The 143,561-nt window shown below is 45.4% G+C and overlaps 2 protein-coding genes and 1 pseudogene across 8 annotated transcripts; all 3 read left to right on the top strand.

Moving 5' to 3' along the window:
• Positions 1-3,473: 3,473 nt before the first annotated feature.
• Positions 3,474-24,842, top strand: BLACAT1 (BLACAT1 overlapping LEMD1 locus). Of its 3 annotated transcripts, XR_010729392.1 has the most exons (3): positions 13,526-13,632; positions 18,357-18,614; positions 24,766-24,842. XR_010729392.1 is itself a non-coding variant. In XM_066261557.1 (2 exons), exon 2 carries the CDS (start codon positions 18,392-18,394, stop codon positions 18,491-18,493), a length of 102 nt encoding a protein of 33 aa, XP_066117654.1. In that variant the 5' UTR covers positions 3,474-3,551; positions 18,357-18,391; the 3' UTR covers positions 18,494-22,122. The 3 variants fall into 3 exon arrangements, 2 of the variants coding, with proteins under 2 accessions (XP_066117654.1, XP_066117655.1); XM_066261557.1 differs by lacking the exons at positions 13,526-13,632; positions 24,766-24,842 and adding an exon at positions 3,474-3,551 and having other exon boundaries at positions 18,357-22,122; XM_066261558.1 differs by lacking the exons at positions 13,526-13,632; positions 24,766-24,842 and adding an exon at positions 14,552-14,690 and having other exon boundaries at positions 18,357-22,122.
• Positions 24,843-25,354: 512 nt separating this feature from the next.
• LOC136322546 (eukaryotic translation initiation factor 3 subunit E-like) lies at positions 25,355-66,292 on the top strand (annotated as a pseudogene).
• Positions 66,293-122,869: 56,577 nt separating this feature from the next.
• Positions 122,870-130,065, top strand: KLHDC8A (kelch domain containing 8A). 5 transcript variants are annotated; one of them, XM_066261562.1, is made up of 7 exons: positions 122,870-122,955; positions 123,301-123,421; positions 123,790-124,394; positions 127,004-127,168; positions 127,396-127,611; positions 128,207-128,308; positions 128,998-130,065. In XM_066261562.1, the coding sequence occupies exons 3-7, from the start codon at positions 124,019-124,021 to the stop codon at positions 129,189-129,191; spliced, it is 1,053 nt and encodes a 350-aa protein (XP_066117659.1). In that variant the 5' UTR covers positions 122,870-122,955; positions 123,301-123,421; positions 123,790-124,018; the 3' UTR covers positions 129,192-130,065. The 5 variants fall into 5 exon arrangements, with proteins under 5 accessions (XP_066117659.1, XP_066117661.1, XP_066117662.1 ...); XM_066261564.1 differs by having other exon boundaries at positions 122,872-122,955; positions 124,221-124,394; XM_066261565.1 differs by lacking the exon at positions 122,870-122,955 and adding an exon at positions 123,025-123,090 and having other exon boundaries at positions 124,221-124,394.
• The last annotated feature ends 13,496 nt before the right edge of the window (positions 130,066-143,561 follow it).

A 143,561-nucleotide genomic window follows, 5' to 3' on the forward strand; every position in this document is an offset into this window, starting at 1 on the left:
AGTGAGCTGGGGAGGCCAGCAACACCAGGAAGTCTGGTGGAGAGAAGGCAGGGAGCCACAAACTTGGTTTGGCCAAGGAATTTGTGTGTGGCACTGGGTAGGGCACTCCTCATTTCTGAATTTCAGTTTCCCCATCTATCGGAGGGAGATAAACTTAACTCACAGGGTTGGTGTGCGAATCTAGGGATAATCAATGTGAAAATGCTTGGAAATTATACCATCCCAGCATGGGAAAGGAGTCTAGGCTGGTCCTTGGGACAGCTTCCCTGTGTGAGGACCAAGTGTCACTTAATGCTGAAGTAAACAGAGTGATACAGCTGCTGGGAAGTGATAAGATGGAGCAGGAACGTCATCAGCTATATTCTTTATTTTAGGGTTATCTTTAGCAGGCACTGAGTTAGTCTATTTGCAACAAACAGTGACTAAAAGTAAAATGGGGATAGAGTGTGGGGTTAGCCTATAGTAACAGATAACACACAAGTGAGCTTCTTGCAAAATGTTTAACTGTAAGACCTGGAAAAGTCTGCCCTGGGTTATACTTGTAAATATTACTCTGCGTGCCTGACTGGTGGTGCAGTGGATAGAGCGATCACCTGGGATAGTGAGGGCCCAGCTTTGAAATCCCGAGGTTGCTAGCTTGAGCACGGGCTCATCTGGCTTGAGGGCAGGCTTGCCAGCTTGAGCATGGGGTCATCGGCTTGAGAGTGGGAACATGGAAATGGTCCCATGATCTCTGGCTTGAGCCCAAAGTTGCTGGCTTGATGAAAGGATCACTGGCTTGGCTTGACCCCACCCACCCAGGACAAGGATGTATGAGAAACAATTATTGAACAACTAAAAAGTGACACAACTACGAGTTGATGCTTCTTATGTATCTCTCTCTCTCTCTCTCTCTCTCTCTCTCTCCCCCTCTCTCTGTCTCTGTCTCTCCCACTTACACACACAAAATATACTACTCTGGGCATTTCTCTTAGTTCCCCTCCTGACAAGGGCATGGACCTTCCCAGCCCTCCCTCCCTCCTTGCAAGGTGAACATTTACTTGCTTCTAAAGTCAGTTACCAGCAGCTCAAAGTCCTTTCTACAAGTTTCTTCTGCTCAGAACTCTTCCCTTCCCTTCTCCAACCCATCTTCACCTAGCTATATCTTACTCATCTTTAGGCCTTCACTTAGATCTCATTTTCTCCAAGAAGCCTTTCTGGACTCCCCAGAGTAGATTAAGAACCTCTCCTATTCACCATCACCCCTCCCCCTATGTCCACTGATTAGCTCATATCACACCAGTTAGTGCCCATCTTATCCACCAGACTGTCCACTTCAGGGGGGTGGGCACCATGCCCACCAGTTCAACTATGTATTCTTAATGCCCAACAAAGAGCCTGGCACTTAAGACATTCTAAATCATTTGTTGAATGAATGGCTAAGTTAGTCACCCCTACCCGAGTTCAAAACTTGCCTGTACCTTGGTGTAACACCTTTCACACAGTTGTAATTTTATTGTATATATTTTTGCATGACTGCTCATCTGAATCTTTTCCTTTCATATTCCTGGTGCCCAGCCCAGGTCCTGGCATGGGGGGGGGGGTCCAGCATATTACTTACTTACTTGCTGAATGAATGAATGAATGACTAAATAAATTCTTCACTGGGAACTGCTTTGAACCTGAAGGTATTAACTTTGCAGGCAGTTAATGAGCTGTCTTCCAGGTGGGCCATGGAAAGGCCCAGGATATAGGGAACGAGACTGGGCTGGAGCTGATGGAACTGGAGAAAGCAAAGAGCCTTAGTGTCATCTCCTCTTTGTCACTGCAACCTTGTGGAGGGCAGATGACCCAAAGGGAGGGGCCTTGGCCACTAAATGTATCACTTCCCTCTCAAGCCCTCTCTAACTGAGGTGGGCTTGGCTCAGTGGACTGACCCCAGCTGCCCTCGCCTTTCTCCCTCTTGGCGAGGGGGTGAAACGAGAGGTATGGGGAGAGATTCTGAGATCTCCATCCTCTGGGCTTCTTTTTCCCAGTCTCTACGTTCCCAAGGCAGAATTGGAAGGGGCGAAGGGTCAGGCCGAGCCATGCGGCAGGGGAGGGGTGGCGCGGACAGCCGGCTGGTGTCCTCTGGTGTCTGGAGCTAAGGCCCCGGGCTCTTGGCCCCCGCGAAGCTAGGCGAGCCGGAGCTGTGCGGTGAATGCAAAGAGCCGGGCGGGCTCCCAGCCCGGCGCCGCCGACGGCGGCCTCAGCCACAGCCCAATGAGAAGAGAGCAGATAATTTATTCTCTAATCCGGGTTCGGGTGCCCGGCACGGGCGAGTGGCTGGGCTGGGGGGTGGGTCTCTTCTTCTCCTCCCCCCTCCTGCCGGCGCCCCCTCCCCGCCCCCCGGCTCCCGGCGCGCACACACACATTTCCTGACAATTAGCGAGCACACCTTGGCCGCGCGGCCTCCGGCAGCGCCGCAGCTTTTGTCTCCCGCCCGCCGGGCTGCGTGGCGCGGGCGCCTGGGCGCGAAGTTGCCGCTCCGACGCGCTGCTCCGGAATGCCGCGGCCCGCCGCCGTCGCGGGGCGCGGAGGGCGGGGGGTGTGTGGGGCCGCGCACGCCGGCGCGGGGCTGGGGGGCTGCAAAAGAGAGGAGAAAGAAAAGTAAGGCAGCGCTGGCCCCTCTTCCTTTGTTACACCCTGAGTGTGTGCGGGCGCGAGCGCGCGCGGGAGTGTCTGTACAGATATGTACGCGCGCGTGTGCAAATGCGTGATGTGTGCGCGCGCGCGTGTGCAAATGCGTGCATGTGTGTGCGGGTCTGGACCGACCGGGGGCGGCGGGACCCTCAGGCGCCAGGAGTCTTGGCCCTCGGCGGAGTCGCGTCCCAGGTCCTTCTCGCTTTGCCCGGAACTCTGGCGCGCGGGCAGGTCGCGGTCCCGCTCTCGCCAGCTTCTCCAGGCACTGAGCTCGGAGTTTGTTCCCAGATAGGTACCATGCGAGGGTCGCGGTGGCTCTGGCCCCGCTTGCGGCATGGGAGCAGTGGAGGCGCCCGTTGAGGGTTTGCCCCGACCGCAGGGGGCGCGCGAGGGGTCTCTGGGCACAGAGCACTACGCGGAGGCCGCCGGCGCCCCCAGATACCCCCGTAGGAGTTCGCGATGGCCACTGCCAGGCCGTGGAGGTGGCTTGTGAGGCTATGGAGGGAATGTGGTGTGTGTGTGTGTGCAGCGAGAAGTCTGTCTAAACGCCAAATCCCTGAAGTTCGGTGCATCGGTTGTCATTTCATACCTTAATGCATATTTATGCTGCGCCGAAATAGGCTTCGTAATTAACTCCCGGAATCATCCGCAGAGGTTAAAGGGACCCCGAAGATTTGTGCATTGATTGGGTACCACGGTGGGGTGTGTGTGTGCGCGCGCGTGTGTGCGTGCGCCCCGTGCGAACCCATTGAGAAGAATAATTATTTTTCTCCACTGGAAGCTACTGCAGAGACTCAGACAAGGAGGGAAGAGAGAGGGAGCTGAGAGAGGGAGAGAGAAAGAGACAAAGGAAGTGAGTGCGAGAGAGGAACCGTCTCAGCATCCGAACTGTGAGTACTGAGCGAAAACAAATAGGCAGAAAGTGCTGGGACTCGGGGGCCCCTCGGCCGGGTTAAGGGCCGGGAGCGGCCGAGGAGGGCTTGCCTCTCTGCGGGGGTTTTGGCTGGGCGGTGCGGGGTTCGTGAGACATTGGCGGACTCCAGGATGCGGTTCAGACACTCACCTAAAAGCCGGCGCTGACGGGCCCCGGGCTGCGTCAACCGCCGCCCCATGTCGGCCAAATGGACCGACCCCCGTTGCCTTTGTTCCTTTTAAAGGTTTTTGCAGCTGGTGGAATTCACGGGGGAAGTGTGAGAGGGAGCTGGGGCCCTGGCTCAGGAGGTCTCCCAGTCTTGCACTCCCAGCGGGAGAGACTAGCTTTGGGTGCCTCCGCCCTTTCCTTCACCCCACGGTGTGGGTGGGAGGGTGGAAAGGGATATATATGAGGCTGGGACCAGGACTCTGTGACACCTGTGCATGTGTTTGGCACTAAGAAGGGAAATGCAGAGGTGTCTGGGGCAGAGGTCCTCAGGGGACCCCAGCATGGGAGGCTAGGAGAAACCATTTTTCTGGGCAGAACCACCAACTCGTGGCCCTGGGCTGGCCTCCCATCTCCCTCCTCAAACCCAGGGCCCTGGCACACCTCAGAGGGGCTGGAGCTGCGGGTCAGCAGCAAGGCAGCAGACCCTGGCCAGGGTGGGGCCGGGAGGCAGCTCAGGACAGGGGAGCTGCTCCCTTTTCCTGAGAAAGGGTCCTTGACAGAGTGACCAGAGAGAACCTGGCTGGCCACCAGCCCCCTGCCTCTACCCAGCTGGTCAGGAGAGGGCGCCTGAGGGCCCAGGGGGGGCGCCCTCCCCTCCTGACTGACATTCTGCAGCCGTCCTTTGGAAGCACTAGAATCCTGCCCTCTTCCCCTCAACTCTCATTTACAAATTCTTCTTCAGGTTTGATTTTACTTTTTTCTGGTGATTTTCCAATGTACCTTCATCCGCCAGTGAACAGCTTAGCTCAACTTAAGCCTTGATAAGGGCTGACTTTGGAGGGAAATTTGGCTTGCTTGAGGCTGGGCTGGGAACCTCAAAATCAGAGAGCTCTGAATTGATTGTTTTCTAAGAAGTCCTCTTGGGGGGGCAGTTTTGGTGGCCTGAAAATCCTGCTTATATCCTATAAGGAGGACACAGCTGAGGCCCAGGGCTGGGGACAGGGTCTATGTCTCTCATTCAGTTCCAGCTCCCATTGCCCCATTGGGACTGTCTCAGTCAGGAGAAAGAGGAAGATCTATCTCTCTTACACACACACACACACACACACACACACACACACACACAATCTAGCTGAGACAACTCACCTAAAGGCATGAAGAGGGAAAGAGAGGAGGGACCCTCAAGTAGGGGGGAGAGAAGTTCAGTTTAACCCCCCCCCAAGACAGCGTGAAGGCCCTAGGTGGTGGGGAAGACTAGGGGTAGGAGTCAGGGTGCTAAAACTGCTCTGAATGCGATCATATGCCTATGGGCTTGTCTTCCCATCCGACTGCCTGCTTGGTGGCTGTGCCTTATTGAGTGCTGTCTCCTAGTGCCCGGCACAGTACCTGTAGCATTGTACGTGCTCAGTGCATGTTTACTTAATGAGTAGCTGCCCCTGCAGACCCTCTCCCTGCCAGCAATCCCCACATCTCTGCCTGCCTCCTCTGAGACATACTGCACTGGGGCTTGGGAGAGCCCAGCGTGTCATTCTTTAGGCTTGGCTACCATCACCCAACGTGGGTTGAGGGAGGCACGGGAGGAAAGGAGTGGGGTTGGGGGAGGAATAGGGCCTGGGCCGTCATTGGAACATTTTGATATTCATGAATTGCTTAGGTTGAAATGCATGTGAGTTTGCCAATGACCCGTTATTGTATTTTTCTTTAACAGCTTGACTGCTCTGAAAGGCAAAACTGTGGCCAGGTCCTGTGCTTGGGGAGGCTGGATTCTGGTGACACAAGCACTTCCCTGTCTTCTCCCTCCCACAGTCCAGCCCTGGGAGCTTAGGAGAAATCAGATGCAGGGGCTGAAAGTGTCAGGCTGTAAGCCCCCCCAACCTTCTGTCTGCTGGCTCTGTTCCCTGGTTTCTCTGCATTTACGGTATGAGGCTAGTCCAGGTCTCCCTTCTCTTCCCATCCCTATGAGCCCAGGGACCTTGCCAGGCTGGGAACTCACTCTGTTTGCCTGGGAAAGCTCAGAACTGAGGCTCCTGTGACAACTAAACAAAGCCCTTGGGAAAAAGAAAATTCATGCCTGACCGCTCTGTTTTCTTGCTCAATGGAGAGCACCCTTCCCCTGGGGGGCTCTGAAGGCAGTGACTGGGAAGGCACCTGAGCTGATCTTGCTTTGAAGTAGAATGGAGCCGAGAAGCAATGGACGTTTGTGTCAGAGGGAAGGGGAAGGCTGTTAGGGGTCCAGAGAGAGGGAGGTCACCTTGTTCTTGGTAGCAAGCTCACCGCTGGTGTGGGTCAGGTCTAGAGGACAATGTAGAGCAAATTGCCAGGTCTATCTGGAATTAGTCTCCTGGGTCAGTTCTGGACCAAGGACTCCTTCCACAGACCCATCCCAATGACAACTCCAAATCTGGAGGCCTGTTTGGGGCAGAGGCAGCAGAGTCAAACCCCTGGCATTTCTCCGAAGTGTCTGCAGTACTCCCCCCCCCCCACTCCATGACGGGTGGAATCAGATACCCCTAATCACAGCCTGCTCCAGCACAGGGACTCTCTTCCCAGAGAGTACAGACCTGAGGAAGTCCAGGTGCACACCAAGCCTGAAATACAGGAGAACCTAGATCTTTTGCGCTTGTTTCCAAGCTTCATCAGCCATTCATTCATTCATTCATTCAACAGATATATACCTATATCGTTCATCCAACATCCTTAGAATAATGTGGTATGCTTCTAGTTTAATCTCCATGTTAGGGTGTTGAGATTGTGAAAGAAAGTGCCTCACCTTCCTAATTCAGTATCTTTCTAATGTCCTGGTTTCCTGTCACCATGGGCAAGGAAGCAGGGCTGCTGGGCTCTAAGCCCCTCAAAAGGCACTTAAGTCTATGAAAAGCTTTGAGAAGTCAGCAACAATGAGACTTATGAAATCTTGGAGGTGATGGGACCTTAACGTTTGATTTAAGTTCCTTGCACATGCAGGAATCCCTTCTACACTAGCTTACCATTCATTGAGCACCCACTGTGTGCCTGGCAGTAGTTCTGTACCCTGTGATTGACTCTGATGCCAGGGAGCACACTGGCTCCTATAGGAGCACTTCTAGTTCTTCAGTCCTGTCCCTGGCTGAACCCAGTCTGTGCCCCTGACCCCTTCTATGGCTTTCTCTCCTACAGAGGGTGAATGGCTCTCCCATTCCTCTCCTTGCAAAAGAGTGCTCTCCAATCTTATTTTCAGGTGGAACCACCTCCAACCCCAGTGCCTAGATGTAGGCTGAGGGTTCAGGGTGACTGGGTGCCCTGGGAGGCAATGGTAGGACTGGGGGCTGCTGAAAAAAGGAGTTGCTTCAGCCCTTCCTCTTTCTCCAGTGAAACACACTTTGGTTTCCAGGTTGGGGCCTGGCTTCTCTAGCAGGTGTGGGCACTAAGGGACTTATTACTGGAGAACGGATGGCACCGCAGGGCCCTTAGAGTGTGTGCTTTCTAGTGAGGCAGCTGGACCCTGAGGGGAATGGTAGGAGGTCAGGAATTCCTCAAGTCCATGGCTATCCCCTCTCTCCTCCCCTCTGCCTCTTCCTGTTCTGTTCATTTCCCACATCATCAGCCCTCCTTCCTCGTTGTCAGCATTCTTCCTTTAAAGGCTCTCTCCTTTCTCAAGCTGCCCCTGCCCCGCTCTATAAGCAGAACTGTCCACCAGCCTCTGTAAGCCTCAGTTTTCTCATCGACTGCACGAGAGGAATAATAGTATTTGTGTTATTGAAGGGCCTAGCATTTGCATGACATAGTTTTTGCTCAATAAAATATTAGTTCCTTTCTCCCCTTCCCTTTTCTCCTATATAACTTCTCTTCAAGTCTCCCCAGTTCTGTCTCCTCCCCTCATCTGTTTTGTTTCCCACCTCCATTTACCTCCTCCTGATTGATTGTCCCCTGCCTCCCTCCCTCAACCTCTGCCACAGGCAGGTGGCTGGGCCCAGGCTCTGCTGGCTGGAGCAGGGCGGGAAGGGCTGGGCTGTGACATCTCAGCTTCTCATTAGAGGCCCAAGAATGTGTGGAGTCATGAGGGACAATGAGAGCCAACTGCAGGAAGAATGGGGCCTCTGTCAGGGCAGAAGTTTCTCCAGTCCTCAGCTCAGCTGAATGGAGTACCTGGGGGCAGGGAGGGTAGAAGCCCGGAGGCGGGGCGGAGGCCACAGGTGGTGCACGGGGGAACTGGCAGGGCTCTTGCAGACTGCCATGGGAACTCAGAGCATCTGTTGGCATTTCTGGGGAGAGCCCAGATCTCAAAGGTGGCTGACTGTCTCTCTTCCCACACTGGCCTGCCCTGCCCTGGGGACAGGGCCAGGGAAGCCAGAGAGTATACACAGCTCCTTGAGCTGCCCCCTGCCCCGCCCAGTTCACTCCCAGCAGAGCTGCAGCAGCTTTGGGGGTGGCCGCAGCTTGAGGAGGGTGCCTTTCACTAGAAAGCAGATTCTCAGGGTTGGAGGAAGCAGGGCTTCCTTAGAAAAGGAGGTAAGGCCTAGGTGAGCTGCCTCCCCTTCCTCCACGGTCCAAGGAGGTCTGAACAGGCCGTCGCCTGAGACCTGGTAGCTGTTTCCCCCTCACTCCCTAGTGCTTCTTGGAATCACCTTGGAGAGGGACTGCCCCCTTCTGGGGATTCCTGGGGGCTTGTCAGGTGAGCTGGGGCTGGCAGGCAGACCAGGGGCTGAGTCTTTATGTGCCCAGGGCAGGGAATCCATGATCTGAGAGAAGGACCCGGTGAGGGTGAGTGGAGGGGCTAGACGCGAGCTGGTCGGAGGATCTTTGAGCTAGGAGTACAGTACAGGAGTAGAGGCTGTGCAGGGACAGAGAGGCGGGTCTGGGTGCGGAGAGGAGCTGGGGCTGAGAGGTAGGGAGGGGCACTCGGGCGGAGAGGGGCCTCTGGGCAGCTGCCTCGGGTCTTCTGCCAAAAATCAAACCATAAAAAAGCTGGAGGGGAGCTGCAGGGGCAGGAAGGAGAGAAAAGAGATGGGGAGAGAGGGAGGGGACAAAACAGCCCCTCCACACCAATAGCCTGGCAGGGGGATGTGAGTAATACATGGCTGGTTCAGAGGGAGTGAGATCAAAAGCAAGCCAGATACAAGAGGTTTGTGCTTCACCGACCAGACAGCCAGAGGCTCAATGAAACCTTTGTTACCCAGGCCCAAGTCAGGGTTGAAGGAATACCTGACCTCCCTGCCTGCCCAGCACGCCCCCACACCCACCCAACCACCCGCCCACCCGCCACTGGGCTGGGGGAGGGGCGGGTCAGGTCTTCACAAGTGAGTCTAGATGTGTTGGGCACAGCACAGAATAGCAGTGGGGTTTGGGAGAGAGAAGGCCTGCCCGGGTTCCTGGGGTGTGGAGCTTCTGGGAGTGAGCAGAGCAGTGGCTGCCTGGAGGCAGGAAGTGGCTTTGCAGGAATTGTGAGGGTGAGGGCAAGAGGGTGCCTGCTGGGCCCACCAGGTGAGCAACCCCTTGGACCCCAGCCCCTGGCTCTGTGCTTCTTGGGAGAGGACTTAGGCCATTCTGATTGGAGCCCACAAAGTTTGCAGGTCCTAAGTCTGGGATTTGGGGGCTTGTGGGAGAGAAAGGAAAAGCTTCAGCTGTGGGACCAATGACCCAAAGTTCAGGTGGGAAGTTGGAGGGTGTCCAGTGTGGCCCTTAATATTGGGCAGGGTGTGGGCACACACCCACGAGAACACTGTCGGGGAGTGTGGGGAGCCAGTGAGCCTCCCCTGAGGCTGGGAGTGGTGCTGAGGTGCAGGACACCTGCTCCCTGGCAGAGACAGGGCCTGATCTGTGCCTAAGGCCTCTTATCATACTATTTGGGGTCCCTGAGAGAGATCAAGGCCAAGCTTGGAGATCTGAATTCCCTGGATCCTTCCTGAACTCTACTCCAAGGCTGATGCATGCCCACAACTGACCCATCACTGGAGAGGGGAAGAGACAGTCCTGTGTTTAAAACACATCTTTTCCAGGGTCCTGAGAGTTTGGTTTCCTTTGATTCAGCCCTTTACCCTAGTCCTGCAGATGCCTGTGCCAGCTGCCACCTGCTGCCAGCGAGGGGGGGCAGAGCACCATGCGACCCTCCGCGGCATTACCCAGGGGTCGCTCCAAGGCTAGCAGCCCTCCGTCAGTGGGGATTTCAAGCTCTGGCCCTTTTCCTGCCTCCATCTAGGTCTGAAGACAGAGATCCCACTTCCCTCTAAACCACACAAGAGTGGGAACAGTTTGTAACTACCAGGACTAGTCTAGGAAGTGTGGGCTATCCCTCAACCTTGGGGGTGCCCAAGAAACTTGTTCATCCCTCTAAAGAAAGCAGGTGCTTGTCTACCCAGACCCTGTTACTCTCTCTGCTTCCTGTGGTTGGACTCGAAAGGGTTAAACTTTGTAAGGAGAGAGCCTAATCGGGGCTGGGCCAGGGCACTGGCAGCCCTAGCATTGAAAAGATCCGGCCTTATTCTCTAGGAGAAGGAGTAGTTAAGGACCCTGGGCAGGGGGCTGGAGGCTAATTAAAGGAATTTGAGGAGGTCCTTTATGGCCAGGAAACCACCCCTCATACCCAGAGTGAGGCCCATTGTGTGGGGGCTTTTGTGGAGCAAGAACTGGAAACTCATTACTGGGATGGCTTTAATGCTCTGGGCCCAGGTGCTGGGGGGTGGTGAGAATGTGACCTGGGGGGCCCAGTACCTTGAAGGAGGCAGCGTGGGTGGATGGGGTTGGTGGGAAGGGACATGAGGGCACCCAGGTACCTTCAGCTCCCTGAGTCTTTTAGAGATTCCTGCTGCTGGACCCCCTCAGCTCTGCTGTGGCCTATGGCTTTTCATTCCTATGTGATTGCTGTTCCAAACTCATGTAGGGCTAAAAGCCATGGGCTACAGTGAGGGGCCTGCTCCTTCTCCTGCAGCACCTGCACCTCCCCTCAGGACCAGGCTGGGAGACAGCACGAAGGGGAATTGCGTGGGGGGCGGGGCATGCAGGGGGTCTGGGACTAGGCTGTGTGACCTTGGCCAAGTCACCTCCCCTCTCTGGTCCTGGTCGTTCACTCTGAGATGAAGAGGCTGGACACAGCTGATCCTAATAGGGAGTTTTCCTGAGGCTGGAAAGAGATAAGCAGGGGTGCTGGGGTCTCTGAGTCAGTTCCTCCCCCTTTGCCAAGTTACCGAGGCCTGGCCTGGGCTCAGGGGTGTAGGGGCAGGAGTCAGAAATGTTGTACTTGGACCTTTGCTCAGTTGCTCCAGGGCATCTGCTTATCAATCTCACTCACTTGTCTGTTGTCAGCTCAAATCATCAGCCTTTTTCTGTGTAAGAGAGACCTTGGGAGCTGTCAGTGCTCCGGCCAACCACTGGGGAAACGAGGTTCAGGAGAATGAAAGTCAGAAGGCAGCTACTCCCCACAGGCTGCTAGTTGGAGCCCAGGGTCCCAGCTCCTGGCCTGCTACCCTGTCTAGGCATTTCCTCCTTTCCTCTTTGGTCTATGACATACCTGCTCTCCCAATTCCCTCCAAGCCTGGTTCTCCATACCTCGTCCTCTCCCACAGTTTGCCTAACGCCATCCCAGCTATCCGGGAAGACTCCAGCGGATGGAAACAGTGCAGGCAGTCTGGCTGGAGCGTCAGAGGAAGCACCCCGCCTCCCTTCCCTTCTAGCCTCCAGGCTGTCTAAGACAGACCACTGAAGAATCAGAGTACTGTATTTGGTGTTGAGAATCAGAAGGCAAGTTACTTATAACATCTCAAAGCTTTTAATTTTCCCAGCCAACATCTACCTAGTTCCTGCTAGGCATAATTCTATCCATCTTACCTGTACTAACTCCTTTAACCCTGGAAACAACCCTTGAAAAGGGTACTATTATTGTTCCACTTTACTTATCTGAGATGCAAGGGAGCGAAGATGCTGGCTCAAGTTTATATAGCTAGTAAGGGGTAGAGCTGGGATTTGAACCTGTGCCCTTACCACATCACGCTGGATTAAAGGTTGGGAGCAGCAACAAGCCAGTGCCTGGTGAAGTACTCTGAGAACTGGAAAGTGCTGTTTCCACCTGAGGAGTTCTTCTCACCATGTTCCTATTGTGTGCAAGTCTACAGATTGACCCCCACGGCCCAACTCTAACACTCTTTGTCTATCACTGATTTTCTTTTGGTGGGCTGGATCAAAACAATAAGAGAAGCAAAGAGAAAGCCCAAGCCAGCTGGGTTTTTGCAGAGGCTAATCCAAGCCACTCCCCCTCTCCCCCCAATTTAGGTGGTGTGGGTGAAAACAGAAGATAATTTGCCAGGGTTTTTCACTTGCCCTCTGAATTTTCTGGCCCACGGATCAGAGGTGGGAAGCACCTTCACCACCTCCCTCCTTGTCCATCGCCCAGGCTCAGAATCTACCTACCCTCTTCCCTACCTTGCCATGAGGACATGCGAGACCTGATTTGCCTCCCTTAACTCCTGATCTGGTTGAAAAGTAGGGTTGGGGCAGTACCCCTTCCTGCAACTGCAATCCTGTTGCACAGTTTGCAGAGAAGGCCCCAGCATGGGGACAGATGACTTTTCCAGGGATTAAAGCTCTAGTAAGGCAAGGCTCAGTAGGGGCTGTGAACCTGGAGAAAGGGAAAGGGGTAAAAGCAGTAAATTGCCCCAAGCAGGGACAAAGAGCAAGCCCACAGCTCAGCAAAACTCACCTGAGACAGTCCCACCTTGATGGGCCTGGGCAGCTTCTGGGGTCATAGAGTTGCAGCTTTTTCTGTTCTTTGTCTCGTGGCCACTGCCAGTGGGCAGACCTGGAGGAGATACACAATTTATTTCACATAATTGTTGAAGTGAATTGAATAGGCAGGCTGGCTGCATGCCCTCTCTTTCCCAACTCATGGATCAGAGGGCTGCGTCTGTCCTGCTTGCAGACAGCTGAAACCTAACATTTTTCCGTCCTCAGAGACAGCCAGCAGAAGGCCTCCCTTGGGAAAGTGCATCCATGTTCAACACTGAGATTGAAGTGAATCTCTGGTTGTACTGGTCCCCTTTGTAGTGGAAATGGAGTTTGACTGCTAAAACTTCCCCTTTCTATGGAAAAAAGGTCTATCTTTAGAAGGGGGTGGCTCTAACATTTTACTTCTGGGGGCCCTTTTGGCCGACAGTTTGGACCACCAGGGGTTCCAAGCTGCCATTGCAGGTCAAGCTGATGCCCCCATGCTTGTGATGACTCTTAGGTGGGCCAGCCTCTGCCAAGCAGGCCTGGAAGACCCCGGGGGCTAGGGCATAAGGACATTTCAAGACTTTTGGTGTTCTGACACCTCCAGCTCCCACGGTCTTCCAAGTCCCTCAGACCACCAGTCAATGGGTGGCTGCACTTGTAGTCATGATGGAGGGTGTGGGGAGCATCCCTTCTCTGCATAGGTGGGCAAGGAAGAAACAAGGAGGGCTTGCCCGGGGCAAGCCATGGAAGGCAGCAAGGACCTTGGCCACAGATTCCAGGGTGCTCAGCTAGCCAGAGGGTGAAACTCAGTCTCAAGCAGGCCAAGAAGGAGTTAATCTTTAAGGAGAAGTCGGGCTTCTCCCAGACTGGAGGCCTGTGCCCAGCTTTACCGCTGCCAACTTTAAGAAGAAGTCCTGGGATCTGTAGTTTGTGTCACCACCCACCCCTGGCCTGCCTGTTTATCAACACAGTGGTGGAGACTACAGTTCCCAGAAACCTACAGAGGCCAGGCTTTGGGGGAAGGGGTGGGGTGCGAAGCTGGATGGCAGCGGGAGAGGGAGGGAGGAGGTGGGGAGAGAAAACCCAATTCACCCCCTTTCTAATTCTTCCTCCTGGTGTGTCTGCTCCAGCGCCCGAGTTAATCCCCCAAATCCGGTCTCCCGGGCCGCAGCTGCTTCCCTTCGCTGTGATGAATGGCTCGGGGAGGGAAGGTGAATTCATATTTTAATTACTGAGGCCCGGTGCTAAGGGGGTTGGGGAGGGGCGGAGGGCTCAGTATTGTTCTGGAAGCTGAGGTTGCCCCTCCTCACTGGGTCACTTCTCTTTGGCCCTTTACCTGGGGCAGGAGGTGGAGTAGATTGAAGATGGGGGGTGCCTTGCTGGAAGCTACTCTGCTTCTGCTTTGGGAGGTGAGGGGATGGGGGGGTAGGAGGACAATACCCTTTTCTTGTTTATCAGAATTCCTAGCATGTCCCCAACACTTGGAATTATCTTCCTACCCTTCCAACCCCCACTGCCGCCCACTTTGATAGAGGACATGCCAAAATTTGAGACATCCACGAGTTTGTGAGCTGCAATCCTGGAGCCCTGGCTTTTTCCTCTTGGTGTCTAGCCTGTTCTGAGTCCTTTCTTCCTTTTCCTTCTTCCACGTGTGTAAGCGGTCTCTGACCTAGTGCCCCATTTTCCGCTGGAGGTTCTAGGGCTGAAGGACCCCGGGAGGCTGTCTGGCAAAGAGAGATGTGAGGGTGAGGGCCAAGGGAAGGGGCCGGCAGGGAGGCTTGGGAGTCTCCTGGTGGTTTGGGAGGACGCTCTGGATTGGCAGCTCTTCTGCTTGACTCCCTCCAAGTCGGCTGGGCAGAGGATCCTCCATGCCCCACACCCCAGGCCCTCTTGGACCTGAGCTGGGAAAAGGCCAGAGAGGAGGCTGCGGGAGAAATCAGGAAACAACAGCTTGCAGTCAGATGCAGCCAACTGTAGGATAGCACGAGTTTATCCAGCGTCCACCTCCCCTTCCTCCCTCCTGTTTTTCCATCTCAGCCTCTGAAAATCGAGGTTGGAGGGGAAGTTTCTATCATGAGCACAGATGAGTTGGGAGTACACCTGGGCACTGGTCCACTTGCTTCATTGAGACTCCCGGACTCTGTCCATTTCAACATTTGGACCCCTTTCCCCTCAAGTAGACACAGCAAGAGAAAGTTGATCAGGACCTGACTTCCCCAGGGAGCCCTTCAGCTAGTGCTGGAACATCCTGCCAAGTGAAGGGACAAAGGTAGGAGGGCAAAGCAGAGAGGAGCAGAGACCACAGCCCTGGCAAAGGGGCTCCCCCGGTGCCTGCTGGTGGGGCCCAGGGATTCTGAGGGAGGAGACAGGGACCCACAGCACAGGAACTAAAATGGGACCGGGTCTTCTGCTCCAAGTCCCCCTACTTCCGGCGCTGGCCAGGGCCTGTGAGCCACAGACGGCCCGGACTGCCTCTGGAGCGTGGAGTCATGCCCCTTGCAGGGAAGACCTTGGCAGGCCCTGGTGGAGAAGGGAGAGGACACCCAGAGCGGTTTGGATCAAAGACCTGAGTGGAACAACCAGGCTGTCCTACTCACTGTCCTTAGAAACTGTTAGAATCCATCGGAGTCCAAAAAGACCAGTGTAACAGGCTTTGTTGAAAGGAAGAAAGGAACCCTGCCGGGTTGACTCAGTTGTGCCAGGCACAGACTAGGACGTGCTTTTTTAAGGGTTTAGGGGAGGGGGAGTAGGAAGGGCTGTGGGGTTTTCAATCATCCGGGACTTCTTGGCTTGTGACGTCAGACATTCCTTTGCTGTTGGTCATCTGCTGCGAGCCCTGAAATGAGACTTACTGGCAGGTTAAAGAAACGAAACCTAAGAGAAACAAGGGTGCAGGAATCCCCGTGAGGCAGTCAGCTCTGGAGCCAGACTGCAGCCCCCCTTGGCTTAATGAACCTCTCTTTACCTGCTCTGTGGGTCCTGGGCTGCTCCTCCTCTTCCCCCAAACTTCCCTACAGTAAGTCAAAATCCTCAGATGTTCTCACCTTCCCAAAGGAGCCCCGTAAGAACTGTCACATAAGGAGGTACATTTTGCTGTTTTGAAGAAAGCTGGCCGTAGAGGGGACATGGGGGGTGGTGGATCTCTGTACCCTGGGACCAGATGCCCTGAGCTGCCCTCGTTGGCAGTGGCAGCAGAAATAGTGCCAGGTGATAGACCAGTGGATTCAGACCGGACCTTGGTTCATCAACCTCGGTACTTGAGTTCTAACTTAGAAAGAATTCAGACACAAGATTCAAAAATAAGAGAAAGTTTATTTAGAAAATCATAGAGGTAGAAGTGAGCCGCAGAAGGAATGGGCTCAGGAAACAAGTTACTGAGGCAAAAGAAAGGGCCTTTGGCACTTGAGAGAGAAGGGTAAAGGTAACTCTCCTGGGGGGACAGCAGAGGGGAGGGGGAAGGGGTTGGGTTCTCCACCCTAAGGGCTTTTAAGGGGGGAGATTTTAGGAGAGGTCCCAGGAGAGGAGCTAAATAGAATATGCATTAGCTTTCCAGGTGTCTCCAGGTTGTGGTCTCTCCTGATTGGTCAGCACCAGGGTCATAAGTCAATGCAACTGATCACAACTCTGGTTCTGCTGCTTTTTTGGGCTTGGAGCGGAAACAACTGAGGCCTAGATGTTATTCTAGGGGTTCATGCTTAAGGGAGTGGTTGTGCCTGGGAGTTGCATGAAGCCACTCTTCCACCCCTTGTTTCTTCTCCGAGGGGGTCAACTGCATGACTAGTGATGACATGGGAGGAAATGTTGGGGGAACGTCCAAACTGCATGACCAGTGATATGATAGGGGAGGAAAGGTTACCCTGGGGGCAAGGTCCTTAATTTCCCAGTTTTACCCATTGCTCTGAGCCTTGGGCTTTCTGCTCTGTGACCTTTTGCCCTTGGCCCATCGTCCTTGCTCTGATTTTGGCTGTCTACCACACTCTGAGCTCCCAGGGCGGGGTGCCTGTGAGTGGGGAGTGATGGTCTGAGCTGTTCGCCTGGCTTGTTTTGATACCAGTTCCTTCCCCTAATCTGCTTTGTTGATAGTGTCCTTGACACACATCTCCCGGCAAAGGAGTACAATCACTCATTACAAGGAAACCCACCTGTTCTCCTTCGCTTCTTCCTGATCAGGCGAGGATTCCCAGTGGGTTGGGGTCTAAGTGTTAAACCTTGATTAGCTGAACGCCCAAAGGGATACAGCCACTTGCGCAGGGTGACATAGCATGCCAGTATCAGAGCCAAGAATAGAACCCAGGCCACCTAAGCCCCAGTTTAGATGCCTGTCTCTCTAGGTTTGTCATGGAAGGGATCCAGAGATAGCTGCAGCAGACAGATCTAGAAATATTGTAGTTGTGTCTCAGCTCTGTCTATATATATCCTGCAGATTGCTCCTGCTCTCTATATATACTCCAGAAGAGTGGGTGTGTGGGTGGTGCTGGAAAGCGAGTGATTAAACCAGTCTACCCACCCATGCTGACTCAAGCTGGGCCTCCTGCCCACCCAGCTGGCCATTGGAAATGCACTGCGCCTAAAAATTCCAGTCAATAGCTCTATGACCAGGTCCCTGAGAGGGTGAGGAGAAGAGAATCCTGACAGCACCTGTGGAACATGGAGGAAGTTTGTCCAAGGGAACTAGGTTGGCCAGGCCTGTGGAACTGTTCAGAGAGCCACACCCTGGCCCATGCAAGGTTCCTCAAACACGGTGGGAGCACTTTGCAGGTGTGCCTAGCCTTTGGGGGCAAGGACATGCCTCATGCTTCTGTATTCCACAGCCCGCAGCCTCCCTCCCTCCTTTCAGTATTTGGCCTGCCTGCTGTGTTCTTCCTAGAGGGGAAGGTCATTCCAGCCAGGACCAGGCTGGATGCAGGCCTCAGGTCCGCCGGCCCAGAGGCTTTCCGTGGGGCTCTGCTGCTCTGCTTGAGCTGACAGAAGCCCTCTGCTCCCTCCAGGGCAGGCGGAAGGGCGGGGAAGTGAACTGGAGGAATCACTGGTGGTGAAGGCTGGGGAGACCTAAATGAGTGTTTGGAGAAAGGGATCCTCTCACAGACTGGATCTCCTGAAGCCCTTCGTCCCGGACAGACTGCTGCAGACACGGGAGGGCCCCTGCCTCCGTGCTGAGGGCCATGTCAGCCAGAGGTGGGAGACAATGTACCCAGCTGGGGCAAACCCAGCATCAGCCTCTACCTCAGACTTACTTTGTGCCAAGGAAGAACCTATACTTTTACCCTTGGGGTCCCAGCTCCCAACCCTTTTTCCAGTGTATGTGCTCAATAAAATAGCCTGTTGACCAAAAGAACACTGCTATCTGTTCTCTGCATGAGGATGGGGATGTGTGCTGCCCTGAGCGGTCAAAGAAAGTACATTATGTTCCTTTCAGACTTCCCTATGGTATCAGACACAAGGGGGCTGCTAAGGAAGGGAGGAAGGCGAGATAGTTCCAGGTGTCAAGGTCCACAGAGTCCTGCATTTAGATCATCAGACCCTGTGACCTAAAGGAGTGAATGTACACCCCCCAACCTGTGTCCAATTGCATAAGCCAGAACTTATTTTGAGTCAGCCTGCTTTGTTTCCCAAACACAGGTGCGTGGTGGAGAGGTGAGGTAGAGGGGGGAAGGCCAGGAAAAAAAGGGTCAGCAGCCAATTTCTCTTCCCTGACTCACCCAGGCTCCAACTTGATGAGTGACACCAGCCCCACACAGATCAGGAAACGGGTTTCAAAGCTGCAGTTGTTTGGTGGCATTCCCCCTCCCCCAGCAGGTGTGACAGTCTAGCAGGGTCTGGGCAATCCCGGGAGTAGCCGTGACTGGCAAGACCTGGAGGTCTCTGAGAACATTAACCCAGCTTGCTTCTCTCCCCTGCCTTTCTTCTGCCCCCTCGTCCCTGCCTTTCCCTGCAGATCTCTGGTGAGCAGCCCCCAGCCTGGCCTAGGGCATGCCCCAGTTCACTTTCGCCTGCTTCTGTGGCCTCCACGGCTTCTGCAAGATGAAGAGGAAGAAGGAGGAAGTTCACAGAAAGCGGGAGACGGCAGTGTGAGCAGGACCAAGGCCCCTCTGCAGCCCCTAGCAGGTGCCAGGCCTTGGGCGCCCACTTCTGGCTGAGGCCTGGAGCAGGATTTGACCGCTGCTCTTCTCAGCTTGGCCTGACTGGACCTAACGTGAGGGCGTCAGCCTTCTGTGTGCTTTGGCCTCCTCACGCCCATGCCCTTGTGCCTCTAATCCCTGGAGAGAGGTCCCAAGCACCAGGGGAAGCCTAGGACCTGGCAAGAGGCCCCAGGAGTGAAACTTCTTTCCTGCCCCGAGGGCTTCAGGACCCTGCTCAGGGGAACTTCTCCACTGAGAGACAGACACGTTGCTGTTGCTAAATAGGAAACTACTGCCCCAGAGGCTCCGGCAGCCCTGACCCTGGGGGAGGCCAGGTCGCTGGGCCCCCTGGAGGTAGAGACGAAGCCCTCCCAGCCCAGGATAGAGTTTCTCCTGGGACCCAAGATCTGAGGCAGGAGCCTCCGTGGTTCCGGGAGATGAGTCCTTTCCCATCCTCCCCAGCGTCCCCGTGGGCCAGGTGGAGCTAGGTCTGCGGGGGCGGGCTGGCTTGGACAGGATGGCCGAGTGTGGACAGTGCCAAATAGGTGGCCAGCTGTGTCTTCCTGTACCCCACTGCCCCCACACACCGCAGAACAGCCTCCCCTCTGGCCAGGCCTCTCCCGCCCACTCCCTTCCTTCATGCTCCTCGGCAGCAGCACAGATGGGGGGTGCTGCTCCCCAGGCCCTGACTCCCCTCCTCAGGGACTGTCCTTTCGGAGCCAGACTGAGAGGCCCTTTCTTGGGCTGAGCTGTGCCCTTCCTTAATTCTGGCCCCTATCTCCCCCACTTGCTTCTCCTCTCGGGAGCCATGGAGGGGGGGAAGCTTCTATGTGGTGCCTCTAGGCTAGGGAAAACTCTGGGGCAAGGGGGCCCTCCAGGACTTTTCTTGACATTTCCCCTAGTCCCCCCAACCCCCGTTGGGAGTCAGTTTCTGCCCCTACTCCTAGCCTATTTCCATGAGGAGGTGGGAACAAACAGAAACACATTTCCTTCCTTCTTTTCTTCCCCTCTCCTTCTCCCCATTTTGATATAACTTAGCCTGTCATTGTGCCTGGGCCTCTCAGGTGCTAGAGGGGTCATGCAGACAACAGCCAGCCCCAGAGACACTAGCAGGTTCTGTAGCTTTAGCAAGTCTGCCCTCTACTTCATCACAGGAACAGTGCGGCCCAGGAACACAATCGGGACTCCTCTGCTCAGGGACAGAATACACTTTCTGACAGATCACAGGTGACCTGGGTAGGGGAGATCAGGGCCCCAGGACAGAGGGAGGGGCTGTGTGCCCCTGTCCTTGGACTGTGGACCTCCCTGGGCAGGTAGGGAGGGCAGGAGATCTCTCTGTGGTTCAGCCGGAACCTGGGAGAACCCAGGCGCACTCTGTCATGGCAGCCTCTGCCTGTCAGCGCATGCTCAGGGCATGTCCTGGGCCTCTGGCAGACTTGGTGGGATCCAGGTCGTCTTTGTGAAGCCAGAGCACAATTTAAGCTTTCTCCCCTTCTATCCTTGCCCTCCCCGCTCCCAGCCCCAGCCTTCTAAAAATCTGTTATTTCATTTTATATCCAAAGAATTATAAACAGAAGTCCTCTCAAGAAAACAGCAATAAAGGCCAGTGGGGTGACAAGGGACAGAAGAAGAACTCCTTGGCTCTTCAGCCTGTTGGACAGCAGAGGCCTTGGATGGGGTGAAGAGATGGGCAGAAAGGCCTTCAAGGGTACCCTGACACAGCAGGAGAGCGAGGGCGTGCGTGTCCCTGGTGGCTGCCTGCGTGACTGAAGCCCCAGAGAAGTCACTCCTGTGGTGGAGGATGAAATCGTATCCCTGAGACTCAGAGGTGTTGGGTGTTATGTCCTGACCACACAGGCTCACCCGGAGGAAAGGTCAGAAGAGTGAGGAGAGAGAGCTCAGCCCCACAGTCTCTCAGACCTTGGCAGGGGTGTCCGCCGCAGGGCCTGGCAGGGAGCCTGTGCGAAGAGCTCCTCCCCCCTGGAGAACTCCCTGGGCTCTGGAGGGCTACTGGATATCTTGAGCCCCGAACATGGGCGGGTGAAGTCTCAAGGTCAAGGTATTTCTGAGTGGAAGCCCAGCTGTGCCTGCAGACAGCTGCCCTTATCCTCCAAACTGTTGGTCTTGCCTTCATCCAAGGCTAATGTTGGGGCCAAGACTGTAGCTGAAATGGCCTGAGTAGGAGGCAGTAAGTAGCAGCTTCTAGGCAGACACCCCACATTGTACTGTCCCTGTTTCCTTTCCAGCGTCACAGGAGGCAGTCCGAAGACCTGTTTGCACCTCTCTGCCCCTGGGCTCACCCAGGGGAGAGGCCTAATCCAGAGAGGCAGGTGCTGCCCCACTGTCTACAGACCATGTGCCTCTGGGCCTCTGACTCTATCTAATCTAGGTTTTTCTTCCTCCTATTCTTTTGAAGAGGGACATGGGGCCCAGCCACCTGGTTTCCTGCCCTGCCCTGAGTCCCACCGCTTCCTGGGGGTGTGGTTGGATTGTCTTCCTCCTGTTAATTCCCTCTATTCTACTATTCCTCCTAGACTCCACCTGGAGGGAGGGACTGGGAACTTCTGGCATGAGGCAGGAGTGGGGGTGCCTGAGTAGATGATTCTGCCTTTTGTTTTCTCGACCAGGCACCCGAGTCCTTGTAGAAAGGCAGAACCCTTAGCCTCCTGGACCTCACTTTTCTCACCTGTAAAAGGGAAAACACCCCATGCCCATTTTCCTCTTGTGCTCTGGGCTGTTGAATGGGGGATAAAGAAATATGAAGGCTACTTAAGGCTCTTGTGACTTGAATGTGGTCAGGCTCCCTGGCCCAGGAAACCCTGAGACCCTGAGGGGCTTCTTGTCTGAGTTTAAAGTCTTTTTAAAATTAGAATGTCATTTCTTTCTCCCCTGGGTGAGGAGAGGGAGGCTTTTGAATGTAGCATATGGGTCAATAGATGTATCTATAGAGAGAGATTATTTGGGGGGGGGGAGCAATAATTTAATTAACGGAAATTAACTGAAATACTCATGAGGAGCACAGTGGGATAGGCAGAGCCTTGAAATGGGAACCAGGCCCCCAGGAGCCTCACTTGCTTGGGCACGGATGATGGGATGACCTTAAGAAACTCACGTCCTATTTCTGGGTCAGTTTCCTCAACTCTAAAGAGGGGGTTGCATTTATGTTCTCTAGGTCCCTTCCAGAGACCAGGTCTCTGTGGTTCCGGGAAGTTGAGCCTCAGTGGGACTCAGGGCTATGGGAGCAGCGAGCTCACAGGCTTCCTGTGCCCCAGTTGGTGTACATTGTGCAGGCAGCAAAGGGGGAGGGGTGGTGGATCTCAGAATTGGGGGTGAATAAGAGAAAAAGCCAAAGCACCCAGACCTTTGCCAGAATCCGCCCCCACCATTCCCTGCCCAGGACTCCCTGAACCTCTGCTGCTCCTCATTCCTACGGCCAGGCCCCAGGAGTAAGTCTCGGCCTGGATGCCAGCTCGAGGACCTGTATAGACCATCACAAGTGCCACTTTTATTTGTTCTCTCTCTCTCTCTCTCTCTCTCACACACACACCCCACCCCTTGAAGATGGGATCTCAAGGATGGACTTCCCGCCCCAATTATGTAACCCATGGGCTCCCCTTTGCAAAGCTGCTGGTAAGCCCATCTCCAAGCTGACTGACCCACCCCGCCTCATTACCTTGCCATCTGCAAGGGGAAGTGCCTCAGGCTGAAATCTGCCCCATCTACAGACAATGTGCATCTTGCCCAGTGGTTTGGGATGTGCTGCTGGTGGTGGGCTAACGACCACCTTTGGATAAAGAGCTGCAGCCCCTGGTTTCCCAGTGCTCCTCCATGGCTGATGCCTGACCTCGGCGATTGCTTCCTCTCCCAGCCTCTAGAAAAAGGTGGTGACAAGACCCATTCTCTCCCCACCTCACTGGAAAGCATGCAATACAAGAGCACATTATAGCAGATATGCCAGATGTGGCTTGAAATCTGGGAGACAGACATTTGGTTCATAACCATGAAGATGGGCTTTCACCAGAGAAGGAAATCTCTGGCTCCTACATTTGGTGAGCTCCATGCAGGCTGGTCCAGAAAATGTAGTCACCCTGAAGGTAGCTGCTGTACCCACAGATGACGGGACTGACAACACCACCAGAACCAAGAACCAGAATCTGTTTCCAAAGAATGAGCACCCCATCCCTCTGACTCAAGAACAAAGATAGCCCTCACCACCATGACCCCATTTCCAATACAGACAGCTCCCTAAGGCCATGCTGCTAAACAGCCTAGGAGCAGAGTGTGGCTTGTCAGAATGAAGCTATTGCCCAGGCCGTACCCCCAGATCAGTGCCTACTGTGTCATGCTTCTGGCCAGTCCTGCCTGGGCTCACTTCTCTAAATTCCCGTGGGATCAGAACCAGAGACCACAAAGAAAATACAAAAAGCTTGGCTGTTCATGGGGGGTGGGGGTGGGGGCAGGAGGTCAGGACCACCCACAGGAGGATGAGGGCTGGGGCTCAGGTCATCCCTGGAAAAAACTCATTATGCTGAGGGAGAAATTCCAAAAGCCAGGAACCCCCAAACGGCAGCCCAGGGTCTGAAGTCCCAGGGTTTCCTAGCGGACAGCCTCCCTCCTCTCAGCTCATTCCTGTGTTCCATTCCACAAGCAGGGGAAAGCTGGAGGGGGAGATGGCAGGACCCAGACCAGATCCTCAGGACTCTCCCAGCCTTCGTTGCCATGGCAATGTTGCTATTTTTATCTCGTTCATGATGCTCAAAGCTCTCACTTTCTCTGTTCCAGAGAAGCCAGGCTGGCTTCTGCCCTCATCCTTCAATGCAGCCTCTTCTCCCAGAGGCTGGAGGATGAAAAAGAGTAATGGAGGAAAGGGGGACCCACTGGGTCACCCCTCCATGAGGGGAACTGTTTGACAGTGGTTTGCCTCTGCACTTTTGAGCCTTTAGGTTACCAGCTGGCTTAAGCACTCAGTTTTATATTTCCAAGGAGATCACAGCTCCCCACAGTCCCTCAGAGAGGCTGCTCCGGAGAAAAGAGCGGATCTGCTAAAGAGGAGTTCTCCATGCAGCCGTGACTGGGCTGCTGCCCTTGGGGAAACCAGACCTGGCTTGAAGAATGTCCTCTTAGCACAACTAACTGTCCCCATGAAAGGGGATGGAGAGCTAAGTTTGCGTTAACAATCAAATACACTTATCATCACTGGGGGACCTAAACCAGCACTTCTCTTTCCTCTGCCTCTCCACCAGAGAACTGGGGCACCCAGGGTTCATGTCTTTGTCCAGTCTTCATGCCCAAAGCAAGTTTGCATGTACTCTCCAGGGGCTTGAGGGGATGCCATAGTTTAATAGAAGGATTTCTTAGAGCTATTCAGTTTCTGTCCCAGCCTCTGGTCCTCTCCTTATAGCCCCACTTTCACCCCAGTAACAAGGTACCTCTGAGAGCCAATGGTACTAACTAATGTTCCCCACCTAAATGCTCAGTGAAATTTGAACCCAGCAGCTGGGGTGCTTGAGTTAGAGAGGGGGCATTTTATGTACGTCCTCAAGACCATGACCCTGGAGACAAGTCCACATCTTAACCCAGTAAAGGAGCAATTATTACATAGTATTGGACTCCTGCTTAGAGGTCCTACCTCAGCTGAACCGACTCCCGCGTGGCTAATTTTCTAGGGTAGCTGGGACCCATTTACTCAGCCTCTACTTGGTTTCATTTTGGCTCAAGTTGCACGGTTTCCCAAATCCATGCACCTGGAGTAAGCACTTTTCTGGTTGCCTCTGAAAAGCATGCCGGCAAATGCTGCTCTTTTAATTGCTGTAATAAACAGACTTTATTATATCCCTTTGCAGTAAATGAATTATGTTGTCAGAGTAGATGGGGCATCGTGCTTCTTTCACACTGGGATATACTGCAGCAGCAGAAGCGAGACATTTCCACCAGCTCTGCGGAGCAGAGGGGGGAGAACGAGACTGGGAAGAAGTCAGGAGCATAAACATAAAGGGAGGTGGTGGGGCCTGGCAGGAGCTTCGGGAGACACACAGCCCCTGCTCCCCAGTGGAGCAGCGAGCCTCCCTCGTGTGATCCCTACAGTGAGGGAAGGCAGGCCTCCTTTCCTAGCCTTGCAGAGAAAGAGTGACTAAAGCTGCCTGGAGGAGATGGGGGCGACCAGGGAAGGCGGGTGAGGACTACAATATGATCACACAGACGTAAATGTGCCTTTATTTTTTGCAGAAAGAATAAAGACCTTTGGTTGGGCTTCCAGGATTATTGACAGACAAATAGGAATTTTCAGACTTACAGGAGAGAAAGATGTTACAAGATGGCACAATATTAAGAACAAGAGTTATCCTACCATGGTACGTGAACACATTATCAATAAAATTATTTTTAAAAAGAATTATTATATAACTGCACTTTGATTGGAGAGACAGAAATGCCAGATTGTCACTGAGAGGGGCCAGAGAGCGAGAGGCCAGCTGCTCCTGAGAGGGGTGGCTGCCTCTCTCCCAGCTCAGACACCGCGTGCCTAGCATGGAAGCACTCCAGAAGAGTTTGTAGATGGTCAGGCAGATAAGTGGCCCACACCTGTCAGTCTTCAGGCATCAGCTGGGGTGCCTGCCCCTGGCCCTTCTGCTGTCAGCACCCCAGTCCTTGCCTCCCTGTGTGGGGGAAATGTGTGCTGTGTACTCTTGTCAACTCAATCCATTCAATCAATATTGAGTCCTGACTGCACTAACCCCTGTGGGAGGAGCTGCAGGAGAAACGGGAAAATCAAACATTGATTTCCCCTTGAGGAACTCACAATTTAATAAAAAGCAACATGCCGAGGCCCAAAGAACGCAAGATGGCTGAGAGGACGTGCTTTGAGGCTGCAGTGGCCTGGGAGCACAACGGGTTAGCGAGTGGGGAGGTATCAGGAAAGGCTTCACGGAGGAAGTAGAATTTGAGCTGAGCCTTGAAGGGTGGAGAGGAAAGTGTGTTCAAAGCACAGATCCTGGGACTCGTCTTCTCTTTGCCAATATCTACAGATGCCAGACAGAGCTAGAAGCGACTCACTAACAGGTACAACGTGCAGCCTCTTCTGTCACAGGCGGGCCCTCTGGCTTCCAAATTTCCCTCTTCTCCAGGAGTCTGGCACCTGAAATTTCATGAGTGCTTCCTCTCTTTTACTTTAGGCTTTGATCCCCTAGGATTCATAATCCGGGAGAAAGGCAAATACTGGGCAGTCATCAGGCATTTGCCCCACAGCATCAGTACCTCCATCTGATTCCCTCCCTAGAGCAGATTTCATTAGGGTGGAGAAAAAAAGCATAAGAGTATCAGTGGGAATCTGGCTGGGGTGGGGAACCTTGCAGGGCAAAGGGGCAAAGAAAGGGGTAGCCGGGAGGCCCAACAATGAACTTCCCTGTCTCACAGCTCTGCCTGGCCGGGACTGTGCATACGCTCCTTCACCCTCAGACTCCTCCCTCCTTTTCTCTTCCTTTCCCTTTCTCCAACTACGTTTCCCCCTCGCCTCCATCCAAACAGACAGTCAGGAAACAAAGACATCATATGATGTCCCATCATGGAGATTGGGGACAAAAGCCTGGCAGTCCTAAAGCTGCTGTGTTTCGGTCCTGGCTCTGCCTCAGCTAAGATTCTTGTTGGTGGCCAGATAGACGTGTGACTTTGTCTAGACCTTCATTCCCCTCCTTGTAGAATGGATGACTCTCTGTCTCCACCTCGCTTCCTCTCCATTGGCTATGGCAGGGAGAGCACAAGGCTTGGATTCTGATCTCAGTTCTCTTCAGTAGCTGTGGCAGCCTAGAGAACTCTCTGATCTCCCCAAACCTCTGTCTTCCATGTGTAAAAGACAGACAATCCTACCCTACAAGTTTTTGTGAGGATCAAATAATATACGCTGAAGCGCTTACTGTGCTCATGCCTGGCACAAAGCGGGGCTTCAGTACAGGTTCACTGACAGGGTTAGTTGAAAGAACTACAAATGGCTAGAGATTCTGCACGTCTCACACACTGACTGCACTGCCTCTAGCACTGTGCTGGGTACAGGATAGAGATTTGCAAAACAAGTCAAATTGAACTGGAGACAGGTATAATTTGAGGACAGGTATGAAGATGTCAGGACTTATTAAATTAGCTCACCTGTGTCCTAGGTAACTTCTCCTTTCTCAGGTAGTAGACAAGAAATAGTGCCTAGAGAGGATTGCCCTGAATGCAGTGTAGTGTGGCGAGGTGACAGTGAAGGGAGGCGTCCTCTAACTTCTGATTCTCCTTTCCTTCTTCCCCACACCCTGCCCCCTCAACTGGCTGAACACGAGTCCCTTTCCTCCGCCACGTTTTGGGGAGCATCCTGCAGGCGGCGCTCTCCCATCATCTCAGCCTCAGCAGAGTTGGGGCTGGGGTAGAGAGCGAGAGGAGAGAATTGTGAAAGAAAAAACAGGCCCACGCGTCGCTCACATATTTACATCGGAACTGTCAAAATAGTTATTTTTAAGTCGAGTTCCGTCTGTTGCGGATTTACAATCGGCAGAGCGGGGGTGGGGGCTCCTTGCTGCGGAGCGCAGGCTGCACGGGGGCTCTGTGTGCAGTTGGTGTACTCCGGCTATGTGCGCTTGCGTGGGCCACTGCCTCTTCCTACTGCCACTTTGCACCTAGCTTTGGGATCTGCAGAAACCGTTGGCGCCAGACTGCCTGCCATTCATTGCTTTCCTTGTCTCCAGGGCAGCATGCATTCCTTTCCAGCTAGTATAGATCTGTCCTGTGCTTCCCGTCCACTGAAAAGGAGATTCCGTGACGTTGGTTGTCTACCTGGCCCCGTCCCTGTCCCTGATCCCCCTCAGTATGGAAGTTCTCAGTAGCCTGCCTCCACACCTCCTAGCTACAACTTGGGCCTTCCGTCTCTAAAGCAAGATTTCATGGGCTCCAGATCCAGGTTTGATTTTGAGGACCAGCTTTCCACCCCCACACAGCCATCCACAGCACCAGCCCTTTCTGGGAGGGCAGGAGCTGGCATTCTTCAGGAGCTGGTCAACATTCACTGGGTCTGAAGCCGAGGACCCTTGGGTCTGCAAGTAGTGATGAGAATGACTTAGCTCGAAATATCAGGAATGTCAAGAATTAACTTTTCCTAACGAAGTGAGTGGCCTGCGAGTTTGACACTCATGATGCGTCTTTCTGGCTCTCCCGCCGGCTCTCTCAGGGGCACTGGGATTTGAGACAGACGCTGGCTGGCCCTGATGCCATCAATATGTGTCCCAGCCCTGCCCAATGTCTGCTCTGTAATGAGTAGTGTTTCGGAATGTCACCTCCGTTAATGGGGAAGCGGCACCTGTGCACAGCCGGAACCACCTCTCTGTCTTCATTAGGCAGTCCACAGCCTGGCTGCCGGCAGCCCTCGCTGGGTGACAGATGACGGGACGAGGAGCGAGAGCAGCAGCCTCCTGCTATCCAGGATCCAATCCCAGGCGATGACCCCGAATGCCGTCCCTGCCCCCCTTCCCACTACAACCCCCCTGCCACCCCATCAATGGACTGCTGGGGAAAAAAAATGCTCTTCTAGATCAAGGTGCTGCAAGGACAGATAATCACTAAAACAGGCGAAGGAGAGTGGAAGGGACATTTCTAGAAACAGACACCTGCCCTAGCCACTGTGGTCTCCTGTCTAGATTGCACTTTGAGGTATCTTCCTCCTCCCCACCTCAACTGTCTTCACAGGCCACCTTTTATGTCCCTTCCAACAACAATAGTGTTCTAATTCTTGCTCCTTTTAAATCTCAGCCCTCATGTCCACCTGAGACAAGGGGACACTGAGATGAGCCAAGCTCCAAAATGGCATGAGACACTGACATGGCTTCAGAGGACCACTGCTATCATGAGAAAAACATCACTATGGAAACCATATTCCTCTGACTTGCTCAAGGTTGTTTTAAACATTGTGGCATCTCTTTATCTCTTCCACTGCCCCAGCTGGACCCACAAGTGGCCTTCCATACTATCTACTTGACTGGAGGGGCTGTGGTGCCAGTTTTAGAGAGTTAGGGACAGTGGTGACGATCACTTGGAATTGCCCCAGGCAGCAACCGCCTGATCTGGAAGCTGCATAGAGAGTCGGTTTCTGGACTGAAGCCAGGGGTCGAAGTGGATTCCCTTGGCCAGCTCTCACTTTGAAAGGCTGTGAGGGGCCACCTGGGGATTTGGGCTTTTCCCATTACCCCTCTTTCTTGTTTCAGTGCAAGATTCTCTTGTCCACTTAGATAATCATCCTTTGATTCAAGCCAGAAAGTCATCCGGAACACCCCCCATTCTCCACCTCACATTTGATCTATCACTAAATCTTGGTTCTCCCTCCTAAATCTCTCTCAAATCTATTTATCTCCATCTTCACTGCCACCACCTCAGTCAAGCAGTCACCTTTCTCACCTTGCCTCGCCAGTCCTCTCCCTACTATGCTGTCACTCATGCCGTTCCAGCCAGCCCGACTCCCTTGTTGATCCAGGAACATAAATATGACCCTCCCTGACAACCCAATCTAAATTAGATCCTTGCCTCCCAAGTTCTTCTCTGTCACATTATCCCACTCTGAAATTCTTTCATTCACTTCATTTGCTTGTTTGTCTGCTTTCCCTTCCAAGGATAGACGCTGTAGAAGGAAGTAATCCTATCTGCTTTATTTTCTCTTGAATCCATAGCACTATGAACAGTGCCAGGCCCTGGCCAGGTAGCTTAGTTGGTAATAGCATCATCCCATCGTTCCAAGGTGTGGGTTCGCTCTCCCGTCAGGGCACACACGAGAGCCAATCAATGAATGCATGGATAAGTGAAGCAACAGGTCATTGTTTCTCTCTCTCTCTTTCTCCCTTCCCCTCTTTCTAAGATCAATAAATAAAAATTTAAAAAGAGCCCTGGCCGGTTGGCTCAGCGGTAGAGCGTTGGCCTAGCGTGCGGAGGACCCAGGTTCGATTCCTGGCCAGGGCACACAGGAGAAGCGCCCATTTGCTTCTCCACCCCTCCACTGCGCCTTCCTCTCTGTCTCTCTCTTCCCCTCCCGCAGCCAAGGCTCCATTGGAGCAAAAATGGCCCGGGCGCTGGGGATGGCTCTGTGGCCTCTGCTTCAGGCACTAGAGTGGCTCTGGTCGCAACATGGTGACGCCCAGGATGGGCAGAGCGTCGCCCCAAGGTGGGCATGCCGGGTGGATCCCGGTCGGGCGCATGCAGGAGTCTGTCTGACTGTCTCTCCCTGTTTCCAGCTTCAGAAAAATGCAAAAGAAAATGCAAAAAAAAAAAAAAATTTAAAAAGAAAAGAACAATACCAGGTATGTGATAAGACTCAGGAGATAATTTGTTGGACGAATGAATGCATGGTTTGCTACAACCTAATGATGTCTTTGTTCCCAGTCCTGCACCACCATCATTCTTTTTATAGCATCTAGAGGTGTCTTTCTCAAATGCAAAGATTGTCTTGTAACCCTCTCCCCTCAAAGCCCTTTGGTGACAGGCAAATGTTGACAATTGTTGAAGTAGAGTGTGGATTTCATTATATTTCCACTTCACTTGATAATTTACTTCAGCTTGAAACTGTTTAAAATAAATTGAGTTTTAAAATAATGGAGACAAAAAAAAAAACCACACACACACACAGCATAAAATCTTCAGTGGCTCCCACTGTCCTCAGGATAAAGTTTGAGAGCTCCTTCTCATGCTCTCAGACCCTCCACCGACTGGCCCCCGGCCCTCGCCAGTTACCCCATTGCTTTGTACACACAGAGGATCCCCAGGAAACAGCCAGGCCTCAAGTACCAGGAGGAGTTCGAGTCTCTGGATCCGTTGCTTTGTTTCCAGTTTACAAGTATGAAATTGCAGGTTGTTTCGTGTGGTCGCTAGAACGCCAGGTTGCACTGGAGATCCTCCTGCACGTCCAGTAAGGTCTGTGTTGGTCACTAGGTTTCTATCTCTTGTAGCTTCGTCCTTAGCTCCATTTAATGCTTTCACTTTTTCCTTTTCTGTGTGTGCGCACTTCTACTTTGGATATCTTTCTGTGGCTGTCTTCAGCCCTTGCTGGTACAGCATCTCCTTTAAGCCGTGGGAATTCACCAATCCTGGATTAAGAACAGGAATGGATGTCCCATCATGCCCTCTCCATCTTGGTTTGCTAGTCTCTCATTAAATTTTGTTACTCCTTCTACTGAACAACCCTCATCCCCTTTTACTGTGAGTAAAAGCCTGCTCCCTCCGGTACTTTCTCTCTCCTCCACGTGTTCCTTAGAAGAACAGCAGACCCCTGACTGGTCCTTATAGTAGGACAAGCTACTCTCAGTTTCCCTGAGCTCGCAGGGGAAGGTGGACTATGGTACCTGTGTCCTCTCCCCACCAAAAACTTTAGGATAAAACCCTAGTTCATGACATCAAAATGGGGCTTGATTTCCTATGGGCACTTACTGAATATAGTGTTTTAAGCACTTGGGATGCATTAACTCAGTCCTCAATAATTCTGGGAAGAATGTATTATTATTATTATTATTATTATTATTATTATCATATGCCCCTTTTACAGATGTGAAAGCCAGGGCCCAGGGTTGCAGAGCTGATAGTAAGTGACAAGTCTGGGATACAAATGGAGGCAGTCTGGCTCCAGAGTCTGTGCTCCTAACTGCTCTGCACTTGCTTCTCAAAATTCTCTGGTGGGTCCTGAACTCTTGGTTGAGAATCTGACCGTGTAAAACCCTCCTGAATTCCCTCTGCTTCTGTTCATCTCACAGAGAGAGGAAGGCAAGACTTCCAGCCTCCCTGCTGGCATCCTCGACACCCCACTAACCACCCCTCGACACCCCCCAACCCCCCCTCCAGCCATGCGTCTGCCCTGCAGGTCGGATTAGTCTTCCTGATAGCCTTGCTGTCACCCCTGAGCATCCTTTGTCTGAGGCCGGGTGGTGGTGGGGGACCCATCACTGGCATCAGAGGGCCCAGAATGGGAGGTTTCTGGAGGCAGAAGGGACCAGGAGGCCTACCCATCAACATGGTTTAACCATGTCCGTCCACCTCCTTAAAGCAAATCCTTTGCAGAAGCCTGCTCTCATCCCTGTTTCTCCCTCTCCAAGCCTTTGTTCCTGATGCGCCCTTACCTAGAAGGCCCATCCTCCTGCTTCCTGCCTAACCGGGCCTCACTTGTTCTTTAGGCCCCACTCTGACTTTCACCTCGTCCAGGAAGCTTTTCCTGGACACCTCCAGCCCCCAGTCAGGGGTGAGTTTTTTTCCCCTCTGCTTCGGAACTTTAGCATCATTTCTGGGTTCACAGTGTTGGTATTTGATTCTGAACTTTGACTTCTTACCTTTTCCCTTGTGTGTTTCCGGTTTATTTCTCCCTCTAGCACGTAATCTCTTTGAGCGTAGAAACTATGTTTTAATGTCTTTCTCTCATCCACAGACTATCCAAATGTGGTTTATGCACAATAAATTTCATGTGCAGAACCTACAGGACTCGGAAAGGGAGCCCTCAAGATCATCATTTGCCAGCACCTGAGGTTTGGTTTGTCTTCAGAACAGGACTAGAGGCTGGACCCACTTTGGTTTTAAGAAGCAGCACAGAAGACGGTAAATGGGTAGCTTCCTAACTATGTATAGAAGAGAAAGTCTTCCTTCCTAGGAACATAATAGGTAAAAGCAGGCAGGGATGAGTTGTTCTGGCTGTCCGAAATGAGGGCTGCTCCATGCTCCCCACCCAGCCAGAGAAAATCTTGGAGATGGACTGTCACAGTTTGAAAATCATTAGGGAAGATCACGTCTTACTTCACATAAGAAGAATTTCCTGAAAGAAGAAATGACATGCTCTTATATTATTGAAAGCTTATTCGCTGCTGTGTTTATAAAATGGCAGTTAAGTGATTTCCCTTCTTTGTTTTCTACAAATTTGTTTTTCCTCCATTAACCTTGTTCGTGCCTTATTCTCTTGAAGAGAAGCTTCTTCCAGAGCCCTCACTGTGTTTGATTAAATGACCCGTTCCCTCCTCCACGGTCCGGTCCGCATCACACCGGGGGCTCATGAAGAGCGGACACCGTTTTATTCACCTTCTGTTCAGTCCTGGCAGAGTGCTTGGTATGTGGTAGGTGCTCAGTAACTGAACACCCAAGAGACCTCCGCTTCTAGTTATGCAGCCTCCCCTCAGGGAGCTGACCCGGCTCGTGGCCTCCGTGGATGGTCCATATTGAATTGCAGTGTGGAGTGGCTTTACCTTGCCCTCCCCTCCCCTGCTCCTCCTTTCCCCTGCCCAGCTGCCATGGGCTTAGAGAATATTAGTTAATTTTAATATTAGCCTAAGAAAGATTAATTAAGAAGGCAAATTTGCTCTAAAAGGTGTAATTAATTCCAGAGCCAAGTAGAAGAACATTATGGATTATCTGCATTGCTGCCGCCTTCAAATAGTATGCATAATCAAGGGCTGACTAGACGAGGACAGAATAATTTTTTAAGTGTCAGTGTTGTGTAGACCAAACTCCGTATGGTTCCTTATATAAGTGGCCTTATGGCTATGACAAAAGATTTAGGCTTAGGTGGGTCCTATGGAAGTGAAGTAAAGAAGAACCATCCAATCAGACATCTTGGCTTGGCTGTTCCAGCTCCTAAATCAATTGTGAATTGTGTGTCTTCCTCTCCAGTCCTTCTCCAAACTGGCCTGGTCCAAGTCTGAGTCAACTCTTTCCTGGACTGTGTAATAAGGCCCCCAAGTGGTTTTCAGACTTTGTCTTACCAACTCACTCTCCATTCAGAATCAAACCTAAACTGTATCAAATGTATAAACACGTAATTCTCCACCCAGTGTCAAACGTAAATTTAGTCATGTCATTTCTCACTTACAAACTTTGAAATGTGTCCAAAGGTAAAGGGCTAACTCCTTAGCATGGCCCACAGGATCCTGCGCAAATTGGCCGCAACCTACTCACCTGGCTCATTTCTTTTCTCGCTGACCACACTCCTAGAATGGATGTCCCCAGCCCAACCCTAACTTCCCCCTGCCCTTTATAGGGCAAACCACTGCCCATTCTGGAAGTCTCAGCCTAAATGAAACTTTCAAGCCTGAAGGGCTTCTAATTCTGGGCTCCTGTTTAACAACTTATCTTATTTTCTTGGATTTGTTTTCTTTTCTCTTTCAGGAGACAATGAGCTCCTTGGTAGAACTGATCTTTTGCACCTTTGTATTCTCATCTACCTTGTCCTAATTTAGGCAGAGTGTAACATCTGCTACACAGGAGATGATCAATCAATATTTGTTGGAAGCAATCGGTCCGTTGATGATTTCAACAAAGAGGCCAACCAGATTAGCTCATTGAAACCCTAACTTTCTCTTTTCTCCCAGTCAATAGTCAATGCACCTTGAAATATGGGGAAAGTGCCTCAATTCTCCACTTCCTTTGCCTGCCTATCCAAGGCTCCGGGGCAGGTGGCCTTAAGGAGGAAAGTTGCAGGAGAATGGCGAGAGATGCAGACTTCAGCCTGACAGCTGCCGATCTTTGCTTTAGTTGATTTCCCCCTTTGCAAATGGTTTATTGGCAATTGAAACTGCAAATCTACTATCTGCTCCCCATGTAAATTACATTTACATTTAAATTGTGCATTCTTCCAAAGGATGGGGTTAGTAAATAACCACAGATTAAACTTGAGGAGAGGAAATTGTGCCCCACGTCAAACCTGAGACTGAAGTGACATCTGGCTTTTACTATTTCTGTTATTTCAGTTTAATAACAGCATGTGGCATTAAGGGAAAAGAAATTGGATCTACATTTTAATGAAAAGAGGAAGCTCTCAGGGTTTAGATACCTTATCATGTTGAATACCCAGTAGATTGGCAATTAAAACTTACTTCCCTCAAGAACTGGAATAAAATATCTTTGCAGCCATGGAGGGAATAAAAAACAAAACCAAAAACGAGCTAATGCCCAAGATTTCACCGATAAAACCAAGGGAAATGAATGTTGTAAACCTCAAAACCAAATATTTCAAGTTAGTGCAGAGTACAGGAATTCTTAAACAGAAAAATGCTGAGAATGGAATCGTGGATATGCTGGGGGGATCTTCAAGAGAATAATCTCAAAGTATCTGCACATGATAGTGGGCTCAATCCAATCTGAATACCTGATTAAATCCTTTGTCAGCCTTGCTTGTGTTAATTCCAAGGTCTGACTGAAACCATATTTTAGAAATGCCTGCTTCATTCCAATAATTTAACTGCTTAAACGAAAATTGTTCCACTTACTGTCTGCTTTTTTTGTGTAAAGCAATTCTGGGAAATGTAAACAAAATGCTGGTGCATCCTAATAACTCAAGCCTATCATTTATTTGCTTTCATTGAAACAAATGTGTCAATTCCAATGTTTGGATGTTGGCAAATGTGTATATTACATGTTTGTTTGGAAACTGATGCTCTATTCAGAAACCGAGCCGCAGCTCTTGGAACTGTTGGCAGCAAAATGGCACCAGGTGTGAGACCAGTAGAGTCACACCAGTTCAATAACCTTAGTACTTGAGTTCTGGCTAAGAAAGAATTCAAAGGCAAGACTCAAACTATAAGAGAAAGTTTATTTAGAAAGTCACAGAGGTAGAGGTGATTGTAGAAGAAATGGGCCCAGGAAACAAGTTATTGAAGCAACAGAAGGGGCCCTTGGAGCTTATAAGAGAGAAAGATAAAGGTAAGGTGCCTAGGGGGTGGGAAGAAACGAGGAATGGGAAAGGTATAAGCATGCTTGAGAGAGACAGAGTAGGCTGGACCCTCTATTCTGAGAGTATTTATTTAGAGGTCTCAGAGGAGTCAGTAGAATGTTTATCAGCTTTCCAGGTGTATCCTTTCAGAGTCGTGGTCTCCACTGATTGGTCAGCACCAGAGTAGGATCATTAGCCAATGCAGCTCATCCTGATGTCAGCCATGGCATCGCCACTCTGGTTTTGCTGCTTTTCTGGGCCTGGAGCTGAAACACAACTGAGGCCTAGATGTTATTCCTAGGGGTTCATGCTTAAGGGAGTGGTTGTGCCTGGGAGTTGCATGAAGCCACTCTTCCGCCCCTTGTTTCTTCTCCAAGGCAGTCAACCGCATGACTAGTGATGACATAGGAGGAAATGTCGGGGAAGGGTCCAAACCATATGACCACTGATATGCTAGGGGAGGAAAGGTTACTCTAAGGCAAGGACCTTGTTTTCCCAGTTTTGCCTGTTTCTAGGCACCTGGGGCTTTCTGCCCTGATGACCTTCTGTACCCAGTCCAAAATCCTTGCTCTGGTCATGTCTGTCTAACTACCTACCACAGATCACTTAATGAGCCTCCCTGATCATACATCCAGAGGTGCTCGGTCCTTTTCCAGCATCAGGAGAGTGTTGGGCCCCATGGACATGTATAAATAGAGCCTCCTGAGGAAGAGACTAGATGTGGAAACTGAGGACAGGGTGTGTGAATAATTAGAACAATAGAAAACATTCATATAGTGCTTACTGTGTGTTATAATCATTAGAGGCTCATAACAGCCCTGTGAGATAGGTACCCTTGTCATCCCCATTACAGATGAAGGAGACACAGTGAGTTAGTAATGTTCCCCGCCTGACATCACCCCACTGGAAAGAGACAGTCTGGGATTTGACTCCAATCAGGCTGGCTCCACTGTTCCCTTAACCCCTTGCAGGTGACTCCTTCCTATCCTTGGTATTTAATTAGGCATGTGTTTTCCCAAAGTTACATTTTGTCTTGCATAATTGTTTCAGCATAATTTGTCTCACATGATTGTCTCAGCAGACTCAAGCTACTAGTCTAAGGGATCTTTCCTTAAACAAAATGAAGCAACAACAAAAACGAGTCTTCTCTACGTAGACACTTGTCCCAGAGTTTTTACAGCAGTGTGCAGAGGGTGAAATGAGATGTGAAAGTGCTTTGAAAAGGCCAAAACCATCCAAATTCTACAATGTGTTTTTATCTGCACTATACTCTGATTCTTATTATTAAATGAGTAATTTCTTAACAAGTTCAGATAGGGTTCTTTCCCATCTACTACTGGGAGTCTTATTATGATGGTCTAGAGCCAGGGGTCTCAAACTCACGGCCCGCTGGCCGCATGCGGCCCGCCCACCAATTTTGTGCGGCCCGCAGACTAATCAAACTTCGTGGATTAGTCTGCGGGCCAGTCTGCAGGCCGCACAAAATTGGTGGGCGGGCCGCATGCGGCCCGTGGGCCCGAGTTTGAGACCCCTGGTAGACACTTGATATTTGATTTCTCCTTTATCTCCCAGTTTCTTGGCATTGTTTGGTTTGGTAGCAGTTCCTTCTCACTTCCTGTGCATAATGACAACTTCTCTGCATCCGTTGACATTTAATCATGGCAGTCAGCCTATGAAGTCAACTAGTGCCTCCTTCTGTTGGAATTTAGGTTAAATTAATCATCTGACTTTCACATTAGTCTGTTGCTATGGCAGTTACTGATGTCACATTGTCAGTATTATGATTATCATAATATCTAACAGGCTAAAAGGGACCGGTTGCTAGTAGGAACCCTTGGGTGAAATTCACCCAACTTTAGTAACCAACCCAACTGTATAGACTTTAGACAACCATGTAAAGGGGTAAGTGGATTAATCATCCAGTTGGATTCATTTGAATATTTTTCTTCCATATGTGTGTTTCCTCTAGGCAATTGTCTAGTGTCACTTGAAATTGATGAGGGCTCTTTTGGAGGTTATTTTTGGGAAGGCGGTGAAACAACAGACAGCTGTTCTCTGGAAGAAATGTCACAAGATCTGCCTAAGCTAGCTTCCAGTAAAAAAAAAAAAAAAAAAAAGGAAGTGCATTGTTCTTTTCCTTCCTATCACTAGGTTGTTTACTAGTGATTCTAAAGTGTTAATTCAGCTTCTCAAACACGTAGAAGAGAGGGAAACACGTTTACTAAGCACCTTCTGTCCATCAAAATGTGACCTTGGTCAAAGTAAAGCATTAAAAGTGCAGACCTATTACGCTAAGAGTTCTTAAACAACCTTGGTATACATGACAATGCACAGCTCTTTCTAGCTTGTGTACAGCGTTCTTCCTAATTGGACATTGACTGATCACCAATAAAGGCAAAGTCATTACTTAAAATTGGTCCAGAAACCTCCAATGCTGAGTAATTGTTTTGCAGTCATTTTCACTGTGATATTAAAAAGCCTGGAAACATGATAGAAATGAGGTACAATAAGTAAACCCCTAAATAAAAAGTCTCTGTCAAAAGTTTTGACAAATGGGCCTGTCTTTTCTCAGGATTTTGTTAAGTAGGTGAAGGGGTCCATTTGGGGGATAGAGGGTATCAACTGAATAAACTGAACGTGAGACTGCAGGTTTTGAAGGCTGCGTCGAGACTTGCGTAAATCTATATAAATTATTTGTGTGCCAGAGAATGAACAGCTGACTTTTTTCTTTTTTTTTTTCAAATGCCAATGCAGCAATTACAAAGTCTGCTGGCGGTTAATTTAAAAATAACTCTCATCTTGTTACATTCAGAGTTAAATTACAAGTGTGAAAACTACTACTGGTTGCAGTTTCTGAATGCCCAGTACTCTCTGTACTCTCATCAAAAGGAGAGCAGGGATAAATAACTTTTATTTAACTCCCGAAAAAATCTCTCTCAGCTCTTTCATATTTAATTAACTTCTTATCTTCTCAGAGCTGAGTCTTACACACAGTTCCTAAGCAGTAATAGAAATATGTGTTCATTTGTTCACTTTGTGCTGAAGATTTTCTCACATTAGCTGAGTAGAGAAGTTACAAATAATTGAACCCCAACATGAGGGAGAATGACAGCCATCCAAAGCTTTGCAAGAAGGCAACTAACCCTGGATGAGATTTGGTGCAGAATATAGCAAGAAATAGTGATTTTTTTTTTCTTTATTGCCTTTGTAGCTACAAGAGCCCGGAAATCAGTTTGTACACACTTCTGTGGAAGTGTGGTAAATACATACTTCTGGTAAAGTTTTAGTTCTTATGTATCAGACTGTCTTAATGAATTTAATGTTTTACTATTTCAGAAATTCTGCCAACAGAAAAGAGAACAAACTTCTATCACCATGGTGGACGTGAAATGTCTGAGTGATTCTGAATTATGGAATGAACTTAATAAACTTGGATTTTCACCTGGCCCAATACTATGTATGTATGCAGCAAATATAAGAGACTAGTCATTTATTACTTATAAATGACCTCCAAAGATTTAAAATTAATTATACTGGTAGAAATATATATAATACAAATTAATAAAATAGAAATAGAAAATTAAAAATCAGTAAAAACATTAAGAAGGGAAGAAGCGATAAATATACTTAGATTCTTCTTCCAGATTAGTATGGTGCCAGACAGAAAAAAATCTTTTTTCCCCCAGTGTGAAAAACCAGCTACTATTAATTATATCACCCTGGGTTACTTTTCATTTCTAGTATGTGCACTGTGTCAACTACTTATGTATTTATTGTTCATATTCCCTGTAGATAGGATTACAACTTTGTCAGTCTTGTTCTCAGAAGTATCCAGTGCCTGACTCCGTGACTAACTCCTAGAGGCCTCACCTTAAGTGTTTGTGGAAAGGATAGAGTGAGTTGAGTAACTGTTGGGTCCATCTCATTGTAAAAACCAAAATTAATAATATGAACTACAAGAATAGAATCTTGAGTTGTAAAATACCTTGAATCCATTAAGATACCATACACAAACAGAACAACTTAACCTATTCTCCACATTCTTCTTCAGCTTCCACCAGAAAACTGTATGAAAACAAGTTAATACAATTGTTGGTCTCACCTCCCTGTGCATCACCCATGATGAATGGACCCGCAAAGCAAGGCAGAGCTCAAAACCACAGTAAGTTACCATCAAAAGCTAAACTGCTCAATAGCGATGCTGCCTGGAAATAGGCCCCTGGGCTATAAAAGAAATGGTTAACTCTGTGTATATGTTCACACCAGTGACTCTATTGGGTGGTAAGTGGGCAGCGGGGGGGGGGGGGGGCGAGGTGAAGGACTGGCCCATCTGCACTATGTCTTCTTAGTAACCAGAGTCAAATCTGTGTTTGATTTCTAACACCAGAAGTGCCTACAGGTAATTTCTGAGTCTCCCTTGACACTCTGTTTTGCCTCAGTCAATACATTTAACAATTATTTTCTTTTCATGAAATGATTTCACATCCATTAAAAAAAAAAATGAACCAAATTGTACCTTCCTGTGCCTATTTCCAGCTGGTCTCTTCTAGGTCCAGGGTGGGTGGGGATTGGTAGTCTCCGGGATCCAAGGGCTTCCACTGCCCAGGTTCACCATTCTTCTGCAGGGGTGTCTAGTTTAGGCTCTTAGGAAGTGGACTTAAAGATTCCCACAACCTATTTCAAGACTCTTTCATTCAATAAATATATATTAGGAGTTCTTTATGAGGTACAGTAAAATAATAGGAAGTACCGTTCATTAAAGTCTACCCATGTATTCCCAGCCTAACTTGTATTATCTCATTTAAGCCTCACAACACTTAGCTGAAGTTCAGAGACCAAATGATGGGCCCAACATCATAGAGCTAGGAAGTAGCCCCAGAAGATAAGCATCTATTAGAATGTGCCTTGAAGGATGACCTGTGGTGGTGCAGTGGATAAAGCGTCAACCTGGAAATGCTGAGGTTGCCGGTTCAAAACCCTGGGCTTGCCTGGTCAAGGCACATATGGGAGTTGATGCTTCCTGCTCCTCCCCCCTTCTCCCTCTTACTTCTTGCTAAAATGAATAAAAAAGAAAAGAAAAGAATGAAGAACAAGGCCCATTTGTCTTCACCTCTTCCACACCTCCAGCTACTAGGTCCACACCTCCAGCAGCTAGGACAAGACCACCCCTCGCAGGAATTCAGTACATGTTTATTGAATGAAAAAGATATAGAACAGAACTGAGATTTGAACCCAGGTCTGGCTCTCATAACTGTGCTCTTTCCACTACATACCCTATACTTTTCTCATAATTTCTATTGTGAGGAATAAACACATTACATTTTTTTACCATGTTTGATCTACAAATAATTGGCAATTTCATATAGTTCAAATTAATAAACTGCTCACAAAAATTAGGGGATATTTTATTGCTTAATATTCATTTTGTCATATCCCCTAATTTTTGTGAGCAGTATAGCTCAACAAACAATATAAGTGCCTGGGGCCCTCTGAGAAGTCCCTTTTGATGCCTGAAGGTAGCATAGGCGCTGAGAGCCCCCCCCCCCCCCCCCCCCCCCGAGTCTGAAGTGGCTGTTCTTATTGAGAGAGGGCAGCAAGTTTAGGGAGGGATCCCACCGCTCCTGAGCAAGACAGTTAGCATGAGGGTGCCTCAGGGCAAGTAGCTGCCCCAGACCCTTTCTGGTTGTAGGATGTGTTCACAGTCCTGTCCCAGACCTGAGGCTGCCTTTGTTTCCTGCCCTGGAAAGAAGCAGAAGGGTCCAGACCGGCCCTCTGATGAAATGCAGTGCTAGGCTTGAGGATTCCAGAGAGGAAAGCTGTGAACTCAAGGCTCATGATGGCTGAGGACGGCAGGTCACAGCTGCAAAGTCAAGCTGTCATGGTCTCAGTCCTGGCTGCCCTAGTTCCCAGCATACAACCCACCACAGAGCCCCCCACAAAGGTACATTTATGCTAGGGCCAGAAGAAAATTGGTCCTTTGATTTGTAAGCTTTGCTTTACACCGTGTCCACCTGATGACAGCCAACCATGGGCGGTCGAGTCAGAGGCAGAAGCTCTGGTTCAGTCGTACCCCTGTAATGCAGCTCTGTGATGTCAATGGCCAGTGGTGGGTACAAGTAGGAAACCTGCTTCTCCAGGTCAGGTCCGAAGCAGACATTTGAGTTTGCTAAATGGAGCAGCCTCATAGACTCTAGTGCCATTAGAGGGAGAGGTTGACATGAAACCAGTGGGGTGGGTCTTTTGGAGGTTCAGCCTTGAGCATTTCATAGAAATACCGACTCCTGGGTGGGGTTGCTGTGAGGGGTCGAAGGTGGGTAGCGTACCAGACCCGAGGCTGGGCATTCAGGCATCCAAACAATGGGTGAATTAGATTTTTTTTTTCATTTTCCCTCATGGTTCTAGCACTGGGTGAATATAGCTTTAGTCCTCTTCCTTCTTTTCAACCTTCCCAAATATTTTTGACTTGGGGAGCTCATTTAAAACCCCCTCTACTAAAAGCTCACTGAAGTGTAAGAGTACAGGATTGCTCCAAGTTTATAGGGCTGATCACCAACAGCCGTTTCTGCCCTGGCTGGCCCCTGATTTTAAAGCCTTTTAATACAGGTCTGGCCTTCCCTCCCCTGAGTGCTTCTTTGGATACAGAAGGAGAAATTCTCCTGCCCTATCTTGACATTCAGAGATACACAAGGCTTACAGCTGGCGCAAGAGGCAATGACCAGACTGCAAACAGTGCCCAGACGAGCAGCCAGCTCAGGCTCAGCAATGGATTGCTCTTGGAAGGACATGTACATAACAGCCCCCTACCAGGAGCCCTCCCTGTTCCCCGGGGAAGGCCTACATTTGTCCACAAAGGCCACTGCAGAAAATATTCTTTTCCCTCAGAAGAATGAAGTGAATTGTCTTCCCCTCCCAAATACCCTCTGCCCTGCGATTGATAGAATTCACCCCGATGCTTGGTGCTGGTTTGTATGTTCTCATGGCCTATTTTCCTTTTGTTTCCTACAATCCAGAGTTTAGTGCCATTATCATTTTGAAAGGAAAAATCATATTCTCATCAGAACAAAACAAGGAACCCAAAAAAGTATGTACAATTCTAATAAATGAATACTTTTACACATAGTAAATACAAGAAATAGCACTTTTCATATGTATTAAGTAAGGAAATAACAAGTCATTACATTCTGTTATAGTGGGAAAATACTAGTTTAAGAAAATTCATCTTAATGCAGGTTTCTGGTTTGTGAAACTATTACTATGTTCTAGCAAAGGAACCACAACAACAGCCCCTCCCTAAAATAGTAGCCACTTGTTTTCCTCTCCAGCCATCCTGGCCTCTCTCTCTCTTTTCATCACCAGTAGCACTGAGCACAGCTCTAGACCACAGGGAGCATAGAATAGACGTGCATCCCCGTTCCCTTCTCTCTCCCAGACTCTGAGGTCTGGTTCTACCCTCACCACCATATTGGAGCACTTGGCCAAGTGTGTGAGACTAACACATTTTGGGGTGAGGCCCAGCTGGTTTGGAGTCCCTGCCCTTCCATTTGCCAGCTGGGTGACTCTGGGGAGGTTACTGAACAGATCGGAAGCTCCTCTCACCGTTTAGTTCACAGCACCTACCACAGATGGTGGGTGTAAAGAGAAAGGCGGGTGAAGCTCTTAACAGAACACAGCACATAATTTGTTCACGTAACAAACTCCAAGATATCAAAGCTAGTGACTTTTTCTTGATCCCTTTGTTTAAAGACACCTTGCTTCCTTAGATTTTGGCAACTCTGCTGTCTCTAGGTTCTCAACTCTGCCCCGCTCCAACTGTTTCCATTCCGACTGTGCTCTGGACCCTAAATACACGCTGTCCCGGAGATCTGTCTTCAGCCCCCTCTTCCTGCTCTGCATCCTTTCCTTTGTTGTCTCATGCACTTACCACCCCTGTGTTGTGACTCCACATAGAGCCCTCCACACAGGACCTCTCTCCTGACCACAGGCCTACCTCCTGGAAGCTCCTTCCTCCTTCCTGCATTCATCCAACAACTGGTTATATTTATCATTCTAAACATTTCATAGTTTATACAGATGTATTTGACTTCTCCTGTGGTTATCCTCAGCACCTCACTCAGGATATCCAGGACCACCTGCTTTTGCGGCCTCTGTTTATCTCGACTATTCCACCACCTTCCCACTCCCCAGGCTCTAAGTCCTTGGAACGCCCACTCCCCACACTCCTCACCTATAAACAGTTGCCAAGTCCTACCGATTTGAATTATAATTTTCAAAAGCCTATCCCTCCTTTCTCTGCCCACTGCTGCTATCATAGCTTGCACCCACATTACTCGTGTGTGTGTGTGTGTGTGTTTTGAACAATTTGCAATACCCTTCTAACTGGTCTCTGCCTCCAACCTTTACCAATTCCAGTTCAGATATACAAGCGGAGATTTAATCATGTCATTTATTTCCCTGGAAACTTACTGTATCCCATGAAAAGACACCAGTGTTTCCTATAAATTTATCTCCCTTACCATCCAACCCAAAGGATACTTAACTTGTTTCTCCACCTTTCACATCTCTTCTTGTGCTCCTTTGCCTCACTGTTCTTTATGCCTAGAATTACTTTTATTTTTTTCTATCCCCACCCCGTTTTCTTTCTGTTAAAATTCTGTGATAACATAAGGAATGTCTCAAAGGCTATTCTGTGCATCCCTTTAAAATTGCATTTTAGTTTGACCAGTGGTGGCTCAGTGGTTGAAATGTTGACCATTGACCAGGAACACTGAGGTCACTGGTTCAAAGCCCCAAGGTCGCTGGCTCAGCACAGGCTCATCAGCACAGGGTCACTGGCTTGAGCAGGGGAGGAGGCTCATCCACACGATTCCAAAGCTCACCAGCTTGAGCCCAAAGGTCACTGGCATGAAAAGTCCAATGTCATTGGCTTGAGCAAAGGGACACTGGCATGGCCCTGATCAAGGTACTTATGAGAAGCAATCAATGCACAACTAAAGTGAAGCAACTATGAGTGAATGCTTCTCACCCTTTCTCTCCATTCCTCTCTCTCTCAATAACAACAACAACTTTATTTTATCCCATTAAGTGGCTGTCACAGAGGTTTGCACATAAGGAGGAGCCCAAAGATCAGTTTATCAAGTCTACCCAACCGCTCAAGTGACACATAGGTTAGTTTGCAAATATGGTCTAGTATTTAAAATACTTACCGAACCTAAACAAACGAAAGAGAACCCTTGGTAAACGTTTCTGGAGTAAGCTGCAACTTTAGCTTTCCATTCAAATGTAATTTAAAATATATATACTTCATTTTATGATTTGACTTTGGGTTGTGGGCCTACAATGCAATATACAGATCATGTATCATAAAAATGTACACTTGAAACCTGTGTAATCTTAACCAATGTCGCCCCCAATAAATTTAACAAAATAAATAATCAAATAAAAAAGTTAACACAAACACCAATGTTTTCACTCATGGTAGTTTAAAAGCTCTTTAACATACTACACCTCTGACAGCACATTGAGCTTCTTTAGTATTGAATAATTTTCTGCCTTGGATTATAAAGCAGTGTTTAGAATTTTGCTATTTATACCCACATATTTGCATGTTTCTGAGTTCTCTATAGTTCAAATTTGATGAAGTAATTCTGACACCAAATTTGCTAAAAGGATTTTTAAGATCTTTCACGTTACCTTGTTTTTGCACAAAAGCCTTTTGTACAGTTCCTGCAAAGATATTTACAGGAGAAAAGACAGCTTGAGTATTTAAAATGCATCGGGTGGGACCAATGCCCTTCAGGCTTTGCTTTACATAAACCTGAAGTAAAACCACATCAATATTTTGAATTGGCAATAGAATTAAATAGAAAGTTTGTGATGGCATAAAGTGTTTTGATCTAAAGAATTTATATAAGTCATTTTGATTCTCAAAAGAGCCTCAAGACATCTGTTCAATTTGAAACCCGAAAGTAAATGTAAATAAGCATTTCCATTTCCATGTAAAAGGTAGTAGAAAGGGTGTTTATTGAGACAGTTGTCTAACACGGTAGACTTGAATTACTTAAGAGCAGTGGTCTGTACCTAAGAGTCCTCTAAGTACCGGAAAGGTGGTATTCACATTTCTTTGAAACACCAATGAACACATATCTTCTCATTGTAATGTGTTTCTAGTGGAATACAGACAGCCTTGAGATGAGAATTGTGTTCATTTATGGACACTTTTAAACACTGTACGTGTGTGTTTTATTAAATTACATATGCAGCCCATTTGATTTGGTGATTAAGACCATTTAGAAAGCCAGGGCAGTATTATTATTATTATTATTATTATTATTATTATTATTATTTTCATTGAGAAGGGGGGGGGACAGACAGGAATAGAAAGACAGGAAGGGAGAGAGATGAAAAACATTAACTCATAGTTGTGGCACCTTAGTTGTTCATTAATTGCTTTCTCATATGTGCCTGGACTGAGGAGCTCCAGCCAAGCCAGTGACCACTTGCTCAAGCCAGCGTCCTTGTGGTCATGTCTATAATCTCACGCTCAAGCCAGCAACCTCATGCTCAAGCCAGGTGAGCTGGTGCTCAAGCTGGCAACCTCAGGGTTTTGAATCTAGGTCCTCAGTGTCCCAGGCCATTCTTTTAATTGGCGGTTTTCTCATCCGACAGACTCTAGACAGAGCCTAACCTTCCATTGATGGAGTAGGAAGTGAAGCCAATGTGTGTAAATCAGGCTCTGAATCTTCTAAAGAGGAGAGACGGAATTCAAGGATGGCAGGGAGGCGGAATAATCTACAATGTCAAGCTGCATAAAGTGGAGTTTGATATGATGACCATGTCATTTATCACTACAAACAGGATGCTTTTGAGAATGAAAGGGGACACTTACCAGAAGGGATGCTGGAATAATAGGAGTAAAGCAGGACTGTCCTGGCAAACCAAGGCATAGGTCATCCTGGGTTTGGGAGTGGTTCCAAAGGCTGAAGTGTTTGCATGTGCAAACCTGTCTGCGGAAGGCTGCTGCATCCAGTACCAGAGGGTGGCTAGCCCTGGAGGGGTGCTCCTAAGTGCCTCTGGCCCTCTGGGTGTTTCCTTACTCTTCCCCAGGCAGGACACATTCTTTCTTGCCAGAATCAACATTCATTCTGTTCTCCCAGCGTGGAATGCTCTCTTTTCATCTGGTCACTTATCTTACATATTCTCCCAGGATTTCTCAAAACGTGTTTTGTTGGTCTGGCCCGAGGAATCTGCCTTTTCCATCAGCCCCTACTCCCACCTTCTCCAAGAGCTTTTACTCTAGGTTGTAAAATTTTGATGGTAAACCTATGTTTTTGAACCCTCTCCATTTCATTCAACGCCAGGTATATGGAGGGGGGGTCATTCAGTCCCTGCTGGCTAAACTGAAAGGAGCTTTTGTCCTATATCAATGTTGATGATCTCTCTTTTTCTGATTTCTTATTCTGTACTATCTCTTTTGTCTCTTGGACATACCTTAATGTGTTCTCTTGAGAGACAATGCTTAGGTCATAGTAAATTGTGACCATCCAGGGAAAGGTTACAACAGAGCTTCCACCCCTGGGTCTCACTCAACCTGTGAGTCAACAACTAATTATCAAATACAGCATTGTACTTGACATTTTTGTTCCTTTTCTGAAGAAACTTAAAAATATGAGCTCTGGAAACACAGAATATGTATATCAAAACTATGGATTCTCGCCCAACCAGGTGGTGGCATAGCAGATAGAGTGTAAGACTGGGACACAAAGGACCCAGATTCGAAACTCTGATGTTGCCAGCTTGAGCGCAGGTTCATATGACTTGCACGCGGGGTTGCTGGCTTGAGTGTGGGATCATAGACATGACCCCATAGTTGCTGGCTTACACCCAAAGGTCTCTGGCTTGAAGCCCAAGGTCGCTGGCTTGAGCCCAAGGTCACTGGCTTAAGCAAGGGGTCACTCGCTCTGCTGCTGGAGCCCCCTGGTCAAGGCACATATGAGAAAGCAATCAGTGAACAACTGAAGAGACTAATGAGCTGCAAGAAAGAATTGATGCTTCTCATCTTTCTCCCTTCCTGTCTGTCTGTCCCTCTCTGTGTCTCTCTCTCTGTCTCTGTCACAATCCCCCCCCCCGAAAAAAACCCCACTATGGACTCTCGCTGCCTGGGTTCAAATCCCAGTTCTATCAATAACTTGGACAAGACACTTCAAGACACTTGACCTCTCTATCTCTTAGCTCCTCATTTATAAATGAAAATAGTTATAGTCTCAACCTCATAAAGTGTTGTGAGGATTAAGTTAAAGTATGTAAAACAGTAGAAATGGCACGTAAGAGCTGTCTAGTACAAGTAAGAATTATTATTATCAATATTACTATATATTACATAAAAAGCATGCTATTTAATTATATGCAATACAAAGCAACATACTTAAATAAAGACTAAAATAATAATGGAAGCTGAATTTTTAGAATTGAACTCTTAAGTGCTATAGAATATGATTTGTCAGAGTGCCTGCAGATATACTTATATAATTAAATATATAGATGCAATTAAAGATTATTCTCTGTAAACGCTGTGTATTTAATGAAGCAGATCAAGCTTTAAAATGTCATATGGCCTGACCAGGCAGTGGCGCAGTGGATAGAGCGTTGGACTGGGATGCAGAGGACCCAGGTTCAAGACCCTGAGGTCGCCAGCTTGAGCATGGGCTCATCTGGTTTGAGCAAAGCTCACCAGCTTGGACCTAACGTTGCTGGCTCGAGCAAGGGGTTATTCGGTCTGCTGAAGGCCCATGGTCAAGGCACATATGAGAAAGCAATCAATGAACAACTAAGGTGTCGCAATGAAAAACTGATGATTGATGCTTCTCACTTCTCTCTGTTCTTGTCTGTCTATCCCTCTCTGACTCTCTCTCTGTCTCTGTAAAAAATAAAATAAAAAATTTTAAAAGTCATATGGCCCTGGCCAGTTGGCTCAGTGGATAGAACACTGGCCCAGTATGTGGATGTTCTGGGTTTGATCCCTGGTCAGGGCACATATGAGAAGTGACCATCTGCTTCTCTTCCTCTCCCTCTCCTCCCACTCTCTCTCTTCCCCTCTTGCAGCCAGTGGCTCAGTTGATTTGAGTGTCAGCCTTGGGCACTGAGGATAGCTCAGCTGATTTGAGCATCAGCCCTAGATGGGGGTTGCCGGGTGGATCCCGGTAGGGGCATATGTGGGAGTCTGTCTCTCTATATCCCCTCCTCTCACTTAAAAATAAATAAGTAAGGCCTGACCTGTGGTGGCGCAGTGGGTAAAGTGTCAACCTGGGAATGCTGAGGTCACTGGTTCAAAACCCTGGGCTTGCCTGGTCAAGGCACATTTGAGAATTGATGCTTCCTGCTCCTCTCCCTTCTCTCTCTCTCTCTCTCTAAAAAAAAAAAAACCTGAATAAAGTTAAAAATAAAAAATATATAAATAAATATAAATAAGCCATATGTGCCCTCCCATTATATAAGACTCTTTCTTAATCTGATACTTAAATCCTTCTGCCTCTTTAAACATTTTAAAAAATAATATCACACTTAGAATAAGTTATAAGAAATAGTACACTTTTCATATTTCTTTTACCCAAATTATTTGTTATTGTTACTTTTGACCACATTTGCGGTGTATGTATGTATGTACTGTGTTCTTCTGAACTATTTGAGAGCAAACTTGAGACATGAAGCCCTCAGTGCTTCATGCTCTGGCATGAATTCTGCCCCACTCCAAGACACCTTCCTACATGTCTACCGAATAACACTCCAGAAAGGAAATCCACACTGATTCAGTGCTAGCATCCAATACTCAGAGCCCATGTAAATATCACCAACTGTCCCAATAATGTTTTTGCTTTCTGGTCCGCCACTGACCCAGGAACACTTGTTGCCTTTCATTGTTAGGGCTCTGCAGTCTCCTTCAATCTTGAACAACAGTGCCTCAATCTTTCCCTAACATTCATAACCTTGACCATTTTAAAGAATACACACCTTCCATTTTGTAGGGTAATTTTTATGTCTGATTTTTTTTTTTTTTTGACCATTCATAGAGGCCATGCCTCTGGGCAGGAAATTCTCAGAAACGATCTTCTTTGCAGTTCATCACACCAGGGAAAAATACCATCTTGTTCCACCACTGGTAACGTTACCTTAATCACCTGGAAAAGCAAGTGTCTGTCAGGTTTCTCCATAAACCATCATTTTTCCATTTGTAATCAAACAGTATTTTGAGGGAAATATTCTGAAATGACACCAACACAGCATTCCCATCCAAACCTCATCCATTAGCCCTAGCTCCCATCCATGACTGCCTGAATCAACTTCCATTGTAATGATGGCCCACTGAGACTTTCTATTTCTATTATTGCCTCTGCATTTATTAGTTGGTAGTTTACTATAAGGAAAACCTTTTCTTTTCCCCCATTTTATCTATCTATCTATCTATCTATCTATCTATCTATCTATCTATCTATCATCTATCTATTCTTTGTTTCATTTGTTCTTTTCATTAGTATGGACTCATTGATTCTTTTTAATTGAATGGACTTTATCTGTTGACATCATTATTTATTTCAATGCTCAACTTGTCCCAGATTTGGCCAGTGGGGGCCCCTTCATTATGGATACTGTGTCCTTTTGACATATCCTCATTGCTCCTTGAGCATTTCCTGAAATTCTGGCACAAAAAGGTGATTCAGATCCATCTTATGCTTTTCTGCTCCAAGAGCCTTGGCTCCTTTCATTGCAGAATGGTATTTAAAAACCAAGATCAAGGCCTTCAGTGAGCTCATTGCTACTGGGAGTCACTGCTTCTAGGTCCTCTCAGTGGATAGAGCAGGAAAATAAATGTGAGTGCATATATATATACATGCACATATGAATCTACCATATTTCCCCACGTATAAGATGCACCTTAATTTTGGGGCCCGAAATTTGAAAGAAAAATGTATTACATAAAGTTTATGAACTCCAGTTTTATTCATCATAAAATTTACACAACTCCTCATATGCGTGGAAAAGCGGGAAATGCAAGTAGAAGAATCTACAACCACTGTATAAGATGAACCCAGTTTTTAGATCCCAAATTTTTTTTTAATTTTTTATTTATTTATTCATTTTTAGAAATGAGAGAGAGAGGGAGAGAGAGAGACAGAGGAGCTGGAAGCATCAACTCCCATATGTGCCTTGACCAGGCAAGCCCAGGGTTTAGAACCGGCGACCTCAGCATTTCCAGGTTGACGATTTATCCACTGCGCCACCACAGGTCAGGCTAGATCCCAAATTTTTCAAAAAAAAAAAGTGTATCTTATACACGGGGAAATACAATCTCTTTCTCTCTCTCTCTCTCTCTCTCTATATATATATATATATATATACACACACACACACACATATACATATATATGTATATATATTTATTTAAAAACCAAGAGTTCATATTGATCTCCAATCACAATCCAACATTTCAGTGTTCTTTATAACCTTTCTCTTTTCTATGTTTGCAAGTCACTTTTGTGACAGTGAAAAACCTGGCTTCCATTATCCTCAATATATTTACATTTTCCTTAACTTTCTAATTTCCTCAGTGTAACCCATCTTTCTATCATAATATAATCTCATCACAATCTCCTCGACCACTGGACACGGTAACACCTTCCCATTGCTGTCTCCCTTCCTTGGACAGATGACACACTAAAGCCTCCATGTTGTCCCTTCCCCTACCACTGCCATTCTTCTACCATCAGGAACTCCAATATACACAGCTCCTCTACTCTGTTCTTTGGCCTCCAGGTATTCTTTTTCTGTTTTTTTTTTTAACTTTTTAAAATTGATTTGAGAGAGAGAGAGCGAGAGAGACAGGAAGGGAGAGAGAGGGAGAAGAGAGATAAGAAGCATCAACACGTAGTTGCTTCACTTTAGTTGTTCATTTGATTGCTCCTCATAAGTGCCTTGACCGGAAGCTCAAACCAATGACCCCTTGCTCAAGCCAGCAACCTTGGGCTCAAGCCAGCACTTTGGGATTTTGAGCTGGGAACCTCAGCATCCCAGGTCAATACTCCATCCACTGAACCACCACTGCTCATGGCCTCCTGGTATTCTGACCCTTCATTCATGCCCCTGCTGCTCCACTTGTACAGGACCCATTGGCATCCCACGGAAGGACAAAGAAGGAAAGGAAAGCTTCATATCTCTTTTCTGCTTCCAGTTCTGAGGTTTGTTTCAATGTCTTTGTGCCAAAATTTTAGTAGGATTTTTACTCTTGTGTCTCAATTACTGTTGTTGCTGGTAAGATACCTTATAGGCTGACAGTTAGCAAGTGCAGGGCCTAGCCTAAGTGCTACAATCAGAAGATCCAATGTACCAAGGGAATATATGGTTAAAGACTACCATTAAAAAAAAAGAGTACCATTAAGTGTGTGGTTTGAGTTGCATCTTTTTAGGAGTCTTCGGTTAAATATCTTCTATAATGGTTTCTTAATTAATTGAATAACATCCTTATTCCCAAAAGTAGTTGTATATTCCAGTTGGGTCAATGTGAAGAGCAAATTACATATTCTATAATTATTTAATAAGCCCCCAGTTCTTACCTTTGACAGGTACCAATCGGAGCTTAATATCATATTTACAAGGAATGCAATTTAGCATTATTTCTGTAAAAATACTAACCTCTTAGTAGATATGCTTAAATATGCTAATAATCAATGTGTCTCTCTTATTGATTACATGCTGATTCTTTTGTGTAATAGAACCCACTTTTTAAAATACAAGAACATCAGGAAGAGTTAGTGAAACCAAACTATACTCTGATTACAATGACTCTAAGGTGATAATAAAGGTAAACTTATTTGTGTTCATAAAACTGAACCATGAGCAGTGGTGTTCTCTTTCTATAGGAAAAAAAATATTAATTTGTTTAGAAAACTCAGTTTTTCTTTTCTTTTCATTTAAGAATATATAATCAAACTGACTTTATCTAGTTTATAATTTGCATTATGGGTATAGACACATGTATCCATTTTAGGAAGAAGACTTTCCTGTTTACTTCCCCTGTGTGCGCCCCTGAGTTATTTTGATCTTTTGGGATTTATTAGGGCTTCGTTAGTACCAGGCACTATTCATCACAATACATGCATGAGTCCAGGCACAATTTATTATAATTATTGATCATGGAATTTTCTATCTGAAAGGCTTCTTGGAGGAGCTATATGGTTCTTCAGATGTAGAAACAGGCAAAGAGGGGATATGACTTGCCTATGACCACACAGACATAGAAAAAAAATTGGAAATGGAATTCCAGTCTCCTAATTTCCATTCTATTGCCCTTTCCATATCAAGCTGCCAAAGGAAGAGGAAAAACTCCCAGGCACCCGAGTGGTGAAATAGCTCCCTCCAGTGTCCCTCTTCGTGGTTTCCCAGGACGTCAGGACATCTTTTCACCTACGGAAGCAAAGCTTTTCTTTCTGGTGATTGCTTTGCAATGAGAGTCCATTGTGTTTTTCGATGACCCTCCTGTCTGCACATTAAAGCCATGGCACAGATATCAATCAGCACAGTTAAAGTGGGCTGACTGATATGCATATGGTACCTGGAATTTGCCCAAGTAGACAAGACAACCCAAACCTGAAAATATTTTTTGATATTTTATTGTAACATATTTTATGCATTTAGAAAGGTGTAAAGAATTATGTAATAAGAAATTATAAATTCACCCTAGAGATTAAAAATTAAGTCATTACTACAGGGGATCCTCGGGTTACAACAGTCTCGACATACAACATTTTGAGTTTACAACACTCCCATAAAAACTTTAAAAAATTGAGATGTGAATGTTTCAGCTTACGCCTTTAGCATCTTACTTATGGACTACATGGGCAAATTAGTTAGGTTGCACGCGGTAAAAAAATATGCAGTAACACCGCATAAGAGTGAGGTAATTGGTGTCCCCCAGAACAATTTCTTACACCATTTTGGACTGTTACGAGCGCAAATGTTCCATTTGTGTTGCTTTTTTGGGTAACTTTTTGTCCCTTGTCATGGCTCCTAAACGAAAGTCAGAGTCTTCAGATGGCAGCGCTTTGAAGAAGAGGAAGGCCGTCACAATGGATGTCACAGAGCTACTGGCATCACATGGAGAGGAGCTGTCTGCTGAGGACCTCATTCAGCTGGAGAAGCAGCTGATTGAAGAAGGAAGAGATAGAAACCCCAGAACCCAAGAGATTTACTACCAAGAATTTGGCAGAAGTTTATTCTATGGTAGAGGATGGATTGGCAAAATTACGGGCTGAGGACCCCAGCGACGACACATTCTGTAACGTCTACAGAGCTGTCATGAATACCCTGCAATGCTATAAGAGGATTTTGGAAGAGAAGAAGTCATCAACCTTCCAAAGTAAGCCTGGAACAATCCTTTAAGAAGGTAGAGAGGCCTGCAACAGATTCTGTACCCTCTATATCAGCTGCTTCTCGAGATCAAACACCTGTAGTACAGGTAGAATCATCTCCGGCATATTCTGCATGTTCCTTAGGCAATCCTGATTCACCTGACCCAGTATCTCCAGCAGGTTCTTCTGCAGGTTCTCCTGCCTCTCCAGCTTCCTCCTCCCAATAAGTCATTCTCTCCTACCTTGCAATGCCCTTTCCAGTGTGTGAGCCAACCATAGGAATAAAAGGATTTTTTATACTATTTTTTGTCATTTTTTTCTGTTACTACAGTACAGTGTACAGTACAGTATATTTATGTCCTTTTCCTTTTTCTGTGGCTTAGTTGTGTTTTTATGTTTTAGATTATGATTTAGATAAATGACTTAGGCTACTGTGCAGTGGTCGACAAACTCATTAGTCAACAGAGCCAAATATCCACAATACAATGATTGAAATTTCTTTTGAGAGCCAAATTTTTTAAATTATATAAGTAGGTACATTCCTTATCGTGGTAGCGCCCGCACGGGGTATTTTGTGGAAGAGCCACACTCAAGGAGCCAAAAAGAGCCACATATGGCTCACGAGCCTCAGTTTGCCGACCACTGGTAGGGTGTTTCGACTTACTCCAAAATTCAGGTTATATTGCTGTCGTAGGAGCGGAACTGTGTCATAACCCGAGGACCGCCTGTATTCAGTTGATCATACAATACATTGAGCAATGTATTGCTCCTGATCATATTCCTCTACTTTCATTTCCCCCATAGTAACCACTATCCTGGATTTTCTACTTATTATTTTTTCTTTTTTCTTTACAGTATCCACAAACTTTAATTTCTCATGATTTTGGATTTTATTTAAATGATATCATAGTGTAAGTATTCTTCTGAAACTTTCCTTTACCATTCACCATCATGCTATAAACTTCATCCAATATTTGTAGCTCTCATTCATTCATTTTCACTACTCTATAATTATGTAAATATATATTTGTATATATTTTTAACTTATTCATTTTAGTAAGAGAGGAAAGGAGAATGAAAGAGAGAGAAACATCGATTTGTTGCTCCGCTTATTCATGCTTTCATTGATTGATTTTGTATGTGCCCTGACAGGGATTGGACCCACAATTTTGGTGTATTAGGATGATGTTCTAACCAACAGAGCTACCCGGTCAGGGCTATACAAATATATTTATCCATTCCTTATTTATGGGGCATTTGAATTGTTGCTAAGTTTTCCTAATATAAGCATGATTCTACAAACATTGTGGAACATAATCCATTGTGTACATGTGCAAGAATTTTTTCTGATTGAACAAATATATCTAGAAATAGAACTGCTGACTTGAAGGATATATACCTCTTCAGCTTAAGAGATCATGCGAAATTGCTCTGCAGAGTGACTGTACCATTTTACATTCCTACTAGCAATATACTAACAGCTCCATTGTTTTGAATCTTCTTCAAAATCTAATATTGTCAGATTTCATTTTTGTCAATGTAGTGGGTGTAAGATGGTATTTCATTATGATTATAATTTGTATTGTTCCTATGCTAATGAGGTCGGGCATCTTCTAACATGTTTGTTGGTTATATTTTGTTGTCTGTGAAATGTCTGTTCGGTTTTTTTTGCCCATTTTTCTATTAGGTTATCTTTTTCTTGTTAATTTATAGAAGCTCTTTATATATTTTGGATACTAGCCATGACTGGTTAGTTCAGCAGTAGAGCATCTTCCTGGTGTGTGGAAGTCCCAGGATCAACTCCCAGTCAGGGCACACAGAAAAAACAACCATTTGCTTCTCCATCCCACACCTCCCCCTTCTCTTTCTCTCTTCCCCTCCCACAGCTATGGCTCAAATGGTTTGAGCAAGTTGGCCCTGGGCACTGAGGATGGCTCCATGGCCTTGCCTCAGGTGCTAAAATAGCTCAGTTGCTAAGCAATGGAACAGCAGCCCCAGCTGGGCAGAGCTTTCCGGCTGGATCCCAGTTGGAGCTCATGTGGGACCCTCTCTCTCTGCCTCTCTACCTCTCACTTAATAAAAAAAATTTTTTTTTAATATTTTGGATACTAGTCCTTTGTCAGCCATAATTGTAGCATAGATTTCCTAGTAGTTTCAGCTTGTCTTTTTTTTTCCAACGGCATAACTGAGAGTAAGGGTCAGAGACTTCCCATACAACCCTGCCCCCTGCCACATGCATAGCCTCCCCCATTATTAACATCTCCCACCAATGAGCTTGTCTTTTCACATTTTTCTGCTTGCATGCTAAAAAACATAGTTAAAGCCCTGGCTGGATAGCTTAGTTGGTTAGAGTGTCATCCTGATACACAAAGGCTATGTATGGATTTGATCCCCGGTCAGGGCACAGACAGGAACAAATTGATGTTTCTGTCTTTCTCTCTCTCTCTAAAATTAATAAATAATTTTTAAAAATTTCAAACTTACAGCAAGTTTCCAACAAAGAATTCCTATATGGCTTCACCCAGATTTACCAACTGTTAACATTTTACCAAACTTGTTTCATAATTTTCTCTATTATTTTTTTCTTGAACTAAATTATTACATCATGATCTTTTACTCTCCCAAAAACTTTAGTATATATTTCCTTAGCCTAAAGACATAAAGATATTCATATTATAATGATAAGAATCAGAAATTTTTTGATACGGTTAAATTTGTATACTGTAACATTAAATTTACTATTTTAAAGTGTATAATTCAACAGCATATAGAACATTCAGAATGCTACCTCTATCTAGTTTTAAAACATTTTCATCACCCTAAAATAAAATTCAGTACCCACTAAGCAGTTACTCCACAACCTTCTGCTGGCCACTACTAATCTGCTCTCTGTTTCAATGGATTTTTTTCTTCTGTATATTTCATATAAATCGAATCATTCAATATGTGATGTCTTGTGACTTTAAAAATTTTTTTTATTGATTTTAATTTATTGTGTTTACATAGATTCAAGTGTCCCACTGAATATATCTCCCCACCCACTCCCGTGTTCCCCTCGACACCCCCTTTGTGCCTCCCCCAGCATTCCTCCCTTCCCTCCAGGATTTACTGTCCTGCTCTCTATAACGCTGTGTTATGTGTATATAATTTCATTAATCTCTTTCCCTTCTCTGATCCCATCCTCTCATCCCCTTTCCCTCTGACCACTTTCCCTCTGGTCCCTTTGATCCCACCTCTGTCTCTATTCCATTCCTCAGTTCACATTGTTCATTAGATTCCTCAAATGAGTGAGGTCATATGATATTTTTCTTTCTCTGCCTGGCTTATTTCACTTAATATAATAGTTACTAGGTCCATCTATGTTGAGGCAAAAGGTAAGATTTCCTTCTTTTTTCACAGCCACATAGTATTCCATTGTGCATAAGTACCACTGCTTTTTAATCCATTCGTCCACTGCTTTTTAATCCATTCGTCCACTGACGGACACTTGGGCTATTTCCACATCGTCACCACTGTAAACAATGCTGCAATAAACATGAAGGTGCATTTCTTCTTTTGAATCAGTGATTTGGTATTCTTAGGATATATTCCTAAAAGTGGGATAGCTGGGTCAAAAGGCAGTTCCATTTTTAATTTTTTGAGGAATCTCCATACTGTTTTCCACAGTGACTGCAACAGTCTGCATTCCCACCAGCAGTGCCAGAGGGTTCCCTTTTCTCCACACCCTTGCCAGAACTTATTATGTGTTGTTTTGTTAATGAGCACCATTCTGACTGGTGTGAGGTGGTATCTCATTGTGGTTTTAATTTGCATTTCTCTAATGATTAGTGATGTTGAGAATTTTTTCATATGCCTATTGGCCATCTGTATGTCCTCTTTGGAGAAGTGTCTATTCATTTCTTTTGCCCATTTTTGATTGGATTGTTTACCTTCCTGGTGTTGAGTTTTATAAGTTCTTTATAAATTTTGGTTATTAACCCCTTATCAGACATATTGTCAAATATATCCTCCCATTGTGTGGTTTATCTTTTTATTTTGTTCATACTGTCTTTAGCTGTGCAAAAGCTTTTTAGTTTGATAAGTACCATTTGTTTATCCTGTCTTTTATTTCACTTAGTTGCCCGTGGAGATAAATCAGCAAATACATTGCTGCGAAAGATGTCAGAGAGCTTGCTGCCTATGTTTTCTTCTAAGATGCTTATGGTTTCACGACTTACATTTAAGTCTTTCATCCATTTTGAGTTTATGTTTGTGAATGGTGTAAGTTGGTGGTCTAGTTTTACTTTTTTGCAGGTAGCTGTCCAATTTTCCCAACACCATTTGTTAAAGAGACTGTTTTTACTCCATTGTATGCTCTTATCTCCTTCGTCAAATATCAATTGTTCATAAAGGTGTGGGTTTATTTCTGGGTTCTCTGTTCTGTTCCATTGATCTGTATGCCTGTTCTTATGCCAGTACCAAGCTGTTTTGAGTACAATGGCCTTGTAGCATAACTTGATATCAGGAAGTGTGACATCTCCCACTTTATTCTTCTTTTTCAAGATTGCTGAGGCTATTCGAGTTCTTTTTTGGTTCCGTATAAATTTTTGGAATATTTGTTCTATATCTTTTAAGTATGTCATTGATATTTTAATTGGTTTGCATTGATTTATAAATTGCTTTGGGTAATATAGACATTTTAATAACGTTTATTCTTCCTATCCATGAACATGATATATGCTTCCACTAGTTTGTATCTTCCTTGATTTCTTTTATCAATGTTTTATAATTTTCTGAGTACAAGTCTTTAATCCCCTTGATTAAATTTACTTTGAGGTACTTAATTTTTTTTGTTGCAATAATAGTAAAGGGGATTGTTTCCTTAATTTCTCTTTCTGAGAGAAATTGTTGGTATATAAAAATGCCTCTGATTTATGAATATTAATTTTATATCCTGCCACCTTGCTGAATTCATTTATCAGATCCAATAGTTTTTTGACTGAGACTTTAGGGTTTTCCATATACAGTGTCATATTATCTGCAAATAATGATAGTTTTACTTCTTCTTTTCCAAATTAGATGCCTTTTATTTCTTCTTCTTGTCTGATTGCTGTGGCTAGGACTTCCAGTACTATGTTGAATAAGAGTGGTAAAAGGGGGCACCCCTGCCTTGTTCCTGATCTTAAGGGGATTGCTTTTAATTTTTTCCCATTGAGTATGATGTTGGCTGTGGGTTTGTCAAAGATGGCCTTTATCATGTTGAGGTATGCTCCCTGTATTCCCACTTTGCTAAGAGTTTTGATCATAAATGGGTGTTGGATTTCATCAAATGTTTTTTCTGCATCTATTGAAATTATCATGTGGTTTTTCTCCTTCCTTTTGTTTATGTAATGATACACATTGATTGATTTGCAAATATTGTACCATCCTTGCCTCCCCAGAATAAATCTCACTTGATCATGATGTATGATTTTTTTCATGTATTGCTGGATCTGGTTTTGTTGAGAATTTTAGCATATAAATTCATCAGGAATATTGGCCTATAGTTTTTTTCTTTGTAGCGTTTTTGCCTTGTTTTGGAATGAGGATTATGGTCACTTCATAAAAGGAGCTTTGAAGTCTTCCCTCCTCTTGAATTTTTTGAAATAGCTTGAGAAGGATAGGATTTAATTCTTCTTTGAATATTTGGAAGAATTTGCCTGTGAAGCCATCTAGCTCAGGACTTTTGTTTGTTGGGAGTTTTTTGATAACTGTTTCAATCTCATTTGTTGCAATTGGTTCATTTAGGTTTTCTGATTCTTCTAGATTGATTTTTGAAAGATTATATGTTTCAAGGAATTTGTCCATTTCACCTAGATTGTCTAGTTTTTTGGCATACAGTTCTTCATAGTATTTTCTGACAATCCTTTGTATTTCTGCTTCTTCACTCTCATTTCTAATTTTATTTATTTGAGTCCTCTCTTTTTTTCTTGGTGAGTCTGGTTAAAGGTTCATCACTCTTGTTTACCTTTTCAAAGAATTAGCTCTTGGTTTCATTGATCTCCTGTATTGTTTTTATAGCCTCTGTGTCATTTATTTCCTCTCTGATCTTTATTATTTCCTTCCTTCTACTTCCTCTGGGCTTTACTTGCTGTTCTTTTTCTAGTTCTTTTAGATACAGGATTATGTTGTTTATTTGAACTTTTTCTAGCTTCTTAAGATATGCCTGTAATGCTATGAACTTTCCTCTTGGGACTGCTTTTGCTGTATCTGATAAATTTTGAGTTATTGTATGTTCATTTTCATTTGTTCCAAGAAAATTTTGATTTTTTCCTTGAGCTCATTGTTAACCCATTTGTTATTTAATAACATACTATTTAGTCTCCAAGTGTTTGAATGTTTTTCAGTTTTTCTATTGTAGTTGATTTCTAGTTTCATGCCATTGTGATCAGAGAAGATGCTTGATATGATTTCAATGTTCTTAAATTTATTGAAACTTGTTTTGTGTCCTAACATGTGGTCTATCATAAAGAACATACCATGAGCACTTGAAAAGAATGTATATTCTGCTGCTTTAGGGTGAAAGGTTCTGAAGATATCTATTAAATCTAGTTGATCTAGTGTGTCCTTTAAGGCTTCTGTTTCTTTATTAATTTTCTATATCAAAGAGCTAGCCATTGATATTAGTGGGGTATTAAAATCCCCTACTATTACAGTATTGCTGTTGATCTCGCCCTTTATGTCTGCTTTATATATTTAGGTGTTCCTATATTAGGCGCATAGATATTTATAATGGTTATATCTTCCTGTTGGATTGCTCCCTTTTTCATTATGTAGTGACCTTCTTTATCCCTTACTATAGCCTTTGTTTTAAAGTCTATTTTGTCAGATATAAGTATTGCTACCCCAGCTTTTTTCTTCATTTCCATTTGCATAAAATATTTTTTTTCATCCCTTCCCTTTCAGTTTATGTATATCTTTTGTTTTGAGGTGGGTCTTTTGTAGACTGCACATGTACAGGCCCTGTTTTCTTATCCATGAAGCTACCCTATGTCTTTTGATTGGAGCATTTAATCCATTTACATTTAAGGTTATTATTAATATGTAGTTGTTTATTCATTTTATTCTTTAAATCTACATTTCTCTTTTTCTCGATTTTTTTCCCTTTGTTCTGTTTACAACAGGCCCCTTAACATTTCTTGCAGCATTAGTTTGGTTGTAATGAATTCCTTGAGTTTTTTTTGTCTGGGAAGCTTTTTATTTCTCCTTCAATTTTAAATGATAACCTTGCTGGATAAAGAAGTCTTGGTTGTAGACTCTTGTTTTGCATTACTTTGAATATTTCTTGCCATTCCCTCCGGCCTCAAGTGTTTCTGTTGAAAAGTCAGATGTCATCCTTATGGGGGCTCCCGTAAGGTGATTGACTGCTTTTCTCTTGAAGCTTTTAATATTCTTTCTTTATCTCTTTACTTTGGTATTTTGATTATGATGTGTCTTGGTGTGGTCTCTTTAGGTTCCTCTTAATGGGACTCTCTGTGCTTCTTGAACTTGTGTGACTTTTTCTTCCATCAATTTAGGGAAATTTTCAGCTATGATTTCTTCAATCAAGTTCTCTATTTCTTGTTTCTTCTCTTCTTCTTCAGGAACCCATATGATGCTAATGTTGTTTCTCTTCATGTTTTCACATAGCTCTCTTAGAGTTTCCTCAGACTTTTTGAGCCTCTATTTTTTTTGCTGTTCTGCTTCTGTGCTTTCATTTATCTTGTCCTCTAAATAGCTAATTTGATCCTCTGCTTCATCCAGCCTGCTGTTAATTCCTTCTAGTGTAGTCTTCATTTCTGATATTGTATTTGTTATTTCTGACTGATTCTTTTTTATAATATCAATGTCCTTTCTGATGCTTGCTATCTCTTTATTTATAAGTGCTCATTATATCTGTCCATTGTTGCTCTAAGATCCTTGAACATCCTAACAATCATTATTTTAAACTCTGCATTTGGTATCTTGGTTATTTTCATTTCATTCAGTTCTTTTTCTGGGGGTTTCTCTTGTTGATTCATTTGGATTGCATTTCTCTGTCTTCCTATTTTGTCTGTGTATAGACTGCTTTTTTAAGTGTGCTGTTTGTGTAGCTAGCTGAGTATAGGGTTGGTGTTGTCTGCTTCTAGCTTCCAGTTGTATTTTTTCTAGATCTTCTTGGGTTGGCATCAGCTGTTGTTTGTAATCCACTGTGGGCTACTTGTCTGCTGCTACTGCACTTTTTGCTATTTGTGTCAGCATTTTCTATGCCTTAGCTGGGTCAGGTGAGAGGATTCCTTCCTTAAGATACCACTCTAACAAGGGTTTTAGGTTCTGAGCTGATGCTCTCCATATCTGGCCACTGGATGTGCCAGTCCTGGGCTTCCCTGGCCAGAACCTGCTGCAGACCAGTGGGGGTCACTGCCTATGACTGACCCTTAGCAACCTTCTTGGAGCTACAGGTGATCCAGAATTTGTGGCTGCCTCTGCTGGGCCCAGATGCTGTTGTAAATATCACTGCACTCCTAGGCTGACTTTTATCTACTCTTGGCCAGTAGGTGTGGCCTTTGTGTTCCCAAGGTGTGGTCAGCTCACTGGCCCACTGCCTGCCGCCACCTCCTCTGATGTTCATGTGCAGGCACTGCAGGGCACACAGGCGCTGACTGAGTGCCACCTCTGCTGCCATGAGTACGAGACAGCCACCATTGCAGCTGGGCCCACGTGCCCCTTGGGGGTACTCAGCAGCATGGGGTAGGGTGGTGTAGCTTCTAAGCAACTCTTTGCTCTGACTGGAGTAGAAAAACCTCCTGTGGGTGGGGTAATTGTTTCCCTTTGCTGGTGTTGCTTCTCCCAGGAAAAATGGCCACTTTAGATTTGGGGAGTGAATCAGCAGCAAAGGAGTTAGAGTGACGGTCTCCCACAGTGTCTCTCCCTGTGCCTCCAAAATTACACTCTCCTCTCGCGACTCCAGTCCTCTCAGCACTCCCCACTCACGGAGCCCCAGGTAAGTGGCTGTGAATGAGGTTTTCTGTGTGGTCCCTTTAAGATGGAGCCTGGGTCTGAGAGTTCTGTCTCCCTCTCGCAAACAGTAACCCAGTTCTTCTTTCAACTAAATATGGTTTGTACACTTCTTCTAGTCTCTGGGGCTCTAGGCTGGGGCTCTGGTCCTGGGACTGAGGACCCACAGCTCTCTGGGCAACCCTCCCTGCCATGAGAGTCCCTTCAGGCCTCCACTTGCACCTGGGAGCATGGAAGCTCTTTCCATATCCCTTCCTACCAGTCTCAGTGTGGTTTCTTTGGTGATCTTTGGTTATAGATTCCTCTTAGTTTAATCCAAAGTTGGTTTTTCCAAGATGATTGTTCCCAAGTTAAGTTGTAATCCACTTTGGTTCTGGGAGGTGGGAATTGGAGTGTCCACTTACTCTGTTGCCATCCTCTGGAGTCATGACTTTTTTCATTTAGCATAAGGTTTTCAAGGTTCATCCACATTGTAACATTTGTCTATATCAACACATCATCTCTTTTTCTGACTATATACTATCCCATTGTATGGATATACCATATTTATTTATTCATCAATCCATTATGGACATTTGGATTGTTTCTACCTCTTGGTTACTGCAAATAATGCTATTATGAACATTCATTCTTATATAACTATTTGAGTACCTCTTTTCAATTCTTTTGGATATATACCTAGGAGTAGAATTTTGGGCTGTGAGTTAATTCTATGTTTAACTATTTTAGTAATGGCAAACTGTTTTTCACAGTGACTGTTTCATTTTATACTTCTACCACTAATGTATGAAGATTCTAATTTCTTCATATCCTTGTCAACACTTACTATTCTACCCCAACTTCTTAAAATAGCCATCATCATGTGTATAAAGTAGTATCTGATTGTGGTTTTGATTTGTTTTCCTTAAGGACTAATGAGAAAGAAATTATTTTTACTTACTCACTGAACATGTGTACATATTCTTTGGAGAAATGTTTATTCAACTCATTTGCCCTTTTCTTATGACAGAGACAGAGAGAGACAGAGAGAGGGACAGATAGGGACAGAGAGACTGGAAGGGAGAGAGATGAGAAGCATCAATTCTTCATTGTGGCACCTTAGTTTCTCATTTGATTGCTTTCTCATATGTGCCTTGACCGAGGGAGGGAGGTGGCTACAGCAGACCGAGTGACTCCTTGCTCAAGCCAGCGACCTTGGGCTCAAGTTGGTGAGCCTTGCTCAAACCAAATGAGCCTGCGCTCAGGCTGGTGACCTCGGGGTTTCAAACCTGGGTGTTCAGCATCCCAGTCTGACGCTCTTTCCACTGCACCACCACTTGGTCAGGCTATTTTTCCATTTTTTAATTGGGTTGTTTGTCTTCCTGTTGCTAAAAGTTGTGAGAGTTCTTTACTTGTTCTGACTTCTAGACTGTTGTCAAAGATATGATTTGCAAATATTTTTCCCATTCTGTAAGTTGCCTTTTTTCTTTCTTCATAATGTACTTTGATGCACAAAAGTTTACAGAAGTTTGCTTATGCTATTTCTTGGCATGGATTTCTTCAGGTTTATCCTGTTTGGAATTCATTCAGCTTTTGGAATCTGTAAATTTACGTTTGTTGCCAAATTTGGGACATTTTCAGCTATTATCTCTCCAAATACCTTTTTCATCCCCACATCATTCTCCTCTCCTTCAGGGACTCTGATAACACAAATATTAGATCTTCTGTTATAATCCATATAGCCCTGAGACTCCAGGTATTTGTTTTGTTTGGGAAGAGGGTATTTATTTTTTTGGTCTTTTTTCTCTCTGCTGTATGGATCTGCCTTTAATCTTTCATTGTTTGAGTTTCTCTATGTAAAGGAGATATATAATGAAAAGCAATTATTATAGGAAAACTGGATCTTTTTAGTGATACCAACAGTGATAGACTTTGGTATGGATATACCCAAAAACCTTTATTTTGATGATTTTCCTTATGCTTTGAAAGAAAAAAAAACCCACAGTTGTTGCACAACTGAAACAGTTTCAGACAGAAACAGAGCCAATTGTGAAGATGTTTGAAGACCCAGAAATTACAAAGCAAATACAGTCAGCCAGAGATGGTCAATGCTGTTTGACTACCTTCCAGACAAGCATGGTTTTAGGCAAGAATATTTAGATATACTCTATGGGTATGCAAAATTTCGATATGAATGTGGGAATTACTTTGGAATGGCAGAATATTTGTTTATAATATAGGTTCCAGTGATGGATAAAAATGCTTTGAGTTCACTCTGGAGAAAACTGGCCTCTGAAATCTTAATGCAGAGTTGGGATGCAGCCATGGAAGACTTTACACAGTTAAAAGAGACCATAGTAATAATTCTGTGAGTTCCCTCCAGTTTCTTCCACAGTGAACATAATTCGTTCACTGGTCTCTTTATTTTCTTCAACTACCCCAAAGAGTGTGATAACCCTATTGATCTCTTCCTTTGACATGCCCACATATTCTTTGCTATTTGTCTATAACAGTCATAACAAACAAAGATGTTCACAAACACCAGCAGGTGCTAAAAGATCTAGTCAAAGTTATCCAGCAGGGGTCTTACACATATAAAGACACAATCACAAAGTTTGTTGTATGTTAACTTTGACTTTGATGGGACTCAGAAAAAGCTGAGGGAATGTGAATCTGTGCTGTGAATGACTTATTCTTGGTGGCTGTCTTGAGGATCTCATTGAAAATTCCATTTTCTCCTGACCGGTGGTGGTGCAGTGAAAAGACCATTGACCTAGGACACTGAAGTCCCAGGTTCAAAATCCTGAGGTCACCGAATTGAGAGCAGGCTTATGCGGCTTGAGTGCAGACTCACCAGCTTGAGCACAGGGTTGCTGGCTTGAGTGTGGGATCATCGACATAATCCCAAGGTCCCTGGCTTGAGCCCACAGTCACTGGTTTGAGCAAGGGGTCACTGGCTCTAGCTGAAGCACCGGTCAGGTCACATATGAGAAGCAATCAATAAACAACAACTGAAGTGCTGCAACTACGGGTTGATGGTTTTTGGAGGTTCTAGCAGGGAAGCGCAGCTACTCGTATACCCTTGACCGAAGAACGGTCCTCTCCTCTAGCGGGGAAGGTCGTCCTCTTCGACCAAGCATGCAGCTTCGGGAGGGACGCACATGGCGTGGTGAGGGAGGAAGGGGACACCCGCCTAGCCAGCCAGATCAGCCGAATCAACCCTGGCGATCAATGGGGTGACAGATGTCGCAGCCAGATCGCCCTCACATCCGGGTTGATACTTTTTATCTCTCTCTCCCTCTCTCTCTCTCTCTCTCTCTCTCTCTTTCTGTCTCTCTGTCTCGTGCACACAAAGAAAAAATAAAATGCCCATCTCTCTATATCTGAGACTTTTTGTCACCTCCACCAATGTATCAGCATTAACGTGTTGGCAGATTAACTTAACATGACTTCAGAAGAAGCTGAAAGGTGAATTGTAAATTTGATTAGAAGCGCAAGACTGGATGCCAGGGTTAATTCTAAATTAGGCCATGTGGTTGTGGGTTGCAGTACAGTCTCACCCTATCGACAAGTAATTAAAAAGACCAAAAGCCTTTCATTCAGAAGTCAGATGTAGGCTTTGAATACTGAGAAGCAACTTAACCAGATCAGTAGTAGGTCAGAGGTTCCTAACTGGGCAACTCAAGACTGTGGCTTATACTGAAGAATTGTAAAGAAAAGATAAAAAAACTATAAAGATGAAATAATGAAACCATTATATGTATATAAAGGGTGTCATACATTTTAGAAACAACATATTGAGTATGATTTTTAGATGATCTGAATAAAGTTGGCTGTTTAGTTAAAAAAAAACAGGTTTGATTCTTTCCTCTGTCTTCTCCATTCTTCAGTCAAACCATCTTTTTTTTTTAAATTTATTGTGTTTACATAGATTCAATTGTCCCATCAAATATATCTCCCTGTCCCCCCACCTCCGTGTTCCCCTGGATACCCCCTCCCCCCAACACCCTCCCCCCTTGCCTCCAGGATTTGCTGTCCTGCTCTCTTTGCCTCTGTGTTATGTATACATAATTTCACTAATCCCTTTCCCCTCTCTGATCCCATCCTCTCTTACCCTTTCCCTCTGGTCCCTTTGACCTCGCCTCTGCCTCTATTCCGTTCCTTAGTGCACATTTTTCATTAGATTCCTCATATGAGTGGGGTCATATGATATTTTTCTTTCTCTGCCTGGCTTATTTCACTTAGCATAATAATCTCCAGGTCCATCTATGTTGTCACAAAAGGTAAGATTTCCTTTTTTTTCACGGTCGCGTAGTATTCCATTGTGTATATGTACCGCAGTTTTTTAATCCACTCATCCACCTATGGGCATTTGGGCTGTTTCCAGATCTTGGCTATTGTAAACAATGCTGCAGTAAACATGGGGCTGCATGTTGTCAAGCCATCTTAAAAGTTTTTCTTCAGCTGATTTTTTTTAAATTCTAAAATTTTTACAGTACTTGGTTTTTCTTTATATAGTTTATTTATCTGCATAGGGTTAATATTCTTTTTCAATTGTTTCACACATGTTTACGTGGTTCTTTGAAATGTCCTATGATGGCTTTTCTAAAATCCTGGTCAGATAATTCCAACGTTGTGTCATCTCAGTGTTGGCATCTGTTACCGTCTTTTCTCACTCAAGTTATGAGAGACTTTAGATCATATTGAAATATTCTGTTTTAGCATCCTCCTCAGACTTTATACTGGTGGGAAAAGTCCGAGTCCTCCACTGGGACTCCATTGACACCCTGTTGTGTGTTTGTGGGTTCATTATTGCTGGGCTGCTCGGGGTGGGGAGGGCTCCACTGATACCAGCCCTGTAGGGAGGTGATGCAAGTCCAGGTTGCCACGCTCCTTGGCTGGTGGTGGTGGAGGTGGGCTGCTTGGCTGGAGTACGGCAGTTACTGTCAAAATTTTTTTTTGTCTTGTGAGGCTGCCTTTTTCTCCTTTCCTAGATCTTTGGCTTTCCAGAGGCTTTTTCGTTTGTACTATTTGGTGTTTCCAGTTTTCCCACTTCTCCAACATCCAGTCCAGGGTATGTGAGGTAAAAAGAAAAGCCAGGGCATCCACTCCATGTCATTCTTCAGGTCCTGAGGTCCCTAGCCCATCTGTTTTCCTCTGCCTTTCAGAGAGTCTTCTTATGTCTGCTTTACATAGAGTTACATAGAGTGTCCAGGGTTTTTGACCATCTTCAAAAGAAGAAATTTGGAGAAGTATATATCACATCTTGTTCCCAATACCATTTTAAATAGTCTGTCCTTTCTCTTCTGATCAGCAATGTTAGCTCTTGTCACTCATCAAAATTCCATCAGAGTTTTAAAATGTCCCCCGGATCTGTTTTAATCAGTATAGTAAGGTGACAGACACAGAGAGCACTGCCTTTTAAAGAAGTTTACTACCTACAGTTCCCAAGAAGATTGGGCACATTATGCCGTGCAGGGCCACCCAAGAAGCAGCAGGCCAGTCAGGAGGCAGGAGTGAGGGAAGGCATGGCCGCAAGGCTTTGCTGGTTTTGCAAGAAGGAATGAGTGGGATAAAGTAAGCATTTTAAGGTTGGCTAGTTTAATTTTAGCAGATTCTGGGCTATAGGGGTGGATTCTAGTTGTCCACTATCTGGTCCTGAGCTGTTGTAGGGCAGGGAAGATACTGACTTGGTAAGTGAAAGGTAGATAAAGGAGAAAGGTGGAAGGATGGGTTGGCTTGCATGTGGAAGTCATGATCACAGGCAAGTCACCCTACCTCTAGGGTGAGCTGGGCCCCGAGATGTCGAAGCATTATAAAATATAGAAAGTAAAAACTGTGATTAATCCAATGGAGTCTCTGTTCTGATCAGCCTGTCCAGCTGTGCTCATGGAAGAATGTCTTCATTACTGCTCTCACCTTGTTGTTTTTAAAATGTCGTCTTGATTCTTTACTTGTCCCTTTGTTCTTTCAAATAAATTTCAGAATAAACTTATCAAGTTCCAAGAAAAATCCAGATTGTAATTTAGATTGAAGTTTTGTTGACTTTATAAATTAAGTTGGAAAAGCTGAATCTTTACTCTGTTGAGGTTTCTTGCTCATGGACAAGTTACATCTTTACATTTATTAAAGTTTTCTTTAATGTCCTTCAGTAAGATTTTAGTATATATTTTCTCAATAAAGGCCATGCTCACCTTTTGTTAGCTTTATTATTAGGTAGGCTTTTACTTTTTGTTACTAAATTTTGTTGGAAATAGTATCTTTTTAAAATTATGTTTTAAATGGTTTGTTGCTGGTATATAGAAATGTGGTTCACTTTTTTTAAAGATTTTATTTATCCATTTTTATTGGAGGGGGGGGAGAGATAGAGAGAACAGAGGGAGGAGCAGGAAGCATCAACTCCCATATGTGCCTTGACCGGGCAAGCCCAGGGTTTTGAACCAGCAACCTCAGCATTCTAGGTCGACACTTTATCCACTGCGCCACCACAGGTCAGGCGAAATGTGGTTCACTTTTGCCAATAACTTTTGTCTTATAACAAGAAACTCTTTGCAATTATAATTCTTCTGCAGATTCCATTTAGTCTTTTTTTTTTTTTTTTTTTTTTTTTTTGAGAGAGAGAGAGAGAGAGAAAGAAAGACAGAAAGGGAGAGAGATGAGATGAAAAGCATGAACTTATAATTGTAGTGCTTAGTTGTTCATTGATTACTTCTCATATGTGCCTTGGCTGGGGGGCTCCAGCTGAGCCAGTGACCCCTTGCTCACGTCAGCGACCTTGGGCTTCAAGCCAGCGACCTTTGGGCTCGAGTTAGTGACTATGGGATCATGTAAAATTGTAAATGATCCCACACTCAAGATGGCGACCCCGTGCTTAAGCCAGAAACCTCAAGGTTTCAAACCTGGAACCTCAGCATCCCAGGTTGACTCTCTATCCACTGCACCACCACCACCACTCAGGCTTTTTAAGTCTAATTTGTATACCTTTGATTTTTTTTTTTGTTTAGTTGTGCTTGCTAAGATCTTTTTACTACAATTTTAAATGAATGGTAATAGTAGAAATACTTTCCTTTGTTCTGATTTTAATGAAAATGCTTTTAACATTTTACCTTTGAGTATGATTTTTGGTGTAGATATTGGAAGACAACTTGTATCAAGTTAAGGAAGTTTCCATTTCTATCCCTGGTTTGTTAGAAGATTTTTAAATAGGAAGTGGAGGTGATCATAAAGTTTTTAACCTTTTTTAAATGTGGTGCAGATTATTTTAGAAGGCTTTTAATTAATTCAAAATTATTACTCAGGTTAAAAGAACACAATGTTTTAAGTTAGAGCTTTATCAAATCAAGGTTGAGGTAGAAACAATAGAGTCTGAAATTATTGTAAGATCTTTTATTAACTTAATCAGTTTTAGTCAATAAAAGGATTTGGGATTAACTCAATATTAAAGAGCTCTAAATCAAGTTTTTTCTGCCTGTAAGCAGATCATAACTGCCAGTGCACCAAGTCATTTGTACAAATATCTGTCTGGTTCTATGTATAGGCCTTTTTTTAAAAAAAACAAACTGCATTAGTGAAGTAGAATGATTGAAAAATGTAACACCTTTCAGTTCAGAGAGAATTTCATCCCCACCCCAGGAGTGTCACTGCTTCCTGACTCCCCAAACCCCAACAGTAAGAAGTCCTGGAAGAATAAGAAAAAAGGGGGTGGGGACCGCAGCACTCGGCACCCCTTCTTTGATCGCCCATGTTGTAGGTGCCAGCCTTTCAGGCTGTTTGAGTCTACACTGGAAAATTCATACATATTTTGGGCAAATACAAACAAACTTGTATTTCTTTATAACCAAATATTAGTCAAAGTAGATAATTTTTCAAAAAACAAACACATTACACATTTGTTGATGAGTAAAGATTTGATGAGAATACAAAATGATTATTGTTCGTTCTGGCTCAGAATCTTAGCCCACTGTTTTTCAGTTAACTATAATATAATACAGTATCACGCAATATCTCATATACAGTCCACTCAGATTCAATATGATATACATAAGTAGGCAATAAGAATTAGCACAAAATATTCTACCTGGGAAAATTCTCTTAAAAAGCCAATTCATTCGAAATATTCAAAAACAGATCAGATGGCTATAAGTGTTATGCACTTGTAACATGATTAGATTATTAATTAATAAACAGTTTCTAGAAATATTTGACATATTTTCAATGATGAGTTCTCCCAGTAGACATATTATAAAACATAAAAACATACGTATTTGAGACAGAATATTTGAGTTTATATTATACTTATGCCTTTTGTTAATTGTGTGACCCGGGGAAAAATACTTTAACTTCATAAGTCTCTATTTTATCATCTATAAAATGGCGACTATAATGATTAACTCCTAAAGTTGTTGCAAATATTAAATGAATTGAGGCATGTTGAATACTCAAGGTAATAGACACCCACAAGGTGGTATTTTTAATTCCTTTCTAGTAAAGCAGTACAACATGGTCGTTACAATCAAGAATTCTGAAGCTTCACTGCCTGGGTTGACTCCTGGCTTCACCATCTCAAAAGCTGTGTGATTATGGGCAAACCACTTAAACTCTCAGTTGCCTCAGTTTTCTAATCTATAAAATGGGCATAATAAAAGCATCCTTCTTACAGGGTAGTTTTGAGGATGAAATGACTTTATTCATGTAAAATGCTTAAAACAGTGCCTGACACACATGTGACATACATGTTAGCTAGTATTGCAATGAGACACTCCTGACTTATTATATTAGCATATCTCAGAATTATAACTACAGCTGGAATCAATAATATGAGGATGAGTGTACTTTTCTGACTTGGACGCCAGGGGTGCAGTGGAGTGAGTGGAGAAGCAGAGGCCACACATTCCCCACTCTCAGCTGTGCCTGTTTTGCCCGAACAGCCTTTGCAGAGTCTAGCTGGGCATAGGGGGAAAGGAGGAAAGATACTACATTTCCCTTGGCTCCACTTACCATCACTAAGCCAGGTTTTAATGAACATTAATATTTTTAAGTTTCATTGCCAGTGGTCTTTATAGTGAAAATCATATTATAACAGCATTAAAGGAATGCTCTAAAAATGAAAAATATATCAGCTACAAATATGCCCCCTGATGCAAAACTGATTCCATATTTTTACTTCCCTCTAGTTTTTGTTTATGTGCCTATACAATATGTATTCACAGTTGCCGTCACTGTGTATATACAATTCTATTTTCTGTTTACTGCATTTATCTTTAATTGATATCTTTTTTCTCTGTCATATAGTCTTTGCAATTATTACATTTATTGATGGCTGCACAGTCAAGTTGATAGACCAGAATTACTCGTTCTTTTGACAATTAAAATGTTCACCTTTTACGCACTGAAAAACTCTACATTTGAATGATAATTTTACTACAGACCGTCAGGGAGCTCCAAGGAGTCTCCCCCATTGGCCAAGATGGCACAGGGGGAGGTTCTTACACCCAGCTCACCAAAAGCTAGAAAGATAATTGGATAGGAAAAAAGCCCTCCCCTCTCAGGAGGAGATGGTCTGTGAGCCAAGAGTCCATCATTCTACCAGGTCATGGCACCTGAATATACCTTTTTCCTTTTGCACTAACACTTGACTCAGGATTTTGACTTTTGTTGTGGCTGTCCAAACCTGTTTTTGAATTTTCGGTTACAAATTTTCAGTAAAGAAAATAAACTATAAAAGAAAAGAAAATCAAAGACCTAAACCTCCTTATGGCAGGAGGGGTAAAAAGTGTGTATTGGATTGTCTAAGAGCTGTGAAACGCTATCATTTGGTTTTACAACAGACTTCTACCCTAAATGCTTTATTTAGCATATCTATTTTTTAATTTAAGAGATTAAAAAGAAGTTGCATGTGACGGGTATGGGGAGATTCATTATACCATAGTCTACTTTTGTATATGTTTGAAACTTTCTATAATTAAAAAAATTAAAAGAAAGAATGTGCTTATAAAATTTTTTTTCAACACCTTTGGGAATAGTTTGAAGTGTCTCTTGGTGAACAAACACATCACTGCTAGCCCACTGGCACCTTGCTGAGAATTTTTGAAGTCCCTCTTCCTCGGTGCCTTTGCTTCCCTCTTCCTGGAATTGTGGTAGTGGTTTGTACATATTGGAACAGTGCTCCGTTGGATGTGGTGTTCTTATGCAGTGGTGGGATTCAAATAATTTAACAACTGGTTCTCTGCCCTAATGACTGTTTTAAGTCTAAAAACAGATACACCAAAAGGTACTTTATTATTTCATGCATTTAATACATAAATAAGAGCAATAAAAGAGGTACACAAAACTAGATTATGTTAGAAGAAAGAGTTTTAAAATATTAATGAAAATATATTAAATAATACCTAACAAAAAACGATAAAACCGTTCTTTAAGACATTTCCATATTGCTTCTTGATTGGCATCCTCACCTATGGATGGAATGCACATTACTACGGGCACTTCGCTGTTGCACAGATGAACATTAAAAAAGAATAAGGAATGTCAATTTGTGATTTCCACACTGGGCAGCTGCCCTGGCGCCCACCTTAGAGAGAACCCTGATACAAGAGCCATTTTAACAACTGGTTTGCCGAACTTAAAAAAAAAAATGTATCGGTTCTGCCAAACCTGTGTGAACCGGCTGAATCTCACCACTGTCCTTATGTCATGAACAGCTTCCTACTATCTGCAGAGGCTCTGCTTGGGTATCACTAAATTATCGTTGAGAATATCTTCAGTTTGAAGGGGAGGCAAGGGGCAGAGGAGGAAGGGTGCAGGCCAAAGCTGCTTCATTGTTTGGTGCCTTTTACTAGGAAGGAAAGGACTAGCAGTAAATGATGTTACAGTGGGCCATGCCCTCCCCATCCACCTTAGGCTCAGACCACCAGACCTGCTGACACAACACCCCCTGTAGGTGATGTTCCAGACTCACTAAGTGAGTTGTGTGCTCTCTTGGAGTGTCCTGCGCACACATTTGCTAAGGCCACAGCGGTCTATCTCAGCAGTGCTGTCAGAACATCTTTTGACTCTCGTTCTGGTTCTTGTTCTATCTTGGTGTCTGTCAGTCCTTCCCTGTTGGAGATGAGTCCCATCTTCCTTTCATATTTTGGGGAATTCTCCAGTTCCTGACTTCCTTGTCCATAGCTTACTGTGTTGGGAGGCCTCTGGCAGGATGGTAGGTATGAGAAGGCTCCCCTCATGTTCAGGGGTTCTGGGTCCCTGGGAAAGAGGATAGACACCAACTTACCAATGACCTGACGTGGTAGGTATTGTGGCTTGATTAAAGAGAAACAAAGTACAAATTGTATGTATTAGGACTAAAGAAATACAGACCAGACAACTAATCTGAGTGAATGAGAATAATAAAGAGGACTTCTTGCAGGAGGGAAATTGTTTTTAGAAACTAAAGGATAAAGAGGAGTCTAGTGTAGTGATTCCAGGACATAGCTCCATTGATAGTACTGGGTGACCTTAGGCTTGTTACTTAAGCTTTCTGTGCCTCAAGACTTATCATCTCCAAAATGGAGCAATGATAGTGCCTACCATATGAGAGTAGGGTGGTCAAAGAGGCCTCAGTGAGTTAATGGGTTAATGGAGCCTGGCTCTCAATAAATGGTAGTTAGCAACATCATCTGACACATCTTCACATTCTTGGACATTGCAGACACTTGAGGATGATAAGGCCTGAACATTAAACATGAATAGACAATCCAGGAAAACTAGGCATACAAGGAAAAAATGGCAACATGAAATTAAAAATAATTATCATTATCATAATCATTATTACTTAAGTGCTTATATTAAGTGCTTACTATAGATCAGGAAATGTTTTAATCATTTTGCATAGATTAAGCCATGTAATCTTTACAACTTTATTTCACAGAGAGGAAACAAAGGCATAGGGAGTTGTATATTTTTACTTTATTTAAAATATAACAACATGAAAGAAATTTTTAGAAAAAAGAAAGCAAATATGACTATCTTTGCTTCTACCCCTGGTACAGAACATTTTTATTTTCCTAAATTGTTTTCTAGTCCTTGTAAGATAGCCAACTTGTTTTTTAAATTAACTTTATTCTTTGTATAGAAATGATGCAGGCACATAAAGCTCCAAGCAATAAAAGTACAAATAAGAGAGCAAAATAGAAAGATGATATTTAAAAACAGAATGCTGCTTTTGTCACATGACCCTTGTCACTGGTGTGTCTATTGTTCACGTGTGACTCACTGAAGTAAAATATTACTCCATGGAAATGAGAGGTTTTTGCTAATACTGAATAAAGTCAAACTTTCAGTTTATATTATTAAGTATTAAACTACCTGATGTACCAAAAACTTTACCAGTCCTCAGATTATATAATTTTTTTCTAGAACAAAAAATAAGATCCTTTGTATAAGACATGAGAAACTGTATTGTTAGGCCTCTTCTTGATAATTTGATAAATATTATCTTCTTGAATAAATAAATTCTTCTTGATATTTTCTTTCTATTCATTAGAGTCCGAAGGTTTCCACCACTAATCCAAAAGCCCCAGACATCTATTGTCCAGATAGTAAGCATTCTGAGAAAATAAGGTAATACTTTTCTTAGCATATGAAGAGATATTATTAACTTATGTAACTCCTGAAAAAAAGTGTTATTTGTATTTTTGCGAAGGATTTGAATCGGAAAAAACATCTGCTGAGAAGGAAGATTTATAATATATCATTTCAAAGCTAAAGGGTCTCACATAATATCTAGTTCACCACTTAGATTTAGAGGCCAGAGGGGTTGAGTGGAATGCCAAAGCCACAATGAACTGAGACTGGAGCCCACGGGTCTTGATTTATAGACGTTTATTCTTTGTGTCTTGAAAAATGGGGAAAGAAGAAAACAAAAAGAGCAGGCAGTTGAAATTAAAGCTCAAGACTAGCCATTTTATTGGTCAGAGAGTAAAGGTTTCTGGAAAGTTTCCTAAATTCTGAATAAGCTTTGGCCAATTTCCAGGATTAAACTAGTGGAAATATAAGACTCTTTCTAAAAGATTTCAGAAAGTACCCTCTTGCTCTTTTAAATGTAAAATAAGCATATTTTAAAAGCACTTCTTGCCCCTGGCTGGTTAGCTCAGTTGGTTGGCATGCCATTCTGATACATCAAGATTGTGGGTTCAATCCCCAGTCACAGCACATATAAGAATCAACCAATGAATGCACAAATAAGTGGAACAACAAAGCAATGTTTCTCTCACTCTCTCCCTTCCTCACTATCTCTCAAATCAATTTTTTTAATTAAAAAAACAACAACAAAAAAAACATTTTCCATCTCCATCCTGAAAGGCTGTGTTTAGACTTGTGAAGAAAGAAAGAACAGGGGTTGTGTACAGATGTCTGCCATTTGGCTCTTAGAGACCCCCTGTAGAGACCACAAGATCTGTAAGTCCCCAAGTCAGGCCTCGGGGACCAGCATTAAAAGACATTACACATGTCAGTAGTAATGATAAAGAAATGTTTTCTGGGATGTTCAATATCTCACATCCTTGTGATACCCTGTTAATAACACTTATTGAAATTAGCATAGGTTTTCAATGATAGAGGCCTGCTCCCTAAAGTCCCACTAGGGTTGCTCCCTTGAGCCCCAAGGCCCATACTTTCAGGTGGTGCTCAGCTCCTCACTGTACACAACCCTAAGAGCCACTAATGTTTTCACAGGTGGGCCTCAAGAGCACCACACACCAGATTCAAAAAATGGAGTAACGGTGAAAAGGAAGACTACTGCCCAATAAACTGGATTTTTGGGAGTAGGCACCTAGAAAGGTTTCCAGCAAGCTTGAGGCTTGCTGTGTTTGGCATCTTCATCATTGTGATATTTGTCTACATAACTGTGGAAAAGGAGCCATTCTTCAGTTAAGTGTTTTAGGAGCAGAGAAATGGTTGCTCCCAGCCCTCCTGCTTCAAGAAAGAACAGGACTTCTCTGAAGGGGGTGGGCCAGCCCTGAAGGCTAGGTAGTCTTCTCTTGCACTGTGCAGCTCTCACAGTTCGGTGTCCAGGTATAAAGAACAGAGGGAGAATGAGGTACTTATGTCAAAGAGCTGGATCATAGGAAATTACCCATGGCATGGCGGCCATCATTAAAGGTGTCTCTACATTGAAGCACACTTCAAAAATAGAAACTGTGCTTGCATTTTTCTTTTTAATGATGGTAACAAGCCACTAATCACATGTTATTTACTCTATTCACTCTTCAAATTTCCCATAGTCAACTATGGGAAAGGCTGTAACAGGTAATAAAAAAAAAGGAGTTTATCTGATTTGGCAAACACAAGGAAATATTCAAGATCATCCAAAAACAAATTAGAAAATTATAGCATTTTCACCATTGAAACTTAGCAAGTCTGCAAGTCTTGAACAACTTCAGGCCCAGTGAGGGAATGATCATAGCTTCTGGGATCAGACAGAGCTGAGTAGGCACCTGGCTCTTCTGTATATTGGCTCTTGGATGAATTAGTTGTTTTCTCTGAACTTCAGTTTTAACTTCTGAAAATAGAGATAAAATAGATCTTGTAGGGTAATGAAGAATTTAAAGACATGTGCATATAAAGTACTTAGTGTGATTCATACCTAACTGGTTGTTACCCCCCAATATAGGCTCAATAAATGCTTATATAATATTACACTTTAGTATAATATTTTTACTTCTGGGAAGAACTAATTCTAGATAAAGAGAAATATTAACTGCAAAGAATTTGATTATAGCAATTTTATGGTAGCCAAAATGTAGAACCAACCCAAATATCAAACAATAGGAGAATAGTTTAATAAACTGAAGTAAAGCCTCTTGATAGATGATTATGTAACAATTTAAAATGTTAACAATGAATTTATTATAACAGAAAATGCATATTTAAAATTTTTTTATAATAGCTCCATTGAGATATAATTTACATGCTCTGCAATTTACCTATTCAAGGTGTACAATTCAGTGATTTTAGTATGTTCACAGAATTGTACAACCACCACCAAAATCAATTTTAGAATATTTTTCTCACCCCCAAAATTCTCTTTTTAAATGATAGATTAAAAAGAACACAAATTGTTTCTACTATGTTAACACAACTATTCAAACAACACTGGAAGAAATGTCAACATGTTACGAGTTCTTCAGTAATGGGACTCTGATTTTCTTTTTCTTATTTCTACTAGTCTATATTTATTTAGATTTCTAGCCCTGGCTGTGTAGCTAAGTTGGGTAAAGCATCATCTGGATACACCACAGTTGTGTGTTCAATCCCTGGTTAGGGCACATATAAGAATCAACCAATGGCCTGACCAGGCGGTGGTGCAGTGGATAGAGCATCAAACTGGGATGCAGAAGACCCAGGTTCGAGACCCCAAGGTTGCCAGCTTGAGCGCGGGCTCATCTGGTTTGAGCAAAGCTCACCAACTTGAACCCAAGGTCGCTGGCTCGAGCAAGGGGTTACTTGGTCTGCTGAAGGCCCACAGTCAAGGCGCATATGAGAAAGCAATCAATGAACAACTGAGATGTCACAACGAAAAATTGATGATTAATGCTTCTCATCTCTCTCCATTCCTGTCTGTCTAACTCTCTCTCTGTCTCTGTAAAAAAAAAAGAAGAAGAATCAACCAATGAATGCGTAAGTAAGTAGAACAAATCAACGTTTCTTTCTCTCTCTCTCTCTGTAACTCAAATCAATCATTACAATTTTTAAAAATTTAAATTTAAAAAAAGAAGAATTGCCTGGTACTCCAGCAGCCCTCCATTTCCTTCAGCCTAAATCCCTGCTGGTTTTTACACTGAGGAGTTCTCTTCCTGGTTCTGAAACCCTGGGCTGGGGCCAGTGTGAGGCTGGGATCCCTCACTCTTCAGGAGGGACTTCTGCAGCCAACATATCCTTCCTTCCTGGATTCTTATCCACCGCACGTGGGTGTGGGACCAGCCCGTTTTGCTCTCTAGCCCTCCTACCAGTCTCTTGATGAGGCTTATTCTTTAAATTCCCTAGTTGTAGGATTTTCATTTAGCCCAATTTCAGGTGGTTCTGAATGATGGTTGTTCTGTTGTTTAGTTGTAATTTTGATGTGGTTGTGGGAGGAGGCCAGTACCACAGTTACCTACACTGCAATCAGAATCCTGTAATCAGTTTAAAGAGAATATACATGACATCTAGTTAGCACCTTACTACTCAAGGTTTGGGTCCCCAACCAGCAGTATTAGCATCTCAGAACTTACCCTAACTGGAATCTCATTTTAACAGGATTCCTATGCATATTAAAGTTTGAGAGGCACTGCTGTGGTCCATCCCCACCAGATGCTTATATAGGAGTCCTAGCTCAAGCATATGCCGGGTTGACCCTAAGAGTCAGGACAGGGGACTAGTGGTATAGTCCTTCAGAAGTGTATGCACATTGGGGACTGTTTCCCCTTTGGGAAAAAAAAAACTTGCCTTAAAGGAAGAGACTCAGGAACTGTTTCACTACATATCATCTAGTAATCTATTTAGCAGCTCCTGTGTACAGTACTCTCAATAGAATGACAAAGTCTATATAAGATTCAGTCCCTGCTCTTAAGGAATATGCAGTGTGGCAGGGAAATGGAAAAGTCAGACACTCACACAATGATGACTGATGGCAGGACAGGATGTCCTGGCAACACATAGAGGGCAACTTTCTCAGATGTTGGGAATGGACATGGGTAGCTTCCTAGAGAAGTGGTGGTAAAGCTGAATCCAGCAGGATGAAAAGGATTCAGAAAAGTGGGCGGAGCTTCAGGAATGGTCTCCAGGAGGAGATAATATGTAGTATGTACAGACGGTTAGTATGAAAGAGAGCAGGCAAGTGTGGGAACCACAAGGGAAACTAAAGGGGGAGGTGAGAGATGAGGCTGGAAAAGGAGGTGGAGTTTAGATCGTGTCATAGATGATTTGCAGGACCATAGTAAGGAGTTTAAACTTTAATGGAAGCCAATGCAGGAGAAGAGGAACTCTTCTATGAACTAACAATCCCTGCCTCTGGTTAGAATCCACATGGGCAGTTTCCGTGTCAGTTTCCACATCAGTTTCCTGGGCTTCCCTGGATTCCCCTGAGAACAGGGAGAGAGGGCTTTAAAGAGGCAGCAAAGCGGGGTGGGGGGGGGCTGTTGGCTAAAACCCCTGAAGGACATTGGGGGCAGAGGTCAGCAGTCCGTGTATTGGGCACTTGGCAGCCCAGCCTTTGTGGAAGGCAGCACACTTTGACACACGCTTCAACCGTGTGGGCTTGACGAGGACAGCAGATGTAACAATGCTGTGGGAGTGAGGGCAGCAAAGGAGAAACTGGGACCTATTACCAGGTGGGGTGGCTGAGACAACTGTGTTGGTGAGCAGACATGGGCACCTTTATGGGACTCCCAGGGAGGGAAGGAGGATCTGCAAATTGCTGGGTACAAATTAGGGTGGGGGGCGGTGAAGAGGAAGAGATAAAACCCCTCTGTGTAGAGAACTCTAAAAATGTGCTGCTGCTGTTCTGTGAATATTTGTGATGTGACCAAAGTTATTTCATGACCTTCTCTTTAAGGCTCACCTTCCCCTGGTAACCTGGGGAAGTGTCTATGGAAGCGGGGCTGACTGCTGTCCCAGGACCACTGTCCTTCGTGGATCTGAAACTGCTGCCACCAAGCTGACTTCAGCAGAGGGCTGATGCAGGGAGGGCCCCTACCCCCATTGCTGCCCTGTCTCCACAATACAATAATGCAAGTGGTGTATGGAACAGGCTCTCCTGAGTCAGAGACGTAATGAAAGCTAAACTGTAGGGAGGAAAGAACTGGGCCTACCTCAGTGTCTTTCCCAATGACAGTCATCTGTCCACCCCCACCCTACAATCTGCTACACGGATCCAGCAGAAGCCATGGCACTGAGATTTTCTTGACTTTGGGCCAAATCACATTCCTAGGCAGGGTTCTCTCGCCCTCTAGTCTTGGTAATGGAAAGGGAATTGGTATAGAGATTTATTCTCCTCTTGTTGAGAGCCAACTCCCAGCCACCAGGGTATTTTATTTCTCCAGTTCTAACTACTCATCTGCCTCCTGTACAAATCTTGGAGCGCCTTAGGTTGGGGACTATATCTTAATCATCTTTGGATCTCTTCTCAAAGTGAAGTCTCCACTTCGTCTGGAATGAGTCCACTTCCTTTTCAAGTCATTTATGACTCAGATATTTCAAAGCACAAAACTAATACCCCAGGTTTTGCCTCCTATTTATTTCTGTGAGAAGTTCCTAAAATGAGCAAACTGCTGTGAAAGGTGTTCCCAATCAGCCTCACATGCAGTGTTTATCCTTTTAATAGGCTGTCGTTCCCAGGGCTGGGTAGTTCCCATCCCTATAAATGTCACTATTTACTTTGGGGTAAGACTTGCCACTCAGAAAGCGTGTTCTTCCTCTGATTCCCAGCCAGTTAAGTGGAGTGCTGGCTGGTGGGACGGAATTCAGCTAGCCGTGCGTCACACCTGGGCGGTAGATTCCACAGGCTTGCGTTCTACATATGGGGCACTTCAGCCTGTTCCATCGCACATGTGCTGTTTAAATCTGTACCCAGCCAAGATTCAGTCTGGCAGACAGAAGAAATTCTTAAAGGCTCTCTTTCTGGTTTTCAACATTCAAAGAAACACTGTGTTACCACCTCTTAAAAATAATTGGTTAAGTACTAAGTTATTTTCATTGCCACAGTCATAAATAAAGAAGTGCTAGACCACATTATTCATATCTATAGTAGTTGATGATGATTCTCATACAAAAAAAAAAGTATTGATGTTTGCGAGATTGTCTTTTCTTGCCTTTTTCCCTTCCTTCTCTCCCCAAACCCCACCACCCAGCCAAGAAAAGCCTTGTTGATTAGAGTAACATGAAGAGGTTGATCTTTGAAGTAAAATTAACCTTTTACTCTTTCCTGGAACAAGAAATTATCTCAAGACTAAAATAAGAAAGTGCCTAACTAACTTAGCATTTGATTGTGGGGAAGATTCCCCATTGAAACTTGGATGGCAGAAAATGAAAAGGAAGCTAATTAGTATGTCAAACCGTGCTGGCTTTTAACAAGCTTGCTCAGAAAAGAAATGAACCCGTTAGGAGGGTCCGCGGAGGCAGGTGTGACTGTCATCCAGCACTTCCTCGCCGCCTTGGTGCACAGCCGGTCCGCTTCCTTTCCGTTCACTTTGGCAAAGCAGTGAGTGAGAAGCAAGCAAAAAACAGGTGGAGGTGTTAAGCTAAGCGCTAATCAGCGCTGCTACAAGGAGCTGCCGCATCACAGGACCAGTCACTGCACAGTGAGGGCTGCCGCGAATGTTCTCATCTGTGGGTGTAACCTAAACACAACGCTGCCTAATGAATCCATCTCTGAAGAGCTGGAAGGGGGCTGTTCTAGGTACTTTCAGACATGAATGAGGACGTCTCTCCTCATTTCCTGCCAATGTGAGAGCCGTGTGACAGCTCCAGTTCCTAGAGAGCCACTGTTAAAAGCCTCTTTGGAGTGCAAGGGTTAGCTAACAATATGTGGAAGGGACAGGGTGAACTCCCCCTCTTTCAGGGAAGAAGGAGTTATTGATATCCATTTCTGACTAAAGGGCAGCTCTTTCCCCTTTCACAAGACTGATGTTGGACAACCCATCATATGGGCAAACAGGGGAAGGGCACATTCTAAACCTGCATGAATGAAAATGAGTCTGCTCCTATGAAGAATACACCTTTCCTACTTACACTACTGGGAAGTTGAAATGTAGTCTAAGAAGGGGGCAATGAGGGAAGGATGCCTTGAATCAGGGAATCAGGGGATCCAGGTTCCAATCCCAAGTCTGCCCCTGGCTGCTTATGGAAATGGAGGGCTTAACTTGGGCTTCAGTTTCCTCATCTGTGAATTGAGCACCGGAATTCGGAGTCAGAATCTAAGCAATGATGTACCTTGAAGACATTGTGCTCAGTGAAATAAGCCAGTCACAAAAAGACAAACACTGCATGACTCCACTATTTGGGAGACCTGAAACAGTAAAATTTGTGGAGACAAAGAGTGGATTGGTGGTTGCCAGGGGCTAGAGAGAGGGGGGAATGAAGAGCTGATGTTTGATGGGTGCAGAGTTTCAGTTTGGGAGGGTGAAGGAAGTTCTGGAGGTGACTGCTGGTGAGGATGCACAGCCGTGTGGGAGTGCTTACTGTCACTGAACTGTATACTGAGAGTGGCAAATTTTGTTATGTATATTTTACCACAATTTCAAAAACAGAAAAAAGAAGCAAAGTAATTAGCCACAGCATTAGCTCACAATAACAGGGATCTCAACATCCACAGGGGCCAAGCAAGTTGTGTAAATGAATGTGTGAGCCAGTGACTTGCAGAATGACATTACACCAGAGGGGGCAGTGGCTCCCCAGCCCAGCCAAGAATGTCGCCATGCAGGAATGTTGTTTGTTTTGTTTTTTTTTCAAGAAAAATGAAAATTCTGCATATTTAGGTAAAATTTCCGAATTCTTCAAATTAGCAATTAATTCAAAATTGAAAACCAACAACAACAACAAACAACGATGGACCAAGTAAAATACAACTACAGTTTAGATTCTACTTGCAGGCCTCGACTTTTCCCCTTTTGTATACACAGCCGACTGATCTGCATCATCTGGTTCCCCTTTCTTCTTCCTCCATCAGAAGCATACCCCACCCTTCTCCCCCAACAACAGGTGTGACCAGAACAAGCTGTACCTGGACAAGTCCCTTGACTTTCCACACCATGTGCCCATGGGAAGGAACCCAACCACAGCATGCCAGAACAGGCAGGGTATATATACTCCAGTGGTCCCCAACCTCTTTTGGGCCACGGACCAGTTTAATGTCAGAAAATATTTTCACAGACCGGCCTTTAGGGTGGGACGGATAAATGTATCACGTGACCAAGACAAGCATCAAGAATGAGTCTTAGACGGATGTAACAGACAGAATCTGGTCATTTTTTAAAAATAAAACATTGTTCAGACTTAAATAAAATGGAAATAATGTAAGTTATTTATTCTTTCTCTGCAGACCAGTACCAAATGGCCCACGGACCGGTACCGGTACGTGGCCTGGGGGTTGGGGACCACTAATATACTCCATTGTAACAGGTACCCTGGCATAAACATTATCAACATTGTGGTGGTTCTAGCAGAACCCATCAGAGATGTGGGGGTCCTAAAATGCTTTTGGTAACCCCAAACTCCACTATTTTTTATCACTATATATTTTTTTCTTCCTCCCTCCTTCCCTCCCTCCCTCCCTTTTTTCTTCTTTCTTTCTTTCTTTCTTTCTTTCTTTCTTTCTTTCTTTCTTTCTTTCTTTCTTTCTTTCTTTCTTTCTTTCTTTCCTTAATGGCAACCTAGTGAAATAGTCCTTAACTCTCCCATCATACTCAACACTGTCCATCTATTGATTTCTGTTTTAAAACCAATCAACATCCTCACACCTTTTTTTCACTTTTTTAGCGAGAGAGAGGAAGGGAGAGAAATGAGAGGCATCAACTTGTAGTTGAGGCACTTTAGTTGTTTATTGATTGCTTCTCATACGTGCCTTAACTCGAGGATTCCAGCCGAGACACTGACCCCTTACTCAAGCCAGTGATGTTAGGCTCAAGCCAGTGACCCATGGGCTGGAGCCAGTGACCATGGTGTCATATCAATGATCCCATGCTTAAGCTGGTGAGCCTGCACTCAAGCTGGCAAGCCCGAACTCAAGCCAGTGACCTCAGGGTTTTGTACCTGGGACTTCAATGTCCTAGGTCAATGCTCTATCCATTGTGCCACCACCAGTCAGGCTCTTTCTTGATTTTTGACAAATGTGGAAAATGCATCCCAGTACTTGAGATCTCAGGGGAGAGAAATTTTACTTTATCAGAGTATTAACAGCCATGCAGATTCTATACTGTATTTCTCTTATAAGCCCAATACTGCAACTCGGCAAAGAACAATAGGCAGCTTTCACATTTGCTAGCTGCTTTACTTAAAGGTGGGACGGTGCTCGCAAAAGTAGGCCATCTGGGAAGATGTGGGGAACATATCACTAATCACCTGACAGGTTGCTTCTTGCTTATACCAAATCTGGTAGCAAAAAGGAGATATTTGGGCATTTCCTTAGGCTAGGTTTTTTACAATTAATTCTCAGTGACAGCACAGATGTCTCCTGCTGGTGAGAAGCCATCACAAGCTTCTTTTTGATGTAATATGCTCTCCCAAAGTAGGGAAGCAAAAGTATTGCTTAGAGGAAGAGATCTGCACTCTCAGCAAACCTTGTTGATGATGGGAAGGTTATAGTGCTGTATTCGATGAGTCTTTCTACCCCTGTGGTCAAACATGTCCTTATGCCCAGTGATACTGCATTCAGCTGGCAATTTTTTCCAGATAACTATAGTTTGCCTCTTTGAGAGCATCACACTTTCCCTCTTAAGTATATATTATTCTGCTGACATTTATGGAAGTCCTACTATGTGCCAGGCTCTGTGCTAGGAGTTGGGATATAATCAAGTTCAAAATCTAATGTGGGAAGCAGAGGCATAAATAGCATATAAGTGAATGCTATTTTGATGCCGTGCCCAGATCCCCTTTCCTGGCCCAGTGTACCCACCCGCTGCTGTGTGGGTTGACTGCTAACGGTTATGAGTACCCTTCTCTTGAGAGTAGCTCTCATTTGATGGGGGCTGTTTCTCTTGGTCAGTTATACCCACCCTGAGGAGTCACAGCCAAAGACTAACTGATATGGAAGAACAAAAGATGCGGAGAAAACAACTCTGCAATGTTATTTATGTTCCTAAGGATACCACTCTCAGGAATATTCACCATAAGTCAGGCAGGGCTAGACTTTACCTGCGACCACAGTTTTATTTGGCTATTTCCTCTTATTCTGCTCCAAATCATTAGAGGACTTTCTGAGGAGAACTTCTGTAATATGCCACATGTCCAGGTGCTTACCTTATGTTCAGCTTCTAGGAAACCCAACCTGTGATGTTGTTATGGGAATGATATTTGATAGAAATCTCCCTGAAATGTTATTCTTTGCCTTTTTTAAAAATAACTTATTGGTAGATTTTAGGAAGAGAGATCTTTGTATGTGCCATGACTGGGAATCAAACCCGCAACCCTGGCGTATCAGGTTAGCACTCCAACTAACTGAACTATAATATATTATGGCCAGGGCACTTCTTTGCCTTTTTTTTTTTTTTTTTACAGAGGCAGAGATAGACAGGGACAGACAGACAGGAACGGAGAGAGATGAGAAGCATCAATCATCAGTTTCTCGTTGCGCGTTGCGACTTCTTAGTTGTTCATTGATTGCTTTCTCACATGTGCCTTGACCGTGGGCCTTCAGCAGACCGAGTAACCCCCTGCTGGAGTCAGCGACCTTGGGTCCAAGCTGGTGAGCTCTTTGCTCAAGCCAGATGAGCCCGCGCTCAAGCTGGCGACCTCGGGGTCTCGAACCTGGGTCCTTCCGCATCCCAGTCCGACACTCTATCCACTGCGCCACCACCTCGTCAGGCTTCTTTGCCTTTTTTTTTTTTCATTTTTTTTTAGAGAGGAGAGGGAGAGACAGAGAGAGAGAGAGAGGAGAGACAGAGAGAGAGAAGGGGGGGAGGAACTGGAAGCATCAACTCCCATATGTGCCTTGACCAGGCAAGCCCAGGATTTCGAACCGGCGACCTCAGCATTTCCAGGTAGATGCTTTATCTATTGCACCACCACAGGTCAGGCTTCTTTGCCTTTTAAAGCAAAGAATCCTTAATATAATTTTGTAGGAGAAAAAATTTACAAATCATATATCTGATAAGGTGTTAATATCCAAAATAAATAAAAAAACTCTTACAACTCGACAACAAAAAAACAATCTGAATAAAAAATGAGTGGAGGCCTGACCTGTGGTGGTGCAGTGGATAAAGCGTCGACCTGGAACACTGAGGTTGCTGGTTTGAAACCCTGCACTTGTCTGGTCAAGGCACATATGGGAGTTGATACTTCCTGCTCCTCCCCCCTTTCTCTCTCTCTCATTCTCTCTCCTCTTTAAAATGAATAAATAAATAAATAAAAATTTTTAAAAAATGAGTGGAGGATCTGAGTAGACATTTTTTCAAAGAAGACATGCAGCTGGCCAACAGGCACATGAAAAGATGCTCAATATCACTAATCACCAGGGAAATGCAAACCAAAACCCCAATGAGATATCACCTCACACCTGTTAGAAGGGCTACTATCAAGAAGAAAAGAAACAACAAGTGTTAGCAAAGATGTAGAGAAAAGGAAACCCTTGTGTACCATTGATGGAATTGTGAATTGGTGCAGCCACTATGGAAAACAGTATGGAGAAGATTCCTCAAAAAATTAAAAATAGAACTACCAAAAGGTTCAGCAATTTCACTTCTGCATATTTGTTAACAGAAAACAAAAAACCACTGCCCTGACTGGGTGGTTCAGTTGTGTGGAGCATTGTCCTCATGTGCCAGGGTTGCAGGTTCAATCCCTGGTCAGTGTACATACAAGAATCAACCAACGGCCCTGGCTGGTTGGCTCAGCGGTAGAGCGTCGGCCTAGCGTGCGGAGGACCCGGGTTCAATTCCCGGCCAGGGCACACAGGAGAAGCGCCCATTTGCTTCTCCACCCCTCCGCCACGCTTTCCTCTCTGTCTCTCTCTTCCCCTCCTGCAGCCAAGGCTCCATTGGAGCAAAGATGGCCCGGGCGCTGGGGATGGCTCTGTGGCCTCTGCCTCAGGCGCTAGAGTGGCTCTGGTCGCAACATGGCGATGCCCAGGCTGGGCAGAGCATCGCCCCCTGGTGGGCAGAGCGTCGCCCCCTGGTGGGCGTGCCGGGTGGATCCCGGTTGGGTGCATGCAGGAGTCTGTCTGACTGTCTCTCCCTGTTTCCAGCTTCAGAAAAATGAAAAAAAAAAAAAAGAAGAAGAATCAACCAACGGCCTCATCAGTGGTGGCACAGTGGATAAAGCATCAACCTGGAACGCTGAGGTCACCAGTTTGAAACCCCAAGATCACTGGCTCTGAGTATGGGCCCACCAGCACTGGGTTACTGGCTTGAGCAGAGGACCGTCCACACAATCCCAAAGTTTGCTAGCTTGAGCCCAAAGGTTGCTGGCATAAAAAGTCCAAGGTCTCTGGCTTGAGCAAGGGGACACACTGGTATGAGAAGTTCAATGTACAATTAAAGTGAAAGCAACTGCAAGCTAATGTTTCTGACTCTCTCCTTTCCTGTCTCTGTCTCTCTCAAAAAAAAAATAAGGAAAGAAAGAAACCATAAAAACAAAAAGAATCAACCAATGAATGCTTAAATAAGTGGAACAGCAAATTGATATTTCTCTCTCCTTTCCTCTTTCTAAAATTAATAAATAAAAATTTCTTAAAAGGAAAAAAAAGCAGTAATTCAAAAAGATCTATGCACTCTGTGTTCATTGCAGTGTTATTTACAATAGCCAAGAAACAGAAATAAGCTAAGTATCCATTGATGGATGAATGGGTAAAGAAGATGTGGTATATACAATGAAATACTATTTAGCCATAAAAAAGAATGAACTCTTGCCATTTGTGACAATATGGATAGCCCTTGAGGATATTATGTTAAGTGAAGTAAGTCAGAGAGAAAAAAGACAAATATGGTATGATATCACTTTTATATATGAAATTTAAAACAAAAACAGACAGAAAAACCAAATTTGTAGATACAGAGATAGATTGGTTTTTATAAGCATGGTATCAGATGTTAACTAAACTTATTGTAGTGATCATTTCACAATATAGTCAAATTTATAGTCATTGTTATATGTCAATTATACCTTAACAAATATATATATATTTAATTTTATATATATAATTATATATAATTTATATAAAAATTATATATATATAATTTTTGTATGTGCCATGACCGGGAATTAAACCCAAAGTCATATTTTGGAATGACCTCTTCTTTTATTTCCTTGTCAGTAAAATGAGGACATTGAATAAGACGATTTCTCTGCCAACTCTTTTTTTTTTAAAAGATGGCACTGCCCACATGGAAGCCCATCACCCAGGTGATATTAATGTGTGCTGGGGGCAGACTGTGGGCAGGCAGGATCCTTGTAGCCTGGGGCTTGGTTTTTAAAATTTTATTTATTTATTTGTTTATTTTTTACAGAGACAGAGAGTGAGTCAGAGAGAGGGGTAGACAGGGACAGACAGACAGGAATGGAGAGAGATGAGAAGCATCAATCATCAGTTTTTCATTGCGCATTGCAACACCTTAGTTGTTCATTGATTGCTTTCTCATATGTGCCTTGACCGTGGGCCTTCAGCAGACCGAGTAACCCCTTGCTGGAGCCAGAGACCTTGGGTTCAAGCTGGTGGGCTTTTTTGCTCAAACCAGATGAGCCGCGCTCAAGCTAGCTACCTTGGGGTCTCGAACCTGGGTCCTCTGTATCCCAGTCTGATGCTCTATCCCCTGCGCCACCGCCTGGTCAGGCTCTGCCAACTCTTATGTGTCTTGGACTTCATAACCATGAGCATCACTTTGGGGATGGAGTAAAAAGAGAGCCAGCCCTAGGTTTAGATTCTGACCCCACACCTAACAGCCAATGGTCCTTGCAAGCTGCTTGGCCTTGCTGAGCTGCATGCAGTTCCTTCATCTAGTGGTAAAGTGATAAAGATTTCAGGGTTGTTGTGAGAACTAATTGAAATTATCTATAGTGAAGCACATGATGCAGCACCTAACAATAAAGCATAGTTGTCATTATTTACCGATGTGAGTTTACTATCATATTAAAATAGGGACATTTAAAGAAACCAATAAGGCAGCTTGCCCTACACTGAAGGCTCGCAGACGGCTGTGCTTTCTGAGGCGTTGGGGTTATTTGTTTTTTCCCCTGCCTTCAAGCTGTCAACTATCTCAAGCAATTGAGTTTTCTGACATTAATCCGCTATAGGTTGGAGAAACTGTGTAACCGGACTTATTAAAATGGTTGGTTGTTATTATTATTATTGCTACTATATCTCTTGGCCCAGTCTGTCTTGTTTCATGGTATGCGTTGTAGATGTGTAGCTTTTAACTAGATTATGACCTCATAGAGCACGAAGACAATGTCTTAATCATCAATCAATCTCTAACCCCTAGCCCAGTGCTAACAGATAGTAGGGATCCAATAAATGCTAGTTGGAACACAATTTTAACAAGGATTAAAAGAAAATGTAGCCTGACCTGTGGTGGCACAGTGGATAAAGAGTCAACCTGAAATGCTGAGGTTGCCAGTTCGAAGCCCCGGGTTTGCCCAGTCACGGCACACAGGACAAGAGCAACTATTACAAGTTGATGCTTCCCATTCCTACCTCTTTCTCTCTCACTCCTCTCTCTAAAATCAACAAATAAAATCTTTTAAAAATAAAATAAAATGTAAGTAAAGAGGCTCAAAATGAATACATAAACCTCTGCTACATAAGTGAAGTCAGTAGGTTTTCTTTTTGGATGGTTGAGGCTTCTGGGTAAATAATTTTTAAATTAAAATAGGTGTGAATATGTATGCGGATACTGAAAGGGGAGAGGGGAGCATGAATTTTAACTTTCAGTTTATGTTACTATGAGGACTAAACCTCAGAAGATTAAAATTCTGCTTTTCTTTTCCAGAATCCTCATGATGGACAGAGTGTCTTAATATTATGAGTTTTGCAAACAATAGAGAGAAACCCAAGGGAAAAGCCGCGTGGGCGTTTGCCTCCCTTAGCTCCTAATCACCCTCCTGTCATTCTCCTTTGATGTCTTTCTTGTCTGTTTCCCAAAATGACACAGATTCTCCCAGCCTGTTTTGGGTCCCAGTCTCCCTTTGCTCTTGGAGTGTTGGACAGAAGCTAGATGAGAGAGAGAGAGCTAAGTTGCTTAATCAGCTGTCTCTACTTTTCAGGCCATCAGGCAGGGGTGGGAGGAAAGCTGGTCCCTCTGAGATCAGATTCCACAAACTGCTGCAGCGGTACCTTTTGTTCACACAATTAAACTGGTTCAACAACTGCCTGCCCCTGGCACTGCTGGCTTGCAGCCCGGTTTGGTCTTATCTGTCTAACAGGGGCCTACAATGCAAGAGTTGGCTGGGCTGCCATCAAGCCTAGTATGGGAGCATTTTTCTTCTTTATCTTAAAGGCCCAGCAGCTTCTGGGCAGATCTGATCTGGCCAAAGCTAAGTGGAGATGGGAGCGTGCCTCTGAGTCCTTTGGGATGCAGGTTTGGATTGCAGTCACAGAATCAGAGTCCCCTAATCCAGCAGCATTCTTGAACCACCAGTCTGCGGACTGATACTTGTCCACCAGAAATTTCAAGCTGGTTGGGGAAAGGGTTAACCACCCTTGTGTTGTATGAAGATTATTAACCCAATGAGCTGCTTAGTCAAATTCACCTATGCTCAGGGTGATTTCCACTTATCAGTCTGTATCACCAATGAAAATACTATGGAAGTTGTCTTAGATATCTTTGGAACTTGGTAGGCTCTTTTGAACTATCTTTTGCACTTTGCAGAGCATTTACAAATCATGCATAACAGAAAAAAAGCATTCACACTAACTTATGTAGTATTCACTGTATCATACATGTGAAGTTCAGAAATCAAGCATCAGCTTATATCATGTTGCACTGTTATGCGCAGTAAGATATAACTTTATTTGTTGCTGTATTTCTGTTTCTGGCCGGCTAGGTTATGTGTAGGCTCTAACTCCCACCCCTCTCTCTGTAGTTCATTTTTTTCACCCTTGCGCAAATAGCATTGAAACAAACTTATAATGCATCATCCATGTGGCATTCAGAAACCAAGTAACAGTTTGCACCATATTGTACTACCATGCATAGAATGATAAAACTTTGTTATGTGTTCCCATTTCTGTCCCCCGCCCTCTCTCAGTAGTACTTTTATTCTCACACTTAGGCAAATAGTCATGCATACTTTCCTGTTCTTAATGTATTGTTTGCAAATAAATTATTGTGTGCTTTAGTGTCATTTTGCTGTAAATTTTAAAACTTGCAAAATAGAAAGAAAAAAAACAACAAAACATTTTAACCTTCTTCAAAAGTGAAACAATAGTCAAAAGAAAAGTAGTGATAATGCCAAAAGTAAACCAAGTATTGTACTAGTGCTTCAAGTTTAAAAGAAACAGTGAAGCCTGACCAGGCAGTGGCGCAGTGGATAGAGCGTCGGACTGGGATGCAGAGGACCCAGGTTCGAGACCCCGAGGTCGCCAGCTTGAGCGCGGGATCATCTGGCTTGAGCAAAATAAAAAAGGCTCACTAGCTTAGACCCAAGGTCACTGGCTCAAGCAAGGGGTTACTCGGTCTACTGAAGGCCCGCGGTCAAGGCACATATGAGAAAGCAATCAATGAACAACTAAGGTGTCGCAACAAAAAACTGATGATCGATGCTTCTCATCTCTCTCCATTCCAGTCTGTCTGTCCCTATCTATCCCTCTTTCTGACTCTCTCTCTCTCTCTGTCCCTGTAAAAGAAAGAAATAATAATAATAATAAATAAAAATAAATAAATAAGTAAAAGAAACAGTGAAAAAGAAATGTGTTGATAATTCGGAAGGTGCAACAGAAACCAAAACAAGAGAAGGAAACTTTGTTAGGTAGTAGAATAAGGAGTATTTAAAACCTGATTTCACTGTAGCACCTGGTCATGTGCCACAGCCCTTGTGTGTAGTATTGCTCTGAAATTCTGTCAAATGATGCAATTAAACCTTTCAGATTTACTCATAATTTTCATTTGAAGCATAGCAATCTTATTGAGAAGCCATTGGGTTTTTTTGAAAGATTACACAACCAAACGAAAAGTCAGAAAATTTAAGTGAAGAAAATGATGGTATATAGACAATAAAGACTTTAGGGAAGAAATACTCTGTTGTCTTGATCTAACTAGTTGGACCAAGAGCACAGAGATATATAATTGTCTTAATGAGTACTTTCAAGTGGAAGGCTTAAAGTGGGGACAGTGTGTCGAAGTGTGTACAGACAGTGCTATGGGTGTGATTGGACATCACTCAGGGGTAGTTGCAAATATAAAGGGTGTTGCCATCCAGAAATGTTGTCCACACACTGTAGGATTCACTGACAGCATTTAGTTGCAAAGAAACTTTCCCCTGAATTGAACACAGTGATGAATGATGCAGTGAAGTTCATCAATGATATTTGTAGTCGAAGTTCGAACTCCAGACATGACACTGTGAAAACATGGATTTATAACACCAACATGTCCTTCTCTATACAGAAGCAAGCTGGCTCTTAAGTGGAAAAGTTTTTCCACACCTTTCTGAGTTGAAAGAAAAAGTGAAACAGTTTCTGCAAGAGTGAAATTCCACATTAGTAGAGCTTTTGTTGGATGAAGAATGACTGGCTAAACTTGCATATATGGCGGATATATTTAGCCTCTTCAGAGAAATAAACATTTCTCTTCAGGGGTTTAACACAAACATGTTTAAATTAAGAAATAAGACAGATGCATTCAAAAAGAAACTTGTTCTTTGGGGAAGTTGCATACAGGAAGAAAAGGGTTCCCACATTTCTAAGATGTTTTGATTGCTGCAGACATCAACTGGAAATTCGTATTTAATTTAATAGGTCAACATCTAAGAGCTTTGACCATTGTTACCCTGAAAATGAGGATTTCTCATAAAGGTAACCTCTGGATCAACAATCCATTCATGGAAGATATCAATTCCTGCTCCCTTAATCATTGTGAAAAAGAAAAACTGATAGATTTATCTTCTTCTGTCTCTCTGGTGTTCAAACATAAAATGCAATCATCCGGCCCTGGCCGGTTGGCTCAGCGGTAGAGCGTCGGCCTGGCGTGTGGGGAACCCGGGTTCGATTCCCAGCCAGGGCACATAGGAGAAGCGCCCATTTGCTTCTCCACCCCCACCCCCTCCTTCCTCTCTGTCTCTCTCTTCCCCTCCCGCAGCCAAGGCTCCATTGGAGCAAGGATGGCCCGGGCACTGGGGATGGCTCCTTGGCCTCTGCCCCAGGCGCTAGAGTGGCTCTGGTCATGGCAGAGCGACGCCCCGGAGGGGCAGAGCATCGCCCCCTGGTGGGCAGAGCGTCGCCCCTGGTGGGCGTGCCGGGTGGATCCCGGTCGGGCGCATGCGGGAGTCTGTCTGTCTCTCCCCGTTTCCAGTTTCAGAAAAATACAAAAAAAAAACAAAAACAAAAAACAAAACAACAACAATCATCCAATTTTGGATATCACTGGAAGAAGAATATCCATCTCTTAGTTACAAAGCTATTAAACTTTTAATTGTGTTTTCTACTACTTACTTGTTTGAGAAGACTTTTTCAGCCCTATCAATAATAAAAACCAAACGGAGAAACATAATGAATGTCAATGCAGCACTTGGAATGTAATCTCTTGGAAACAAAACTGCAGCCTTGGGTATCAAGTATTCTTGCAAAGAAGCAGCAGCAGATTTTTTTTTTTAATTTTTTTTTATTTATTCATTTTTAGAGAAGAGAGAGAGACAGAGAGAGAGAGAAGGGGGGAGGAGCTGGAAGCATCAACTCCCATATGTGCCTTGACCAGGCAAGCCCAGGGTTTCGAACCGGCGACCTCAGCATTTCCAGGTCAACGCTTTATCCACTGCGCCACCACAGGTCAGACAGCAGTAGATATTTTTAAAAATTATTTTTCTTAAGTGAGAAGTGAGGAGGCGGAGAAACAGACTCCTGCATCTGCATGCTCTCTGACCAGGATCCACCTGGCAAGCCCCCTATGTGGTGATACTCGGCCCATCTGGGGCCATTGCTTCATTGCTCAGCAACCAAGGTATTTTAGTGCCTCAGGCAAGGCCATGGAGCCATCTTCAGCAGCCAGGGCCAACTTGCTCCAACCAAGCCATGGCTGTAGGAAGAAAAGAGAGAAATAAAGAGAAGGAACAGGGGGAGGGGTGGAGAAGCTGATGGTCACTTCTCCTGTTTGTCCTGACCAGGAATCAAACCCGGGACATCCACACACCGGGCTGACACTCTACCACTGAGCCAACTGGCCAGGGCCAACAGCAGATTTTGTACTAGTTTTACTTGAATTAAATATTGCTCTCTAAAAATTTCAGTTGTATTTTATTAAAAAAAATTTTTTTTTACTGTTCATCTGGTTATTTAAGAGACTTTATATTTTACAGAATTATAATAAAAGATAATGCACAAAATGCTAATAATGTTTTTTTATTTTTGCCTTAGCAGTCCCTGAAATAATTCTCCTATTTTAACCAGTCCCCAAGTGTAAGAAGGCTGAAAGACACTGCCCTGACCCAGTGGGCCTGAACCTGGCTGCCCATTAGAATCACCTGGGAACATTTTTTTTTATTTTAATTTTTTTAACTTTATTGTGTTTACATAGATTCTAGTGTTGCCCCAAATGCATCCTCCCCACTCCCATATTCCTCTCAACATCTCCCTTGCCCCCTTCCCAACATCTCCCTCCCCCCTTCCCTTCAGGTTTACCCCATCCTCTCATCCCCTTTCCCTTTGTCCTCTTTTCCTCTGGTTCCTTTGATCCCTCCTCCGTCTAAATTCCGTTCTCAGTTCACATTGTTTCTTGGATTCCTCAAATGAATGAGGTCATATGATATTTTTCTTTCTCTGCCTGGCTTACTTCACTTAACATAATAGTTTCCAGGTCCATCCATGTTGTTGCAAAAGGTAAAAAGTAATATCTCCTTCTTTTTCATGCCCCATACTATTCCATTGTATATATGTATCACAGCTTTTTACCCATTTGTCCACTGACGGACACTTGGGCTGTTTCCAGATCTTCGCTATTGTGAACAATGCTGCCATAAACATGGGGGTGCATTTCTTTTTTTGAGTCAATGATATGGTGTTCTTAGGATATATTCCTAAAAGTGGGATGGCTGGGTCAAAAGGCAGTTCCATTTTTAATTTTTTGAGGAATCTCCATACTGTTTTCTACAGTGGCTGCACCAGTTTGCATTCCCACCAGCAGTGCAGAAGGGTTCTCCTTTCTCCACATCCTCGCCAGCACCTATCATGTGTTGTTTTATTAATGAGCACCATTCTGACTGGTATGAGATGGTATCTCGTTGTGGTTTTAATTTGCATTTCTCTAATGATTAGTGATGTTAAACATTTTTTCATCTGTCTATTGGCCATCTGTATGTCCTCTTTAGAGAAGTGTCTATTCATTTCTTTTGCCCATTTTTTGATTGAATTGTTTGTTTTCCTGGTGTTGAGTTTTACAAGTTCTTTATAAAGTTTGGTTATTAACCAGTCATATTGTCGAATATGTTCTCCCATTGTATGGTTTGTCTTTTTATTCTGTTTATATTGTCTTTAGCTGTGCAAAAGCTTTTTAGTTTGATATAGTCTCATTTGTTTATCCTGTCTTTTATTTCACTTGCCCGTGGAGATAAATCAGCAAATATTTATATATTGCTGCGAGAAATGTTGGTGAGCTTACTTCCTATGTTTTCTTCTAAGATGCTTATGGTTTCATAGTTTACATTTAAATTTTTTATCCATTTTGAGTTTATTTTTATTTATTTATTTATTTTTAAAATAATTTTATTTTTTTAATGGGGCGACATCAATAAATCAGGATACATATATTCAAAGATCAACAAGTCCAGGTTATCTTGTCTTTCAATTATGTTGCATACCCATCACCCAAAGTCAGATTGTCCTCTGTCACCTTCTATCTAGTTTTCTTCGTGCCCCTCCCCCTCTCCCTTTCCCCCTTCCCCCTGTAACCACCACAGTCTTATCAATGTCTCTTAGTTTCACTTTTATGTCCCACCTACGTATGGAATAATGCAGTTCCTGTTTTTTTCTGATTTACTTATTTCACTTCATATAATGTTATCAAGATCCCACCATTTTGCTGTAAATGATCCGATGTCATTATTTCTTATGGCTGAGTAGTATTCCATAGTGTATATGTGCCACATCTTCTTTATCCAGTCTTGAGTTTATTTTTGTGAACAGTGTAAGTTGGTGGTCTAGTTTCATTTTTTTGCAGGTAGCTGTCCAATTTTCCCAACACCATTTGTTAAAGAGAGGGTCTTTACTCCATTGTATGCTCTTACCTCCTTTGTCAAATATTAATTGTCCATAAAGGTGTGGGTTTATTTCTGGGTTCTCCGTTCTGTTCCATTGATCTATATGCCTGTTCTTATGCCAGTACCAAGCTGTTTTGAGTACAATGGCCTTGTAGTATAACTTGATATCAGGAAGTGTGATACCTCCCACTTTATTCTTCTTTTTCAAGATTGCTGAGGCTATTCAAGTTCTTTTTTGGTTCCATATAAATTTTTGGAATATGTGTTCTATATTTTGGAAGTATGTCATTGGTATTTTAATCGGTATTGCATTGAATTTATAAATTGCTTTGGGTAATATAGACATTTTAATAATGTTTATTCTTCCTATCCATGAACACGGTATATGCTTCCACTTGTTTGTATCTTCCTTGATTTATTTTATCAATATTTTATAATTTTCCGAGTACAAGTCTTTAATCTCCTTGGTTAAATTTACTCCTAGGTACTTTATTTTTTTTGTTGTTGCAATATTGAAGGGAATTGTTTTCTTAATTTCTCTTTCTGACGGTTCATTGTTGGTATATAAATATACCTCTGATTTCTGTGTATTAATTTTATATCCTGATATCTTGCCGAATTCACTTATCAGGTCCAGTAGTTTTTTGACTGAGACTTTAGGGTTTTCTATACACAGTATCATATCATCTGCAAATAATGATAGTTTTACTTCTTCTTTTCCAATTTGGATGCCTTTTATTTCTTCTTCTTGTCTGATTGCTGTGGCTAGGACTTCCAGTACTATGTAGAGTAAGAGTGGTGAAAGGGGGCACCCCTGCCTTGTTCCTGATCTTAAGGGGATTGCTTTTAATTTTTGCCCATTGAGTATGATGTTGGCTGTGGGTTTGTCATAGATGGCCTTTATCATGTTGAAGTATGTTCCCTGTATTCCCACTTGGCTGAGAGTTTTGATCATGAATGGGTGCTGGATTTTATCAAATGCTTTTTTTGCATTTATTGAAATTACCATGTGGTTATTCTCCTTCCTTTTGTTTATGTGATGAATCACATTGATTGATTTGTGAATATTGTACCAGCCTTGCCTCCCCAGAATAAATCCCACTTGATCATGATGTATGGTTTTTTTCATGTATTGCTGAATCTAGTTTGTAATGTTTTGTTGAGGATTTTAGCATCAAAATTTATCAAAGATATTGGCCTATAATTTTTTTTCTTTGTGCTGTCTTTGCCTAGTTTTGGAACCAGAATTATGCTTGCCTCATAAAAGAAGCTTGGAAGTCTTCCTTCCTCTTGAATTTTTTGAAATAGCTTGAGAAGGATAGGAGTTAGTTCTTCTTTGAATATTTGGTAGAATTCACCTGTGAAGCCATCTGGCCCAGGGCTTTTGTTTCTTGGGAGTTTTTTGATAACTGTATCAATCTCATTTGTTGTAATCGGTCTATTTAGGTTTTCTGATTCTTCCAGATTGATTTTTGAAAGATTATATGTTTCAAGGAATTTGTCTATTTCACCTAGGTTGTCTAATTTTTTGGCATACAGCTCTTTATAGTATATTCTTACAATATTTTGTATTTCTGTTGTGTCAGTTGTTATTTCTCCACTCTCATTTCTATTTTATTTTTATTTTTGTATTTTTCCAAAGTTGGAAACAGGGAGGCAGTCAGACAGACTCCCGCATGCGCCCAACCAGGATCCACCTGGCATGACCACCAGGGGGTGATGCTCTGCTCATCTGGGGCATTGCTCTCTTGCAACCAGAGCCATTCTAGTGCCTGAGGCAGAGGCCATGGAGCCATCCTCAGTGCCCGGGCCAACTTTGCTCCAATGGAGCCTCAGCTGTGGGAGGGGAAGAGAGAGACAGAAAGGAAGGAGAGGGGGAGGGGTGAAGAAGCAGATGGGCGCTTCTCCTGTGTGCCCTGGCTGGGAATCAAACCCAAGACTCCTGCACACCAGGCTCCACTCTCATTTCTAATTTTATTTATTTGAGTCCTCTCTCTTTTTTTCTTGGTGAGTCTGGTTAAAGGTTCATCAATCTTGTTTACCCTTTCAAAGGACCAGCTCTTGGTTTCTTTGATTTTTTGTATTGTTTCTTTAGCCTCTATGTCATTCATTTCCACTCTGATCTTTATTATTTCCTTTCTTCTACTACCTCTGGGCTTCACTTGCTGTTCTTTTTCTAGTTCTTTCAGATGCAGGGCTAAGTTGTTTATTTGAGCTTTTTCTAGCTTCTTAAGGTATGCGTGTAGTGTTATGAACTTCCCTCTCAGGACTGCTTTTTCTGTGTCCCATAAATTTTGAGTTGTTGTATACTCATTACCATTCATTTCTAGGAATTTTTAAATTTCTTCTTTGATCTCATTGTTAAGCCATTCATTATTTAATAACATGCTATTTAGTTTCCATGTGTTTGACTATTTTTCAGTTTTTCTGTTGTGATTGATTTCTAGTTTCATGCCATTGTGATCAGAGAAAATGCTTGATATGATTTTAATCTTCTTAAATTTGTTTAGATGGCTTTTGTGCCCTAACATGTGGTCTATCCTAGAGAATGTACCATGAGTACTTGAAAAGAATGTATATTTTGCTGCTTTAGGATGAAAGGTTCTGAAGATATCTATTAAATCTAGTTGATCTAGTGTGTTCTTTAAGTCTGTTTTTTTTATTAATTTTCTTTTCTGAGGCTCTATCTAGTGATGTTAGTGGGGTATTGAAATCCCCTACTATTATAGTATTACTGTTGATCTCGCCCTTTATATCCATCAAAGTCTGCTTTATATATTTAGGTGCTCCTATATTAGGTGCGTAGATATTTATAATGATTATATCTTCCTGTTGCATTGTTCCCTTTATCATTATGTAGTGACCTCCTTTATCCCTTACTATAGTCTTTGTTTTAAAGTCCATTTTGTCTGATATAAGTATTGCTACCCCAGCTTTTTTTCATTTCCATTTGCATAAAATATTTTTTCCATCCTTTTACCTTCAGTCTATGTGTATCTTTTGTTTTGAGGTGTGTCTCTTGTAGACAGCATATGTATGGGTCCTGTTTTCTTATCCATGCAGCTACCTTATGTTTTTTGATTGGATCATTTAATCCATTTACATTTAAGGTTATTATTGATATGTAGTTGTTTATTGTCATTTTATTCTTTAAAGCTATATTCCTCTTTTACTATATTCTTTTCCCTTTTTGTTCTGTTTACAACAGGCTCCTTAACACTTCTTGCAGCATTGTTTTGGTTGTAGTAATTTTCTTGAGGGTTTTTTTTTGTCTGGAAAGCTTTTTATTTCTCCTTCCATTTTAAATGATAGCCTTGCTGGACAAAGTAGTCTTGGTGTAAGCTCTTGTTCTGCATTACATTGAATATTTCTTGCCATTCCCTTCTGGCCTCAATTGTTTCTGTTGAGAAGTCAGATGTCATCCTTTTGGGGGCTCCTTTGTAGATGATAGTCTTTTTTTTTTTTTCTCTAGCAGCTTTTAATATTTTCTCTTTATCTCTTAGCTTTGGTATTTTAATTATGATATGTCTTGGTGTAGATTTCTTTGGGTTTCTCTTTAATGGAGTTCTCTGTGTTTCTTGAACTTGTGTGACATTTTCCTGCATCAATTTAGGGAAGTTTTCAGCTATGATTTCATTGAACAAGGTCTCTATCCTTTGATTTTTCTCTTCTTCTCCAGGAACCCCTATGATGCAAATGTTGTTTCTCTTTAGGTTGTCACAGAGCTCTCTTAGAGTTTTTTCAGATTTTTTTCAGCCTCTTTTTTTTTTTTTGCTGCTCCACTTTCGTGTTTTCGTTTATCTTGTCTTCTAAATCGCTGATTTTATCTTCTGCTTCATCCAACTTGCTTTTAATTGCTTTTAGTGTAGTTTTCATTTCTGATATTGTATTTGTCATTTCTGACTGGTTCTTCTTTATTATTTCAATGTCCTTTTTGATGCTTGTCATCTCTATTTATGTGTTCATTGTGTCCATCCATTATTGTTCTAAGATCTTTCAGCATTGTAATAATCATTATTTTAAATTCTCTGTCTTCCCATTTTGTCTGTGTATACCCTCCTTGTTGGGTGTGTTGTTTGTAGAGCTGGCTAAGTCAAGGGTTGGTGTTGTCTGCCTCCAATTTTCAATTGTGTTTGAAGACACATTTCTGTGATAATTCTAGATTTTCCTTCAGATTCACCATCTTTGGAATTGATGGGCTGTACACATCCACATCTAACAAACCAATCACCTTTGACTCTTTGCCTCCATTTTGGCTTCCTCCTCTCCTCCACATGGCATCTCCCTCTCCTCTGGAACAACGTGGTCTCTCCCTACCTGGGAACATTTTAAGTGCTATCTGACCCAGGCTTGAGCCAAGACCAGTTACATCAAACTCTGCAGAAGACAGACACAGGTATCAGAGCTTCCATGTTTGGAAATGAATTGCCTTGAGTGAAGACCACTGTAGAGAAGGTTAGAAGATTTCATAGTGAGCTCAGAGAAGAGGAAAGAGTGTGAAGTTAAGATTTGTCTTCACTAGAGAAGCAGGCCACGAATTAGCCAGGCCCCAGGGATATAGTGGAAACTTCTAAGCAGATGATATTAGACTTTTGGGGCTCAGGTTCTAGTGCTATCATCTTCTGCTTCTATGATCTTGGGAAACTAACACTGGGTTTCTATTTTCTCATTTATAAAATGTAAGTTAAAATATCTCCCCTGCATTGGTTTTGTGCAGTGGATAATACGTACCTTGAACATGGTATTCAAAAGTAGTGGCCCTGGCCAGTTAGCTCAGTGGCAGAGCATCAGCCTGGTGTGCAGGAGTCCCGGGTTTGATTCCTGGCCAGGGCACACAGGAAAAGCGCCCATCTGCTTCTCCACTCCTCCCCCTCTCCTTCCTCTCTGTCTCTCTCTTCCCCTCCTGCAGCCAAGGCTCCATTGGAGCAAAAGTTTGCCCGGGCGCTGAGGGTGGCTCTGTGGCCTCTGCCTCAGGTGCTAGAATGGCTCTGATTGTGGCAGAGCATCGCCCCCTGGTGGGCGTGCCGAGTGGGTGCATGCGGGAGTCTGTCTGACTGCCTCCCCGTTTCCAACTTCAGAAAAATGCAAAAAAAAAAAAAAAAGTAGTAGTTATTAATGCAGGCAGTTAATAATTTAGATTTTTGAAAAACCTTTAGTTGATTTCTTTCTCCATACTTGTAAGCCTTTCTCCATTTAAGTTGGATAGAAAGATTAGAAGAAATTTAAATGGTTAAAGGTATTACTCCAAATAATTTCTTATATTGCTCTATACTTGTTTACATTATTTTCAAATCAAACTAGTTATACAGTCTTTTCATATATTCATAGGCAAATATGTTTTCATGGCATAGCTTCTGTGTCTCAGTACAAGTATTTTATTTTCAAAGTTCACATTTAAATGACATAAAAATAAATATGAAGGCTACAGAAATTGTGGTCAAACTTTTCTTTGCTGTTCTGGTCCTCTTTTGGTCAATCACATACCAGAGGTCTCTTCATAGAATTCCACTCAAAGGATAAATAGGTAAATACCCCATGCAAAGTATGCTGTGAGACTTTTTACCAAAATTTAGTTTAACTGTGGATGTCTTCTCATTTTTGCTCTTTAATTCTGAGAATAGTGCTTCAGCAATTGAGAGGTATATTTTCTAATTTTGAAATACAATTGTAACTTCCTTAAATGTACAAGAATGGGAAAAGTAGGTTTATAGTTATAATACAAATAAATAATACAATAATTGATAAATAATAATACAGAATAAACTGTTTTATGTACTCACAACTGTAAACCTACTTTGCCAATCTATCTATCTATCATCTATCTATCGAGAGTCCTATGAGGTTTTCAGAGGATATTTTGTATAAGTGAAGGCACTAGAATTAAGCCTGGTTTGTATTCTTGTTGGTACTCATTCAAACTTAATGACATAAGTAACTTTAATTAAAAGCTTATTATATGCCTGGAAATATGCTAAGTATTTTACATGTATTCTTTCATTTAATTTTTTCAGCAGCCTAGTGAAATAGGTACAATAATAATCCTGATTTTACAGATGAAGAAACTGAGACCCAGGAAGTTGGTTTATTCATTATCAAGTAGAGAACTGGGTGTGATACAAACCCATATCTATTTGATGCTAAAGCCTTTGCTCCTTAAAAACAAACAAAAACAGCTTTATTAAGTTATAATTAATATACATACAATTCAATGGCTTTCATCAGAGTTGTGAAATCCTCACTGTAATAAATTTTAGAACATTTTTATCACCTCAAAAAGAAGCTCTATCAACTGATGAATGTATTATAAAAATGGTCATATCCACACAATGGAATATTATTAGGCAAAAAAAGAGAAAAATAAAGTACTAATGCAAAAGATTTTTTTTCTTTTGTTGCTTTTGTTTCTGGTGTCATATCTAAAAAACTATTGCTTGATTATAGTTAATAATACTGTATTATACACTTGAGCCTGACCAGTGGTGGCACAGTGGATGGAGCGTCAACTTGGAATGCTGAGGTCCCAGGTTCAAAAACACAAGGTTGTTGGCAAAAGCACAGGTTCTTTGGCTTGAGCATGGACTTGCCAGCTTGAGCACAGGGTCACTGTTCTGAACAAGGGATCATCCACATGATCACATGGTTGCTGGCTTGAGCCCAAAGGTCACTGGCCTGAAGCCCACAGATGCTGGCTTGAGCCCAAGATCACTTGACTTGAGCAAGGGGTCACTGGCTTGACTTGAGCCCCCTGGCCAAGGCACATATGAGAAAGCAATCAGTGAACAACTAAAGTGAAGCAACTACAAGACGATGCTTCTCATCTCTCTCTTCCCTCTCTCTCTCTCTCTCTCTCTCTAAAATAAAAAGAAAATGCTGTATTATATACTTGAAAGTTGTTAAAAGAGATCTTAAATGTTATCATCATGCACACAAAAAAGGGTAATTATATGAGGTGATGGAGGTCTTAACTAACCTATTGTGGTGATCATTTTGCAATACACACATGCATCAAATCACCTCTGTATACCTTAAACTTACATATTTTATATATTATACCTAAATAAAGCTAAAAAATAAAATACAGTGCCTAATCCAAGATCATGAAGATTTATGCCTATGTTTTCTTCTAAAATTCTATAGTTTTAGCTCTTACATTTAGGTCTTTTTAAGTTTTTACTCTTAGCCACTATGCTTTACTGTTTTGTGTGTGAACAGACACAAATACATTCACAATGGATAGAGGGGGGGGAGTGTGAAGCACCTGAGTAAGTAGAATTTGGAATTATCTCTGGATTTTAGTGATCTATGTTTCTGCTGCTCAACACTCCTTATAATTAAGAATTGAGTCCTGGACAGGTAGCTCAGTTGGTTAGAGCATTGTCCTGATGTGCCAAAATTGTTGGTTCAATCCCTGGTCAGGGCACATAGAGGAATCAACCAACGAATGCATTAATAGGTGGAACAACCTGTTGGTGTTTCTCGTTCTCGTTTCCTTCCTTTCAATAAATTAAAATTTTTTAAAAAATTGAATAGTGACATGATAACCAAAACAGCATGGTACTGGCAGAAAAACAGACATACAGAACAATGGAAAAGAATCGAGATCCCAGAAATAAAACCACATATATATGGACAAATTATCTTCAGCAAAGGAGCTCAAAACACAGAATGGAGAAAAGAAAGACTCTTCAATAAATGGTGCTAGAAATATTGGAAAGCCATATGCAAAAGAATGAAACTTGACTACAGTTTGTTCCCATGCACAAAAATTAATTCAAAATGAATCAAAAACCTAAATATAAGATCTGAAACAGCCCTAGCCGGTTGGCTCAGCGGTAGAGCGTCGGCCTGGCGTGCAGGGGACCCGGGTTCGACTCCCGGCCAGGGCACATAGGAGAAGCGCCCATTTGCTTCTCCACCCCCCCCCTTCCTCTCTGTCTCTCTCTTCCCCTCCCGCAGCCAAGGCTCCATTGGAGCAAAGATGGCCCGGGCACTGGGGATGGCTCCTTGGCCTCTGCCCCAGGTGCTAGAGTGGCTCTGGTCACGGCAGAGCGACGCCCCGGAGGGGCAGAGCATCGTCCCCTGGTGGGCAGAGCGTCGCCCCTGGTGGGCGTGCGGTGGATCCCGGTCGGGCGCATGCGGGAGTCTGTCTGACTGTCTCTCCCTGTTTCCAGCTTCAGAAAAATACAAAAAAAAAAAAAAAAAAAGATCTGAAACAATAAATTACATAGAAGAAAACATAGGTACTAAACTTATGGGCCTTGGCCACAGAGAATATTTTATGAATTTGACCCCAAAGGCAAGGGAAGTAAAGGCAACAATAAATGAATGGGACTATATCAAACTAAAAAGTTTCTGCAAAGCAAAAGAAACTGACAACAAAACCAAAAAGGCATCTAACCAAATGGGAGCTGGTATTCATAAACAACAACTCTGATAAAAGGTTAATATCCAAAATATATAAAGAACTCACAAAACTCAGCAACAAATAAGAAAACAATCCAATTAAAAATGGGGAGAGGACCTAAACACATTTCTTCCAAGAGGATATACAAATGACCAACAGATGTATGAAAAGATGCTCGTCTTCACTAGCTATTAGAAAAATGCAAATCAAAACTACACCTCACACCTGTTAGATTGGCTTTTATCAATAAGACAGATAATAAGTGTGGAGAAGAAGGAACCCTCATTCACTGCTGGGGAATATAAACTGGTACAGTCATTATAGACAAAAGTGTGGTGGTTTCTCAAAAAATTAAGAATAGAATCACCATATGGCCCAGCAATGGTGGGTCATACTGGATACTTACACAAAAAACTCAAAAACACTGGTACACAAAGATACATGCACTTCCATTTTCATCATAGCATTATTCACAGTGGCTATGGAAACAACCAAAGTGTCCCTCGATAGAAGATTAGATAAAGAAGATGTGGTACATATATACAATGGAATACTACTCAGCCATAAGAAATGATGACATAGTGACATTTACAACAACATAGGTGGACATTAAGAACATTATTCTGAGTGAAATAAGTAAACCATAAAAAGCTAAGAACTGTTTGATTTCACACATAGGTGGGATATAAAACTGAGACTCATGGACATGGATAAAACTGATATGGTTACCAGGGAGAAGGGGGGATGGGAGGAGGGGAATTAAGAGGGCAAATATATATTCACATAGGTGGGACATAGATAATAGTGAAATGGTTATCTGAGGGAAGGAGTGGGGGGAGAGTAAAGAGGGATAAAAATACAGTGACAGAAAATGATTTGACTTTGGGGTGATGGGCACACAATGCAATCAACAGTTCAAATGGTATGGAGATATTCATCTGAAACCTACATACTCTTATTGATCAATGTCACCCCATTAAATGATGACCTTTCACTCTCTTGCTCAAAAACCTTCAAAGACTCTCCATTGTCTTCTGAGGAGCCCAGTTCCATAGCCTGGCATTCAAGCAAGGGCTGTCTCTAGTCCCCCCAGTCTGCCCCCACTGACCTTGCAGTACTCCCAAGCATCTTTGGGGTTGGTCAGGCCTGAAGCAAAACTGCTTGACTAGAATCACAAGTTACTTAAACCGTACAGACCTTAGTTTCCTCATCTGTGAAATGGGCATGCTGATACCCACTTTGCTGAGGGAGTTGCAGAATGTTACAAATAACATGTTTAAGCACCTGGAACATTGCAGGGACTTCAAGTATGAGAGTGGTCATTTTCTCCTGTCATAGGGTTACTAGATTTAGTAAATAAAAATACAGGACACCAGTTAAATCAAAATTTCAGATAAATGACAAAAAAATTTTAGTATATCTTAGATATCCAAATTTAAGTGGATATTTAAGTGCACTTTATATTTTATGTGGCAACCCTATGGTCAGTCTCAACAATAGCTCAGTCTGCAAACACGGATCTCTTTTGCCTCTGCTGAAAATCTCTGTACTCCACTTTGTCAAAATCTTTGGCAGTATACCCTTTTGAAGGCCCAGCTCAAAGACTTTTTCTCTCACAGGTCTCCCCCAGCAAACTCAGAGTCAGAATTTCTTGTTTCTCTCCACTGCTACAGTGCATAGAGCAGACTGACCATGTGTCACCTCATACATGCTGCCTTCCATGCTGGAGATTATGTCCTGTGCCCTCTGCCGCCCAGAGCCTGAAAGCTTTCTGAGCATACACACCATACCTGGTTTGCCACTCAGGAGTGGTCCATTAGCAGTTTGTTAAATGAACAGAAAAAATGAGACTCAATTGTCCAAAATTAGAGCTGCTTTCTCTTTTCATTTTCAGAGTGGATTTCCCCCTCTAATCCTGGAACCAGTGGCACGTGGGCGTCATGATATTTGTGGCTTTTCAGAGACTTAATCTAAAATCTCCCAATTCAGGAGAAAGGGGAAGAATGTTCATCTTTTCCTTCTCTGAACAAGGAAATGAGTTTATGGAGGGGGGCAGAAAAGACTCAGCACTGGCAACCACTGATCACAAAATAACATTATTATTATTATTATTATTATTATTATTGCGTTAAATAAAAACATCTTCATGTGAACCAAGTTCTTTTTTCTTGCGTGCATGGACGGACATGAATTTCAGCATCTGTTTGAGTACGTTTGTACTGAAGAGCGGAAAAACAAAATCTCCCGGGCACTCTTTGCTAAAGGATTTGCTCCCCTTCTTTGTCTGAGCAACTGAGAGCTGCCCATGTTGTCTCTGGGTTCAGACAAAAGGGAGAAATCTTTTCCAAAATAGCCCATGAGATGGCTGGGCTCCCTGAGACCGGATTCAGGGGAGGACAAAGGAATCATGTGGGCATTTTATAAGGGTGTCTGGATTGGGGCGGCCTGTCATTGGAAGGCATCTGCTCCTGCTATTTGCACATCTTAGTGCAATCCTCTCTCCACTGCAGCCTTGCAGCCTCGAGCTCCTTCCTGCCCACTTAGACTGTCCCTCCCCGCAGTGCCCTCTGATGTCAGGCCTCCTCTTTGACTGCTCTAATTCAATGCCTTCTAATTGGATGCTCTGTCTGGCTAATGGCTTCTACCCAACTGCAAGGCTGACATTTACTTACTTGATTTCCACCCCTCCCTGTGCTCTCTGGCCTCCTTTGTGAGCAGAGCTTCAATTAGGCAGGATTTCAGATCCAGCACCTTTTTATATTCAGCCTGGGCTCTTTTTGGGGAGGAGGGGTTTGCTGAGTAGAGAAGAGCCGTAGAAATAGACCCTGGGCTGATCAATCCTGATAACTGCAGATAAACGCAGCTTTGTGATTTATCTGTATCCCCAAACCCCAGCTGATTCTGGCCTACAGTCCGTTGTTTGCTTTTTAACCTGGACCCCAGTCTTCTCCTTTCAATGGGAACACCCTTCCTTTATTTTCACCTAATATCAGACCACAGTCAAATGAGCTGGTGCTTGTTCTCAACATTGTGAAGGTTCTGAGCTGAAATTAGACCTCATCACCAGGATCGCACATTCAGAACTGTAATTTAGGGCTACCATCATCTTAATGACTATTCTAGTTGTTGCAGTCTTAACTCACGTCCCTGTCCCTAGATGCGAACATCTTTAAAGAGATAAGGGAAGTAATACTGAAAAAATTTCACACTTGAAGCATCTCTACCTTACCACCATCTTTGCATTGGTTTCTTAGCTTTGCTACTCAAACAAAACAAAAAAGAATGAAGAGCCAGCACTCCCAAACATTTGCTTAGAATGGATAGTCACAAATTGAGTTCAAAAATATTCTCAGATTATGGATTAAGGAATTCATTTATTTATAGTCATCACCCCATAGGACAAACAGGGACAAGCAAGCTTCCCTTTGGTTTGGGGCCATTTGGCAGCATGGTTCTAATCTCCAGCATCACCAAGCAGCTATCGTTTAGGCAAGCTGTTTGCTCGTGGTCTATAATCTGTCTCCAGGGATCGGTTTTACTTGATTCTTAATTATATTCTACTTTCCACCCCCTCCAATCCCTTTATACACACACACACACACACACACACACACACACACAATTCCTCTTTAATTGGGCTGTGGCGATCTCTCTCAGGCGTTTCTAATGCAGCACACAGTTCATTCTTGGGCTGTTCTGATGATGGACAGCTGTCTCCTCAGGCCACTTCATTGGTTGTGACAGCCCACAGCCGATTATCGCCATGCTACCCTGTTCAGCCAAAGTGCAGCTTGGGGCTGGGGAGGGGGTGGTGTCTGGGAGACAAAGGGCCATGGCAGAGGCAGTACTAATGAAATGGCTCCTGGAACAAATGTATAAAGCACATTGGAGCACAGTTCACTTTCTTATACCAGGTTATGAAATAGGAGCTGGGTCCATAAAGGCAGCTCAGTCCCCAGGTGTTGCCTCTACAGCTGAGAGATTGATGTTCAAGCCTCAGGAGATAGCCAGACTATCTAAGTCTCTATAGGTGGCCCATTACCTACAGAATCAATATAGCCTAGATGCGAACACCTCCTCTCTTTGCAATCCTCCCCTCTTACTTCTAGTGTTCTAGCATCCACTCTCTCCGCTCTTCCTCAGGGGAGAGACGAGGAGAATGAATATATATAGTTTTAATTTTTATTTATTGATTTTAGTGAGGGAGGAAGGGAGAGGGGGAGGGAGAGAAAGAGAGAGAGAGAGAGAGAGAGAGAGAGACAGGAATATGATCTGTTCCTGTATGTACCCTGACCAGGATTGAACCAGCAACCTCTGCACTTCGGAACAATGCTCTAGCCAACCGAGCTATCCTGCCAGGGTATGAATATTTTCTACATTATAGAACTGAAGAGAGATGCACCTGGTTATATAAACTTATCTAAAGATTAGGGTATAATTTATGTACAATAACAGTATAACTACTACCCCATCAGATGTTATCTCTACTGATCCTCACATTGAGTCCTCATGAGATACTGGTAAATTGGTGTCGTTGGCTCAATTTCACAGCTGAGGAAAAGAAGGACCAGAAGGATTAATAATAATAGCAATAACGATGGCAAATACTATAGACTGGACACAGCTCTAAGTACTTTACACATATTATCCTCTCCACTGTCCCATTTCACAGATGAAGAAACTTGCCCTTAGGTTTCACAATCCAATAATTGGACTGAAATTTCTGGTGCTCAGTTTACATTTTTACCCCAAAAGTACCTTCTCAAAGAATAAACAAAGTTCCCCCTAGTTAACTTTTCTTTTACTTCAGAGAGACGATCCCCCCAAATAGAGCTTAAAGTCATAGAAAGGAGGAGTCATGTGGACCTTGTCCCTGTGAGCTCCCCACCTGCTTTCTTTAAGCTCAGGATGAGTGCTCTTCCTCACGAACAGAAGAGGCTGGGCTTAAAAAGCAGCCTTGTTTTGTGACCCCTTGAAATACTGGATTTTTCATCTAAGAAACTTCTGTGAGCCATCACCTCGAGCAAAAATATCCAAATTGTCCTGAAAAGTTCAGCTTGACATGGTAAAACGTGTCTAGCTTTGCCAGCAGCGCTGAGCGTTTTCGAGGGAGGTGCTTACCCTCTCTGAACACTAATGCCTAGTGGTCTTGCAAAGGCAAAGGTATGGGGTGGCTATTTGGGACCCTAATCCAAAAAGGTCAACTTACCCCCTGCCTTTTACCCACTGCCCCACCCACCATGCCCAAGGGGGAAACTGGTAATTATTGGATTAGGGCTGAACTGGACATTTGTCCTTTGTATGAATGCCCTGGCAGCATCTCAGACAACCCTTTCTCCCTTCATTCTCTCCCATCTGGCGGAGAAGTCGGCTCCCTAAATCCTGTGTCTGTTGGTTAGTTTCCATGGCAGTTATTGTCAGTGTGTGTAAGCACACCCTCCTCCTCACCCTCTCTCCTTACTGGGCAGGCCCAAGCAGCTGAGAGGCAAAGATGCCAGGGCTCTGGCAGGCTGGCCGGGGTCCTTCTGGTGGGGGTCATGCTCCTGGAGCTCAGGGGCCCCATTGCTTCCAGGCATTCTGGGTGGGGCCCTCTGCATAGGGCCTGGCTCTGTTCCAGTTTATCTGCCAGAGGCAGCAGCGTGGACTCAATTGTGGAGGAAGCCCTGGGGACCCCGGGGACCATGCCAGCACTGCCCCCAGCCTGCTCCTAGAAGGGGCTTCCAGCCAACCCCTGCCTGATCCATTTCCAGCCCCCTTCTTTCTTTGTTTTTGACAGAAGATCACCTAATGTCCCTTTTCTCTGGTCAAGTAAGTTTTTTTCAGTCCATCTATGCGGAGTGTCATCTCGGCATTCCTGGTGCCTGCTGCTGAGGAGACAGGCAGTGGTGTTGGGACAGGGGACCACTCAGCCCAGACAAGACAGGCTGGCCTGGGGTTTAAAGGCATGAGGGTCTCTAAATATCTTTCTTCCTCAGCTGGGCCTTTCTGGCTTGACAGTCAAAGGTTCCTTTATAGCTGATTTTAACCCAGATTGTTAACTTCAAAAAACTCTGTGTGGGGCATAGACTGACCAACACACAGAACTTTTGGTTTCTGGTCTGAATTCAGCTCAACTGGTCAAATATCAACTATGTACAAGTTGCTGTGCATGGCTCCGAAGGGGTTGCAAGAACGACACACAACAGTTCCTGCTTTCAAAATGCTTAGTAAGAAAGATAGAACACCTATACAGACGGGTATGTGAACTCTGGGGTCAGGCAAGCTGCACTTCACAGCCTATTCTGGCCCCATGACCTTGAGCAGAGCACTTGACCTCTCTAAGTCACAGTTCCTGATTTGCAGAATGGGGATAATTAACAGTGCCCACAGTATAGGTGAAATTATACACACACACAATCATAAACTTAGACCAGCTCAATAAACACCATATACTTGTTAACTAATATTACTATTATTAAGTTCGTACAAAGTGTATAAAATATGTAAAGAATTTGGCACAGTGCTCTAAATATCGGTGGTGGTTATTATCATGCAAAGTAGTCCCAAGTGCTAACACAGGTACAGATAAAGTGTTTTAGAAACATGGGAAGATTACTGTCAGCTGCAGGGATAGTGCAAGGCTCCCGGAGGACACGGAGGCTGAACGCTGAAGGATGAATGAGATCTCAGCAGGCAGGGAGGAGCACACATGTGGAGAACACCACGACAAGGTGTGCAGGCAGGAAAGAGAGGCCTAACGGGGACCAGCCGAGAGGGTGGGCTGAACTATGGTCTTCTGCTCTTCTTGGCTCCCAGCACCTTGTGGACAAGGGCCAAGTTTGGGGCGTGACACTGTGAGTACTGGAGTAACCGATCCAGCACTGGCGGTTGAGTGGGGGTGACACTTGTAAGAGACGCAGGCTGGGAGCCCTGAGACCTGGTTGCGGGTCCTGGCAGAGCCTCCGTAATTGGTGCTCTGAGGCCAATCTGCTCAGCTGCTCGGCTTTGTTTTCTCACCTGTGAAGGGGGGAATAATAAAACTTGATTTACCTCACAATTGTACTATAATTATTAACCACGGCACATGAAGGTGAAATTATATATCAGGATGTAAAACGCAAAGCACTATTCTTTGGGATAAAGGAGAATTAGTGTATCATTTGCACGGCTCTGGGGGAAATGCACAGGAATGAATCATCTAACAAGTAGACAAGAAATCATCTAGTACAATACCTGACTCATAGTAGTAGCTGAGTGAATGATCTCTCCCATAATTGATTGATTGGTTGACTCATTCATTCATTCATTCAGCAAATATTTCTGGAGCCCCACTGCATGCCATGCCAGGCATTAGGCTTGGTGATGGGAAACAGTAATGAACCAGAGAGGCAAGGACTCTGCCTTGAGACGTTTATAAGCTACCTGGGGAACTGGCAACCTGAGGTCGTCCCTGTGATAGAAGCTAGCAGCTCCTATCCTGCTGGCTGTCTTCTGTCTTTTGAAGAATTACTGTTGTTGCATGTTTATTTTTAGTTGATTTTAGGCTCCCAAGACCACCGTCCATCCCCTCACCTGCCCCCTACCCTGCCCACTTCACTGCTGTTGGTCTTGCAAACACCTCTCTGCCCTCTGCTGGCGGGGACTTATAACAGCCTTGCAGTAAACAGCTCAGTATTCATTACTCATAAATACCAAGCATTCCTGCTGCTTTCCATCACCCCTAAGATGAACTAAAGTGCCTTAATATTTAAAGAGAAATGAATTTGTAATTAGTGCCTTAACGTTATATCAGAGCCATTCCAGAGGTATCCTATTTAAATGCAAATTGAATCTTCCTGAAAGAAAGCTAATAAGTGATGAAAATAGATAGCAAGAGATGAGGAACAAGTAGGAGGAGGGAAGTGGTGCTGATGTGAAGTTGTCACCGAGTTGTCACTGTTGTCATGTTGGTGACTTGCTGTCTAGGGCCCACACTCCCCTCCCCAAACTAGGTTCTGAGGCTGGGGGAGACTGAGGGAGCCTGAGGTGGGGTCTGGGTCCCTGAAGCCTGAGTCTCAGTTCCCCTACCTGTTCATGGAGATGCCCAAACCCGTGGCCATTTGGGCCGGTCCTCACTGGGGTGTTGGCGGTCCTCTTGGATGCATGGTGACCTGGAGAAGACAGGGCTTTGGTATCAGGCAGACCTGGATGTGAATTCAGGATCCCCTCTGATAAGCTGTAATAGTTTGAGTGAGTTTCCTGATCTCTCCAAGCCTCCGAGCTTCCGTGCCCATACTGTAAGCAGCATGAGTGCTCGTTCCTCTCAAGATTGCTGTAAAGATTATGTGATAAACGGAGGAAGTGTGCCCGGTATACAGCAAGGGCCCCCAAAATATTACTCTCCTTCCATTGTTGCAAGCTATTGCTGGGCCAACCTAACTAGTCAAGGTGAGAAGCAGTTTGTTAAGAAAAAGTTGGTATCCCAGTTTCCCTTTAAAAAGCCTAAGAAAAGGCCCTGGCCGGTTGGCTCAGTGGTAGAGCATCGGCCTGGCGTGCAGAAGTCCCGGGTTCGATTCCCGGCCAGGGCACACAGAAGAAGCGCCCATCTGCTTCTCCACCCCTCCCCCTCTCCTTCCTCTCTGTGTCTCTCTTCCCCTCCCACAGCTGAGGCTCCATTGAAGCAAAGATGGCCCGGGCGCTGGGGATGGCTCCATGGCCTCTGCCTCAGGCGCTAGAGTGGCTCTGGTCGCAACAGAAGCGATGCCCTGGATGGGCAGAGCATCGCCCCCTAGTGGGCGTGCCAGGTGGATCCCAGTAGGGCACATGCAGGAGTCTGTCTGAATGCCTCCTCGTTTCCAGCTTTGGAGAAGTACAAAAATAATAATAATTTTTTTAAAAGCCTAAGAAAAAATAAAAATAAAAAGCCTGAGATGGGATGGGGTAGGGACAACATTTTCTGTAAAGGGCCAGGCAGTAAATATTTTATGCTTCAAGAGCCATTCATTCTGTTGCAACTACCCTGTTCCACTATTGTAATAGGAAGTCAGCCACAGACAACATGTAAATAAATGAGCGTGGCTGTGTTTCAATATAATTTTATTTATAGACACTGAAATGTGAAATTCATATCATTTTCACGCATCGTGAAATATTTCTTTGGATTTTTTCCCCTCAACCGTTTAAAACGTCAGAGCTGTTCTCAGATCATAGGCCATACAGAGACAGGTAACAGGCTGGATTTGGCCTTGAGTTATCCTTTGCAAACCCCCGACCTAGGCTATTGCCAGAGGACTTTACCTGTGATTTGGGGATATCTGTATCAAGGAACCTTTAAGAGCATAACTCCTGAGGCTGGGACCCCAGGGAAGGGGTGTCATCCAAGGAAGCAGATAGCACTTTTTGGGCCAGGACTGCAGAGAACAAAGGACACACAGGACCCTTGGTGGTGGTCCCTGCTGGGGTACCCGCCATCAGGTCAGGGCATGAATAGATTTTGCCTGGTGATGTCCGGGGCGGGACTGAGAGCTCCCAGGCACTAAGCAGGCAGCCACATTCTCCCGGTGAGAGGCTAGGGGAGGAGCGTGCTCTAAGGGAGAGTGCCCTGCTGCTCTCTCCCCAACTGGCAAGGCCGCACCCACCGGCTCCCTCCTGGTGCCCCCTGCCCACCTGGGAGTGCCTGCTGATGAGGAAGGCCAGCCCTCTGAGTCACTGAACACTTGGCTGTTTCTCCCCTTTCTTGAGCTCTCTTAAATCTATCTTAACACACACACAGCCCTCCTGCAGCCAGCGCATCCTGCCTCCCCCTCTCAGCCTCCAGCACAGAGAGAACACAGGTCACCACACCAGATGGCAACCTTGCTGCTGAGGCAGATTGCCGGCCTCCCATGGGAGGGGAGGTTAAAGCAGGGCACTGGATGAGGCCGGCTCTGCCATCCCCACCCCCTCTTCTTTAATATGCCTCTGTCTCGTTCCTTCTCCAGAACCTCTGGGGAGGAGGGCATGTGTGCGTGCACGTGTATGCATGTGCATGTGCGTGTGTGATGTGAAGCACCAGGGAGAAGGAGAAAAGGGGAGGAGAGACAGTGTCAGAGTGAAAGCCACTCCGTGACTGTGTAGAGATCCTGCCACTGTGCACAGACAGCTCTGTAAAGCTGGAGGGTGGTCCAGACGTGCCTCTCCAGGCCCCATGGAGGATGGTGAGCTCTAGAGGAGAGCAGAGGCACAGGGGGAATAACCAGGCCAGAACAGCGAGGCAGAAGAGGGCTGGGACCTCTGAGGGTGACCGCTGTCACTGCCCAGCTCTCTAGAACCCCTGGGCTAAGGGTCATCTCACACCAGTCAAACTTGTAGGCCCCCAACATCCTCTCCACTGCCCCAGAAGGGCCTAGAGCCTGGGATCCCACCGACATCAAGTTCAGACAAGACTGTGTGCTAGCACAGAGGCAAGGAAGGAGAGCCGCGTCATGAGAAATCCTGCCCCCTATGGTGAGCCATAATGATCAAATAGAAGCCCAGTAAATGTTACTTATCAAGTGAGTAATATCCACCTGGAAATGAGGGACTCTGTAGGAAGTGCCCCTTTCTCTCGATAGTGGAGGCCAGACAACAGCCTCACAGCCTGAGCCTTTGTCCTCCAGATAAAATAGCTTTGCTGCGATCAGGGATCCAGCAGGAGGGATGCAGGAGAGCCTTTGTTCAGCCTTTTGTGGAGGAAGGCCCTTCAGCTGGGGCCTGCAGAGCTCTGTGGGTCCAGTGCCTCCCCCAGCACCCCCTCATTCAGAGTCTGCGACAGGAGAGCCAGCCCCCCTTTATCCCCCTCCCCCCAGCACAGGCATACACCATCCACCACAAGCAGGCTGGCCTATCTGCCAATCAATCTTCTGTGCCGATATCCCAGCTGGAGCAGGGGGCCAGTGTGTAAATCATTCAGAGCCCTCTCTTAGCTCTGCCAGGACATAGAGCTCTTTTTAATTAAGAAGAATGGAGGATGCTGCTGACTCTGGAAACAGCGATATTAACTTACTAATGGGCATTTAAAAAGCCATGTTGAGTGGTCAGCTGCTGCCTTCCCTGTACTGCGGCCTCTGCTCCTCTGTGGAGCTATCCAGGCCCCCACAAAGGCTCTGCTGTCCTCTCCATTAGAAGGGGCGGAGGGTTGTCCCAGCCTGGTGACCTGGGACAAACAGACACATTTTTGCCTTTAGAGGAAAGGCCAGAATCAAGATGATGTGAGCCCTGGCGTTCTCTGTCTCCTGTCCTGGTAGCCTGTGGGAAAGCAACAGTCATTCCAGAAATGTCAGGACCCCACAGAAAGTGTGATTAGATTACCAGGTGGGTGCCCAAGGTCTACACGGTGCCAGTCCAGTAGACAGCTGCAGCTGTCACAGAGTCCCTTGTCCTGGCCTGACTGGAGGGGGGAAATGAAGGTGGTGGCAAATATGCAGGCAGGGGAAGACCCCCAGAGAGTCCCTTTTGGTGACCGGACCTTGGGTAGCTGGCAATGCCTAAGAGAGTAGGTGGAGCCAGACCTCTGTGCATTCGTACCACATGTAAGGCTGTCCACTCTGGAAGCTGCGTCTCTGTCCCCATGGCTACCTGACTCTTTAGGACTTCCTGACCCATCTGCCCTCGGAGTAAAAATACTCCAGCTGGGAGAAAGCTCAAACTACTGTCTTCTTCTTCTTCTTCCCTTCTAATTTTACAGACACAAGAATGGGTCTGACTCGCCCAGAGGTGTAGAACCCAGGTAGGACAAAACGTGGCTGGAACAGGTCTCCTGACTCTCTGTCCTGTGTCTTTCTTGTTCTAGTATCTCCCAGAGGAGGTGGCACCATGCCTCTCACCTTACCTCACGCTGCTGTTTGAATTTTCTGATGCTCCCAGGCAGGAAATTCTTCCTTGTTTATAATTCAGATCCTCAGACTTTATTATAAGCCCCATTTCCTCTTACAATTTCCTCAATAAACACAGGGAAGTAGCCAAGGTCATTTAAACAGCCTCTCTTCCTGCTGGCTTTCCACAGCAAAGGGTTGTTTAGATCCTGTGGCACTCCTTCACCCCCTTGGAAATATAAACTACCCCCCCCCGAACTCTTTTTTCCTAAATCATGCAACTCCTGAATCTGAAATCCAAGAGTATCCCCCCACACACCCTTTTATACCTGAGAACCGCTTTCCAGTGTCCCAACTTTACCTAAAGAGGCAGGAAGTTGCTCACAAGTGGACAGATGCATTCCTTGATTTTTTTTTCTTTTCCTTTTTTTTTTTTTTTTTTTTTTAGAGAGAGAGAGACAGGAACATTAATCTATTCCTATATGTGCCCTGACCAGGGATTGAACCAGCAACCTCTGCCCATAAGGGGGATGCTCTAACCAACCAAGCCATCTGGCCAGGGCTCAGATGCATTCCTCTACTGATATCCATTAAGTCCCTCTGGCCTCCAGCATAAAGCTAGGCTCTGGAGGAGGAGGCAGCAGGTTGGGTAGAATTGTGGCCAACTCAACTCCACTCCAGGCTGTGTGGTCAGCAGGAGAAACCCTAATGTCTAAAGCCATTTTGCAGGACTCCATGTGAGTATCTTACCTCAGTGCCACATGAACAGATGCAGATTACGGTTCTGACTGCTTGTGCCTGCATCACACCATCTCCAATCAAGTTTCCTTGAGCCCGAAATCCTTCCTCTGAGCTGAGGTTAGGACTGGGCGCCCTGATGAGACTTTCCCATGTTGGGTGAAATTTCCCCTTCCCTTGATCTGCAACAGCCTGAGTCCCAATGGGTGAGTCATTCCCACTGCCCACCCCCAGAATACAGCTCCAAGCTTCTGGTGAGGAGTACGGAGGTTATTATCTAAAGCAGGGGTCCCCAAACTAGGGCCCGCGGGCCGCATGCAGCCCCCTGAGGCCATTTATCCGGCCCCTACCGCACTTCTGGAAGGGGCACCTCTTTCATTGGTGGTTGGTGAGAGGAGCATAGTTCCCATTGAAATACTGGTCAGTTTGTTGATTTAAATTTACTTGTTCTTACAAAGAACAAAAACCACATGATCTTATCAATAGATGCAGAAAAGGCTTTTGAGAAAATACAACACAATTTTATGTTTAAGACTCTCAACAAAATGGGTATAGAAGGAAAATATCTCAACATGATAAAGGCCATATATGATAAACCATCAGCCAACATCCTATTAAACGGCATAAAACTGAGGACTTTCTACCTTAAATCAGGAACAAGACAGGGTTGTCCACTCTCTCCACTCTTATTCAACGTGGTGCTAGAAGTTCTGGCCAGAGCAATCAGACAAGACAAAGAAATAAAAGGCATCCATATCGGAAAAGAAGAAGTAAAGCTATCACTTTTTGCTGATGATATGATCCTCAGAAAAAAACAAGAAATACATGATTCCATACATTGGTGGAACATAAAAATGAGACTAAGAGACATGGACAAGAGTGTGGTGGTTACCAAGGGTGGGGGGGGAGGGAGGACATGGGAGGGAGGGAGGGAGAGAGTTAGGGGGAGGGGGAGGGGCACAGAGAACTAGATAGAGGGTGACGGAGGACAATCTGACTTTGGGCGAGGGGTTTGCAACATAATTTGATGACAAAATAACCTAGACATGTTTTCTTTGAATATATGTACCCTGATTTATTAATGTCATCCCATTACCATTAATAAAAATTTATTAAAAAAAAAAATTTACTTGTTCTTTATTTTAAATATTGTATTTGTTCTCATTTTGTTTTTTTTACTTTAAAACAAGATATGTGCAGTGTGCATAGGGATTTGTTCATAGTTTTTTTTTATAGTCTGGCCCTCCAACGGTCTGAGGGACAGTGAACTGGCCCCCTGTGTAAAAAGTTTGGGGACCCCTGATCTAAAGGGCATCAGATGGTGTCCAGATTAGAGTACCTTTAGGCTGCAGAGGAAAAGATTTCTTTCTCTGAGAGGAAAGATATTCTGTCCAACACACAGGTCCAGAAATGACTGCATTCAGGAGGATGTGGTCCTCATCAGGTGCCTGCCTTGTGCAATTGGCACCTGCTGTTGAGTACACTGGCCTGAACACACAGTCAGAAGTAAGAAAATTTGTCGTCACACAGGGTGAAAGAAGACCTTGACTGAGGACCTAATTCCTGCCCAGGAACTACGTCCGGCATCTCGTTCCTCCCATAACTCCAGAAAGTAGATTTTCTTCTTCCCTTTTCACAGATGAGAACTTAGGGGGATCGTGACTTATTCGTGGCCCCACAGCGAGGGGGTGGCCAAGCCAGGATTCAGGCTGACTGTCTGACTCCAACGTCCACACACTTCCCCACTGCCCTGTGGCCTGCGGGGCCCTGTAGAAAGAGAACTACAGAGAGAAGGAGACCTCAGCCTCGGGAGTGCCAGGTAGGTCCCGCCAGCCAGCATGGTACCCTGTAGAGGGTGTTCAGGTGGCACTCACTGACAGGATGTACTTCAGTATTTCTGAGGAGGGAGGAGGAGTTGCACAGGAGCTAAACAACTCCCCTTCCCTCCCCCAAACATGCTCTACACTTGGAATTTTGCCAGTCCCTTCAAGCCCTACACATAGTGACTCCACTCATGGCTTCCACACTGGGATCTGCCTGGTTTACAGGGAAGAAACTGCCCGCCCACCACCACACTCAGCTCCCCGCAAACCTACCAGAGTTGGGTGGTCAGACCCCTGCTGAATATCTAATACACTCAATGAGTCAATGTGTTCATTTTATTGCATGTAAACTAGACCTGATTAAACCCCAGGGGTGAGTTTCCCTGGGGCTGAGCCCCCTCAACAAGTTTTATTGAGGCATCAGCATCACAGTAATAAAGACTCCAAGGTACCAAAGGCTTTTTCTTTAGAGACTCACAAACTTTCCTTCCCTGCTTCCCTACCCCTCCAGTGCTACCTTGTAACCAAGGCAAAAAGTAAAACACTTTTAAGAGAGAAGAGAAGCCCTGGCCCCATGCAAGGCCAGGTCTTAGAGCGGGAAGGATTTAGGTTTGACATGAGGAAGAAATTCCTCACTGGGAAAGTGTTACACACTAGAATGGGGTGGTGGGCCACTGGAGTCCGCCTCTGTGTGCACTCTGTAAAGCCCCAGCTTGTTGCATGCGGTCCAGGCATGGAAACCGCAGGTGACTCAGGGAATCTTAAGTGGTGGTTGCTAGGTTACAAGCTTCCTCAAAGTGCACTCAACGTAAAGACTAAAGGATGTCACCTGGTGGGGAGGAAGAGCAGCGGGGAAAGGAGTGGGGGAGATGGAGAGGAGCCAGTACTTCCAGAACAAGCAATTAGGCCACAGCCCGGAAGGCATCCTGTTCTTAGTATTTCCCAAGGGTCTGAGTCCCTGAATCCCATGGTCCTCATAGAGGGTGGTGCTTGTGCGACATGAGCATCAAGTTAGAAAGGGGCCTTTTCTGGGGCTGGACTCCTGTCCTTTCCATGATATGCTACCCAGCACAAATAGTATGGTGATGGGAACACTTTGGGGTCTGGGCTCCTTCCTTCACTGTAATTAGACAAAAAGCCAGGTGAGAGTGAGCACACTTGGTGTCCTCAATAATGTACAATTCTTTCATTCGGGGTTTAATTGTGATGAAGTGAAAGATCATTGGAAGTGGAAGTCACAAACTAGACCGACCCTGACGAGCTCACAGGGTCATATGTCAGTTATTTCATTTCACTAGTCTCAGGTCCCTCTTTTATAAAAACTGGACGCTGATACCTGCCTGGCAACCTTTCCCAGGGTTGTTTTAAGATTACGAGAAGATAGCCTGACCAGGCGGTGGCTCAGTAGATACAGCATCGGACTGGGATGTGGAAGACCCAGGTTTGAAACCCCGAGGTCGCCAGCTTGGCGCCGGCTCATCTGGTTTGAGCAAAGCTCACCAGCTTGGATTCAAGGTTGCTGGCTCGAGCAAGGGGTTACTCGGTCTGCTGAAGGCCCGCGGTCAAGGCACATATGAGAAAGCAATCAATGAACAACTAAAGTGCTACAATGAAAAACTGATAAACTGATGATTGATGCTTCTCATCTCTCCGTTCCTGTCTGTCTGTCCCTATCTATCCCTCTCTCTGACTCTCTCTCTGTCTCTGTAAAAAAAAAATTAAAAATTAAAAAAAATAAAAAAGATTACAAGAAAATAAATGTACAAGGGTTTAGTTTAACTTAATGAGTAATGAAAACATAAAGTAGTATGGAACTCTTTAGCTGCTTATAAAGCTGCCCCAGTGTGTGTGGGGGGAGGCATGAGAAGCCTTGCTTCACTGCTTTAGTAGGAGGCTCAATGGGCAACAGAGGCTGAAGGACAGAAACTAGCCTTTTTGAGGAAAGTCTGTGACTTTCCATCTTCCTGATTTTGTGAATACATTTCAAGTTGAAGGTTGAGGGTTTGTTCTTTAGTCCTCTGGGCAAACTGTGATCCCTAGAAAAAGAGAAATGTTTGCTGTTTCCTGTGGAAGTTCATTAATTCAGAACACATTCTTTTGTAATTTATGAGTTCTTAATGAATAGAGAAAACAGAACACAACCTTCCTCTGTGAAGGTTCCAGAGGTGCTTACTCTGTAAGTACAGGGAATTCAAACTAAAAAACAGTAGAATTTCTAAGCCAAGGACTCAAGATTTTAAGGTGGGCCTATTATGAGTTGTGACTTCTGTTTCTCACATGAAGTCGTTTCTAAGTAAGGGGCAAAATGTTTGTGCTTGTTCTCAATTTTCCTTTTTTTTTTTTTTTGGTTCTGTTCACAGTTATAGTAATAATGATATTAACAGTAATCTACCAGGCCCTTGCTTTGTCTCCAAAGCTGAACTGAACACTTTACCATTACCTCATTTGATCTTCACAAAAATCTACAAGGATGTGTCCATACTAGGGAATGCAACTCAGAAATAAAAAGGAATGAACTATTTGTATAGGCAACAACTTGAACGAATTTCCACAGAATTCTGCTAGGGGAGGAAAAGCCAACCCCAAACGGTTGTTTTACTATACAATTCTATTTATGTAACACGCTATATACTTCTCTAACATTTTTGAGATGACAAAATTATGGAAGTGGAAAACAGACCAGTGGTTGCCAGGGGTTGGAGAGAAGGGTAGGAGAGAAGTAGGTGCGGCTATAAAAGGGTAACAGGCCCAGTCATTGTGATGAAGGAAATGTCCTGTATCTCCACTGATCAATTTCCATATCCTGGTTCTGATACTGCACTATAAGTTTTGCAAGATATTAACATGGAGGAAAATGTGTAAAGGGTCTTATTTCTTACAACTGCATGTGACTCTACAATTTGTCTCAAAATAAAAGGTTAATTAAAATAATAGATGGAAACTGAGGCTCAGCGTCATTAAATAATTTCAGAACCAAAATTCAAACCCAGGTCTATCAGACTCCAAAGTTTGAGTGTTTCAAGACTTGGCTATATTCAAGTAGGAAGAGGACTCCATAGGCCTTGCAGTCCATCAAAGCAGGTGGCCATGGATGTCATGAGCAGCTTTGTTACGGGGGACTACTGTTCTGAAAAGGCTACTAGAGAGTGACTTCAAAGAGTTAATTGGCAAGCCCTGTGGGTTGGTGCTGAGGGCCAAGATTGAATAACCTGGTTTCCCCTTTTCAAGGTGTGTGAAGAAGGGGACCTGGGAAAGACAGCATGTGAGTGTGTCCAAGTTGGTGTCTATGGTTGTGTGTCCATATAACGATGCATCTGTCAATTTCTCCGTGGATATGTCTCTTTGGGAGGGTGGGGAGAGGTGATGTGTAAGTTATGCATATGTGTGCCGTTCGGTGTATACTGTTTTGAATGCACTGTCAGGTCTGTGTAGGTCCCATCACTTGTTTCTATTAGGTTAAACCATTTGATAACAGCTCCCCCAAAGCAAAGCTGACTATGGAGCCAGCCTGTCGCGAACTGGGTCTGCACTGTAGATAAACTGGGTAATTGGACTCTCCGCCTCCTCATCCAAAACAAACATTCACAAACCACCCACCCCCACATGGAAGGAGACTGCTTGCCGCCGTCATCTGGGTACTTGGTTCTAGTGCCCCGCTATCCCTGACCCTGTAGACAAGGTGAGCGACCCCTTCCCTCCCCCGCGCGCCCAGCTCTGCCAGGGCTTATATAAAAAGGTCACAGCTGCTCTGCCGCGGGGTGCACGAGGATTCCTGCACAGGTGTGGCGGTTGAGGGTGCGTGGAGCGGGCTGCCCGGCCTCCTCCCCCGTGGCTGCCCCCTTTCTCCTTCCTGCTGCTCATTTATTCTCTTCCTCTGCACGTCTGACAGCGGGGTGCGGACTGGGGAAGGACGGAGCACCTATCCCTTGCTCCCCACGCCGCCGGGCGGGGGCTCCGGCTCCCGGTGATGAGCTGTCTGCGCCTCGCGCCACCCTGCTCCGCCAGGCTGGGTAAGTGGCGCGGGGGCGGGGAAGGGAGACAGCGAGGAGGGGGAGATGGGTAATGGTGGGAGGCGTGGACGCCGAAAGGTGTTAACTCTTTGCTTAGCGGGGAGGCAGCCAGGCACCCGGAAGGGGAGAAAGCCCAGCCCCACCCCGCACGCCCCCGTACCCCGCGCCCCCGCAGGTTTCCAACCCGCTGGTGGGGAGGGGTGGAGGACAAAGCATTAACGGGCGTGATGCCGCCAAAGGGTGGCGCCCTTGGCCGCGACGTCCTCCCCTTAAAGTTGGCGAGGGGCTGGGAGCCCGACTCGCCGCCGGCGCCAGGAGGCGAGGACGCCTGGCACGACCGCCCTTGACTCGCCGCGTTCCTCCCTCAGGGCCCGGCGTGGATGCCACGGGACTGCTGAGTCTTGAGGGACGGTGAAGCGCTGGCCCGCGTTGGGGTCTTTGCCGGGGTCGGGCGGGAACCCGCGGACGGGTGTGGGATGGAGGCGGCGAGAGGGGGCACGAAGTAGCCGGTGCCTTCGCCCCCTACCCCCACTCCTGGGGCTCGCACCTCTGTCCTGGCCCTGGAGCTCCGCGGCGGGAGGAGATCCCGGGGCTGCCATGGAGGTGCCCAACGTCAAGGACTTCCAGTGGAAGCGCCTGGCGCCACTGCCCAGCCGCAGGGTCTACTGCTCCCTGCTGGAGACTGGGGGGCAGGTCTATGCCATTGGGGGCTGTGACGACAACGGCATCCCCAGGGACTGCTTTGAGGTCTACTCCCCTGAGGCCGACCATTGGACCGCCCTACCCCCCCTGCCCACAGCCCGGGCTGGGGTGGCCGTCACCGCCCTGGGGAAGAGGATCATGGTGATCGGGGGTGTGGGCACCAATCAGCTGCCCCTGAAGGTTGTGGAGATGTACAACATCGATGAGGGCAAGTGGAAGAAGAGGAGTGTGCTGCGCGAGGCGGCCATGGGCATTTCTGTCACAGCCAAAGGCAAGTGGGGCAAGGGCCAAGGGTGGGAGGAGAGAACGGAGTGGGGAGACGAGGGGGAAAGGGATGGGAGTCAGCACTGAGTTGGAGCCCACTATTACATTCCTGATCCCATCTGACCCTTGCAATAAACGCAAAACTAGAGACCCAGTGGCCTTGTTTTACAGATGGGAAACTGAGATTCAGCAAGTGAGTGTCTAGTAATTCCATATGGTGCCAGATCTCCACCAGGCTCCTCCCAACAAAATGGGCAGGCTGGGCCAGAGGGGAGAGCTGGAGGTTAGTTCAATGGCTCTGCAGACCTCTTCACTCAGCAGAGTGATGGAGCCTGCCACCCACAACACCGCATCCCCTGAAACTGCCTTGCACCCATCACCACCTCCAGACACATACTTAGGTTCCCGGAATGGGTGTTCACACCATCATTGCCCCATCACCGGGCCCCACTGAGGGAGCTTTGAGACCTGATTCCAGGGCCCTCTCCCCACCCTCAAGCTCTCCCTCTGTCTCCTAGTCTCTGGCATACTGATAAGGGTTGTGCTCCTGCAGCATCTTGCACATTTTGAGTTCTCAGGGCATGCGTGTGCTTTTATGATTCTCATTTCACTTTCTCCAAGCCCCTACTTTCCTTCTCTTCTGGCCTGGAACAACCCAGAGCATAGAGGGGGCTCCAAAAGTTCTTTTGCTCATACACAAAGGGTTTTATGGGAAATGGTCCAGTAGGAATTAGGAGACCCTAAATTTAGACAGGTTTCATGAATGGGATATAACCTTCCCTCCTTCTCTTGAAAAATCATCCAGCTTCCTGCTGGGTCTACTACAGAGCAGGAACCACTATCCCCTGAGCACCTACTCTGTCCCTGGCACAAATCTAGGTCCCCCGGAGGGAGGGAGGAAAATGCAGAAGATCTGGTCTCTGCCTTCAGAAATGCAGGTCTCACTAAGGTGACCAGCTCTTCAGGGCAGGATGGTCAGTGACACCTCCACAAACTCCCAGTAAGAAGGATGGAGGGCATGAAGCCCATGGGGAAATAGAGAGGAGAGAGGACTCCCCAGACCTCAATAAATGGTGCTAAGAGATTAAAAACTAACATTTACTTAGTTCTTACCATAAGCATTATATATATATATATATATATTAACCTCTTTGTTCCGCACAGCTTGTCTGATGAGGTAAGTGTGATTCTCATTTTAGAGAGAAGTAGTGGGAGGCCCAGAGAGGTTAAAAAGCTTGCCCAGGGTTGCACAGTAAGTGATGATCGAGTCTATGGCATTGAATGGGTTTGTCAGTTAATTTAATTAGCATTTATGTGCCTGCATGTCAGGCATTTTACCAGATTCTGGGGTCACAGATTAACAAATCCTCAAGGACCTACAATCTTTTGGAAGAAACAAAGATTATTTCAGTAACGTATGGTGACTAGAGCGAGGCAGGTATCATGGGAAGCATTGAGCCAGTGCCCTCAGTCCAGCCTTCACGTTCAGGGACACCCAGGTGAATCTTAAAGAATGAATGAAGGGGACTGGAGGATTCCCGACAGGTGTTGCAGCTGGGAGAGGTGGAGGTTGTATAAGGTAAATTCATTAGCTGGTCCCATCTCCCAGCCTCAGGCTAGGGCTTGGATTTCCCCCCCCCCCGCCCCCAGCAATAGCAATATTGAAAAGTAGAAGGAAATATCCCTGAACTACTCATGAAAAACAAAGGCTTCGTAGAACCAGAAGTGGTGAGGACTGACTACTGGGAGGTGGGAGTGGGCCCTTGGAAAATAGAGAGCCCGTGGGTACTGGGAGGTACTGGGGTGAGGCCCAGGGATGCGTGGATGCCTTGCCCATCCTCTCTGGTGCAGTGGCAGGGAAGCGCCTTGGAAAGCCACCTGTCGCCAAGCGCAGTAGAGCATGAAGGAGAACTGCTCTTCTCAGAGTGCTCAGCTCGCTGCTGGGCAGGATTTCTTGAAGGGGCTAGTTTTCCCTCCTCTAGTCCTCTAGTATTCAGCCCTAGCCCTAACCCATTTAGTGCAGGGTGCCCCCCTGGAGCCCACTAGCTTCCCAGCATGTGAAGAAGGATGGCATTCTCCCAGGAGGGTGGCAGAAAATGAAAGAGCCAACAGCAGCTCAGTGTCCCACAAGGCCAGTGACAGCAGGGCTGACCTCATTTCCAAAGGCTCCTGCTAGGTCTAAAGAGTTCCAGTCTCACAATGCCACTACTGGGGGTTTCAGACTAATGTCCCTTCTCTTTACATCCTCCCTGGCTGCTCAGGAAGGAGGAGAATGGAGGGGACAAGACCTGCAGAAGATTGTCCAGGTCTTTCTCCACTGCAGTTTGCTCCTGTGTGAGGCTTAGTGTTTTGGGCTTCACCAAGGGCTGGACACCAAGGAAGGCTAAGGCATGTAGGCCTGACATGGCTTCAAGAAGAAGGGACTTTTAAATGTCACCTCAAACTCGCTGACGTAGACATGGCTCACTCTGACAGAGCAGTGATTGGGAACCTGAACTTGCTTCAGTGTTCAAGGGGCGAACAGAGCCTGGCTCTGATAGGTGATGAGTACCAATGGGCCTCATCTCACGGTGTCTGTGTGCTGAGCCAGGGGTTGCATGTGCCCTTTCTCCTTAGATTACCGAGTGTACGCGGCTGGTGGGATGGGCCTGGACCTCCGTCCACACAACCACCTTCAACACTATGACATGCTCAAGGACATGTGGGTGTCACTAGCACCTATGCCCACCCCGAGATATGCTGCCACCTCCTTCCTTCGCGGTTCCAAGATCTATGTGCTGGGTAAGGACAGGTTGTGTGTCCCACACTGGCCCATCCTTCCCTCCCTTGGGTCAGTTCCCACGGGAAGCAATGCCTGTGTATTGAGCATCTCCTTGTCACTAGGGGGGAAAGCATGCTGCACCATCCCCTAGGTTGCTTCTGTATGATCAGGTAACAGAAAGGGAAATCCAGTCCCTGTCCTCAGGGGCTTATCTGCTGCCCAACCCCCACCCGGCTCTGGTCTCCAGGAGGACGACAGTCCAAGTATGCAGTCAACGCCTTCGAGGTCTTTGACACTGAGACTCGCTCCTGGACCAAGTTCCCCAACATCCCCTGTAAACGGGCCTTCTCCAGCTTTGTGACCCTGGACGACCGCTTGTACAGCCTGGGAGGCCTGCGACAGGGTCGGCTCTACCGGCAGCCCAAGTTCCTCCGGACCATGGATGTGTTTGACATGGAACAGGGTGAGCTGGGTGCCATCCGCCTCTGGCTGGCTCCTCCCACCATACTTCTGTGCTCAGCTTACCTAGGGCCACTTACCCAGCTGGGTGAACCTTGCAGAAGTCCAAACACCCCTCTCCATACAGAGATACTCTTGGGTCCAAATTCTTTCATCTGTACAGGGCTCCCTTTGGTGGGTTGATTGTTTTTACCAAAGCCCCTTTCATCCATCGTCTCTCCTTACAATACCCGGCAGGACCAGGTAAGGGAGGACTTTCTCCTGCTCTTACTCACAGGGAAACAGAAGGAACCTGAGCCCTATGCTCACTGCCACTAGTGAGCTTTTCTCCAGCTTAGAGCCTGTGAGAACAGAAGTAGAACAGGTCATTTGTTGTAGGGGATTCTAGTTCCTAGGACTGAGCAAACACGGCAGAGGGTAGAAGCCACAAAGAGTGTCATTCAAATAGCAGGAGGTGTTGTGTACATCCTGAGCACAAGGGATAGATGAGTGGGGACACTGCCTAGGGGGAGAGCTGTTTGGGGCTCAGTGTGTTCAGGGGTGCCTGGGTAGCATCTGATGCTTTCTGTGTGTGTCCTGCCATCATCCATGGACTAAAGGGGGATGGCTGAAGATGGAAAGCTCATTCTTCCTCAAGAAACGACGGGCAGACTTCGTGGCTGGCTCTCTCAGTGGACGGGTCATAGTGGCCGGAGGACTTGGTAAGGATGGAGCTTCCAGACTGGTACTGTGATTCTGGTGCTTGGTGGATCGTTCGTACTCTGCACAAGTGGGAGATGGTACTGGCTTCTTCTTGCACACTGTCTACTACAGTGGTACCTTGAGATACGAACAGACCAATATACAAATTTTTTAAGATACAAGCTGCGACTCGGTCCGTATTTTTTTTCGAGATCCGAGCGAAATTCCGAGATGCGAGTCGTGATTTGGGAAGCTGCCGCTAGTTGGCGTGTTGGCGCATGGGTCCAGTATCGGCAGTTTGATATACGAGTTGACTGATTTACGAGCTTGGTTACAGAACAAATTAAATTCATATCTCAAGGTACCACTGTACTTCATTCCAAAGAATTTAAAACACTCCCTCCCTCCTAGCCTGGGCCCTGGATGGAGTCTTTCTGTGGGCCGCCTTTTAGCACAAGGCAGGAGGGAGGCGATAGTGGCTAGAAACTTTTGCTAAAAGCAGGGGGTCAAGGAGAGAAAACTTACTTGTGAAAAGACAGAAAGTAGGAGGGACAGAGTGGCTGTCTGACCAAAGCTACTGGCCCAGGGTGGAGAAGAGCAGCCAGAGAAGGTGAGGTTGCTTGTCTGCTGGTGGGAACGAGGGAGGTGGGGTGACTGCAAGGCATGAATTGGTGGCTGGACTCCTTTGTAAGTTCCGGTTCCCTTTCAGGGAACCAGCCCACTGTCCTGGAGACTGCAGAGGCATTCCACCCAGGGAAGAACAAGTGGGAGGTGCTCCCGGCCATGCCCACCCCCCGCTGTGCCTGCTCCAGCATCGTTGTCAAGAACTGCCTCCTGGCTGTGGGGGGCGTCAACCAGGGTCTGAGCAACGCGGTGGAAGCGCTGTGTGTCTCTGATTCCTAGCTGCCCGGGGCCCAGTGTCTTTGCCCTGGACCAGCTCACCCGACCCTTGACAAGAGGAATGGCCTTGTCAAAGCAGGTCGGGCTACTTCCCAGATGCCAGCTTCTGTCAGCAGCCAGTGGGGCCAGGCTCTGGGGCTTAGGTGACCTCCCTCCACCTCCTAGCCCTACCAATCTTCAGGAACTGTAAGAAGTCCCAATGACCACCAGCCCCTGGTTGGAGTTCAGTGGACCTCTAGGGAGAGTCCTCACTCACTGCTCAGGCAGAGAAATGCACAGGAGTATCTGCTGCCTGCCCCTCTGTAAGTTCCACCTCTCCCCATCTCCAGGGGCGTCTGACCCAGAGGATGAGCTGCTGCCGCTGTCCTTTCCCCAGCTCTCAGCTAGTTTGAAGATCTCTTAGGTGGACACTGGAGAAGGGTTGGGGGTTCTCAAATGCCTCTCCTCTCCCTTGGTTGACATCCCTTCTCCGTTTGGTGGTCAACTGTGAGCCTGCCCTGGACCTCATCTACTCAGCAAGAATTGACCTTAGAGCTAGAGGCAGCTGAATCGGAGGGGAAGTCATGGACGGATCCATGTGGGCAGCCTTGGCCCGGAAGGACCCATGGCTCTCCACAGTCCTTGATGGGAACGTGACGGTGCAGAAGGAGCAGACTCCCAGCCCAGGCTCTGTTCCTCATCCTTCTCCTTACTCCGTTTCTCCTTCTGCCACCCCTGCTGACCAGAGGCCAGCCCCGGTCAGCTTTAGTCACCAATAGCCCCAGAGGGTTTCTGTGTGAAACTTCATTTACACTGTGGCATCAAAATCCACAAAGGATGGATTGGTTGCACTCTCGTTAGCAGCAGCAGCACAATGATTAAAATCTATATTCCTATCTTCTCTGGCATCTTGGTGCAGGGATGGGGTGGATGGTGTCTTGATGGTTAGAGAGGACCTCATGAAGCGGTCCCTCTGATATTCTCAGGCTAAATAGGGTCCTTTGGAGGGGGTTCCACTTCCAAACTACCACTCCCCCAACCAGTCACCTCAGTTCTAGTAAAACAGCATCGTTTCTTTCATTCTTGAAAGAGTTGAAACTGACTGCGTGTGCTAAGAAAAGGTGCATTCAGTAAATGACTTCAGGTAACGCCTCACATCTAACCTCTCAATTCATTCAGCTTAAGCTCATTTCTGTCTGGCCCAAAGCAGACATTTAAAAAAACTTGAGCATGCCTCCTTTTAGCTTGTATAGCACCTCTTTCTCATTCCCAGGGATTTAAAAAAGCTGTGCTAGCACCAGGTATACAAATATGAAAAAAAGACCTGCTCCTGTGGAGCTGGGGTGGGGGGGAGCCAGATAACATCACAGGATGGTGTGGTTCTTTCTCACAGCAGGGACAGAAGAAGAATCCTGCCCCTCTGCGTCTGAGAGGTCAGAGGGGGCCTCCTAGAGGGGTGACTGCTGAACTGCACAAGTGCAACCTCAGACAGATGTATCATAAAAGCTTGGGCTCTTCTCCTTCTCTGGTACCTGGCCTTTGTCCTTACATGGGCATTAGAAGGGCACTGCCATCTGCTGGCCCAGCCTTGCCTTCCCACCCAGCTAGAGGCATCCTGTGGCGACGGGTGCACCCTGGTGAGCTGACTGCAGAGAGGCCTTTTCTGGTGATTCTGGACACCCTATTTCAGTTCATTCCCCTCAATAACTGTTAGAAAACGGAGCTGACCTTCAATCTCCATGTGGTATCTGCAGATACTATGAGGGTGGAGCAACGTGAGGGGAAGCTGTCCCACAATCTAGTCCTGGTCTGGTGTCCACATGCTGCTTCCATTTCAACACTGTCACCAACACCCTCCCTAGAAAGATGTTTACAAACAAGGCGTTCCCCCATCCTTTCCTAGCGGAAGCCAAACCTAACAGGTGTGTGTGTGTGGAGGGGGACTTTCTATGTGTACAGAATGGTACCAGATTTGTGGATGGGACTGAGGTGTTTTAAAATAGCTAAAACCTTAGGGGTACAGCCATCCCTAAAAGGCTCTTCCTGTCCTGAGAATGGGGGATTAGCCATTCAAGGCCAAAGCTGGTATCTTCTGAGGACTCACCTCTTAGAGGTTCATTCTTGGGAGATTTTGGGGGTTCCAAGGAAATAGGAAATGTCAGTAGCAAATTTCATGGCCATACCTCATGGTGCCTTGGAGGCAGCTCAAAATCTAGAGTTGGATGGTGTGTATGGCTCCAGGCCTCGCTCCTCTCTCCCCAACAGGCTTCCCTGCCACCGGCTACTCTAGGGAGGTCCACCCCTTTCTTGTCTTTATTTCCCAGTCTATAAAGTAAGAGCCACTATGATGCCATCTCACAAGGTAGTAAAGCACCTGCTTCATCCTCAGATCAACTCTAGGAGATAGATAGTATTGTCCCATTTTGCAGATTAGAAAACTAAGGCTCAAAGAGATTAATTATTTAACTTGTCCAAGGTCACAAGCTGGTAAGTGACTGAACCAGGTCTGATTCTAAACCTTCTGAACACCACACTGCATTGCCTCAGATGAAACAGCACCTAGGAAAGTTAAGAAAATCAGCCGCACAATATGAGGTGAATGGTTCCAAATGTCAAGCCTTTAGGGATGGAGACTGTCCCAAGGATTTAGTTTGAGGATTAGCAAGGAGAGATGGGGAAAGGCTAACATGAACTGAGTATGGACTATTTCTAAATTTATATCCCAGAAAAGGTCCCTTCTGGCTGTTTCACTCCATTGACTATTCCAAAGCACTGTTTAACCCTGAACACTTATGTGCCTTGCTCAGCACTTGAATCCAGCAGTTACAGTCTTGAGATAGAGATAAAAATTATCTATCTCCTCCAGAGATGCCTGGACACCTCGGCCTGCCTGTTTATCCAAGGATTCCAAGCCCAATTGTGTAGGCAGTTACAGTCTTGAGATGGAAATATTAACTATATAAATCTGCAGTTAATATTTGATGATGTAGCTGTTGGCCTTTGCTAATACAACTCAGAGGTGCCTCACCCACGGTGGCCAGAGAGCCCAGATGAACTGAAGATGTCAGGGCAGGGATCCAGAAAGTGAATCTCAAACTGCACTTTGAAAGAAGAGGAGACCAGTCAGGCAGAGGAGGAAGGTCCCAGGCTTTGAAGTGAGAGAGGGGTTGAATCATGATCCTCGTGTGCTAATTGATCTTGGGGATGTTGTTAATCTCTCTGAATCTGTTATTTGTTAACTGGGCAAAACAAGACCTCCTTTTGAGATTAAGAGCTACCTACTTTGCATAAAATGATTTGCATAGGTTAGGTGAGTAGCCACATTGTTATTTTTGTTGTTGAAAGAGAAGAAAGGGGGTTCACAAGGCCACTGGGGGGAAGGGCTTGGTTCACTGAGGGACGGCACCACGTGGAGACCGAAGGAGATGGCTCTGGCAGCACCTGAGCACACACTGGCCTCAAGTGCCTGCTAAGGAGTCAAGGTTTCATCCACACGGGCAGTTGGGCACAAATTGAGGATTTTAAGTGAAGGAGTATTGTGATCAGATTTGTACCACTGGAACATGCAGTATTTAGAGTTCCTCTTCTGGGGAAAATGAAGTACTAAGTGAGACCACAAAGGCACTGTCTAAAATTAGAACTAACTCCAATTGGGCTTGGAATCCTTGGATAAACAGGCAGGCCGAGGTGTCCAGGCATCTCTGGAGGAGGTCACCTGCTGGGAGACTGGAGTATGGGGTGGGGGTAAGGGGGGAGTCGTGCCACAGAGAGTGGGCAAGCCCTCTCTCCATCACCTCATTTCTTCCAGAATTTCTTTCCTAATAACCTCTTGAATTTGCACTGGGCTTTCTGGCCCACAGAGATCCTGTGTGGGAGGTAAGTTATGGTTGGCCTTTTCCAACTTCAATTTTGCATCAGAAGAAACTGAGGCCTCAGAATTTTTACTGACCTCAGCTGCATAGCTATTAAGTGATGGGAAGGAAATTCTAACTCAGCTCAAAAAGAGTGCAAGACAGCCCACTGCTGATCTGAGCTCAGCAGTAAGGGAACAGCAACGAAGTCAGCCATCCATGCTCCCAGGTCAGTACAGAATAGGACCAAAGCCTCGAGAGAACTGGAATCATGTGTTTGGTGAGATCAAACAGTTATGTAGGCAGAAGCCCCATATTAGAATGAACCCACAGCAGGAGGCAGCGAGAGCTGCAGAGCCCTGTGTGGAAAGGGACCCGGGCTGGTTCGGCAGGTAATTGTCCAAGTGTATGCACTTCCTAGGGCTGCTGTCACAAAATACAACAAACTGGTGGCTTACACAACAGCAATTTATCTCTTACAATTTTATAGGTTTATTGTCCTTCAATTCTACAAGTCTGAAACCAAGGGATGGGGGCACTTCTTTGCCTCTTCCTGGCTCCTGGTGCCTCCCAACAACCCTTGGTGTTCCTTGGCTCATAGCAGCATAACTCCTAGCTCTGCCTCTTCTTCGTGTGGCCTTCTCTCTTGTGTGTGTCCAAATTTCTCTCATTTTATGGGGGTTAGGTCCATCCTAATCCAGTATGACTACATCTTAATTACATCTGCAAAGACCCTATTTCCAAAAAAAGACACATTCACAGTTACCCAGGGTTAGGACTTCAATGTACCTTTTGGAGGGACACACCACCATGTACTGGATGGATGAGTATGACAGGAAGAGTCCTGAGGACTGAGCTAATCTGGGAAGGCTTCCTGGAGGAGGCTGCTGTCATAACTGGGCCTCAGAGAAAGGGAGACTGGTGTACTAAATGCATACAGGAGTGGGAAGTGGTGTGAAAAGAAGCTAGGAAGCAAGCTGGCATCTGTGAACAGTGAGTGGGTTGATGCCTCGGAAGAAGAGTTGGGGGAAGGTCAACATAAGTATGATGTGATCTTGTCATGCCTCTCAGATCCCCTCCACCTTCTCACACCCGGGACCTACTGCACTCCCTCCTCTAAACCTGTGCAAGGAGTGACAGAAGAGAGAGAGATGATTTCTGGGAAAAGGGTTGCGGGGCTAGCTGACTGTAAGGACAAAATGTCTCTAGAGTGTCCCTGGTTAAATTTGTGTAGAGTTTGCATCCTCCCTTATGATATGGCCCTTTGTTGTAATGGTTTAAACTATGGGCTGTTTTCCCAAATATCCCAGTTCATTTGAGCTCCCCACAAAAGTATGTGTCTGGTTCAAATAACCCCCAGAGCCCGTGGTCTTGAGGACAGAAACAGAGCACCTTGAGACTACTGCCCACAGCTGAGGCCATAGTGACCCTCTTTCCAAGAGCAAAGGAGTTCTTTGCAGACCGAGAGCAAGGTGATACTTCATAACAGGTGAGCCTCCTGGGGCTCCTCCCAGCATGCTCTGGGCCAGACTGCTCCCCTCGACATGTTTAAGCTCACACACTCACAGATACATACACACCCTTCTCTCTCTCTCTGACACCTCACAAACATGCTTATCTCACACACCCACATCCCTCGCTCTTACACGGACACACTTTGCATACATAGCCACATATTTACACTCACATAATCATTCATGCTCATGTACAACTCACACTCCTCACTCGTATGTCTCACACTGGCCTCATATTCTTACAATATATTTATACTTCACACACATGCCTTCAACTCATACTCACACACTTCAAATACACCTCACTCCTGTATGCACACCTGTTCATGCACATATGCTGTTACACACACCTCACACTCACACAGTGACTGAGAGCAGTCGCCCAGGCTCAGAACCCTTTTAAGGTGGAAGGTGAGCTGCTGCAGGCCACGTAGCCCTCACCAACATGGGATTGTTCATTGTTGCTTTATCGTGTTTACACTGCAGCTCTCTCCCTCCAGAACCCCATACCGCAATTCAGCATAGTGACCAGAGGGACCTCGAGCACCCTTGTATCTCTGTGAGCTTGAGAAAGCCTGGGATAGGTCTGTTTTACACATGAGGAAACTGAGACCCAAAGGAGTCCTGTGACTCCCACAGCCACAATTTCCTAAATGCAACTGCCCACTGTTCCATGAATACTTTAGCATACTCAGCAGCTGGTTCACACCTGACACAGAGCCAGCACTTGAGAAACAGGAGTGTTGAGTGAACAAATGGATGGTTTTTTAGAGCTTCAATTTCAACCAGTGTGCTACAAGAATTTTTAAAACACGTAATACTTGACTGTATAGTCAAGGGTACTACCTCTTTTCCCTTAGACCAGTGGTAGTCAACCTGGTCCCTACCACCCACTAGTGGGCGTTCCAGCTTTCATGGTGGGCGGTAGCAGAGCAACCAAAGTATAAATAAAAAGATAGATTTAACTATAGTAAGTTGTTTTATAAAGATTTATTCTGCCAAACTTAGCGAAAATCCAACATAAAGTACTTGGTAAGTAATTATTATTATATGCTTTAACTTGCTGTAACTCTGCTTTATAAATTTTATAAAGTAAAGTTACTTCCCTACTTTATAAATCACCATTACTGTGGAACCGGTGGGCGGTTAGAAAATTTTACTACTAATGGAGATACAAAAGTGGGCGTTAAGTATAAAAAGGTTGATTACCCCTGCCTTAGACTGTCAAATAAAAAAATGAGAACAGTCAGCACAACAATAGGTGTCCGATGTGAATGAATCAAAATTATACCTATTTTTTTTGTCAGATCGGCAAAAAAATATATTCTGCAGAATTTAAGTAATTAATTTATGTGTGCCACGAAATGAAAAAGGTAGAAAATTGCTGCTTTAGAGTAAAAGAGGGAAAAGATCTAGTGCTCCAGACCCAATTCAACAAATACTTCATTTAGCCAGAGGGACTCTCCCGGCTCCTGAGACTCCTTCTTTCCTTCCTTCCTTCCTTCCTTCCTTCCTTCCTTCCTTCCTTCCTTCATTTCTTCCTTCATCCCTCCTTTCCTTCCTTCCTTCCTTCCTTCCTTCCTTCCTTCCCCCCTCCCTCCCTCCCTTCCTCTCTATCTCTCTCTCTCTCTTTCATGCATGCAAAACCTCACATCCCCTTATCTTCAAAGACACAGAAATAGTTGTGAGATGACTGGGGGGTGGGGAGGGACTGGAGGCCTGGGAAGCATTTGGTGACTTGATGCTGGAGATCCCCTTTAAAGTTGATGGTTTTTCTGGGTGGTTCAGAGAGAACGCTGTCTCCCTCAGGCTCCTGGGGTCAGCCTGGCCCTCCCACCCCTCCCCGTTGCTGCACCAAGGAGAGACGGGCAGGTGCGGAGCGCCAGACTTGCCGCGGGTGGCCTCTGGCCTGCTTGGGCTCTGACTGGGCTGTCTGGGATCCCCTCCGTCAGCCTTGGGAAGGAGGATGTGGCTGAGCCCCCCAGGGGCTCGGGAACCGCAGGCCCTATTCACTGTCTCCAGAAAGTAGCCTGCCCTGTCCTTATCAGGGGGCTGAGGAGAACTTTGGGGCACGCAACTTCCCATTCAACAGAAAATAGGCCTTGGTCCTAATCTCAGTTTAACAATTTATGTTCTTAAAAACAAACACTTATAAGGGAATGGTAATTTACCAATCTCCTTCCCAGGCTCCCCACTCCATGCCCAGTGTCCCCATCTGTGAATGGAGGGAGCTAGATTGGGGCTGCCCTTCCCACCTGCTTTACTCCACCCCCAAGCTGTGCTCCCACCACTTCTGGAGAACCAGCTCCACCCTGGGTCGCCAATGGCCACTTTGTCTTCGCTCTTCTCTCCCACACAGCTCTCAGATTCCTCTTCTCTCATCCCCTGGCCGTGGCCACTTCCTTCCTTCAGCCCCTCATGGTCTGGCTGAGGACAACTTCTTCCCTACTGCAGTTCCCCACCTTCAGTGCCCCCTCAACCCCCCTCCACATCACACTAGCTTCCTCCTGCCCTTTCAGAAACCTTTCTCATCTACAGATCTATCTTGTCACAGAGCTCAAACACGCCCCTCAGCTCCCCTAGCTGTCCAGAGCATTCCCAGCCTGTCGTGGCATCTGAGGCCCTCCACGAAGGCCCCACTCTTCCGGCTTTCTCGCCTTACCTCTGCCCAGTGTTCCCAGTGGGAGACCACTGGGAGCAAGCAGTTCCCACACTGCCGACCTCCCTGTCCATCCAGCACAGCCTGTCCCCTCTGCCCAGAGTGCCCCTCCCCTGTATACCTGGTGAATGCCAGCCATGGTCTCCCTACTTCACCCCCATACATACAGAAATTTTTAGGGACTCCCCAGGGTCATGACAACATCACTAACCCTTATGGGTGCAGAGCACCAATGTGCTGAGCAAGCAAGTCTAAATGTATAACAATAACTGAATGGAATAAGTGTGTAGCAAAAGACTGAACTGAATGAAGGTCAGAAATCAAAGAGCACCAGCTTTGAGAGTAAGCTTTACGATGTGCCCTCTCCCTCTGCGCCCACCTCGGGCCTGTGGCTGGTGCAAGCATCAGAGCCAGGACATCAGCAGTGTTTCCAATCTCCCGGCTTAGGAACTGGCTTCCCTCCCCCTTTGCTGTGGACTCTGACCAGAGTGATATAGGTCAGGATCGAGCCTTTTGTAAATGGTGTGTGTGTGTGTGTGTGTGTGTGTGTGTGTGTGTGTGTGTCACAGCCAGCCTATTAATCCAGGCTTATGATAACAACCCCTAGCACCAGACTGTGTCATTCAAGGCCAAGAGAAATGCTGGCTCCCGCCTTCCCTGACCAAAGGCCCAGAGCTGGTGACCTGGCTAAGGAATGTGCTTGGCTCGGGGTTTACAGTCCAGGATCAGCATGGAGGCCAAGGGATCAGATTGCCAGTGGGAGCCAGGCACGGGGCAGGGAGGTGGCACTGGGCAGACCTTCCTCTCTGCTCCCTTTTGGGCACACAGCCCGTGCCCTGCCCTGCCCAGTCCTCCTGGACCTCCCTGGGTGCCGGGTGGCAGTTGTGGAGGCAGAGCCAGGAGGAAGAAGACACTCAGCCCCTTTAAATGCATCATTTAAATGGAGCTCAAAGTGCTGAGCCCTGAGCCACAGGACCCACCACCATAAATCCCAACTACTGGGGAGCCTGTAACAGTTTCCAGAGAACCGCCCTGTTCAAGGTCTCCTTTGACCATTTAGGAACTAAGGATTAGGAAGACTGAGCCACCACCACCACCCCTGTCACGTGGCCAGCAAAGGGAGCAAGAACTAGGTGCAGAACTCCATCCTCGGACTGCAATTCTGAGACTCATTGTACCCCCTGCCTCATCTCTTTCAACAGATCCTGTACTCCGGGTTTTAACCCAAGGCCCCCACTTAACAGAGTCAGTGCAGGATCAATAAAATAGTGGGTGTGACGGTGTTGACCTGTATAAAGATGGGGGGTCGTTTTTATTTATGTTACTTATACCCGTCTCAGCCCATCAAGGATCTCTGGGGACTGACAGCAGCCACACAGCACGGATAGTCGGTGGAAAGGACTTGGCAACTCCGGGTATCCAGTGATGAACCCTGTGAAACCTGCACCCCAGTTGTAAGCAGAGGTGCCCCCTCCACTTCCACACCCCACAAAAGGAGTTACACAACCTCACAGACTAAGAAAAGGAGACAGGAATGAGGGGCAAAAAAAGAGAAAGATCTTTTGATTTCTGCTATTAACAATGAAATAAGCTGACCCTTTGCAAAAACACTGAGCCGAAGCCCTGGACTAACCCTACTAAATCTCCACTCACCCCAACTCTGAGAATAATCCCCTTGTCTGGCATTAAAAAAAACAAAAACAAAAACAGCTCTGAGGTTGGTTTAAAGGCCCTTTCTCTTTTCCCCCCCTGTCGACCCCCCCATCCCCCGCCCCTGCACAGGCTCCAGTCTCTGGCAGTTTTCATGATCACTTCCTTGCTCTGAGCTTATCTTAACTGTACTTCCCTCCCCAGTCAAATCAGCTATAGTTTAGGTAGTCTGATAAGCCCCCTGCTGTCATAGCTGTCATAGCCCCCCCACACACACACACACACACACACTCTTGGGTCTCTGCCAGGATCGAGGGAGGGAACTTGGGAGGACAAGAGCCCTGAAAAACCCTCCAGGCAGACTACAGGAAACCAGCCTGACAGCTTCACATCTCCTTTCATCCACAGCAAGTCCACGAGGCAGTCATGAGGCATATTGCAGGGTGAGTAAACTATGACACCAAGAAGCGTGGTCTACTTGAGACTTGGGCAAATCAAGAATCTTCTCTAAGCCACAGAGTGAGTGCTAAGAGCACTGTTTCTGGAGACTCGTTGCCTGGGCTCCGATCTGGCTCCACCACTTGCCAGCTTCGTGATCCTACACAGGCAGTTTTTTAATTTCTCTGTGTCTCAGTTTCCTCACCTGTGTGATGGGGCTAATCACCTACTTAGTAGAGGGGTGAGAAGGCCTGAACTCATTAATACAGTGGCTAGTACACTGTGTTAGCTGTATAAAAGTGAGTCAATCTCATCTGTAGAGTTGTTGAGAGAGGAGAGATGTCATAGTCAATTAATGGCAGAGCAGAGCCCCCCACCCCATGTAGGTCTGGGGATGGGAGAGGGAATGAGGCTCCCGAATCTACTGTAGTGAGTGTATCACTTACCAGGTGAACAAAAGAGCTGGAGTGACTGAGATTTTTAATTTGTCCCTACTTAGATATTGCAGAGAAGTTACAACAGAATGGAAATGGAACTCAGAGCTGATTTATCCAAATACCTTTCTATGGATGAGGAAACTGCCTCCAAGGGAAAAAGTTTTTGGCCATGACTGCAGTGTGGGTTGCTAAGGGGAGGGAGGGGAGGAGCTGGAACACAGGACGCCTGACTTCTGTCCATCTGCACGTGCTCTTCCTGCCGCTCCAGGTGGGGAGACAGGGCAGGCTCTCTGGCTTGGGGAGAGCTAGCTTCTGGTCACATCCCTCTTAGCCTAGCCAGTGAATAACATTCAATTCCCATTTTAATCAAGAGGTTGGGGACTGTTTTTGTCATTTGGAGCACAAAATTCCCCTAAGTTCCTGGTAAGTCTTATTAGAATTTAAATTGTAGGCAGCTCACTACTTGCATCCTGTATTTCTTGAGCCTAGTTGGGCATCACAAGGCAATGCAGCCCTTAGGAATAAGCTGTGATGTCATACTGGCAGGGTTTCCCTCCCAGCTCTGTAACTCCCAGCTAGGGGCATAGGTGGTGTAGGACGACATGACATTATATCCAAAATACTCAGACCAGGACTAGCACAATAAATGTTAGATTTGTTATTATACCTATTATTGTATTGTTCAGTACATACTTTCTAAATGAATGAATGAACGAATGAAACAATGATTGAATCCTTTAAGGAAGAAATTGCTGAAGCCAACCCAACTTGTGGACAGCTTTGGACAGTGCATAAAACTTGCTAGACTTATTTTAGTCAGAAGAGGGCAGCATTGAGTCAGGAATCCAAATTTGCCAGAGAGTTCCAAGATTTACAACCCCTCTTAATTCCTATCTCCCAGTCTTGGAAGGACCACTTCAAATGTGCAGGTTTCTCCCTCCGCAGCCCCACCAAGCCCTGAGAGGGAAAGGTCAGCACCTTAAAGGCTGTTATTGTTTACCAGCCGAGGTGACCGAGGGCTGTAACTCACCCTCAGAGTTCCAGGTAAAGGGAATTTGAGGGTTGGGGTCTCAAGCTGAAAGTGGATGGTAAACTGAGCTCTTCAGCCTGCTGCAGCCCTTTTTCCATTGAAAAGGGGAGAGGGCTCAGGCATCTATATACTAAGGCACGTTCCAAGGAGGAGTTCGCTCATCAGATACAGAGAGCGCTGAGCTGACCCTTCTCGACTCTCCGAGCCCCTCCGCGCTCAGCACCTCCTCCCCTAGCTCCCGTCCAGTTGTGGGATTCAAATAACAACAACCGGATCTCTGCACTAATGACCGTTTTAAGTATTAAAAAAGATATACTGAAAGGTAGCTTATTATTTCAGGCATTTAATACTTAAGTAAGAACACTAAAAGAGGTACACAAAACTATTTATTTAAAATATTAATGAAAAATAATACCTGACAAAAAAAATACAACTGTTATTTAAGATATTTCCATATGGCTTCTTGATTAGCATCCTCACTTGCAATTTTCTTCACTTTTATCTGAGCATCATCAGCTGTGTGATTTGTCCTTAACCATCTTTTCATTGTACGAGTAGGATCCCATTCCTTTAGGGGTAGGCCGATTAGACTAATAGTCATTGTGTTTGATGTATTAGAAACAGGCGACTTTTCTTCTCTGAACATATTATGTTCATCTTTGAAAAACCCCACCTTAGAGAGAGCCCTGTTTACAAGTGCCATTTTAATAACCAGTTCGCCAAACTCAACAAAAAATTAGCTGTCAGTTCTACTGAACCAGTGCGAACTGGCTGAATCCCCCCACTGCTCCCATCCCTTCACCCACCACCCCACCCCATCCCTAAGGCCTTTCCTCAGTTTACCAAATCTCACCATCCCTCCAAGGCCCAACTGGCCTGTGAGGATCCCCCCTCAAACCCCTTAGAGGCCCATCCTTTAAGCACCACACGGCACTTTGTACCTCTCTTGACAACCTCCCCACTCTCGGCCTTGGATTATTCAGTAAATTGTGTGTGTGTTGTTTCCCTTACAAACTGTGAACTTCCTGAGAGCACGGAGCTAATTCTTAGGCACCTCTCATGACTCCTATTAGAAATCATTCTTTTTCAGGAGACCTGTTTTACTCCCCACTCCCCGCTTCACCGCAGAAGCCTGGCCTTGGTGTCTCTCACCTGCCCTCCTGTAAGCACCCTGCACTCCACATATCACCAGAGTCCTTACCCTGAACCGAATTTTAACATTCCCTCTACTAGCCTGGTCCCACACAGACACACAGATCACTACCTGTGTAAGGACTGAAGCAGACACTTGTTCCTAATTGTTTTCCCAGTGTGGCACCTATGAATCGTTATCCCCACATCTTTCAAACACCATCTAGTGGGCGATTGAGCATGGGTGTGTGGGGTGGGGGGCAGACTCCCTCCTCCTAGGACAGTGGTGCAGGCAGGATTGAGATAGTCAGCTCAGATTCCGGCACATCTGAGCACATGACCCAGGAATTCCCCATGATCTGCTGGAATCTGAGTCCTGACGTAATTAGATTCCCTATCAGGCATTCAGGTCTCCCTTTAAGGAATGTGAGAGTTGAGTTTCATCAGTTAAGATCATTTCTGAGTTGCATGTCTGTTTGTTTGCTTCCCTTTCCTGTTTGCTCTAAGGCAGACATCAGCCAGATCCCTTGCCACTAAAGCCCTGTCCTCTAGGCCCACAGGAGCTGCCTGGCTGCACCTTGGTTGGAACAGAGGCGATCTCTTTTCTCTAGGATGTTTGGTCATCCATGGTTTGCCCCTAAATGAGGATTCATGTTCTGGTCAAAGGAAGCTGAAATGGGGGTGGGGAAGGTGCAAGAGGGACAGGAGATCTACCCCCACCGTCATCACCAGATTAGCTGATAATGGAGGGAAGGAAATCGTTCATCTATAGTTGCTTTCATGTTAGCCTTTGAATTCCATCGTACTTGCATTCCTTTGGTTCATAAGCATCTATTGAGTGCCCTTTGTTGTTGGGAACACCTGGAAGCATTCATAGAAGGAAATCTTAAGCTCTCTGTATAATTCCTCCATCTTACTTATGCGGAAATATTGATTCATCTGGTTCACTATCTCACGATCCTTCAGGTCTCAGCTTAAATGGCCCTGTATACAGGAAGCTGCCCCTAACCAACCTCCTCCTATCTGGGCTAGGGATTCCCTTCCCAGCACATTCTGTCTTCTCCCATTATGGACACATCTTTCTCTGTCCAAGATTTGCTTGTTCATTTCTCACTAGACTGAGAATTTTCTGAGGATAGAGATTGTGTCTCTCTTGTCACCATCATATCCATAGGCCCAGCACCTAGTGGGCACCAGTATCTGTAGAATGAATAAGTGATTGGGAAAAGGCCCCGAACTGGTTGGTATCAGTCAGGACTAGAACTCAGGTGTCCTAGCCCTGTGCCCTGTGCTTGTTCTTATACAACACAAGCTTCATTTTGAGAGCCCTTCTCCATCCGGATGATCCCAGCTAGCTGGGCTCCAAGGAACGGATGCAGATCTCAAGAGAGAAAGGAAACAGAAGATCAGGGACACAGCCACCAGGGCCTCAATATATTTTTGCATACAACCCAGAGCAAGAGGGGAGGCCATCAGAGGGAAGAGTATGAAGTTGGCTACCACTCCTATGGCCCTCCAGATTTGGGGAAGGGGTTGGTTTTCTGCATAAAGGGATCCTCTCCAGCCACAGGAGGGCATAGGGCCCCATTCTCCATCCCTAATTCACTAGAAAGGATCAGAACATAAGTGGAAGTAGGAAAGTGGGCAGACACTAAATATAAAACTGGAGATCTAGTCCTTGATC

The sequence above is a fragment of the Saccopteryx bilineata genome, chromosome 2 (genome assembly GCF_036850765.1).
Source record: "Saccopteryx bilineata isolate mSacBil1 chromosome 2, mSacBil1_pri_phased_curated, whole genome shotgun sequence".
Lineage (NCBI taxonomy): Eukaryota > Metazoa > Chordata > Mammalia > Chiroptera > Emballonuridae > Saccopteryx > Saccopteryx bilineata.

Excerpts from the sequence above, each read along its gene's own strand:
- BLACAT1 (XM_066261557.1), top strand. The coding sequence starts at position 18,392 with ATGCCCCAGTTCACTTTCGCCTGCTTCTGTGGCCTCCACGGCTTCTGC.
- KLHDC8A (XM_066261562.1), top strand. The coding sequence starts at position 124,019 with ATGGAGGTGCCCAACGTCAAGGACTTCCAGTGGAAGCGCCTGGCGCCA. Across the intron at positions 124,395-127,003 it reads CATTTCTGTCACAGCCAAAG|ATTACCGAGTGTACGCGGCT; the intron begins GCAAGTGGGGCA and ends CTTTCTCCTTAG. Across the intron at positions 128,309-128,997 it reads CATAGTGGCCGGAGGACTTG|GGAACCAGCCCACTGTCCTG; the intron begins GTAAGGATGGAG and ends GTTCCCTTTCAG.